The sequence below is a fragment of the Chionomys nivalis genome, chromosome 1 (genome assembly GCF_950005125.1).
Source record: "Chionomys nivalis chromosome 1, mChiNiv1.1, whole genome shotgun sequence".
In the NCBI taxonomy this organism is placed as follows: domain Eukaryota; kingdom Metazoa; phylum Chordata; class Mammalia; order Rodentia; family Cricetidae; genus Chionomys; species Chionomys nivalis.
The window spans coordinates 172834684-172978862 of record NC_080086.1 but is presented as its reverse complement, the minus strand read 5'-3'; the positions used below and the strand labels follow the sequence as shown (position 1 = coordinate 172978862).

Here is a 144179-nt window from a genome sequence, read left to right as displayed (position 1 = left end):
GCCCTAGGATCTTCGAGGTCTTCTGACCAGCGGGTTGTGGAGTTCTGCAGAAGCATCATTGGTCCTCCCCAAAAGGGACCAACGACTGTGCTTTGTGCAGGCACTCAGAAGGGACTCTTGCCATTCCTGTAGGTCAGAGTCCTGACCTTGAGATTAAAAACTAAGCAATCCCCTTTTGACCGCGGGAAGAGGTAATCTCCCACCCTTGTAGATGGAAACAATTTAAAGAGCATCAGAACTGATGGGAGAGGGAACGGTAGGGGAGCAGCGGTGTCTGTCCTCCCAGGTGAGTATGTGCTCTACACCCCCTGCAAGGTCTCCGTCATCCAGCCCCAATTCCCTTAGGCTGGTCTGGGCCCCACACTCCGGAACTCTTCTTGGATCCTAAAAAACACTTAGCAGAATCATCCTTCCCTTTGTGGGGGGTCAGGAGCGGGGCTGGGGGGAATCTTTCCCTAGGCACCTGCCAGAACAGTCAGTCTAGCGTCTCTTCCCTCCCATCTCTCGCAGTACCAGCAGCTACCCGGAGGTGAGTGGTACAGGTAGGGTCTTAGGAATCTTTTGCTATCATCCAGTCCTGTAACTTAGCTGTTCCCCATCAGCCTCTATACAACGAATCTAGAGTCCCTGTTGCGAGTCTTCCCACCAGCAATCAGCCCAGCACCCATCTCCATCGACGCCCCAAGAGCTCAACCTCTCCACACGCTCAGGGCGTGGCCCAACCTCCCGGCTGGCCAGTGAGGTCGCAGGCGGCCCCTCGAGCTGCTTTCGACGCAGTCAAAGCCACCAGGGAATGCACCAATAACTCGAATGGGTAAATGTGCATCGCACAAGCACTTCCCGGAGCCACTGGACCCCGTTAATACTCCTAGTGGGAAATAAAAATAAACGAAATTCTCACAAATGAGACTATTACAGTGAAATTGTTTCTTCTACGCGTAATGCCCCTCCCCATGAAACCCCATCATTGCTTGAAAGGGTGGCTAAAATCCCTGAAAAAGAAAAAAAGTGGAGGCTGGAAGGTGGGCTCGGTTTCCGACGAGCCCACCAGGACCGGTTTCACGGACGGCTTGATTGACCTCGGAACAGAGACCTGGATATGCGATGCCCAAATGGTTTGTGTGGCAGGCGGAGGGTGGTGCAGGCTAGGCTTAGTGCCCGGGTCTCAGGACCGAGATGTAACGTGGGCACCTGGTCCAAGGTGTGGAAATTGGACTCTTTTAGTCCTCAGGAAGTTAGCGAAGCCAACAGGAAACCTAGAAGGCCCGGTCCTAGCTAACTCTGACAGTGAAGGGGGCAATTAGAGAAGAACCCCCCCACCCCGTTTCTAATCCCCTAACCAGAATTTATTACTTCCCCTAGCACTGGTAGGTATTTCCAAGGAGAGTAGGGACTCCAGGAACGAAGGAAGAAAGGTGAAGGGCTCAGACTTTATGTAGGGCTCCGCAGAATCGAACGATCCCTGACGCCCAGACCGCATTCTCACTGCCCACAACCATCGGATACACCGATCAGCAAAACGTCTAAGACGCGTTCATTCTGGGGGCCTTGGGACCAGCCCTTGCTAACCGAAGGGGTTCCGACTCAGGACTGGTCTCCGCGTGCTCCGAAGCCGGAGGCTACGGAAGGAGGGCGAGCTGGAGGTCTGGGACCAAGCTTTCCCCAGGGGACTGGGCGGGGCAGGCCCCGGGTCACGGAAGCCGTAACCGACCAGAGCGCAGCCCAGAGAAGAGGGGCTGGAGAAACCTGCTCTGCGCCGGAACGCTCCCTGAGCCCGCGTCGCCGCCGGCCTCCCGGCCTTGCACTTCCTCCCGGGCCCACCAGGGCGGCGAAACGCCCGCGACCCCAGCCGAATTCCTCCGGGAGGCGACGGTAGGGAGGGCGGCCCAACGCACCGCACCAAGCCAAATTCAATCTGCGCCTGCCCCCGCCCTCCTCGCCCCCCGCCCGGGGAGCCGCACTGGATGCGGTGCACAAGTTACTAAGGGCCGCGGCACCCTGTGGGCACCCTCGCCAGAAGGCCCCGGAGAGTCAGGAATCCAGTGCAGCGTCATCCCCGAAGGCCACAGCCACGACGTGGCCATTACTTGCCCCTCCAGCGGCCCACAAAACTGCCTTCTAGCCCCGCCGGCCCTCGGGCACCCACTCCACCTTCTCCTGGCCCCGCACTGGTTCTGCCCGGCCCCGCCCCGCACTCACCTGCGCCGGCTCCGAGCTGGACCCATCGCCGCCTCCGAGCTCAGCTCCGAGTCCGCACCCGAGGAACTAGGCAAAACTGGCCCTCGTTTGGTGCGGGCTCAATGGACGGAACTTGAGGCGCGCCTGGGCTGAGCCGAGGGCGGCGCCCCGAATCTCCGCGGTCCGGCGGGAGGAGGCGGCGCCGGAGCGCGGAGCCCAGCGGGGGAACAAAGAGGAGCCGGGATGGGGCCGCGCGCTTCCTGGGTGTCGGGTGACAGGTCTGCAGGGGAAGGCCCCGGCGAGCCACCTGAGGAGGAGCCTCTTCCACGCAGCAGGCGGGGTAGGGCTGGAGGGGCGCCCGGGCCCCAGAGCCGGACGAACGGGGTGCACCAGGTGCGGCGACCGCGTTCGAGGGAGGAAGCTGGCGGGCTCTGGCGCCGAGACCCGGGGGCTCGACGGAGTGCAGAGATAATGACTCGGGGAGGGTTTTACCGCCCCCAGCGCCCCGCCCGCCCCCCGCGCCGCGCCATTGGCTCAGGTGCTGTGAGGAGGGGGAGGGACAGTAGGCGGACCGAAGATGATTCACCTTGACTGTGGCTCCGGTTGGTGCGCGGCGCAGGGCACGCCCGACCGGGACTGCGGAGACGACCGGAGCCCCGCCTGTTCGTCCAACCCAGTAGGGTTTGGCCCCCACGGGTCCCATCGCCCACCTTCTGCTCCAGCCTCCTACCTTTGGGCTGGGGTACCTCAGGCCGAGGTGTGCCCCGAATCCCTGCCATCACACCTCCCTTTGAGTCCGTTGCTAGCCGAGGTGTGTGTAGCACAGCAAACTTGAAAATCGGACTCTGGGCAGGGGGAGGGGAAGTGCTTCTGGAGGCCCGGGGGTACTTTGGGACCACACTGGACGGTCCTCTGCAGTCTCCTCGGAGAATTGGGCACAAGTCTGCTCTCCCTCGGTGGGAACACCCAAACCCGAGGGCACAGAGTTGGGGTGAGCACCAGAGGCTCTCCACTTGTCCTCATCCACCTTTGCCTAGCTCTGAGGCCTTACAGGTGTCTGGCCACCGCCGCCGCAGGGAACAAAGACCGCCTGTCCCGGAAGGGGGAGGGGAAGGGGAGCCGCCCCCAGACTCGCTCCCATCTCCCTTCCTTCCCCTCCACTGCCGCAGTGGCTCCCCCGGGACGGGGCGGGGCCATCTGTGGCGAGGACCAGGATTAGATCCCTCTGAACCTCCTTAGCTCGGATGCCACTCCGGAGCCTTCGGGGAGGGGCAGGGTTAAGGTACACCCCAGCTGTCCCCGGTGAAGTGGCCTCTTCCTTCTTCCCCAGCATCCTGAGCACCAGAGCGCACCCTCATCCCCTCCCCTGCTTTGAGCGCCCTCCCATTCCCTGCCGCGCCCGGCTGCCCCAGACGGCAACCACAGTTCAAAACCAGATTAAAATAAAACGTTAATCCGCCTTCCTCCCTTTTAGCTCCCAGCTCTCCCAACAGATCCGGGCAGGTCTGACCGCCTAGAAGCTTCTAAAACTGGGGATGGGGGTGGGGTGGGGCTTAGCTGATGCTCCCACCAAACCAAAGGGCCCTTGCGCTTAGGGTTTAGGTTGAAAACCGCTAGCGCTCCGTCTTGAGCTCTAGCGAAGGAAGTGGATTAGAGGAACCGGGCCCCTAGATTCGTCCCTCCCCTGCTGTGTCCTCCAGGGTTCGAGAGTGACGCTGCAGATACGAACCCTTCTATATACTCAGTTCCTGGGCAAGACCTGCTTCAGCCACGGTCGGTGCAGACAAATGACTCCGGGAGGCAAGACCCACCCCAAGGCAGGAAGGCCAAGACCTGCTTGTCCCTCTCCCAACACAGCTGGGGAGATGCGCCGGAACCCAACGAGGAGCAACATGCCACAGGGGGTGTGTGGTGACTCCACATTAACCCCTCCCTGTCCCGCTTCCTTCCCTCCCACCTCTGTGGCCCTGAACCTCGCTGCCGGTCGGCACCTCCACTCAAGCCCTACCTGGTCCCTAGGCCTGTCCGGCACCAGGCGGCCACAGCGCTGTGTGCCTGGAAGCACAGGCCACGCCGGCTGCGAGTGGCCCCCTTTAGTCCTGCCGCGCCCCTTTATAGCGTACGCCCCGCCCCCCGCGCCCCGCCCGGGCCCATTCACCTGCTGTCGAGAACCAGACACCGCAGAGCGGAAAGCTAGCCGTTCGGCTGCGGGGTCCCGCCGTCGGGACTCGAAGGGCGGGGGCGCGGGTGAGATGGATCCGATTTCTACCTTTCTTAAATGCTCTGTTGAAAGTCGAGACAGCCCCGGCCCCAGAGCCAGCGTCACTTGCTGCCCCCGCAGCTCCCTTCGCACCCTGAGACCCCCCCCAGCCTTACTCTAGGAGGGGCCGTGAAATTGCACCCTCAAGGTCCTCATACATATTTTAGGGAGCAGGCTCGGCCAGTAACTGGAGCTGGGCGGGAGTGGTGAGGGGGCGGTCCCCAGGGACCCGATATCCCAGATCGCTTACAGCTCCCGGCTCAAGTCGGAGAAGGGCTCGGACGAACTCGGTCCTCACTTGGCTGGCCGGCTGAGTGTACTCATGACTGCATGCAAGAATCCCTACTCTTCCTCCTTCAGCAGGTCCAATGTCTGCCTACCTGCTGCGACAGTCCGCACCTAGAGAGATCCTTCCCTTCTGGACGCCAACGACGCACTCGGCCCCGAGTCGTGCTGCCAGAGATATGTAGTTTTGTTTCCTGATCCTGGATCGAGGTTTAGGAAGGACTTTCCTAACTCCCACCTGCAAGATCTTGTGTTTGGGCTCTTGAACATCAGAGCTTTACCTGGTCCCTAAGCTTGTGGGGTTCTGGGTGGTCGGCACGCTGTGTACCACGGCACTGCACACTTGGCGCTCCTGGTATCTCTCAGCATGTCCTGACGATTTATTCTTTCCCAGCCGCTGCAATGTACCTAATTCCAACCCCTCACTCCTCCGTGATGGCCTCAGTGGTACCGAAAATGTTAAGTGAATCAATCCTTCGCTCCCACCTCCCTTTGAACTCAATATGCATCAGGGTCAGGGAGGGGGCTGCTGTATGGGTTGCAACACCTCAATCAAGCCACGGAAGGTAGTTCCGCCATCCACCTCTTGGCCTTTTAGTGGGTTTAGAGTGCTAACTTCCAATGGAGTCTGTTGCTCCAGCACTGTTTTTTTGTTTTATATCTTTCTGGATTGTTCAAAGTCGCTTTTCTGTTTATCATATATATGCACAATTGCCAGATTATCTTCACCTTATGAGCTTCGGTTTTCCCATTTGCAAAAATAGCTATCATGACCCCTACCTCTTGGAAGACCCCGGAACCCTGGCTCTGCCATGGTATCCCAAACCCCATGGGCCATTGGAGACCTCCTTCCTCTTATTCGTGGGAAAGTGGCCTTACTGCCTTGGGCACAACCCTAGCCCCAGCTCTCTCGGAGTGGGGCTTTAAGGTAAAATCTAGATGCTCATGAATGGGCTCTCAGAGGGCTGTTGAAAACCCAGCTAACTAGCTGGCCCCAAGGGCTGTGTTTGTGCCTCTGAACATTCTCTCCAAGAGGCTGCAGAATCCTGGACGAATTTCTGCTGGAACTCAGGAGAACCACTCCAGCTGCGGGAGGCGGAGGTGCAGAGCCAGCTGGGAAAGAATGAAACACGCCCACAAAAGGAAGGAGATCCTCATAGGAATCCACGCGGCTCTCAAAAGAGCTAGAAGCCGGTCTGGAGCCGTGCACCTGTAATCAGCCTCGGGGAGGTTACAGCAAGAGGATCCCGGGTTAAGGCCAGCCTGGAATGCATATCGAGTTCCTGCCGCCCGATAAATTAACTAATTAAATCATTAATTTAAATCTACTAAATAGGGTGTGTGTGTGTGTATGCATACGTGCGTGTGTGTGTGTGTGTGTGTATGTGTGATCATATATTGAAAATTATCTGGGCATTCAATGAAAAACGCAAAGGGCGCATGGGTTCCTGTTTGTGAAAAAATATAAACGGGAGAGGACTTTTAACATTACCTTTTTATGTACTAAAGAAAATCGAAGAATTTTAAGATTTCTGTGTCTGTGTGTGTTTTCTGGGTTATTACGAGCGAGTTGTGCTGCCTGTGTGTTTTATTGACCTTTTAATTTAAAAGGACACTCAAAAGTTGAGATTTGTTGTTGTTGTTGTTTTTAAAGCCAACCAGCTTTGCTTTGCGGTCTCGAAGGAGTGGCACTCGGGAGGCCAACTGCAGACCACCGGACTTCGGCTGCTGTATCTGCTCTGAACAAGGGCTGGGGGAAGGGAGAGAAAGAGAGAACCTCACAGCTTCGCAGCTCGGGTCTGGCGTCTGCTGGCTTTACGGGAGTCTCGAGCCCCATTTCCAAAATGTCTCTAACCCCAGTCAGCACAGACCAAGGCCAGCGCGGAGAGGACCGCATTTAGCCGGTTGCCTTGTCTATAAAACGGAAAAACATCTTCGTGCCTTCTTCCGGAATGGGGAGGATGCGAAACAGAAGGAGCTTGGCCCTACAGAGGACATCTCACTGCCTTGCTCAGCTGGGGTTGGGACTCCCTTTCCCCATCAGGGAAGGATCACCTTGGCTGTCTCCCCCTCTCCCCACGACCCTTCAGCATCCATTGCACCTAGAGGAGAGAACGCACCAGCCACACACCAAGCTCAGACTTCCTGGATACAAGCTCAGAAACCTTGAGGGTCTAGTCAGTTTATGTTTGCAGTTCTTAGGGGATTGGCCCCCCTATAGCCTTCAATAGATTATCCAAAGGTCGGTGACCCAAATACTGTTTGGCCCTGAGCCAGGTTTCACTCCCTATGTCCAAAGCAGAATTTAACAGTGCAGAATAATTTGTCCCCAAACCATACAAACGCCTCCCTCCCTCCCTTTTCTCCCCCCCCCCCCAGGTAGGGTTTCTCTGTGTAGTCCTGACTGTACGGGAACCTCACTCTGTAGACCAGGCTGTCCTCGAACTCAGAACTCAGATCCTTTTTCCTCCGCTGACCCGCACCACCGCCGCCTGGCTTAAACGCGGTTTTGTTTGTTTTATTTTTTTATTTTGGGACCTTTGGAAGAGTTATCTCTTAAATGTCCCAAATTAAAACAACAGTCTACATTATTTATGAAATTACCTAACACTTGTTTGGGTGCGATGTGCTATCAAACACCTATAATCATAGCATTTGGGAAGCAGAGTCAGGAAGGTCACCACAAATTCCAGGCCATCCGGGTCACAGAGAGTTCCAGGCCTTCCAGGAACTCTTTTTTTTTTTTTTTTTCAGATAAGAATTCTACATGGTTTTTTTTTTTTTTTATTATTCTTTTTTAATTAAACCAGGAACTCTTTTGAGATCTTACCCCCATTTGGGGGAGAGGGGGTCGGGGGTCGCGCAACTTGGTGATCTATTTTGAGATTCAGTTTCTCTTTGAATTGGGGGCTTGCCCAAATCAGACGACTGCTGTGAACATCGAATTAGGAAATGTTTTTGTAAACATTTTTTTTCTTTTTAGGCAAGGTGCTTTTTCAGCGGGCCGTTTTGTTGTCTTTTTGTTTTGTTTTTGGCACCAGTCATGTACGTTCTAGGAGACGGGGTTGTCTGAGCATGCAAATGCGCTCCTTGGCGCACCGCGCCCGCGAACGAAGCCCTGCACTTTCCCGTCGCCAACCAGACGACTCTTGCTTTCAGTGCGGTGTCTTAGCGGTGTCTTTTTTTTTCTGAGGTAGGTGACTCGGAGTCTCTCCGGGTTGCCCGTAGCCCCTCAGACTCCCAGGGCTCCGTGCAGGTGAAAGAGCAGAGTCCTCCCCATTCGCGTTGTAGCTAACCCCCCCTCCCCCAGTTGTGTCTTCCAGTCTCGTTGCTGTTGCTCTTTGTTTTTGCAGATGAAAGATTCCCAAGCCCGGCCAGGCCGGTAACTGTGGGCCAGTGTCCAATTCTTGGAATCTTTCCTCTGGGCGGGGGCGCAAGGTCCGTACCGAGCTCGGGAGTGGGAGATTAAAGGACGCCAAGGGACCCCTGGGGAAGCCTGCGGCCTTCCTTGAGGGAGCTTCCCCAGGAACTACAAAGATTTTCCCTGGGAACACCCCTGGAGGGTGGGCCACACGGAAAGATTATCCTAGCGTCCCGCCTGCAGGAGGATAGCCTCGTTAGCCCCAGAGACAAAGCAGGATTTTCCAGGGAGAATTGGGGGTCGGAAATCACGGGAGAGAAGAATCAGTCCGAGTGTATTGGAGCAGGCGCCGATCCACAGTATCAGGAACTTCTGAAGCGCTGTGATCATCGCTCGGTCCACCAGCCTCCACCAAGAAAGGAAACCCCTCCGTGGTGGGTGCTACAGTTGCCGGCCCTCCGGAGACCCTTGAGACAGGCAGGTGCTGGCTTTCTCTGCAGTTGCCAGCTCTGCCCTGAGGGAGGCAGCCTTTCGTCTGCAGCAAGGATGCCAAAGTGCTAGGAGCTCCATGTGAAGCATAGCCTAGTTTCAACTTCCAGGGTGGGCTGGTGGGAGCGGGGTGGGGGTGAGGGAGATACCCTACTCAACCCTTTAGCCTGAACCCTTCGGGGATAAAACCTCCAGCCAGAGGGAAGGGCCACACCCACCGGCCGCGCCTGGCTCCAGAAAGGGGGGTCCCTAAGTCTGTGTTTGAGTGACTGGATGGGCATAACACAATGGAGTCGCCAGGAGAGTATGGGATTCCATAACACAGGGAGAGGCTCTGAGCGGAGTAGGACAGGGCACACATCCCCTGATCTGTGCGTCTGTAGTGGCCTCTGCTCTGCGTGACAATGTCAGTCAGCAGGACCTCAGCCTGGGCCTCTTCATTCCAGGGGCTGCTAAGGGGACTTCCCAGGCTTGTCTTCTCCCCATTCTTCATTGTCTTAGGCACAGACCGTGGACAGGCTCCACACCTGCGAACTGGGGGCTAGAAAAAAGCCCCTGAACTACATCTGCTTTTCCAGTGTTGATCTTTCTTCATCCCTCCAGCTTCCTTTTCCAAGACACTTTGTGGTAGCCATGGTGCAAACAGTCTGGCCTGCAGGAACTGTGCTGGGCTAGGTGTCTGAAGGCTTCTGGTGCAGGGCCTGATCTTGGTGGGATCCTTGGAGGTATCTATCACATGTGCATTCTCTTTATCCCCTCTGAGAAGAGGGAAGCATGTTGTCTATTTTTCAAATGGGAAAACAGAGGCTTGGAGGCGTAAATCAAATTGCTCAAAATCATGCATATATTGAGCCTCCTGCTATGTGCTACACGGTATGGAGAAATAGATGTCTTGTAATTAAATTAGCACAGTCCCTCAGGAGCCCAACCGTCAGGTTCTAGATTCTATCATATGCCAGAGACTGTGCGGGCCTTTAAGCTCACCTTGTCTGACAGATAATGTGGAAGGTGCTCTACCTACCAATTTAGAAACTTGCTGAACTCTGGAACCTTCCAGCTGGCCCTTGTGTGGCCCAGGGTGGTCAACAGACTAAAGGAACCAGTCCTTAATCACCTGTGGAGCCAGCAGGGCTGGAAACACTCCTCCTTGCTCCCTCTCACGGAGTACTAGAAGCTGCCTTCCTTGGGCCCCATGTCCTGGGCTCACACATGTCCCTTCTCTGGAGCTGGGAAACTGCCACCTCTCTTCATTGTGTCTCTGCCACACACCCAAGTCTCCACCCTAGACTGCCTGCCGCTGATGGGGTCTCTTGAAGGAATTGATTTCTGCAAGTCCCTAAAGTGTTTCTTCAGCAGCCATCCCTACCCAGCCTCTGCCCCATGAATGATTTAGCACCTTGGAGGGGTTGGACTACTTCCCCTGCCTTGGAGGCCTGTGACATCACCACCCCCCCCCAAGCACACACACGGTGATGGATGCTCTCTTCTGCGCTAATGGGGAGGAGAGTGCGCAGGGCCGTTTGCAAGGAGATTGGCCATGAAAGTAAGTATCCATCTGGCTCCACAGACCTTTGGTTGGGGGCTTACTGATGGGCCAATCAGCTAATTACCCTCAGAAGCACCCAGAGAAAAGGCTTGAGTCCATCTCTCTGTCCCCAGCCCAGAGGGACACATGCCCATTTCAGAGCGAGAGTTGCCTTTCCCTTCCTAGTGTGCTACAGAGAAAAGAATTACACATAGAGTGTTGTGATCCTTTATCCTGGACACACATACACACGCATACACATGCTCTCTCTCTCATACACACACACACACACATATGCTCACAAGCACCTGCCTCAATGGTTCTCAACCTTCCTAAAGCTGTGACCCTCTAACATAGCTCCTTATATTGTGGTGACCCCCAACCATAAAATTACTTCATTGCTACTTTATATCTATACTTTTGCTACCATTATGAACTGTAATATAAATACTGATATGTGATCCCCAGAGGGGTTGTGACCCCACGTTTGAGAACAGCTAACCTACAGATGTGCATAAACACGATTTCGATGTCCTCAGGCCTCTTCTCAGGAAGTTCATCACTCTGCACCACCTAAATCTTTACTGCTATCCAAGAGGCTCGTTTTTCTTAGACTCCATCTGGAACCAACAGAGAACAGCTGGTCATTACTGGCCATATGCTAACCCTCCAAGCACACGCGTCAAATGGTGGCTGTCATGGTCCCTCCCTGCCCTGAGTCTCCTCTGAACGTGAGTGACTTCGGTTCTCCCAATGCCACCACCCTTTGTGGGAATAACATTTTTGCTAAGCAGCACCCAGCTCCAGCTTCTGCAGAGACAGGAGGGTGAAGAGGACGGCCCATGGGCAGGGGAATAACTTTCTATGGGTCTCATCTGGTTGTCTTCTTCCACCTCGGAGTAACTTGTAAGAAGAGTGAGTCATGTTCTACCTCAGAGCAGCTTTCCCACGGACCTCTTCCCAGTGGTAGCCCCTTCGCAAGGGAGTTTTCTCTGGTTGTTCCAGGTGAGTAAGCTGTGGATCTACCAGGATGACATCCCTGTCTGTGGAGGGCGTGGGACGGAGTGAGTATGGCTTAGGTTTTGTTGAAATGGCTTTAATGAGATACAATTTACACACAAACAGAATCATGTACAGCTGAGCAAGAACGTGGGGCTGGAGGAATGGGTCTGTGTGCAAGCCTGAGGACCCAAGTTCAAATCCCCAGCACCCACGTAAAAAGTGGGACTCAGGCCAGGCAGTGGTGGCACATGCCTTTAATCCCAGCACTCGGGAGGCAGAGGCAGGCGGATCTCTGTGAGTTCAAGGCCAGCCTGGTCTACAAGAGCTAGTTCTAGGACAGGAACCAAAAACTACGGAGAAACCCTGTCTCGAAAAATCCAAAAAAAAAAAAAAAAAAAAAAGTGGGGCTCAGCCAGGCATTGTAGTTTATGCTTTTAATCTCAGCGCTCAGGAGGTAGAGACAGGTGGATCTCTGTGCATTCAGGAGAAAAATAAAACAAGCAAACAACAAATGATCTGGGTGGATAGCTCATGACTTTTATGCCATCATTCACGAGGCAGAGGCAAGCGAATCTCTAGGCAAACCTAGTCTACAGAGCAAGTGTTAGGCCAGTTAAGGCTGCATAGTGAAATCACCATTTTAAAAGAACAGGATAGCCAGGCGGTGGTGGCATATGCCTTTTATTCCAGACAGGCAGATCTCTGTGGCCAGCCTAGTCTACAAAGCGAGTTCCAGGACAGGCCCCAAAGCTGCAGAGAAACACTGTCTTAAAAAATCAAAAAAGAAAGAAAGAAAGAAAGAAAGAAAGAAAGAAAGAAAGAAAGAAAGAAGAAAAGAAATGAAGAAAGGAAGGAATGAAGGAAGAAAGAAAGAAAAGAAAGAAAGAAAGTTTAAAAGCAGGATATAGGGGTAGAGGAATAGTCTGTGGGGGAGGGGAGACGGCCAAGCCACAAAGCTTCATTAAGTCTGGCCACCTGGGTGAGATCAATCCTAGAGGCACATGGGAAGGTGGGAGGAGAAAACTGTCTTGGAACTGACTAGGTAGCTCAACCCCAAACTTGTAGCAATCCTCCTGCCTCAGTCTCCCATGATTATAGGTGTGAGCTATGCTTGACTTCTTCCTGGTTATTTTTCCTTTTCTTAAGCCCTCTGCAGGCAGGAAGACTGGGTGCTCAGATCTTACCTCACTTTTCAAGCTGCCCCCGACCCAGAGCACCAGAAAGAACTCAGCCCTGGTCTTCCTCGCACTTGGGTCTGAAAATGTCCCTTTTCTGATGATGAAGAACTTCCCCATAGGCCGCTTCATCTGCTCCTCAGGATCACCTGCCACATAGATGAGGAAATCGAGGTTCAGGGAGACTGAACAACTTGTCTAAGTCACAGCTTGTGAGTGGTAGATCTGAGGGTTGAACCAGAGTTCTCTCTCTCTCTCTCTCTCTCTCTCTCTCTCATTACTTGTCCCTGAGAGACTCAGCAGAGTCCCAGTTCTTCTATCTGGGTTGAGGATCTGGGTTGAGGGGCTCCACTACTCTGCTCGATCCCTCCAAGGCTGCATTCATTTGGTTGCTCATTGTGACAAACAGCTGACAGGAGCACCTTTAGTAGGGTGAGGCTTATTTTGGCTCACAGTTTACAGGGATACAGTCTACAATGGCTCACAGTTTACAGGGATACAGTCTACAATGGCTCACAGTTTACAGGGATACAGTCTACAATGGCTCACAGTTTACAGGGATACAGTCTACAATGGCTCACAGTTTACAAGGACACAGCCCACAATAGCAGGAATGGCATAGCAAAGCAGCCCCAGAGCAGAGAAGCTTGTGACTGGGGTGTGATGGAGGAGGGTCATCTTTCTATCTGTTGCTTTCATTGGTTAATTAATAAACTGCTTGGCCTCTGATAGAATTTAGATAGGCGGAGTAAACAGAATAGAATGCTGGGAGAAAGAAGCCGAGTCAGCCAGTCGCCATGATTTTCCCACTCCAGACAGACGCAGGTTAAGATCTTTCCTGGTAAGCCAGCTCGTGGTGCTACACAGAATATTAGAAATGGGTTAGATCAATATGTAAGAGCTAGCCAATAAGAGGCTGGAACTAATGGGCCAGGCAGTGTTTAAAAGAATACAGTTTCCGTGGAATTATTTTGGGTAAAGCTAGCCAGGTGGCGGGACGCAGCCCCGCAACTCCCCACAACAGAGCACACAAGAGGGGTGCCTCACATTTGATGAACAGAAAGTAGAGAACTCAAGTTGGAACCAGAGGCAGGTATGACCTTCTAGGCCCATATCCAGTAACCATGTCACTGCTGTCAGCTGGTTCCTCTCAAAGGCTCCACAGTTTAGCAGAACAGCACCACCAGCTAGGGACTCAGAGGACAAACACATGAGCCTGTGGGGGGGCAGTCCAGATTCTAACCAGAAGGAGCAACATTTGGCCTAAGCTCTGAGTCAGCCCCAACCAGTTCTTACCTAGCCTCACTTAGAGCTCTTCTACTCATATGATGGCCCCAAGCTTGCCTATGACCCTTCAGTAGCCCTGAAGCTGGAAGACCCAGGAACCCTACCCAAATCCCTGCTCACACGCACACACTGCACCTTCTATTTCCATGATAAAAATCCAGGCACGAGGTTGTTATTGCTTCAGGACCAAGGTTGTCTGTCTGGGCATAGAACGGGCACTTGAGTCTTTTGTTTTTGTAGTGCTGTGTACTAAACCCAGGGGGAGGCAAGTGTTCCACTACTGAGCTATATCCCCAGTGCTCGCACTTTCTCTCTCTCTCTCTCTCTCTCTCTCTCTCTCTCTCTCTCTCTCTCTCTCTCTCCCTCCCTCCCTCCCTCCCTCCCTCCCTCCCTTCCTTCCTTTCCTTTTTTAGATGGGTTTTCTGTGTGCAACTCAAGATGGCCTTAAACTTGTTATGTACAGGGGGCTGGAGAGATGGCTCACAGGTTAAGAATGCTGACTGTTCTTCCAGAGGTCCTGAGTTCAATTCCCAGCAACCACATGGTGGCTCACAGCCATCTATAATGAGATCTGATGCCCTCTTCTGGCATGTAGGCAGACATGGAAACTAACACTGTATACATAATAAACAAACAAATAAATAACTTAAAAAAAACAGCCCAAGCTAGGCTTGAACTTGAACTCCACCTGCCTCTGCCTCTGCCTGAGCACTGAAATTATAGGCATGCACAGCACACGCAGATATACATGTGTTAAATTTTTGTTGAATGAATGAATGATGGCATTTGGTAACCGATACTCTGGGCTATAAATAAATCATATCCAGAGGATTAAAAATCCCAGGAGAGGCTGAGCAGTGGTGACCCAGGTCTTTAATCCCAGCGCTTGGGATTAAAGCTCAGTGGTTAAGAGCACTTGTCTGCCCTTCCAGGGGATGCAGGTTCAATTCCCAGCACCCGCATGGCAGCTCACACCTGTCTGTAACTCAGTTCCAGGGGATCTGACACCCTCACACCAATGCACATAAGAGTAAATAAATTATTGTAGTTTTTAATCCCAGCACTTGAGAGGCAGAGGTAGGCCCATCTCTGAGTTCTAGGACAGCCTGGTAAACAGAGCAAGTCCCAGAATTGCCAGAGCTACACAGAGAAACCCTATCTTGGAAAAAACAAAACCAAAAGTCATTTACAAAAAAGGAACGACACCCACCCTATGCCTCACCCCACCCCAGGAAAACCACTCTAAACCACACCTAATGTAGAGGTGGCAGCTAACCATTCTCTGAGCTCAGCCCAGGGATCCCAGTGAGCCTCATAAGGCACATAGCGACACTAGCTTGCGCAGTCACTCTCCAGGCGTCAGTTCAGTTTCTTCCTCCTGAACCTCCGTGGGATGTGAGAGGGCTGGGCGCTAGCCACAGGCAGGACCTCAACTGTTGTGGAATGGGATCCCCTTGCAGTCAAGAGACACAGGCTCCCCCAGAGCTGCCCGGTGCTGGTGGGATTTTGGTGGTTTGGGCACCTGAGTACTTAGCCCACGACACTACAGCCCCAGAGTCAATCACAACCATTTTCCCACAGGGACAACCTAGAAACCATTGCTCAGTGGGTGCTCCTAGGGATCCTCAGTAGAGCCCATGCTTCAGGGGTGCTAGGCGGAGCCAGTTTATCTTGTGTTCTTTCCTTCACAGCTCATTCTGTTGGGTGGGTGAGCGGTCACCCGAGGCGGCTTCTCACCGAAACTATCTGTGCACAGGATAGAGTTACTTGCATCAAATGACCAACCCTTTTAATCCACTTTGAAATCAAACAGGGCATCACTGGGCCCCCATAAGCCTGAGATGAGAGGGTGGCTTCACCTACTGCACAGACAGGGAAACTGAAGCAAGGAGGAGGTTGGAAGTAAGCCACTGAGGCCAGCAGACAGGAGAGAACTGGGCTCCGGGGCCAGCTTGTACCTCTACACAGGGTGAGACATGGAGCGAGAAGGCACACGGGTATGACTCACCTTGCCAGCCCAGGACGGTGCTGTCATGGGCACTGCTGTTGTCACTGATGAGTTTATAGGCTCTCCCAAGACTGTGGAGTTCTTTTCTTGCAGATGAACTCTTAACACGTCTCTGTCACCATCTGAGCATGCCCGTGAACTTGAGTTTCTACAGAACGTGGAACCCATCCCAGACTGTTTGAGGAAGAAGCAAATGGTTGCTTCAGGCCATCTTCTTTATTTGTATGTGTGTGTGTGTGCACGCACGTGTGTTTCCACGTGTCCAGAGAAGGATATTGGGTCTACTGTTCTATACTCTCTGCCGTATTCCCTTAACACCAGGTCTCTCGTTAAACCTGGAGCTAGGCTGGCAGCCAGCACGCCCCAACGATCCTCCTGTCTCCTCCCCACACAGCACTGGGGTGAGGACCCAAGTCCTACTTTTTTACACACGTTCTAGGGATTTGAGCTCAGGTCCTCATGTTTGCACAAGTGTTTTTTTGTTTGTTTGGTTTGGTTTTTGGATTTTCAAGACAGGGTTTCTCTGTGTAACAGTTCTGGCTGTCTTGGAACTTGCTCTGTAGACCAGGCTGGCCTTGAACTCAAAGAGATCTGTCTGCCTCTGCAGTCCGAGTGCGGGGATGAAAGGCATATGCCACCCGATTTGAGTGACATTGGTTTTTTTTTTTTTTTTTTTTTTTTTTTTTTTTTTTCGAGACAGGGTTTCTCTGTAGCTTTGGTGCCAGTCCCGGAACTAGGTCTTGTAGACCAGGCTGGCCTCGAACTCCCAGAGATCCGCCTGCCTCTGCCTCCCGAATGCTGGGATAAAGGCGTGCACCACCACCGCCTGGCTCTTGAGTGACATTCTTATATGATACTCTGTTTCTACATCTGGGAAGTCAGGGACAGTGGCACTATGTTACTCATTTCCCTTGCCATAACTCGATGAAACAAAGGGAGTTGTAAAATATTGCTAAATCAAAAATGCTAAATTCCTTTTTTAAGACAGGTAGATCTCTGTGAGTTCCAGTCCTGCCTGGTCTACAGAGTGAGTTCCAGAATAGCCAAGGCTACACAAGAAACCCTGTCTTGAAATACCAAAAGAAGACAGAGAGAGAGAGAGAGAGAGAGAGAGAGAATCTCAACTTGGTATCCTTCTGGGTACTGGGTTACAGCCACCGTTCCTGGCCTTTGAACATTTATTTCTAAACCTGGCAGCACTACCTGGGCTCCTAAACCAAACCTGCCCCTCCCTCTGTAGTCAGCCACCATGTGGTACTAAGAACTCAGACCCTGAAGGTCCAGCCTTCAGGGTCCAGGGTTTGGACATTAGGTGCTGCTGGCTTCCACAAAAGGGAAATCCCAGGCCTTTGAGCTGGAGCCCTTCTCACCTCAGCCACTCAGAAGACTCTGCCTTCCCTGGGAAGAGGCTGGGTCATCCACAGAGAACAGGGTTTACCCCTTAAGGAGTAACTGCTGTCTGCTATTCTTCCTACAGAGGGATGGCTTTGGGGGTGGGAGAAACAGGCCTCACCAGACCTTTCCCCTCAACCCTGGGGCCCCAATTGAGCCCTACAGGGACCTCCCATTTCCTTCATGCCCCAGGGAATAGATAAACTCCTCCTCCGTGGCCCCAAAGAACAGACAGGAAACGGGGTCTCTGCTGGTCTCTCGGCCTGTCTCACATTAAGCAAGTTCTCCACATGCAGTTCCTCAGCTTCCTCTCCTGTAGGATGGGGCTCTGTCTCCCCTTCAGAGGGCTAATATTCAATAATCTGTGGGAAGCTTTTAGCACCTCACACTGACCCTTGAGGCATCTGTCCGCAGGTGGGGAGCCATGGGGAGTGCCTTAGCATCTGACAGCTCACAGAGGACCTGTCTCCAGCCTCAGCCGCTCAGCATACCCACCCCAACTGAGAAGCTTGGTGTGTGGGGAGCCAAGAGGGTTTGCTTTCTCAGTCATGCCTGAGCGTCTGGAGCCTAAGAGGGCTTCTCTTTCTTGACCTGTGCCTAGGAGATGAAGCTCACTTCCAGGAGCCCAGAAATGGAGACTCCTTTCATGTGTAGAGAACAAGATCCCCGGCACGTGACAGGCATGAGGAGGAGGGACATGTTTCTCACCCTTGTAAGGCCATGGATCCCTTTGGGTGTCCTGAATTTTGTTTTCATTTTTGCTTTTCAAGACAGGGTCAGTCAGTCTTTTGTTCTATAGTCACCTTGTTGGGGACTCTTTTTCTTTTTTTTGGTTTTCTGTGTAACCCCAACTATCCTGGAACTCTGTCTGTACAGCAGGCTGGCTTTGAACTCAGAGATCTGCCTGCTTCTGCCTCCTGAGTGCTGGGACTAAAGGCATGCTCCATGATGCCCGGCTTATCTTTTGTTTTAAAAATATGTATTATTTAGCTAGGCGGTGGTGGTGCATGCCTTTAATCCGAGCATTTGGGAGGCAGAGGCAGATGGATCTCTGAGTACAAGGTCAGCCTGGTCTACAAAGCTAGTTCCAGGACAGCCAGGGCTACAACAGAGAAACCCTGACTTGAAAAACAAAATTATTTATTGAGTTTATTTATTCACGGTTGGGGCATACAGATATGACACGGCACTAGTGAGGAGGGCAGAGGACCGCTTGCAGGGGTCTGTTCTCCCTCCACCTCACGGGCCTGGCGCAGGATCGAACTCAGGTCCTCAGTCTTGGCCACAAGCGTAAGCTCTGCTGATCCCTATATGGCTCTCTTTGTTTTGAGACAGGGCCTCGCTCTAGCCTGGACTGGCCCTTCAAGGGGGCCATTCTTGTTCCAATCACCATGCAGAGGCTGGCCTTGAACTCCAGACCCCACTACCGCACTACCGCCCCCTCCCGAGGGCTGGGATTGTAGGTGTGTCTCACCAGGCCCTGCTTGAGAGTTTACCGTGGTTTGGTTGGCAGCAGGCCTGGATGTGGAGAAAGCTGACTGGTGACCGAAGGCAGAAGACAGACTGGAGTGGAGAGAGCCGTACAGAAGGGCAGGAGGCTGCTGGGAACCCTGGGAATCAATAGCACAGCCCCTGAGGATGGTGGCTGTGGGCTCAGAGAGGGACCTACGGACTTTCTGGGAGGCAGGCTTCCAGAACGGACTCTAAAGCCGGCTGTGGGGTTGGGGCTGGGTGGTGTTGGAGTTATTCTGCTGTCTGAGGGCGGGCAGCACGTGGCTACTGTGAGTTGGCAAAGGGACACTGTCTATACCCTGACTCCTGACCTCACGACAGGACAGGTCCATCTTCTGCCCAAGCAGCGGGTGCTAGCAACAGCTTCAGGACAGAGAACACAGCTCTGCGCTAGAGGGCTTTTCCCGGCATGCCTCAGGCCCCGGCTTCAGTTCCCAGCCCCAGAGAGGAAAGAAGGGGAGAGAGGGACCGAGTACCCGCCTCCAAGAGTCCATTGAAGGAGCAAACGAGGCAGTGGGTAACGAGCGGCTCCATCTGTAGGGCTGTGGCCATCCAGCCCAGGTAAATGAACACCGAATGCCTGTCTTACGGCGCTGCTGACAGAAGGGGAAGTGAAGCCGTGTGCATAGTGTTAAGGACATTTGCGGTCAGTGTGTGAGAACCCTGGAGACTGGCGATCTTACTGCTGCCGGCAGTCAGTGGGATATTACTCTGGGGTGCAGTGGGGCACCCCATCTGGGCCTCTGCCAGGATAGGGTCCTTCCTCCTTATAGGGCTGGGTGAAGTTTGGTGGGAGAGGCAGCCTCTTGAGCATGGACACGGGCCTCAGAAGCCCCAGCTGCCCAGTCAGCTGAGATAACCGACTCTGGTCCTCAGTCCTCAAGAAGTGAATGCAATGGAAGGGAGGTTGGGGAACTAGCCAGGCCTGGAGGTCCCAGGAGGCACAAGATAATCACAACAATTTGCAGTATACAGGACTTCCTGTGGCAGGGCAAAGAGGAAGGATTCCCATGAGTCTGTGCAGTGGGGCAGGTGAGCCAGGCAGCTCTTGGGATCTATCAGGGGTGTGGACCCCCCTGAGCTGGGGAAGGACTCCACGTCTCTCCCACAGAGAAGCCTTCCTCTGTGGAGAGGGAGGGGTATGGGTGTGGGGCTGCAGGGGCTGCCAGGAACCAACTGCCCGTGTGCTCAGGTTATCTTTGTTTACCATGGAGAGAAGACGACGGTCCGCACAGGCATTAACTGTGCCCACCTGCTCCCAACATTAATTTACTCATCCACTCTTCCAGCCAAAGGCGCCAACAATAAAGAAAATTGCTTTTGAAGTTGACAGAGTCTGGGAACGCAGCTCCAAGACAGGCTTGTCTCCTCCAGGTGCGGCTGGGTCCCTCCCTATCCACCTGTCCCCCAAAGCAGAGGGCGTGTAGTTGTCATCAGGAGCTGGGAAGGGGCCCCCGACCCCGACGTTTGTTTTTTGCCTGCGCCCCTCAGCCCAACACAGGCCCATGCGCCGTGGCTGTCGCATCAGGACGGCAGGAGAGACCACGCAGGACTCCTTGGTGACTGGCGATGGAACGCGGAACGCTAGGCAGGGGGTGGGTCTTACACCCCCGCACTTTGGGGGGCACTGTCAGGTGCTTACACTGTGGACTACAGGCTTCTCCACCTCAGCGCAGTGTGCTGTTCCCACCTCTTATGCAGGAACCGAGTCTCAGAGACTGTCTGAAAGAAAGTGGTCCCCGCTCTGGCCGGGTCTTGGGACTGACTGGCCCCCCCTCCTACTCCTCAGTTAGGGTCTCCTTCCCCTGCCCTTGCTGAGCACTGAGGGATGAAGATGTTGACACAGGGTGCTGCCTGCAGCTTCCAGCGGGCTTGCAGTCTGGAGGCGCTCCCCCCTCCTCTCCCAAGAGCAATGGGGTGACAGAATTTTATATCTGGCCCTGCCTCTGCTTTGCCTTCAGTGGTTCTGCAATGGAGCCACCGACTTCCAGAGGCTGCCTAAGTGATCCAGACCTGTGGGTGTTTGGCCCCATACCCTGCTTTAGAAAGCAGAGACCAAACACTATTAAAGCGCATGAGAAGCTTGTGGACCAGGCTTGAAGGCCTTCCTTCCAGGGCGATTCTGAGAGGATTGTACCTGGGGAAGACAACCCCCTTCCCTGGTACCCGCCCTGGGCATCTCTCCCTCTGGACAGTCATCTCTTCCCTCCACAGTAAACCAACCACGAATCCAGGGTTCACTGGGTCCTGGGAGCCATTCTAGCAAATGATCAAATCCTTGGGGCTGGTATGGGAGCCTTAACTTATGGGTGATTGGTCAGAAGTGCAGGCAGCACCATGGGACTTGTGATTCATGTTCAAAATGTAATTCATCTGGTGGGGACTGAGGCCTTAGCCTGTGGGTCTGTCACCGTGTCCAGGCAGATGGTGCCAGCATTGAATCAAATCATATTTACTGTGTGTGCGAGAGAAAGCATTGGACATCAGGAGTGCAGTGTGACGGTGTAGCCAAGTGTGTATGCCAGCGGATGCTTCCGCAGTGCCGCGGTGGGTTACCCTTCTCTGTGCACAGTCCAGGTGACCTGGCTGAAGTTCCCTGGCTCTAAGATGGTTGCCAGAGTGACTTGACTGCCAGGCAGCCTCTAGCCTTGTTGTTACCCCACCACCGTGTCACAAGAAGCAGTTTTCCCAACACTGTGCCAGATGACAACCGCAGAGACATAAAGACCCAAAAGAGCCATAAAAGGAGAGTGAGCAGTGGCTTTGAAACTTCCAGAAAATCTCCCCCATTACCCAAAAGTGAGAGAACATTGTTTGTCCCGGCTGCCCAGCTAGCTTACACCCGAAATAACCACACATAAACTGTATTAATTAAATCACTGCTTGGCCCATTAGCTCTAGTTTTTTATTGGCTAACTCTTACATCTTAATTTAATCCATTTCTATTAATCTGTGTATCACCACGTGACTGTGGCTTACTGGCAAGATTCTAACCAGAGTCTGTCTCAGACAGAAGATCTATGGCGTCTCCCTGACTCTACCCTTCTTCTCAGAATTCAGTTCTGTCTTCTCCGCCTACTTAAGTTCTGCCTGTCAGGCCCAAAGCAGTTTTTTAATTCATTAACCAATGAAAGCAACATATGAACAGAAGAACCTCCTACACCAGAACATTCTACCCTCCATTAGCCTATCCTCATTTTTCTTTTGAAACAGGGTCTGATGTATCCCAGGCTAGCCTCAAACTCGCTATGTAGTGGAAGATGACTTGTACTTCTCCTACCTCTGCTTCCCTAGCGCCGGGAATACAGGAAGGAGCCACCATCCCCAGTCTTCTGTGTCCTCAGGCCGAGCCAACTGAGTTATCCTTCTGGTCCTCTCTTATGCTATAATTTCCTGGTCCCATGCAGATCAAGACATTGATTTGTGTTCCCTATATCACACCTCAGCCCAGAATAAAAATCTCCACTCTCACTCTGTGCTCATTTGTTATTGACCCCACAACTGAGGGTCAAACATTGGTACTAGTCCCAGAGAACCTCAAAAATACTCATGAGAAGACCTCAACCCTGCTTCTCAAGATGGTGTAGGGATGCATGTCTTTAATTCTAGCACTTGGGCAGCAGAGGCAGGTGGATCTCAGAGTTTGAGGCAGGCAAGTTTGGTCTACACAGTGAGTTACAGGACAGCCAGGGCTATATAGAAGGACCCCGTCTAAAAACAAAAAAAACAAAATAAATAAACAACAACAACAAAAAACAAACCCAGGTGGTGGTGGTGCATGCCTTTAATCTGGCACTCGGGAAGCAAAAGCAAGCAGATCTCTGTGAGTTCGAGGCCAGCCTGCTCTACAAAGCAAGTTTAAGGACAGCCAGGGTCACACAGAGAAACCCTGTCACTAAAGCAAAACAGAAAAGAAAGAAAAGGAGAAAGGAAAAAGAAAGAAAGAAAGAAAGAAAGAAAGAAAGAAAGAAAGAAAGAAAGAAAGAAAGAAAGAAAGAAAAGGAGAAGAACCAAAGGAAACCAAAAGCCAAAAATCCTGCTACTCCACCCACAGATCTTTGTGGTGGCACAGTTCACAGCCCCATAGCTGGGTCACCTGAACACTCCTCCACCTTCCTATTTCCTATTATCCTCAGAAGTGCAGCCTTGTATGATACCTCGGCTCTGTCCTCTTTGGGCAGAGTAATGACATAACTGGTCTTCCTTTATACTCCAATTTCAGGTCTGCAAGATGGAGGATTGGGGAAAACAAACACGCACACACTTCTCATAAAAGTTGCTGCTTCTGTTTTCAGCAAAGACCTCTTCTTCCGGAGGGTGTCTGGCGGCAAGCGGTGGCTCCTCCTCTCTTTGGGAGACTGTTTTAGTCTGTTTTGTGCCGCTATAACCAAATATTTGAGCTGGGGTAGTTAATTTTTTAGAATAGTTTATGTGCTTCGGTGTTTTGTCTGCATGTATTTGTGTATGTGAGGGTGTCAAATAGTTGTGAGCACCATGTGGGTGCTGGGAATTGAATCCAGGTCCTCTGGAAGAGCAACCAGTGCTCTTAACCACTGAGCCATCTCTCCAGTCTCCGAGACTGGATAATCTGTTAACTACAGGTTTACTACTTACGGTTCTGGAGGCTGCAAATCCAAGGTTGAGGGGACCTGCATCTGGGAGAGCCTTCCAGCCGGGTAACCCCATGGTGGAAGGCAGCAGAGCGTGTACACACGGGACATTTTCGTCTTTGACATTTGTCGTGCATGTTATAATCACCTCTCGGTGGTCCCACCTAAATTTTAGCACCAGCGACTGGGGATGAAGTGCCCAGCACATGCTTTTTGGACGACACATTAAACCCTTCACGTTCCATTTGGTGCAAGAGTGGCCAGCCTGTTCCAACTGAGGGGCAAACCCTGTAACACGGCCCGTGTAGAGGTCAGAGGGCAGTCTGCAGGGGGCACAGCTCCCCTTCTATTAAGTGGGCCTCGGGGACTGAACTCAGATCATTGGGTTTCTCGACAAACACCTCTGCCCGCTGAGCCATCTCGCTGACTCCGACCTGGCTGATCTGAAACTTACAGGCTTGTTACGGTACAGGTCAGCCCTGGGTTTGAGTTTGTCTGACATCTCTTGTTCATTATTAGATTCCTCAGACCGGCATCTTCCATGTGACTGCCACCAAAATCTGCTGGGTTTTCATGGCGTCCCTATCAGGACATGTGCAGTTTCACTGCCGCGTGATGGGATGACGTCACCTTGATCTGCTGGGCTTCTAGAGGGTGGAGTGACCCCTGTCCCCTTCGATAATGATACATATTTTGAGATTACAGAAATAATCCTGCCTTTCACGGAACCTTCAGTTTGTTTGGGCTTTCCTTCCTTTTTGCAGTGCCTGTGGCCTCAGGCAAGCTAAGCAAGCTCTGACACCCAGTGACACTCCCAGCCCTAATTTGTTTATTTACAGCTGTGTAGGCTCACAGACTGGACTTACTCAATGATCTCTCAAACCTTCATTTGCTAATTTCCTTATCTGTTCAGAGGCTACCCCCTCTTTGGCACAGCTCGGTCAGCTGAGTCTTTATTATTCCAAGGGTTTGTCCCATCCTGATTTGCACATTCTTGCCCTGGGTCTGGGATCAACCGTTGCTGCAAAATGTCCTGGTCTTTTTAGTAACAAAGAGTATTTAGAAACCAACCTGGGAGACTGGAGATGTGGCTCAGTGGCTGTTCTTCCAGAGGACCAGGGTTCAATTCCCAGCACACATGGCAGTTCACAACCATCTGTAACTTCAGTTCCGGTGGATGTAACGTCCTCTTCTGGCCTCCGTGGAGAGTGCGTGCATATGGTGCACTTACATACATGTAGGCAAAATACCCATATACACAAAGTAAAACATCAAAGACATTTGTAAAGAGTAGGAGAAAACAACAACAACAAGGGCACAGAGGAGTCCCCTGCTATTGTGTCATAGCTTCCTCAGCTACTTCCCTGGGGGATTGTCAGACCTCTTTCTGAAGGTGTGTGTGTGTGTGTGTGTGTGTGTGTGTGTGTGTGTGTGTTGGGGGATTGGATCCAAGACCTCATGCCTGCTGGGCAAGCATTCTTACCACTGTGCTACAGCCCTGGGTCCTCATTCTAAAGACATGAGAAAGCAACAGTTAAACCAGGCACAGTGGCGCACACCTTTAATCCCAGCACTTGGGAGACAGAGGCAGACAGATCTTTGTGAGTTCAATGCCAGCCTGGTCTAGAGAGTGAGTTTCAGAACAGCCAGGGCTACATAGAGAAGCCCTGTCTTGACACCAACCCTCTCCCCTAACTGCCAAAAAAGAAAAAGAAGAAGAAAGAAAGCAGCAATTCAAGTATTTTAGATGATTTATGCCCATGGCCCTATTCTGCAAGTACTACATGATGTAACACACACACACACACACACACACACACACAAGCCTGCTTTGAGCAACTGCACCAAGAATGAAGGCCGGGAGCTAACAATCACAGACTGGATCTCAAGGAGGCCCATGGCCTTGAAGGAGCCTTGGAGCCAAACTGTCTGCCTCCTGGTGTCTACACTGGAAGGAAACCAAGGACCTAACCAGAGCCTCTGTCCTAGGATGCGAGAATTCCTTCGGGATGTTAGAGGAGGGTCTGTACCCTGCCCTTGTTGTTTCTGGAGTGGCCTGAGCTCTGTCCTGGAAGAAGAGTCTTAGCCCTGAGTGGTGCTGTACGCCTGTCTCCTCAGTACTCTGAAGGTTGAGGCAGGATTACAAGACGGTATAGCCTGGGCTACATAACGAATCAATCTCTGTCTCCAAAAAGGAAAAGGCTCTCAGGAGAGAGCAAGGGTTAGGTGAGGAGAAAACTTCCTATTCTTAGGTATCACTTAATTTTTTAAAAATTACATTTATTTATGTGCAGCAGTGGGGGAGGGACCAGGCAGGTGCCAGGGCGCTCTCGTGGAGGTCAGAGGACAACTCAGGAGTCAGTGCTCTCCTTCCTACTTGTGGGTCTCAAGGAGAACACGCAGGCAGTCAGGCTGGGTAGCAAGTGCCTTTACCTCATAAGCCATCCTACCAGCCCCCAAATTATTTTATAGTAGGTTCCTTGCAGTGTGTGTGTCTCTGTGTGTGTGTGTCTGTCTGTCTATGCACGTACCTCATGTTTGTATTTGGGTCAGACCCGGATGAAGGAATGGGACTATAATCATGATGACACAGGCATCCCGCGGGGCAGAGACCTCTCTGAGGAACAGGGCTCTTCTCTGACTGTGCCCCTTTCAGCAGCGGAAGCCACCAGCTAAGCATTTTCAACCTGTATGCCCCAGCTTGCAGGGATGTGGGCCACAGCAGTCAGAAGTCAGCAGAGTCGGAGCTGAAGTTCCAGAAAGCGGAGAAGAGGGACGTGGTGAATGACTGCCCTGCCAACTGGTCACAAATTATTCATGGGGCTGCACATGAGACTGGTGGAAAGAACCGGGCCTGTGACCTTGGGGGAGTTCTGTGTGGCCTGGCTTCTTTCCGGGAGCATAGGTGAGCGGCAAGTGTCGCAGGGCAGTGGGAGCCATAGGGCCCACAATGCCTTCTGGGTCACTGTGTAGGAACTTAGTCCTGTTTGCAGCAAGGCCGGGTATAGGCAGACATACCAACAAACTCAAAGGTACCAGCGAGCTCTGTGGGTAAACTGAGGCCCAGCCCAGGAAAGGCCTGAACTAAAGACGGAACCTCCACTGCACCTTGAGGGAGAACAGAGGGCCTGGACACTATAGGATGAGTGGGGACACTGTCCAGGATGGAGGCATGGGCGGGAACCCTGCTCATTTCCCTTGCAAAAGTGAAATTCAAATGTGAGGTAGTATCAGAGCACAGGGAGGCATCTGGGCACCGATGTGCCCTGGGAGGCCCTGGGGACAGGGTTCAGAGCTCAGGAAAGCACTGGGCGGAGATTCTTTCTGGCTCCGCCCCTTCCCCCGGTCTGCGCTCCCAATCCCTGCGTTGGTTCTATCCCAGGCTGTTGCTGTGGCCGGAGGTGACTGTTGGCTTCGAGCCAACTCCAGGCTCCTCACGTCTCCAGGAACTTCTTGGGGGCCCAGTGGGAGGGCCGAGATGGTCACTTGGCTACCGTGGGCACATGAATTAGTAATGGCCACCGATCCTACTGGCCCTGTGCCCGGTTTCCAGAGTGGGGTGGTAATCTAAACCCAGATACTCAAGCCCCAGACTCCCCTCTACATTGGTGGGGGGCACCAAATACCTCCCTTCACCCTCAAAATGAACAGAAATGCAAACGGGGGCTTTATCCGACTCTGAGCATTGGCTGGTCACATGGTCACCTATTACAGAGGTTCCTGGACCAGAAATGTGAGGAGATGAACCAGGAGGTCTCTTGAGACACCTTCACTGACACGCAAGGTTCTTCGGGGCTGAGCCTGGGAGAGATCAAGCCCATGGCGAAACCTTCTCTGAAGTGAGGCTCTCGGGGCATACTAACCAAGCAGGCTTGCAAGAAGAGAGGATTCTGGGAAAGATGGTAGGTGCTTCACTCCAGTACCTGCATCTGACCTGGGACTTCAGGCAGCTCCCCTCCCCTTTCGGGGTAGAGGCTGGGCGGGTCTCTCTCCCAGGACACGCCTCCTATTCTTGCGGCGGTTTGGCTGTTTTTGGACGTCCCCTGGAGCTTCAGGCTGGCTCTGCGCTTGTAGCCTGTCTCCTGCAGGCTCCCTTAAGTACCAAAACATGTTTTCCTAGGAGCCCTGTAGTTCTTTTCAGGCAAATAAGGCATCCTTACACGACCACATAGCACACTGGAGAAAAACGGCCTCAGGAATTAGGCCATGGGTGAGGGAATCCAGAGGCCTGGGCGGAAGGGAAGTTCTAGGGCGGAGGCAGGGGCACTCCTAGGTGGCAAGTGAGTTCTGGGGGCAGATTGTAATACTGACAAAGTGGGGTATGAAAGGGGCAGTGGGGATGCTCCAGCTCCTCAGAGGTGGTGGGATCGGGCTAGCTGTCATTGAGCTGGTGGTCTCAGAAATATAGTTATAGTTTATTTGTATTTTAATAAATCAAGCGTGCCTGATGGTCAGATACAAAACTAAGCCTCCAGAGGCCAGGGAGTGGTGGCACACACTCCTTTAATCCCAGGACTCCTGAGACAGAGGCAGACAGACAGACAGACGTACCTCTGTGAGTTCAAGGCTACCCTGGGCTACACAAAATCAACCCAGAAACAGATCCAGGTGGCTCACATTTATAATCCCAATGTTTGGGATCCCGCACCTTTAATCCCAGCACTAAGGAGGTGGAGACAGGTGTGATAGGGCTGGGCAGAGAGAGGAATATAGAGAAGAGACGGGAACTCAGCGGAGTGTAGAGTCTGAGGATTGCTGGACTCAGGCTCTCACCTTTTGGTCTGAAGATTTGGTAGAGGTAAAAGGTCTCTCTAGTGGTTGACTACTTTGCTTTTCTGATCTTCAGCTTGAACCCCAATATCCGTCTCTGGGTTTTGTTATTTGTGCTACACAGAAAGACCATGATTCTCAGGTAGAAGACCCGAGGTCTTGAGGAAGCCCTAGGTTTGCTCAGCACACAGTCACCATCCGGTGTTGCAGCTGCAGTGGTCTGTTATGGCGGGAGTGTAGTGTATTGCTCAGAGTTGCACACTAGAATTACTCTTGTGGAGGGGACAAAGACCTCATGCATGGTAGGCAAACACCCCACCGCCAGGCTGCACCCTGATCCCCCAGAATGAAATCTGATTGCCCCCCTGTGGGGGGGTGTAACATTGAAGGGGAGTGCTTTAAAAGGCAATTGGGTTACTAAGAGGGATTCATTATCTTCAGGCCTGGTAAGTAGGTTGTGAAGTGAGGCCTGGCCTGCTTGGCTCCCCCACATGCCGGCTGTCCCTCGGCATTCCTGTTAGGCTATGACTTCACACGAAGACTTCATCAGACTCAGCTGCCAGAGCCTGGACGTCAGGCCTCCGGAACTATGATTCAGAATACCTCTGGGGCCGACCAGATACCTCAGTGGGCAAAGGTGCTTGCGGCCTGACAACCTGAGTTCAATCCCTGGGACCCACATGGCGGAAGGAGAGAACTAACTTTTATAAGTTGTGCACACACATATTTATAAATACACCTCTATTATTCATAATAGTTATCCAGGCTCAGGTACAAAAGGAAGGCTATGTGAGGGTTTCAGGGACAGGATGAACAGGGTGATCTTCTCTGGCTGAGGTTTCCATGAGGGCCTAGAATGTCAACCTCCTGCCTGTCACTGCGTGCCCAGGAGTGAGGGCAGACCCTGCTGTGCAGCTGACTGGTCCTGCTCCACCTTGCTGCCTCCTCCTTGGGGCTGCCCAGCAACCACCAACCGCAGAAGGAGCGTCTGACAGCAGCAGTGTGTCGGAGTACAAGCAGATGGACGACGCGAGCTGGTGGGGTTCTGAACCCAGGTGAAAACACAGCCTGCCAGAAAGCTCCCTCCTCAGTAACCCGGCCAGGGAGCTAGGCCTAGCCAAACCAGTCTCTGAGGGCCAAGCATGAAGGGAGGATCTAAGAGAGATGCTTCACTAAGCCCAGTCCGAGGCTCTGTGGCCAGTGAGGGGTGATGCTCTGTGAAGGGTCAGCACCCCCCTTGTTTGTTGACAACCAGGAAGAACAGCCCCTGTTTCTAACACCTACCCTACTCCCATAGCCAAGGCTCTGCCTGCTGATTCATTCAGCCAAGGGGAGCATCTGGCTCCTGAGGGTGACCAGCTGACCACCCCGGCTGCTAACTAGACCCCCTGAGGCATCTTCACTCCAGAGTGTCTTCCAGGCTCCTCCCATCCCCAAGCTGGACCTGCTGTGACCTATGCACTCTGGGACACTGAGTCACCTTTCCCTTGTTCCAGGTGACCCAGCTCCTCCAGTCTGCAACACCTTTGACTCCTCTGCAAACCCTTTCTTCCTGGTCTTAGCCTGGTCCACACCAAGGCCATCTTCTCCTGCATTCCAGTGACAGCTGCGGGTCCCAGCTGCGGGACCGTCTCTGCCCTCACTTTGGGTCTGTTCACATTTAAGATCTTGGGGTCAAGTACTCATGTCCTACCCTGGCCCTGAAGCTCCCCGGGGTTAAAGGTGTTCACCGCCATGCCCACTTACCTTTTATATGTTTCTTTTTTCTTTGTCTTTTTTTCCCAGCCCCAAGGCTGTAAGTATATATAACATTGGTCATTTTATCTTTTCTTCTCTTTTTTCTAGACAAGTCAAATTCTGAATGTCCCTATGTAGCCAATCCAGGCTAGCTTTCAACTTGAAATTCTTCTGCCTCAGCTTTCTGAGGACTCAGACGGTGATGACATGTCAGGATTAACCATCTGTAAGCGTGCAAGTCAATGTCGCTCAGTATACACAGAGTTCTGCATGGCTGTCCCCTCTGTCATTTCCAGAACCAAATCATCTCAAACCTGGTACATGCCTCTCCCCATCCCGGCAAACCTGCACCTGGGAGCAGCCATTCCATCATTCACTATCTCAGCGTTTGCCGCTTCGACGGACTCAGTGACAATGAGACTGTGCAGTATCTGTGCTCTGGTGTCTGTGTGGCTTCTTCCTCTGATATGCATGCAGGATTCAAGCACACCGCAGCATGGAGCAGGATTGCATTCTTCCTGAAGGTGGAGTCATTGTGCGCTCAAGCGTACACACATAGAACACTGTAGATGGCATCTTCTCTGTCTGTTCCTCTGTTGGCCCAAGCCCGAATGGTACCCACCGTGGCGATTGTGAGCAAGGCACTGTGAACACCACTGCATAGTTTGCGGTGTACTTAAAAGCAGAACTACTATGGAGCTGGGTGGCTGGGGTGCACGCCTTTAATCCCAGTACTCGGGAGGCTGAGGCAGGCGGATCTCTGTGAGTTCGAGGCCAGCCTGGTATACAGAGACAAGTGCCAGGACAGCCAAGGCTACCCAGAAAACCCCTGTCTCAAAAAACAAAACAGGGCTGGAGAGATGGCTCAGTGGTTAAGAGCATTGCCTGCTCTTCCAAAGGTCCTGAGTTCAATTCCCAGCAACCACATGGTGGCTCACAACCATTTGTAATGAGGTCTGGTGCCCTCTTCTGGCCTGCAGGCATACATACAGACAGAATATTGTACACATAATAAATAAATAAATATTTTAAAAAAAAGAAAGAATATTATATACATAATAAATAAATATTAAACAAAACAAAACAAAACAAAACAAAAAAGTGCTACTGTGTTATCTTTCTTTCACTCTTGTTAAACTTTTTACAATTTAACATTCGTTTGTTTATTTAGTTATTTGTGTTCACGTGTGTATGTGTGGTGTGTGAGCACATGTGTACCTACCACTGTATATGGAGGTCAGAGGGCAACTTGCCGTGGTCAGTTCTCCCCTTCTACCATATGAATCCCAGGGGCCAAACTCAGGTCGCCATACCTGATGGCAAGCTTCTACTGCTGAGCCACCTTTATTATTATATCTGAGACAGGGCCTCCCCATGTAGCCCAGGATAGTCTCAAACTGTGGTCCTCCTGCCTCAGCCCCTGAGCGCTGAAACTATAGGCATGCACTACCACACCCAGAAAACTGAATAACTGTTGGTGAAAATTATACAGTAGAGGCAGGTGAATTTCTGAGGTCAAGCCCACCTGGTTTCGCATAGCGAGCTCCAGACCAGCCAGAGCTACACAATGAGAACCTGCTTCAAACAAAACAGAAAACAACAGCAAAACAAACAAGCAAACAACACAGTTGATTGCCAAAATTTTGTTTTACCATTTACCCAGGAGACTCTTTACTTCTGTAAGCTCTGTACTTTTTTCTAGTACATTCTCATTTTGACATTCTATCTCGTGATTATAGGGGCCGGAAGTCAATGTTGGGTGTCGTGGTTTGAATGAGAATGTCCATGCCCAACACAGGCTCATATATTTGAATACTTGGTCCCCATTTGGTGGAACTGTTTGGGAAGGATCAGGAGGTGTGCCCTTTCCCCCAGGTATGCCATTGGGGATGAGCTTTGAAGTTTCAGAAGCTTTACAGCTGGGCATGTGGTGCTCACCTCTAGTCCCAGCGCTCAGGAGGCAGAGGCAAGTGGATCTCTGAATTCAAGGCCAGTCTAGCTCCAGAACAGCCAGGGCTACACAGAGAAACCCGTCTCTAAAACAAAACAAATAGCTCATGCCACTCACACTCCCATCGTTCCCATTCCTTCTCTCTCTGCCTCATGTTGGTAGATTACGTGTAAGCTCCCAGCTGTCCTTCCACTCCGCCAGCCTGGACTGACACTGGGAACTGTTAGTCAAAGTAAGTGTTTTCTTTTATAAACTGCCTTGGATCCCGGGCTGTGGTAGCTGTCATCTTTATTAATCTCAGCGTTTGGGAAGCAAAAGCTGGTGGATCTCTTGAGTTTGAGGCCAGCCTAGTTTACAGAGCAAGGACAGCCAGGATTACCCAGAGAAAAGGAGCCCTGTCTCTCAAAGAACAAAACAAATTGCCTTGGTCATGTGATTTATCACAGCAGAAACTCACCAGGTGGTGGTGGCGCATGCTTTTAATCCCAGCACTCGGGAGGCAGAGACAGGAGGATCTCTTGAGTTTGAGGCCGGCCTGGCCTGGTCTACAGAGTGAGTTCCAGGACAGGTTCCAAAGCTACAGAGAAATCCTGTCTTAAATAAAACACTCAAACTAAGACATTGTCTTATACCGACATTTCCCACCTTATCTTTTGAGCTAGGGTCTCTCACTGAACCTGGCTGGGCTGGCTGGGCTGGTCAGCGAGCCCCCGGGATCATCCTGTTTCTCCCTCCCAATGTGGGGATTACAAATCTGTACCCCTATCCTTGTGCTGGCTTCTTACTTGGCTACTGTAGATAGATCCAAAGTCAGGCACTGTACTTCTGTGACAAGCACTTTACCCACTGAGCGGTCTACCCAGCCCTCGGTTTATTTGTATACGCTAAGCCAACCCTACTCTCTTTGGATGAATCTTTGGCCGTGCTTTGAACATGCTGGTCACTTTGGTTCTTCCATGTCTCATTGAGACTGTTTGCACCTATGTCCTCAAGACAGTCTTATTTTCTTGTGATGTCTTTCCAAGATGTTTGCACAAAATGGGCTGGAAAGCGCTCCTTTATTTTATATATATATATATATATATATATATATATATATATATATATTTTTTTTTTTTTTTTTTTTTTTTGGTTTTTCGAGACAGGGTTTCTCTGTAGCTTTGGAGCCTGTCCTGGAACTCCCTTTGTAGACCAGGCTGGTCTCGAACTCACAGAGATCCTCCTGCCTCTGCCTCCCAAGTGCTGGGATTAAAGGCGTGCGCCACCACCGCCCGGCTTCCTTTATTATATTTTGAAGAGTGTGAAAAATCAGTATTGATTGATTTTTAAGTCTTGGGTTGAGTTTGCCAGAGGCTGGTTGAGCCTGGGCCCTTCGTGAGGAACTTGAGACAAGTTCAAGGGGCTGGAGGGCTGGCTCAGCAGCTGAGAGCATTGGCTGCTCTTGCAGACGATCAGGGTTCAGGTCCCAGCACTCATAACCATCCATCAATTTACTTCCAGGGGAGCCCATGCCCTCTTCTGACTGCTGTGAGCACCAGGCACGCACATGGTGTACAAACATACATACAGGCAAAAAACAAAATAAAATAAACCTGAAAAAAGAAAATGATTAGTTCAAGTAGTGTTAGAAATCAAGGCAGGTTCACGATTTCTCTGAGTCAGTGGTGCTGTCCTTCAACCCCTGACATCGTCCAGTGTCCTGTCCATTAGCTTCAATTATTCTGTCTTGCCTTTACAGGGTCCCTACCTTCATTCCTGACTTAGTAATGAGTTCATCCCTCTATTTTGAGTGTGTGTGTGTTGTGTGTGTACGCGTGCACCTGCGTACATTGCCCCTGGAGGTCAGAAGAGGGAGTCAGAGCCCCTGGCACTTGAGTTACAGATGGCTGAGAATCAAACCAGGGTCCTCTGGAAGAGCAACAGGTGCCCTTAACTGCTGAGCAGTCTGTCCAGCGGCTGTTCTGTCTGGCTTTGCACCCTGCCCCAGGTCTCCCTCTTCCTTCACCTCTTTTCTAGCCTGGCTAGAGGTTTTTTTTTGTTTTTTTTTTTTTGTTTTTTTTTTTTTTTTTTTTTTTTTTTTTTGAGACAGGGTTTCTCTGTAGCTTTTTGGTTCCTGTCCTGGAACTAGCTCTTGTAGACCAGGCTGGCCTCGAACTCACAGAGATCCGCCTGCCTCTGCCTCCCGAGTGCTGGAATTAAAGGTGTGCGCCACCACCGCCAGGCGAGGTTTGTTGTTTTTACTGACCATTTCAGGAAGCCATATTTTGGTGTAGATTCCCTTTTCTTCCCTTATTTCCCTTCTTTCTTTGTCCTGGGACTGAAACCTAGGGCCTTCCTTGTACACACCAGTGCAGTAATTTACCACTGAGCCCCAACCACAACCTTAATTGCACTGATTTCTCTTTCTATCTATTTCAGGGCTGGCACTGAACCCGAGGCTGTCCATTTCTTAGGCGAACACTCTGACACTGAACTGTACACATCTCCAGCTCTATCTATAATTTCAGAAATGTCTTTTTGAAGTTTGGTGTGGTGGCACACTTCCTTAATCACAGTACTTGGGAAGCAGAAGTAGCTGGATCTCTCTGAGTTCAAAGTCGGCCTGGTCTACAGAGTGAGTTCAGGACTCCATAAAACAACATCCTTTTTGTTTTTGTTTTGAGACCAAGTTTTGCTTGTAGCCTAGACTGACTTTGATAAAACTAGCAATCCCCCTGTCTCAACTTCCTCGGTACAGCTTGGGCTACTATGGTTAGGTACAGCCGTCTATGCCTTTCCCACCCTGGCTCTTGCCAATTGGTGCATTCTGATATGTACCCTCAAGACACCACATTCCCTTATTCATACATTTGTGTATTCATGCGTGCATGCGCGCGTATGTGTGTGTGTGTGGGGGGGGGTCATGACATGGAATATGTGTGGAGGTCAGAGGTCGGCTTTCAGGACTTGGTTCCCCTCCTCCCACCGCGGCTCCCAGGGGTTGAACCCAGGTCATCGGGTTTAGGGGTGAGACCTTTACAGAGTGGTGTGTCTCGTGACAGCACCGTCCAGTTTCCCCTGAAAAATTAATTGGCCTGGTGCTCAGAATACGGGCTGCAGATGACAGGAAGCTACGGAAACCCGGCTTAGGGCAAAGGAGCTTTAGCTTCCGGGAGAGGGAAAGGCGTGGGGGGGGAGGGGGCTGGGGGGGCAGCTTGCAGGCGGGCTCTTCGCGGGCTCTGACCACTGGGGGCAAAGGCTCTTCTCTATCAGGCGCTGCCCTTTTCTGAACTCAGAGTAGAAAACCTGCTCATGGGGGAGTCCCCAGGATCCCCATGGCCGGTAGGGAGAGTGGGGCAGATGGCACTGCGTCCTCACAGAGGAGGGAACAGATATGGGGCAGGCAGCATGGGTGCATCCCAGGCAGCCGTCATTCCAGCACTTGGTGTAAGTGAATTGCTGGCAGGGAAACTTAGTCCTGAGCCACACACTCCTTTCCAGGCCCCGAAACACCAGACTCAATGGTTCTCTGCATCCCTAGCCACACAGCTGGCAGCCGTGCTGAGCCAGTCCCCTGACCTCAGGGGTCCTCCTTGTTCAGGCCTGCAGGCTCACAGTGAGATCCTGCTGCCTCAGCACCGTAAAAAGGCCGCCTCCCTCAGGCTGTCTTGCGGTCACTGCTTGCAGCCCAGTTGTACCTGCATGGGCACTGTCTGCTCGCACCATCCACAGCTGTCTCTCCCATTCCTTAAACTCCCACGTGTAGGATTCTGATACCCCAAATAAAGATCTTAGTACCTTGACTTGAAATCAGTACTTTAATCTTTTTGCTTTTGTTTTTGAGACAGGATTTCTTTTCTTTCTTTCTTTCTTTCTTTCTTTCTTTCTTTTTTTTTTTTTTTTTTTTTTTTTTTATTTTCGAGACAGGGTTTCTCCGTAGCTTTTTGGTTCCTGTCCTAGAATGTGTGCTCTGAAGATCAGGCTGGCCTCGAACTCAGATCCACCCGTGTGTGCCACCATTGCCCAGGGTCTTTATTTTGTTTGTTTTTTGAGACAATGTCTCACTCTGTAGCCTTAGCAGGCCTGAAACTCACTCAGCCCAGGCTGGTCTGGAACTGGTGACAATTCTCCTGCCTCAGCCTCCCAAGGGCTGGGGTTACAGTTGCAAGTCACCAAGCTTTGACAAAAGCGTATGTTTAAAGAATCACTGTGGCTGAGTGATAAATAAGCCCCACTGGGGAATATTGATTTCAGGTGTGTGACTTTTGCTTAGGCTGCAAAGAATCTGTGATTCTTTGCCTGTCTAAAACACCTGATGGTCCTCATAAAGAGAAGAAAGGCCAATAGCGAGGCAAGAACAAGGATAGGCGGGGCTGGCAGGCAGGGAGAATAAATAGGAGGACTCTGGGAGAACAAGGAGAGGGGGATACCAGGGGCCAGAGACCCAGTCAGTCATGGAGTGAGAAGGAAAGAAAGGTGTACAGAAATAAAGAAAGATGAAAGTCCAGAGGCAAAAGGTAGTGGGGATAATTTAAATTAAGAAAACCTGGCAAGAAACAAGTCAAGGCCGGGCACTCATAACTAAGAATAAGCCTCTGTGTGTGATTTATTTGGGAGCTCGGTGGCAGGCCCCCCCAAAAGAATAAAATGTCACACTACAAAATCCTACCTTGAATCCCCACTCCCACAAAAACTAAACACTTCTGAAAAGACTATAATCAGTTCAAGAGCAGCGAGCACTGGGGCGCTCAATAGGAGTTACCCCCCTTTTCTTTTTGACACAGGCCTTCTTTGAATACTTTTTTGGGGTGTTTGTTGTTGTTGTTCAAGATAGGGTTTCTCTGTGTAGCCCTGGCTATCCTGGAACTTGCTCTGGAGACCAAGTTGGCCTTGAACTCGAGATTCCCTCTGCCTCTGCCTACAGGATGCTGGGATTAAAGGTGCTACAGATGGCTATGGGCTGCCACTCTGTGGGTACTGGGAATCGAACAGAGTCCTCTATAAGGTGAGTGTTCGCACGCACCGATCCATCTTTCCTGACCCCCATGTGCAATTAAAGAAAAAGCTGACTGGCTCGATCAGATTCCAAAAACAGAAGGTCCACGTGCCGATTTTACTCAGGGCTGTGGCACGGTGAAGTACATTTTCCAGCGTCCCCGAAGCAGGGCGGGCACGTGGCTCCGTTTGTTTCAGGGGATGTGGTGAGAGTTCAAGACTTTGAAGAACTCTTACTGGAGCAAGCACCTTTTTATCTTCATTATTCCCTTTATCCAGCAACCTGGAAGCTGAGATGTGGTTTCCGGAAGCTCTAGCTGCCGTCTTGGACTTTGAGACGACCTTACAAATACATGGGAGCGAAAGCTAGGATGGAAGGATGGCTGGCGGAAAGATGGGACCCGAATACTCATTTCCTGATTCTTTCACCGTCACTGTGGTTCGGGGCTCAGGATTCAGACCTCTCCTAAGGCCTGGCTCTAGCTGTCTAGGCCTGGGGACCGGATTGCATGCCCAGACATGGTGTTGGCATCCCAGGATTCTGACAGTGGTTGGTTGGAGCCTCCCTACGGAGAGGGCAATTAGGGCGCAGAGTAACCGTGGTCACCGTCCACGCCCACGAGGGTTTTCTTGCTCCTGTTCCCGTGCCTTGGTCCTCTGGTTCCGCGGGGCCGATAGCTTGCAGGCAGGGGTCCTGCGTGCACAGAGCACGCATGTCATCACACCGCGGAGACAGTAGCTCTCTGCCATCAGTCATGCTGTCCCTCGCGGGGCGCGGAGCAGGGAGCTGCACGAGTCCCGCGCGCCCCCTGGTGGCCAAGACGAGGAGGGCTTCGGCGCCTTGCAGGTGGCGCCTCCACAGCTCTGGGGCCATGGTGTCTGCTCCCACTGGAGCCCGCTGCTGTCATCATCATAGACTTTCCAGCATGGCTGAACCTCTGTGTCCTCCGAGCCTGGAAGTCACCTCCCTCCAGGTCTGCACCTGCCGCGGAGACAGACAGGTGAGGCCCATACCAATGCCCGAGCTTCCTGTCCCCCTGCCTGCTGCGTCCACAACCCCTAGCGAAGCTGTTCCTGGGCTCTGAGATTTGCTTTCTAAAAACAAAACAAAACAAAACAAAACAAACAAGCAAAACAAAACAACAACAACAACAAAAAAAAAACCTTGCAGCAGGCAGAGGAGGCTTCCAGGGCCATGACTGTCCAACAGTGGGTGGGTGGGAGGCACTTGAAGGTAACTGGGCACAACCCCCAACACAACCACACCTTGTGCTCTCTCTTTCTGGGAGAACAGTGCATTTTTTTTAATAGTACATAATTTTAATTAGTTAGATCTTATTTTTTTAAATATTTATTTATTTATTATGTATACATTGTTCTGTCTGCATGCCTGCAGGCCAGAAGAGGGCACCAGACCTCATTACAGATGGTTGTGAGCAACCATGTGGTTGCTGGGAATTGAACTCAGGACCTTTCGAAGAGCAGGCAGTGCTCTTAACCGCTGAGCCATCTCTCCAGCCCCAATTAGATCTTAAAACAAACACTGTACATTTTTCTGCAAAACAACTTATTTATGGTAAAACACTTAACAAAACTCTGGGAGGCAGAGGCAGGAGGATCTCTGTGAGTTCAAGGCCAGTCTGGTCTATAGAGCAAGCTCCAGGACAGCCAAGGCTACACAGAAAAACCCTGTCTTGAAAAAGAAACAACAAAAATTTAGGCGTTTTATTTCACGCATGAGTGCCTTTGCCCGCACGTGTGTACACGCTCCATTTGTGTGTCTGGTGCAGGTGGTGGTCAGAAGCCAGCAGCAGAGCCCAGGAGCTGCGGAGACAGATGGCTGAGTCACCATTCAGCTGCTGAAACAGAGCGCAGGTCCTCCGGAAGAGCAGCAAGTACTCTTAATCATGGAGACATTTCTCCAGCCCCTAAAAAACTTGTTTTGGGACAGGATTGGCCAAGCTGGCTTTCAATTCATTCTCCTTGCTTGGACTCTTGAGCACTGGTCACCGACAGGCCATACTCTCCACCAGGCCTTTAAACACTGAAAAATTAGCATCCACGTTGAGAGATGCTGTATGAAATATTCTCTGGTGCAGTGATATTTTGTTTGTAATCTAACAAAGTTTGTCTGGAGATCAGAATGCTGAGCTAAGCTATAGAGGCCAGGCAGTGGTGGCACACACCTTTAATCCCAGCACTCAGGAGACCGAGGTGCACGGATCTCTGAGTTCAAGGCCACCCTGCTACGGGAGATTGAATCTGTCTAAAAGAAACAGAGCTCACACAAAGGTGATCCCAGCTCTTGAGAACCCATGTCTTTAATCCCAGCACTAGGGAGGTGAAGACAGGCATGAGATGGCTGGGCAGGGAGAGGAATAAAAGGCTGGAGGAGACAGGAGCTCAGATGCAGTCTGAGGTCTCAGTCTGAACATGTAGTTCTGAGGTTTCGTAGAGACAGCATTCAATTTGATTTGTAGAAACAGGATCTCCCATTCGGTCTGAGCATTGGTAGAGCTCAGAACTCTAGTAGTTGGCTGCTCTGCTTCTCTGATCTTTCAGCATTAACCCCTATATCTGATGCCCAGTTCTTTTGTTGTTATTTATTTATTTATTTATTTATTTATTTATTTATTTATTTATTATGTACATAGTGTTCAACCCCATGTATGCCTGCAGGCCAGAAGAGGGTACCAGATCTTATTACAGATGGTTGTAAGCCACCATGTGGTTGCTGGGAATTGAACTCAGAACCTTAGGAGAGGTAGTCAGTGCTCTTAATCTCTGAGCCATCTCTCCAGCCCCGATGCCCAGTTTTTACTATTATTATTACTATTATTATTGGTTTTTCAAGACAGGGTTTCTCTGTAGCTTTGGAGCCTGTCCTGGAACTAGCTCTGTAGACCAAGCAGGCCTCGAATTCACAAAGATCTGCCTGCCTCTGCCTCCAGAGTGCTGGGGTTAAAGGCGTGCACCACTACCATCGGGCCCAGTTTTTATTATTAAGACCAATTAGAATTCATGCTACACTCTGGAGTTAAGTGTTAATTACCAACATTAAAGTGCAAAATAACTCCTTAACTTTTAAACATTAATTGTATAGCAAAATGGGGCCTATTGAGTTAAATAAAACCCTAATTTAATCTTAAAAAAAAAAACCCTAAACTAGGAGGTGGTAGCCCACCCCTTTAATCCCAGCACTCAAGAGACAGAGGCAGGAAGATCTCTAAGAGTTCGAGGCCAGTCTGGTCTATAGAGCAAGTTCCAGAATAACCAAAGATACACAGAGAAACCCTGTCTCAAGCCCACACCAAACCAAATTAACAAACCATAACCCTAACCCTTTGAGGGGTGGGGAATATAACTCTGGTCACCCTGGAACTCGCTCTGTAGACCAGACTGTTCTCAAATTCAAGAGATTCACCTGGCCCTGTCTCCCAAGTGCTGGGATTAAAGGTGTGCGCCACCACCTCCAGCAATGAAGTTTTAAAAAACTTGTGGCGATGGCGTTCTGTATTTCTGCTCTAGAGATGGGTTCCTGGGCAGGTTTTATTATATTAAAGGTTGAATCCAGAGCCTCACATACGTACATAGGCAGGTATTCTGCCACTGAGCTACATCTCCTACCCCTACAGCTGATGCTTTTTCTGTCTCTAATGAAGACCTCAGAAACACGCAGTGGAAATTGGATGTATTGGGGTTGAAGTTCTGACTCTCAGATCTGGACACCTGGGCAGGTTAACCATGATGTACCTGGTTGGGTCCCGCATGACAGGAGGCTCCCGGTGGGTGCTGGCCACCAACTCTGTACTTGGAACAGCATGACTTCAATAGGCTTAAAATGTCAGAAGCCTTAGGACCCAACATGGTGCCACTGTCTCAGCTATAGCCGGCAAGATGGAGGCCTGGCCTGCTCACTGGAGCGCTCCCAGTGGGATCTCCTAGAGTAGAGCTTTCGGCATCCAGGGCCCTACAGAGCAGTGGTTCTCAATCTTCCTAATGCTGCAGCCCCCAACCATAAAATATTTTTTTTTTTTTTGGTTTTTCGAGACAAGGTTTCTCTGTGGTTTTGGAGCCTGTCCCGGAACTAGCTCTTGTAGACCAGGCTGGTCTCGAACTCACAGAGATCCACCTGCCTCTGCCTCTCAAGTGCTAGGATTAAAGGAGTGTGCCACCACCGCCCGGCCATAAAATATTTTCATTGCTACTCAATACCCAATTTTGCTATTATGAATCATAATGTAAATGTTTCCTGATGGCCTTAGGTTATCCCCTAAGGGGTCACGACCCACAAGTTGAGAACTGCCCTAGAGGAAGGTATCATGGCAAGGCATTGTCTGTTTGATGCTATCAGCACAGAACTCTTGAAATCTGCACAAGGGTTTCTTGGTTTATTTCCGCTTTGTTTTGTTGGGATAGGGTCTCACTATGCTCCTGGTTGGCCTTGGAACGCTATCTTTTTTTAAAAAATATTTTATTTATTGTGTATACAATGTTCTGTCTGTGTGTATGCCTGCAGGCCAGAAGAGGGTACCAGACCTCAATACAGATGGTTGTGAGCCACCATGTGGCTGCTGGGAATTGAACTCAGGACCTTTGAAAGAGCAGGCAATGCTCTTAACCGCTAAGCCATCTCGCCAGTCCCCTGGCCTTGGAACTCTATGTATAGCAGGCTGGCCTTGGGCTGAGATCCACCGGCTTCTTCCTACTGAATGGAGGAGTAAAGGAATGTCCCATCATGCCTGGCCCAGAAGGGCATTTTTAAAAAAGCATCAGTCAGGCAGTGGTGGCACACAACTTTAATCCCAGCACTTGGGCGGCAGAGGCAGGTGGGTCTCTGTGAGTTCAAAGCCAGCCTGGTCTAAAAGAGCTAGTTTTAGGACAGCTAGGACTGTTACACAGAGAAACCCTATCTTTAAAAACATTCTGGGGTTAGAGAGCTGACTCAGAGGTTAAGAGCACTGGCTGCTCTTCCAGAGGTCCTGAGTTTAATTCCCAGCAGCCACATGGTGGCTCACAACTATCTATAATAAGATCTGGTGTTTGTTTTTTTTTTTTTTTTGGTTTTTCGAGACAGGGTTTCTCTGTGGCTTTGGAGCCTGTCCTGGAACTAGCTCTGTAGACCAGGCTGGTCTCGAACTCACAGAGATCCGCCTGCCTCTGCCTCCCAAGTGCTGGGATTAAAGGCGTGTGCCACCACCGCCCGGCAGAACACTATAATAAATAAATCTTTAAAAAGGGGGGGCATCATTCTGCTGGGTTAATCCCAGCATTTGGGAGGCAAAAGCAGAGGGGCAAAGGCACGGAGGGCTCTGTGATTTCGAGGCCAGTCTGGTCTTCAGAGCTAGTTCCAGGACAGCCAGAGCTACAGAGAAACTGACTCAAAAACAAGAAATCCCCCATCATTCCCTTTCCAAATGCATATCCGTGGCCATTACAAAGACAGATGCCAGGCTGCGTGCAGGAGCTGGGGCTGTCTGCCCTAGGCTGGTTGGTCATGGTGGCAGGGTCCTAGAAAGGTCGTACTTTATCTGCCCCCTAGCACTCTCTGACTTATGACAATAGGGTACTCCAAGTACCACTCTGCCCCTGTCACTTCTTAGGGCCTCACACAAGCTCCAGAGAGTTCTCAGGAACCAGGAGATGCCGTGTTTAAAGATATCCATCACCACAGACAGGCGAGCAGCCCTGAACTAGAGGGAGGACTCCTCTGAGTGACCTCATCTCTAAAGAGCCAGATAACCTTTCTGTCCCAGTGGTCATAGCTCTGGGGGTCAGGCCTCAGCCACATGGACTGTCTGTATCAAGGTGACTATTTGGTGGCTCCAGTTGTGTGGGTCCTAAGTTGTCTCTTCCTTCTCTGGCAGGATGAACACCTCAAGATCCAATGTTAAACCAGTCAGTGGTGGCACACACCTTTATTCCCAGCACTCAGGAGGCAGAGGCAGGTGGATCTCTGTGAGTTCGAGGCCAGCCCAGTCTACAAGAGCTAGTTCCAGGCCAGGCTCCAAAGCTACAGAGAAACCCTGTCTCGAAAAACCAAAAAAAAAGAAAAAAAAAATCCAATGTTAAGCAACTCACCCCCTGGGGTCTGCTGGCCTTCAGATGGCTAGAGAAGTTAGGTAAGCCTAACTTTCTAAAACCACATGCTTCAGAAACCCCACAAGCCGTCCTGGAAGAGGGGCAGTGCCTTGGGGTGTGAGAGATGCTCTTGGGTCTAAAGAAACCTGTATTTAAGTCTTGGTTTCCAAACACAGGATCCCACAGCAGCCTCGTTACTGGTGCTATGGGATTGCTCAGTTTGTACGGAGTCCATTAGAGTCCGAAGTCACTAGAGATGTGGACTAAAACTCAACAGCTCTGGCTTCTGGGACTTTGACCACCAGCTCAACTGTTGTGGTTTGTTTCAGAGCACTGGAGGAGGACGTGTCTGGAAGGTGCCTTCCTTATTCGAGAGACACTGTTCTAGGTGTCTCCACACCCATGCCAGATTTGATAGGCAGATATGGAAGTGGGCTCCTACACACAGTATCCCTATGCCCAGGAAACATCACAGCAGATGAGAAGACACCCTTGCTCAGGGGGCTCAGAAGACTGGACAGCACTGCCACCTGGTGGCTAGCTAGAGCAGTGTTCGGCTCCCAAGACAGAGAGGTCAGCAGCACTCGGGGACACACATCCTCGTCAGTCCACAGGCAGCTTAGGCACACACAGGATAATGAGAGCCTCTAGCACAGGGTTGGCGGATGTTTTTCAGGGAGGACTCTGATGTGCAAACCTCAGCCAGCTGTCTGTGGGCAGGGGCCTTTGGCTATTCCTGCCTGAGGGTGATTACCGATTCCTGTCCTCTGTCTTGTTGATTGGTGTGTGGGCAGCTATTGATCAAGTTCAGCCATTTGCCAAGGTATATACACATTTTATTTAAAAAAGTTTACAGTTTTCATTATACACAACTATTAAGAGGTTATAGTCAGAGGAGGCATTTGTCCAGGTGACAGACATGCCCACTAGATCATCACAATGCAAGGAAGGTGGGAGGGAGGAGACAGGACAAGGAGAGGAAAGCGGTAAAAAGCTTAGATTTCAATTAAGGGCTGGTAAGTCCCTTTTATCTCTTCAAGTATCACACAAAGTGTACCAAATACAATCAGTAATTGAAGGCCATTTCTTCCCACGCCCACAGCCAAGTAACTGCCGAACCAAGAGCCAGGGCCATTCCTCAGGCAAGTGGGAAGCTGCACTCCCGTGACCCTGGAGGCCTTTACTCCATCCAATCCCTAAGAGCTGGCCAACGTGTTCAGTGGCCAAAGGAAGGTGAACATGGATTCAGAAGTCCAAAAGAAAAGCAGTTCTTTGTGCCCAATCAGAAACGAGTTGGTTTTCACTCAGCAAGGCTCTGACCCAATTAGAAGTAGGCAAAACAAAGCAAAACTCTCCGCTAACTTTTGTAAATGGCTTCACTTTTCTGAGTCACTAAAACAGAGGCCACATGCCAGTTCTCGGAAAACTGAACCAGAGACTAGACTGGCAGGGGATCTGTCATGATTCTTAGCCACCCCAAAAGGTGGCTTAGAAAATGCAAGTATCAGGTCAAGGCCAACTTCCAGGGCACAGTTCCTCCGAGAAGATACACCCCTCGGGGGCCCAGATCAGCCGGTTGGCAACAGAACAGCACTTGAAGTGGACGAAAGCATGAGAGCTGGAGAGATGTGGCAACTTCTGAGAACTCTCATCAACAGGAGATGCTGGTTGAAGCTGCACAGTCTCGAGGAGGGTGGAGACTGACAAAAATGTCAACTGCCAGGGTCTACGTTGGCAACCACAGAACACGGCCCACTGGCCCCAGCCCTGGGCTTCCAGGGGGCACAGGAACGTGGCAGGTTTGGGCTGCCAGGCAGCAGCCACTTTGCTTGTCAGCGTTTGGCAAGAGCTCCAGTCGTCTGAATGGGGGCAAAGAATGGCTTCCACTGGTAAACCATAAGGTAGGACTTCAAAAACGGTAGGTACAAAGGGCGGGCAAATGTCAGCAACAGCCCCGACTTACTGCTAACCCTCAAAGGAAGGAGTGCTCAGCCTCCAAAGGGGTCGATGCCCCCTTGGGTATTAGGAGGTACATCCACAGGCAACTAGAGGGTTTTGGTAACCAAGGAGGCAAACTCCAGAGCGCATCCATTTACTATGGGGACCTGGAGTCCTCAGAGTCCCAGCCAGACTTTCATTTCTGATCCCTTGCACCCACGGCTATGGTATGGTCATCTAGTCCTACCTCACCAAGAAGCAAGGAAGGGTCAGAAAGCTTGCAAAGCCGACTTCCCAACAGAGTCAAGGCCCAGAGAGCGGCAACAAGCATGGAACCAGGACTGGTGCCAGGAAGTTGAGGGTAGTGATTGGGGGCAGTCATGAATGCCTGGATGGGAACCCTCTGTCCTGGCCTCGAGCCCTGGGGCTCTGCATGGCCGTTCTGCACCAGTCAGCTGTGTGCTCTCTGTCTGCAGGGGAGGAGTGGAATCTTGTGAGAGTCAGAGCAGTAGCTGCTCACGTCCATTCCCTAAAATTGACTCTGTCAGGCTTTGTTGGATTTTTTGTTTTCTATTTTTTTTCAACAAGATCAAAAGCAATCATCAGGACCCCCCCCTTTTTTTGGAAAGGTAATTAGAGTACTATTTTATACAGTATTGAAAAAAATACAATTTTTTATTGTTTGAACTCAAAAGTCACCACCCAGCATTTCAAGCCTACCCTAAGTAGCACCTACAGTAAGGTTATGGCATGAGCAAACTGCCCCTCTTCCAGGGAAACGAGCTGGACACGCCTGCAGAGGCCCTCCTTCCCCCAAACAGAAGACAGCACGCCAGGTAAGCACAGCGTTACACAGTTAAAGCCGCCTTCCAACAGGCAGGGTGCCCAACAGAACAGTACAGTGAACTGACCACAGCCCCACAGAACTCCATTTTCCCCAAAGAAAACCTTTTGCTTCATGCCCGTAATTAACTTAGAATAAGTAGATTATTTGTCTTTTTATTTAGGAAAATAATCATGCTAAAAGTTGGACTTCATATAGATTTTCAAAGGAAAGACTGATTGTGCTTTTTGAATTAAAAAGGAGAGAGAGGTGTCTCCCAAGCTCACCGACTTGACCTTGTGGAATACAGCACTCCTACACTAAACACATAGAAAGAGAAGGCAGTCCACCGGACACGCACTGCCTTCAGACGCTCTTAGGATTGGCTACTTCTACTGTTCCGGTTTCGGCAAAAAGAATACAGAGTCGGCGTCTAAACTTTCTCCAAATCCCTTCCAGAGTCCGATGGGAACTGCTGGTCACTCTGCGTGGCAGGTAGCTGATGACCTCCCTCCCTTGCAACCTGCCTATAACCTGTCATGGCTCACACCTCCCTAGTCAGTCACAGAAGAAAGTGGTTCTCCCACCTCAAGCCACTGTGGGTACAACAGCGTTCAATTCTTACTCATTGTAAATTTAGGATGTCTTTAAAAAAATTAGGATGTTTTAGGTCTTACATACCCACACTTCCCTCTGCCATAAGTGGTGGGCACCTGGGCTGTTGCTAGGAGCAGCTGCCAGAGAGAGAATCGAGATCACAGGACGGCGCAGGCCTCGAGCCTCCAGGCCAGTCTCCCTCCACCTGAAGGTCCACTGAGTGCCTTGTCCAGGGAGGAGACTGTCTCTTGGTAGGTAAAATTAAATCTGTAACCTGCCTAAGTTCAATTCACACAAATAGAAAAATATAAAGGAACAAAAAAAAGAAAAACACCAAACAAAAACTGCTTCCAGTTTTTGCAGTTCAGTCCAGGGCAGTGGTCTCCAATGGGACCAGCCATCACTTTTCTCCTCCAGTCCTGTTCTCTCTCTCAAAAAAAAAAAAAAAAGTTCTGGATGACAAGCTGTACCAAGAAAAAGATTTGGGTTCAGAAAACATTCCCAAAGGGTCTTCAAAGCAAAACCAATGTGGCTACAGGTCTGGTTGCACAGAGGGCCAGGAATCTACCTAGAAAAATGCACCTAAATTTGAGTCCAAAAAAAAAAAAAAAAAAAAAAAAAAGCTCTAAGTCTCACTTCTCATCCAACCCTGCCGTTGCCCACTGCGGTCTCTCTCGGGAGCAGCTGGCTGTGTGAGGCCAGCTTCACAAGCTCCGGAGCTCGCCTCTTCCTCAGCCTTTCCCTTCCACCTGGAAAAGCACTGTTCTGTCTTCATCCAACAACTGGTACATCTGGTTTTATTCTTTGGAACCATCCATAAAAAGAAGCGACTTTTCCTGTTAGTTTTCCTCACGTTTACCTATCGGAGCGGCAATTCTTGACAGTTGAGCAGCACGCAGGCTGGCCTGGCCAAATGGACTTATGAATGCATGCATTCGGACTGCATATTGCTACCGAAATGGAATGTGGGGATATGCTATGCACCTCAGGTTGAGAAATGACCAAGAAATCAAGATCTAAAGGGTGATATATAATATATATATATCAATGCTATTATTCATAAAAACCTTGTTTAGTAATAAAAAAAATTGCTTTGTTTAAATATGAATATTATAGTCTGCTTCTCATGGTTAGGAAATAAGTCTTTCTGAAAAGCAGATGCTTTTCTACTACAACTCCATGTCCTGGGCCTCATCTTCCGAAAAGTCAGACATAGAACTCTCCGACGAGCTGTCGCCAGTGCCCTCTTCCTGCTCCTTCAGGGCCTCCTCCGTTGCGTATTTCTGGATGTACTCTGCACAGGGGAGAAGAAACACAGAACATGAGCTCAGGGCCACAGGCACAGACGTCCCTGCTGCACCAGGAGAAGCTGTCATCATCTCTAAAAGCCACAGGGATTCCAAAGGAGAGGTGACTAGTGTGTGTGTGGGGGGGGGGGAACGGGCAAGCACACGTTTGACTTCTTCCCAGGTAGAACAGGACTAGTGGCTCCCAGCCTCCTCTGACTGCAGCTGTGGAATCACAGCTGGCTCAGGTCTGTATAGACTATAGGGGTCCTGCCCACTGGGTTTGTAACAATGGTTTCAGTCTGCTCATCAGGAACAAGCTGCCCTATGGAGGCTCAGGAGTAGCCGGGTGGTTCTTCTATGCATTATTCACTTCAAGACTTCTGCTTCAAGAGCCCAGGCCAAACGTGCTGACTGAAAAAAGAATAAAATTGTTCCTAAAAGCACACACTGTAGCTGGGTGGTGGTGGCGCACGCCTTTAATCCCAGCACTCGGGAGGCAGAGACAGGACAGCCAGGGCTGTTACACAGAGAAACCCTGTCTTGTTTGAGTAAACAGCCTACATGTATATGCAAGGGTGGCTGGTGGGATCCCATCAGGACACAAGCTGGACACACATGGTCACTCCGCACGACCTCAGGCTGTGTCCTTTCCTATGGAGCCGCAGGAGCCACTATCAAGGCAAAAGACACGAGCCTGCAAGTGTTGAAGATAAGCACAGGAGCCGAGGTAGGAACACTTCTACCTCCCCTCCTTCTGAGTGTCCTGTGAGACAGGCTAGTACAGCCTAGGCTGGCTTTGGAACTTAGTATGTACAAGACTGGCTTAAAATTTTTGGTGTCAGGTGGTAGTGGTACACGCCTTTAGTCCCAACACTTGGTGGCAGAGTGAGTTCCAGGACAGCTAAGGCTGCACAGAGAAACCCTGTCTTGAAAAGCAAAATACAAAATGCACTCTTTAGAGTTTAAAAAAAAACAAAAAACAAAACTTATGTATGTATGAGCACAGGCGCAGGTGTTCAAAGAGGCCAGTGTATGGGCCCTAAAGTTGGAGTTACAGGGTTGTGAGGCACCAAGTGCTCAGGGACTTGGTTTCTGACTCACTCTTCCTAGAAGCTGTTCTGTCTGTCACGCCATCTTTTAGATATTCAAAGAAACAAGTGCCTATGAAGCTTTGACCAGGACAAGGCTTTTCAGAAGGTTGAGAAATTAAGAACACGTTACTGACAGGGAGGATAAAACAGACTCAGGGAGGGGCTGCAACCTGACAGGAATTGGATGAGGGCTCAGGAGGCAGCTGTGGCCGCTTAAACCCCCACGCTCTGCATTCATTCATTTTGTTTGTTTTCTTCGAGACAGGGTTTCTCCATAGCTATAGAGCCAGTCCTGAAACTTGCATTGTGGCTGGGCTATGAAATCTGAACTATTTTCTCTCTCTCTCCTCTCCCCCCCCCTCTCTCCCTCCCTCTGGTTTTCAAGACAGGGTTTCTCTGTATAGCCCTGAAACTCACTCTACAGACTAGGCTAGCCTTGAATTTGGAGATCTACTGCCTCGGCCACCCCCAACTGCTGATATTAATGGTGTGTCACCACCGCCTAGCCTTTTTTATTTTTATTTTTTTAAATCAGAGTCTCATGTAGTCCAGGCTGGCTTCAAAAATCTAGCTACCACAAGCATCAGATATGTAGATATCTAAGGCCAACCTTGAACTTAGGACCTCTTGACTCAAACCCCCAGGCACACGCCACCACATCTAGTTTCTGCAGTGCTGGTGTTGTGTATGCTAGGCAAGCACTCTATCAACTATACCCCCCAGCTGGCCTTAAAGGCAAGAAAAAGAAAAGGACCACAAGGCCAAAACTCAGAAGAAAATGAGGCAGAACGTAGGGTCTTGGTTGAGTGCACGTACATCAAGAAAGTCTGCTTTCCTACAGCAGTGGTTCTCAACTTGTGGGTCACTGCTTCCACAGGGTTGAATACCAGAGATCCTGCATAGCAGACATTCACATTACAATTCTAACAAAGTTGTGAAGTAGAAAGAAAATACTGAAGGGTCCAGCAGCAGGCAGGTGAGAACCACTGCTCCACTGACAGAGGAGTGAGCACACTTCAGTACCTGAGATTCATCCGACCAGACCTCACAGGAGGAAGGGAAGTGGACCGCTCAGCACTGAAGCCCCCGCAGGCTGGTGCTGCTCAACGAAGGCTTTGTGGGCGCAGCCTGCATTCGCATGGAGGTCAGTCAGGAGCTACACGAAGCCTCCTGTCGCCCTGCTCATGCTATCCAGGTAGTGATTTAAGGACTGAGCTCTCTCCTGTTGCATTAGCAAAGGTGGGTTTTGTTTCTTTTCTTTCTTCTTTTGAGACAGGGTCTCTCTCGCCTGCCTATGCCTCCTGAGTGTAGGGATTAAGATATGCACCACTGTGCCTGATTTACTAGCAAAGGTTTTGAGCAGGAAAGTGACCTATCTTTAGATAATGCCAAGGGCACCCATCCCCCACAGACTGCTTAGCCTTCAACCTTTTTACACCTGCATTTTTTTCCAAAGATTTACTTTTATTTTTAATCATGTGGATATAGGCGTGCCTGCCGTAACTGGGGAGTGGGGCACCCGAGGAAGCTAGAGACAGTGGATCCTTTGGAGCAAAAGTTTTAGGCAGTTGTGATCTATTGGACATAGGTGCCCAGAGTCCAACTCAGACCCTCTGTGTGGTGGGTTGAGTCAGAATGTCCCCCATTGCCTTGTTTATTTAAATTCTTGGTCTCCAGTTAATGAAACTGGGCAGGACTAGAGGTGTTGTCACTTGGGGTGGGCTCTGAGGTTTCAAAAGCCCATGCTGGGCCCAGTTTTGCTCTCTCTGCCTCCAAATTATAGTTCAAATGTGAGTTCTTAGCTACAGCCCCAGCACCATGCCTGCCTGCTGTCACTCCCCACCATGATGGTAATGAATTAATCTTCTCAAACTGTAAGCATACTTGTACCCAATTAAATTCTTCCTTTATACACTGCTTTAGACACGGTGTCTCTTCACAGTAACAGAACAGCGATGATGACACTTTGGAAGAGTCATTCATGTTCTTAGCTGTTGAGCCAGCATTTTCTTTTCAGGCCTCTACGCCTGCATTCTCAAATGCCATCAGCTAAATCTAAAGGTTAAAACCTAGAGGAGAAAAGTTATGGACTTTTCTGTAATGCAAATACACCGAGCTGTGATGGCCATCCTGGGAGAAGGGTCAGGCCTAGACATGCCTACCTGGAGGGTCACTGTAGCCATGAACAAGCAACTCAGTAGAGACACGGGGTCTGGGGGTCTAAGCATAAGTTGGTCAGAAGGGAATGGTCACACTCAGGGAATGGAATAAGACATGGTTCAGAAAAGAAGAAAGCGCCAAAGCTGTAACGAGGCCCAGGAAGACTCGGAAGAAATCAGGCCACAGCTTTGGTAGAAGGGAGAGCAATGATAAAAGCTGAAAATGGCCGGGCGGTGGTGGCGCACGCCTTTAATCCCAGCACTTGGGAGGCAGAGGCAGGCGGATCTCTGTGAGTTCGAGACCAGCCTGGTCTACAAGAGCTAGTTCCAGGACAGGCACCAAAACCACAGAGAAACTCTGTCTCGAAAAACAAAAAAAACAAACAACAACAACAACAACAAAAAAAAGCTGAAAATGACACACGGAGCCGGATCCTAAGAGGCCCATAGGAGAAGACAAGGGCTTTGGAAATGGGCAATTCCAGTAGAGAAGGCAGCAAATAAATATTTATTTGAGAAATAAGGCAAGGCAACTCTTATTTCCTGAAGTGCCAAGAAATATGGGGAGGCAGTGTACAAAAGTACAGTAGAAGCAGGGCACTACCCTAAGATGAACACAGGTCTGGTTCCTTTTGTAAGTAGGATGAGAGCAGACCCGCACTACAGTTAGCTGAGGCATAACGAGTAAAAGAATACAGAAGTACTTCTTTATTATAATACCCATGCAGACAGTGTCTGGAGTGTCAAAATTTTAGCAGTTTCCTAACAAAATTCTATGTGGTTGAAACTGCATTTTTCTTTTCTTTTAAAAAAAAAAAACTATTTATTTATTATGTATACAATATTTTGTCTGTGTGTATGCCTTCAGGCCAGAAGACCCCATTATAGATGGTTGTGAGCCACCATGTGGTTGCTGGGAACTGAATTCAGGACCTTTGGAAGAGCAGGCAATGCTCTTAACCTCTGAGCCATCTCTCCAGCCCCTGAAACTGCATATTTTTTTTTTTTGTTTTGTTTTGTTTTGTTTTTCGAGACAGGGTTTCTCTGTAGCTTTGGAGCCTGGCCTAGAACTAGCTCTTGTAGACCAGGCTGGTCTCGAACTCCCAGAGATCCACATGTCTCTGCCTCCCAAGTGCTGGGATTAAAGGCGTGCACCACCTCCGCCCGGCTGCATTTTTCTTCTTAAAATTTTTAAGTACTTGAGACCTAAAGAAAATGAATTACAGGTCATTTCTACTTTAAGTAAAAATACTCAATAATACTCCAGAGGGACCTGGGGAGGATGAGAAAACATATTTAACACACGGCCCCCAGTATCCCTGTGACATAAGCCTTGTACAACTAACGGGGAATTTAAACCTATGCACCCAAGCTCCCCTAACGTACTTTAATGCATTGCTGGCAAGTGCATTCTGGACGCACTGGTGATTCGGGTGCTCTGCGTCCTGTGCAGATGAGGGCATCAGCACCTAACATGAGGGCTCCAGTGCCGTCATCTGTGCAGGAGGAGCAGACACGCTGCCATACCTCAGCTTTTCTTACACTGTGTACTGCTTTCTGCGCCTACACTTTTTACCAGGCAAGTTCTCAAACACAGACCAAGGTGAAGAGGCCAGCCAGGGGCTGTGCGTGCAGGGCATTCGCAGAACACACTGAAGAGGATCAAGTTTTACAGGTCCTTATTTTCCTTTTAATCCAACTCCCATCCCAGTATGCAAGTGATCCTAAGTGTCTGGGATTAAAGGTGCATGCCTTAAATGGCCAACTAAAAGTACATGCCACCTTACCTTTAATTTTTTGCTTGTATTCTTCTGGTCGGTGGAGGTACATGGCTGCAGCATCACCATTGAGAGGATCTATGGGGTTAGGATAGGCCAACAACTGGGGCAGGAAGGACTCAAATATATTGGTAAGATCTGAGGGAAAAAAAAAACAACAGAAACAGTTCATTCCTAGGAACATGCAATTTTACCTAATGAACTGGAGTTCAGTAATCAAGAATGGTCACTTTAAAAAATTCTATTTTTACCTATGTGTGTGCTGTACGCTGCATTAATCTATGTGCGTCACGTTCGTGCAGGTGCTCATAAAGATAGGGTTGTTGGATATACCATAGTTAAGTTCTCTACTAGAGCATTAAGCAGTCTTTTTAAATTTTATTTATTCTTTGTGCCTTTCACATCATGCTTCTTGATCCCACCCATCCTGTCCTCTCAAATCAGACCCCCTAAAGTAAAACAAAATAAAATCTAAGATTCAAAAAAGGAAAAAGGGGAAGGGTTCATCATGGAAGCTGCAGTATGACACAGTGAGTCACACAATAAACCCTTTATCCATACACATCTTTACATACAGGCATTCATCCCAAAAAAATCATTGGTTTGAGGCTCCTGGTCTGTGCACTCACAGGGACTCTTCGGGCCTGTGTAAGCCCTGGGTCTGCAGGCCCACCCCTCCCTCCACGCTCCAGCAGATCACAGATGGGGTGAATACTGGGAGGAGCTAACACATAACCCTGTTCTGGGTCTGGTAGCTGCAGGGTTGGTCAGTCGGCCAGCTCTCCCATCTTCGCCGCCAGGGTGAGCTCTCTTCTGCATTCCCTGGCTAGTTCACCCCCTTGCAGCCCCGACACCAGCCTGGTCTACAGAGCAAGTTCTAGGACAGCAGGACTCTCACACAGAAAACCTGTCTCCAAGGAGAGGGGAGGCTGTATAACCACTTGTAACCATAGATAGCTAGACAGATAAGCAACCCACTGGTAACATTAACCCTTGTCTTACTAGCATACCCACATGATGTCTGTACATAGCAAAACAAAAGCCCAGTTACCTAGTGCTTTATAAAGGAAGAAGCACAGTCTGCACTTCCCCAACTTCAGAGATGATGTGGTTTCTATTGGCAGGGCCTCAGCCTGTCAACAGGGAACTTCAGCCCCAAGTGCCTCCATTCCTCTTCCCACTCCAACTAACTATCCTGCATATAAACACTCCTGGTCCCTGAAGGGAACACCCAAGGAACAAAAACTATTCCGTTGTTCGTACTGTGATCTATTTTTACAATGGCTGCCTACGTGGATGTTTTGCCAAGCCTCACAACCTGAGATTTTGTGGTTCCCCACGGAACGAACCTAGGAGTATATGGAAATATTTCTGGTCACCCCAACAGGGTGGGTTGCTACTGACACCTACTGGGTAAGAACCAAGAACCAAAGATGATGTTAAAGTGTTATAATATTTTAATAATTCACAACAAGAATGTCTGAAGGAAACTGACATTTATGGCAAGGTTGAAAAAGCCTATTGTTACATATAAAAAAAGGGATTGTCAAACCGGGCAGTGGTGGTGCACGCCTTTAATCCCAACACTCGGTAGGAGGATCTCTGTGAGTTCTAAGCCAGCCTGCTCTACAAGTCTACAAGAGCTAGTTCCAGGACAGGCTCCAAAGCAGCAGAGAAACCCTGTTTAACCAAAACAAACAAAACAAACTTTGTTTAGTAGACTTCTGCCGCTGTGGCACTAGGTAGCTAAAGGTAAACAACACAAATGGGCATGTCTATGCTACAGTGAAGCTTTATATAGAAACTGCCAACCCTGCTCTAGAAAAATCTCCACAAAGCAAGGGACGGAGCGCAGTGGCAGAGGACTCACTTAGCATGCCCAAGGCCCTAGGTACATTCCCCACCATAAAAAAAGAAAGAAAAAGGAGTAGAAAACCTTTTAGACCGCAGCTTCTTTCTGTATTATATTCAGTTGTGCTTCAAGGGAACATTATGAGGAGTTAAAAATGTCCTATCTCTGTACTGCTCAAAACATCTGCCACGAATCACATGTGTCTGCTAAAGATACGGTGAGTGTACCAGGAAATAAGTTTTTCATTTTATTTAAGCATAATTTTGAACACCCATACGTGGGCAGTAAGCAGATCCTGTACCAGGTCTGGGTAGCTTGCTCGGCCTGCTCTCAGAGTGGCTCCATCCCGAATGTGAAGACACGCCTCAGGTTTCCACCTAGGCTTTTCAAAGGCTGGCTGTCTTCACAACAGTCCCATGGAAACAAATTACAGTAAAATCGCACAGCAGGACATATGTGCTAAAATTTTAACCAAGAAGACAAAACAAAACACGTTCCTCCTAAGACTTTCATTATCATTTATAATGAAAAAAAAATCTAGGCTGGACGTGGCAACGCACGTGTTTAATCCCAGCACTAAGGATGCTGGGCAGGGAGTCTCTGAGTTCAAGGTCAGCCTGGGCTACAGAATGAGTTCCAGGACAGCTAGAGCTGTTACACAGAGAAACCTTGTCTCAAAAATTCAAAACAAATAACCCAAGCGGACCTCAAATTCTTGCTCCTCCTTCCTCAGCACCCCCAGCTGCTGGGATTATAGCTGTGACCTAGCACATCTGGTTTGGTCAGAGGCACTTTAAGCTCAGGTGAGTGCCGCACTTGGTACCACTGCCAAATCCATTTTACTCTAACTAACTTGCCCAAGAGGCTGGATTCCCACTCTGCTGCCTCTGTCAATGGTTGAAACATATTGTTTAGCAAACTCTCCATGTCTGCAACAAAACTGCAGAGTTCAGGGGAGCCATGCATGCCTAGAGACAGGCTGGCTTCTCTCCAGTTTCCCCTTCTCACAAGTGCGAAGCCAGCAGAATGGGCTTTGACAGAGAATGTCTAGGCTGCCTCTGCAGCTACTTCACAGTAGCAATGTGTTTATTCTCAAGTCCCTCGGCACAGCAAATAGCCCATGCTGCTCACAAAGAGCTGGGGACATCCACTGCCACGTTTTTATGACAGGAGCTGCTGAAACATTCCCACCATACAACAACAAAACCTTGTTCTCTTTGATGTTCAGAAGGGTTTTGGGGCTAGAGAAATACTGCAGACCGCCTATTATATAACCAGGCTTGGCAATGTCCCAGGAAGAGATTTAACAAACTTTCCTACCACTTTTAAGTTTCCTCAAGCTACCAATAAGTAGCTCTGCCAATGTGTTTGCTCCAAACAGATAAAAGAACCCTTAATTATTGGTTCTTCTTTCCTGTGTTAACACAGTTCTGCTCCATTGTTACAGATGTGCTGAGTCACACCTGTAAAGCAGAAAAGCAACAAAGGAGAAGTTCACCTTAGCTGTGGGTGGAGATGACACCCCCTTTGGGCACCAGCGGCCTCTGGCTCTCCACCAGGAAGTAGTGGGAGCTCCTCAAATGGGCAGCAGTAACAACATGCGCTGCGCAGACTGTCCACTCCGGCTAAGACACAAGGTTGGAACTCAGTAACAGAGCACTAGGACGGCTCTGGCACCAAAACAAACAAACAAAAACCCACAACACTGGCACTGGCAGAGAAGATACAAACTACAAACTAAGATATAAAGACAGTGAGCTAGGCAGTGGTGGCGCACTTGAATCCCAGCACCTGGGAGGGGGAGGCAGAGGCAAGTGGATCTCTTAAGTTCAAGGACAGCATGATTGATGTAGAGTGAGTTCCAGGGCAGACAGGGCTACACAGAGAAACCCTGCTTAAAAAACAAACATAAGTGGGACTGGAGATATGGCTCAGTGGTCCTGAGTTCAATTCCCCCATGACCACATGGTAGCTCACAACCACCTGTAATGAGATCTGGTGCCCTCTTCTGGCCTGCAGGCATATATGCAGGCAGAAAACTGCATAACAAGTAAATAAATCTTAAAAAAGAAAAACAAGTAAGTAGATAAATAAATAAAATAAATAATGACAGACATCTTAGGAAAAATTCACAATGAACTCTGTAGCCCGGTCTGGCACCAAATTCCTAAATGTTGAGATTGTGAACATCCTTTCTCAGAATGAATTTCTTTTCTAGAATATTTTTTCGGAGTATTAGTTTAAAAAATCTTTAGAGGCTTTCTCATGCATGCTACAAGTCTGTATACACACACAGTCAGGGAATTCTAGTCCATGCACTGCTTGTCTCCAAAGTCCAAGCAGGAAGGAGTGGCTCATTGCCAAACATCTGTGTGTGCTGCAGAAGAGGCTCTAGCCGACAAGCCTTCCAGAGCCTTTTTTCCGTACTTGGGCAGGGAGGGCTGTCTCTGCCTCTAGAGCACTAGAGATTAAAAGGTGTGCGCCACATGTCTGGCTCCTGAACCCCTTTCATCACATTTTCCTGTATACTGTGGCCACTACCTCCTCCAGGAGAGGTATTCCAAAACACAGGCAAGACTATGGATCTATTTTAGAAGCATTGAGGGGCTGCCTCAGGAGAATACATAGGAATAACTATCACCAAATGCACTGTGGACATCTGGTTTTGTAAATTCCTTTAGACTGTACTACCTTCATCAAAAGAGATATTTGCTCCTCAATAATGAAAAGTGGATGAATGTAGTGATATTTTGTTTGTGATCTAATAAATAAAGTTTGTCTGAAGATCAGAGTACAGAGATAAGCCACTAATTAGCCATAGAGGCCAGGCAGTGGTGGTCCACATCTTTAATCCCAGCACTAGGGAGACAGAGGCAGACAGATCTCTGTAAGTTCAAGGTCTGGCTAAAAGAGAAACAGTGCTCACACAAAGGTAAGGCCAGCACTTGTGATGACACACCTTTAATCCTAGCACTAGGAAGGTAGAGACAGGAGCAATATGGCTGAGCAGGGAGACGAATATATGGTGAGAGGAGACAGACACTCAGATGCGGTCTGAGAATTCAGTCTAAGGATTTGTGGAGACAGGATCACCCTTCGGTCTGAAATCGAGGTAAGAGCTAGTGGCTGGCTGTTCTGCTTCCCTGATCTTCAACACTAACCCTTATATCTGGCTCTGGGTTTTTATTACTAACACGAATTATAATTTGTACTACAGAAAGCCTCAAGTCTACTCTTAGGCCCCCACTAACTTGCTCATTGATCTTCTAATTCTCTCCTCTCCGCACCTCAACTTCTTCACCTGTAAAGAGAGAAGTATAATACTGCTGTTCTTCATCAGGATGTTTCACACAGCACTAAAATAACTATAAAACACATTTCAGACTAAAGGACTAGCCTAAAATATTAATGTGAATGTGCCATCTCATTGGAGTACATTCTACAACAAAGAGAAATTCTGTTGTTTCTCTTTATAGCCCACCTCCACAGTAACACAGTCCCTCTAAACAAAACCACACCTAGCCAGGTGGTGATGGCCTATGCCTTTAATCGCAATACTTGGGGGGCAGAGGCCTCTGTGAGTTCAAGGCCAGTCTGGTCTACAAGAGCTAGTTCCAGGACAGGCTCCAAAGCTACAGAGAAACTGTCTCGAAAAAGCAACAAACACAGTAATTTTCAGATGATGGGGCTGGAGAGATGGCACAGCGATAAGAGCACTGGCTGCTCTTCCAGAGGTCCTGAGTTCAATTCCCAGCTCCCACATGGTGGCTCACAACCATCTGTAATGAGATCTGACGCCCTCTTCTGGTGTGCATGAGGACAGAGCATTTTTGTACATAAAATGCATAAATAAATAAACAAACCCCACACCTACTCCAACAAGGCCACACCTCCTAATAGTGTCACTCTCTTTGGGGGCCATTTTCTTTCAAATCACAACTACTACTACTACTTATTATTATTATTATTATTATTATTATTATTATTGACAGGGTCTCACTGTGTAGTCTTGGCTGTCCTGAAATTCACTACACATACCAGGCTTGGCCTTGAAATCAGAGACCCACTTGTCTCTGCTTCCCTAGTGCTTGAATTAAAGGAGTGCACACCATGGCTGGCCCATTAGTTACTTTGTTAGAGTTTATTTACTCGTATGACAGGTCTACCTGAGTATATGCACTGTTACATGAACACTGGGATTAGGTCTTCACGGTTCTACAGCAAGAAGCCTTAACCACTGAGCTACCTCTCTAGCCCTGCATCACTTACGTTTGCACAGGTCAGCCCACCATCTCAGATACCAGCCTAAAGGAGGCAAGATTTACTGGCACATGTTTACATCGAATGGCTGCTTGGCCCCATGGACTTTTGGACAGAACACGGCGGTACTGGGAGCAATGTACAGAGGAGGTTCTGTTGGTCAGGAGATAGCAACTAGCAGCCCGGTACTGGTCTAAGCTTTGACCTCCAGTGACGCACTTCCTCCAGCTAGAACCACCCAGACCACAACACCTCAGCAACCAGACAACCCTATACTGCAGAGAACTTGCACAGTTATGGGTGAGAAAAACTTGATAAGGGGGCTATAAAAGTAGCAGACATCCCCTGAAATAAAAGTTAGTAAAGTTAGTCGTCTGACTTAAAAACAAAGTAACATTCTCTAAAATAAATGTTGCTGGAGCAACCCACCACAGACCTACAGCACCTGTGCACCGCACTAATAGACTCTAACTGCTTCGTATCAGGACTGGGTCATGCTTCACAACTTAACTGCTAACAGATGAATTTCAAGAGTGTGCTAGAATTAGCTGGCTTTGGTGGCCCAAGCCTGTAAACTCAGAAGGAAGAGGCAGGAGGACTTTAAGTTCAAGGCCAGTCTGTGCTACACAGTGAGATCCTGCCTCAAAATAAAGAGCAAAAACCAGATACAGTTATAGGAGGTGTAGGAAAAGGAGGATTAAGACTGTGTGTAGATGAAATAGAAGATCTCTCATGAGTTACACATGTGCTCGTGTTTGCTGTGAAATCTGATGGACAGGGCTGGAGAGATGGCTCAGCGGTTAAGAGCATTGCCTGCTCTTCCAAAGGTCCTGAGTTCAATTCCCAGCAACCACATGGTGGCTTCACAACCATCTGTAATGGGGTCTGGTGCCCTCTTCTGGCCTGAAGACATACACACAGACAGAATGTTGTATACATAATAAATAAATAAATATTTAAAAAAAAAATCTGATGGACAGATTGTCTATGCAGATAAAACCTAAAGAAAGAAATTAGCAGAAATAATTTTTACATGGTATGTTTAGTGAATTTGACTTACTATTTTGGCTTTTCAGTATTTTGAGCTTAAAACAGCTTTGTTCTATAGGGCAATAGCAAAGATGTAGCGCCCTAAAATTTGAAGAACACTAACATGTTCTAAGTGTCAGGTCACCAACCTGAACATAGAAACCAATTGTATGAATGTATGCATATTATTTATTCACTTACATATTTATTGTGACATTGGAGATTGAACCCAGGGCTTTGCACACAATAAGTGTTTTCCCAATGAGAAACATCTCTAGTACACGGACCATTGTAAAAGCATTCTAGACTGAAAATGGTAGTGTATTTCTTTAATCTCAGTACTTGGAAGACAGAGGCACGTGGATGTCTTTGAGTCTGAGTCAACACTGGTTTATACAGTGAGCCTACTAATACTAGGCCAGTCAAGGTTCCATAGTAAGCCTCTGTCATAAAATTGGGGCTGAAGGGATGGTTCAGTGGTTAAGAGCACTGGCGGCTCTTCTCAAGGACCTGGGTTTGATTCCCAGCACCCACATGGTGGCTCACAAACTAACTGTCTGTACCTTCAGTTCCTGGGGATCTGGTGTCCTCTTCTGGCCTCAGAGGGCACTAGGCAAGCATGTGGTGCAAAGACATACTATAGGCAAAACATTCATCCATATAAAATAAAAATAAACTTTAAAATCAAAATAAAGCTATCTAAACTCATAAACCTATCAAATTCTTTACCGTTAATTGTTTAACTGTAGTTCCTTCCCCAGTGTACATAAACTGAGGCTGATCTAAAAAATGCATACTCCTATCTATCTCAGACGAGCGGCTGTAGAAGATAATGCTCACTGCCTAGTCAATCTCAAAACACTTCTCAACACACTGGGGTGGCTTTCAGGTCACTGTAGTTCAAACCTGACACAGCCTTGCTTATCTCACACTAAGAGCTATAATCAACCTTCCTGAAATGAAGGTTAGTTCATCTGTAATCAATCAGCCAATGGGATTACACTAAATTTGTTATTAAAACTTTTAACTACTAGGCAATAATTTAGTTGTTAAAGTAAGAAAAAAAAACCAGGCCTGATTGTTCCAGCACTTGGGAGGCAAAGGCAGGCGGATCTCTTGTGACTTTAAGGCCAGCCTGGTCTACAGAGCGAGTTCTAGGACACTTACAGCTACAGAGAAAGCCCATCTCGAAAAACAAAAACAAAGGAAAAAATTTTACCTATGTATCATAAACACGAAAAACAAATCAGGGCTACCTGTCTACATATTTAAGAACTAAAGTTGGACCCTGTAACTACAGAGCCAAGAAACAGGTCATCTTTGTGAGTCCTTTTTTTCCTGGCTCATGATCCACAACCCACAAAGCCTGGCTACTACATGGTCTAAAGCTTGCCCCCAGTGAATGTGGCATCTCTAATCTACTAAATTCTTCAATCCAACAACAGCTCTTATCATTTTCCTAAAATAACTGCTTTCTGGTCTACAAATATGACTTCCAAAGAGTTCCAACCCATAAAGAAGGCTGGTCATGGAGTTAGCTATATCCTGTCAAAGCCAGCAAATCCAAACCTCACAAACTTCTCCGTGTTAACAGGTGCCATTCTCTCATGTTCTGACAGGAAGCTGAGGCTACACATACATGGATGTAGCACTGAGTTCTCATGTCCACCAAGAATAAAGATACACACGCAAAGGAGGGCACGGCAGCGCACACTTTCTCTGTGAGTCATGACAGCCAGAGCTGTCTCACAGGGAAACCCTGTCTCGAAAACCAAAAATAAATAAATAAAGACAAACAGACAGACAGAAAGCCCACAGAAACCTGTCCATGCAGTCACACTAAAACATCTACAAACAGCTGGGCACGATGCTCAATGTGCCACCTAAGCACTTGAGAGGCAGGAGGACTGCTGTATTATTATTCAAACCCCTTCAAACAAAAACAGAATCTAGAAAGAACAGGCAGGAGCAACAAAGCATTATTAGTTATTTTCAGGCAATGTTTTGCTACTTAAATAAGACTCACCTAGAATTTGCAATCTTTCTGCCCTGGCTGCCCAACTGTTATGATTACAAATTTGGTCTGTTAGCACACCTCATAAAAGGGTTTACCTGTTTCTGTTTGTTTTTTTTGTGTGCAGGGCATCAAATCCAAAGCCTTATGCATAGTTGGCAGAGGCCTCTACCACTGAGCTACATAACTCAACAAAGCATAACTGACATAATTATCTTTAGACAGAATATGAATTTGAAAAGTATCTGAAAAGAGCTAACTACTTAGAAATCTGCTCTCCCCCATGCCTGATGAAATCACCTTGGTGTCTCTTGCCTAGTCCCCAAGACACTCCTTCTCTCACGGCCAATCCTAAGCATTTATTACAGCGTCCAGGTGACTCTGGGGAAGCTAACAGTCAATGCTGATTTTCAGTTTCAATAAAAGCTTGTTCCAGGTTAGCAACTCCCAGGGTAAGAACTGTAAAAGGCCCGATTCTATAAGAAAGCAGTCTTTCACCCCGCTTGTCCACAACTTGATCCATAATATAATTTATCAGATAGAGCAGTGCAATGAAGGGGGCAAGGGTCAAACTCACCCAGACTAAAGCTGTACTGCACTTAAGAAGTCTTGGCCTCAGGAGTGGGGAGTGATAGGGGAAGTACACAAAGAATATATTTTAAAGAAAATTTATAAATTAATAAACAGAAGGTGTGGTGGTTTGAACGGACAGCTCCGATTAGGAGGTGTGACCAGCCTCATTGGAGTAGGTGTGGTCTTGTTTGGAAGAAGTGTATGACTGTCTGTGGATGTGGTCTTTGATGTCTCATATATGCTCAAGCCACGCCCAATGAGTCAGTTTTCATCCTGTTGCCTGAAAATCATGATGTAGGGACACCTGGCTACTTCTTCAGCACCATGTATGCCTGCACACCACCATGTCCCACCACGATGATAATGGACTGAATCTCTGAACTATAAACCAGCCCCAATCAAATGTTTTCCTCTGTAAGAGTTGCCATGGTCACAATGTCTAGTCACAGCACTACAAACCCTAAGACAAAAGCAGAGCTTTAAAAGAGGACAAGGTTACAGGGGACTGAGCCACAGCTCAATGGCTAAGAGCACTCACGCTCACTGACTGCGAAGTGACAAGAGCTCAGTTCCCAGGATCTACACTGGGGAGCCCACAGCTTCCTGTAACTCAGCTCCAGGGATGTGATGCCCTCTCTTCTGGCTACAAGTCTGCAGTAGGAGGCCCCAAAATAATCACAAAGAAACCATATTATTTGCAATACTCTTTGGCCAATAGCTTAAGCGTATTTGTGGCTAACTCTTAAGTCCTAAACTATCCCATCCCCATTCATCTGTGTATTGCCACATGGCTGTGACTAATTACTGGCAAGATTCCTACTGGTGTCTGTCTCTGGCGGGGCTACCTGATTTCTGTCCACTCCACCATTCTTTCTCCCAGCATTCAGTTTAGTTTTCCCTGCCTACCTCTACTCTACCCTATCAGGCCAAGCCATTTTATTAACCAATGGTATTCACAGCAAACAGAGGGGAATCCCACATCACATGTATGCATATATGAAGACACAAGAATACCCATAAACAAATAAAAAAATTAAACAAACAAAAAATTTAAAATCAATCCATGGCTTAATGAACTTTACCCATCATTTATTTCTTTGGAGATTTATTATTCTATTTATATACATGCATATTTCTGTGTGAATGATTGCTGCCTTGGAATGGGTACCCCCAGAGGCCAGGAGGAGGAGTCAGATCCTGCCTTAGTTGGGGTTTCTATTGCTGTGATAAAACATGACCAATCCCAATCCATCATGAAGGGAAGTTGAGGCAAGAATCCCAAGAACTGAAGCAGATACCAGGAGGAACACTGCTTAGCTTGCTCAGTGTGCTGTGCCCTCTTACATCAGTCATTTTTTTTCTCCCCCTAAGACAAGGTTTCTCTGTGTAGCCCTGGCTCTCCTCACAGAGAGATCTAACTGCCTCTGCCTCCCAAGTGCTGGGATTAAAGGTGTGTCCCACTATGCCTGGCTCTACATCAATCAACCATTAACCAAGAAAATGCCTGCAAAAGGTGGTGGGTGAAAAGGGTGGTGGCGCACACCTTTAGTCCCAGCACTCAGGAGGCAGAGACAGACAGATCTCCGAGTTCGAGGCCAGCCTGGTCTACAGAGGGAGTTCCAGGATAGCTAAGGTTACACAGAAACACTGACTCAACAAACCAAAACATCAAAACAAACAAACACCTAAGGTTCATCTCATGGAAGCATTTCCTTAGAGCTGGTCTTATAAGGTAGCCTGTAAGGTACCTGATGTGGATACTATAAACAAACTCTGGGTGTACACCAAGTGAGCATAGCTGGTGAGCCATCCCTCTCCAGACTCGCCATCAATTCTTAAACTTCATCTGTCTTTGACCCTGGGCTGCAGTGTAAGTTTCCCAGTGCTTTCCTCACGGCTGCCTACAAGGGCAGGAAGGGATGTAAGAAAAGGTGCTGCTGTGCTACCAGCCAAGGCATCCACTATTTCCCTTAATGTTATTAAGAGCACATCAGATAACCACCAGATAGAGACTTCAAACTGGTGACATCATCGTTACAGAAGTAACCATATTACCCACTGTAACTAATTCTCTTGCAATATTAAGTAATATAAAATCACTCGGTGATTAAATTATGATCATTCCAATTTGGAACTTCTGAACCAACAAGCTTCGTGTGTGCTTGGCAAAGAGACACGAAAACAGAACCAATGTGCCAATCACATAGGCTACCAGTAATTGGCTTTATTTGGCAAAGGGGATGAAGGACTAAATTTACTGCTAGCATGAAAAGTGCTTAATATTATGCTATAGCAAGTACAGATCTTCAGCTTCAGCTGGAACTGCTATTCTAAACACACTTGTGCCCAGTGAACTGGACATGCCCCTGGCACACTGAATAGCAGCCGCCTTTCTGCCAGTTTCCTCCCTGCTTCTCTCCATGGTACTCAGAAGTAAGTGCTGTAACAAGTTTTGAGTCCAGGCTAGCCCTTTGCTTTTCAGTGGTGTACTCATGCTAACAAGCCATCTTTCCCTCACTATTTAGTCTTCTATTAGAAGAATTTTTGGAGTCTTTGTACTAACACTTTCTTTTTCTTTTTTTGAGACAGGGTTTCTCTGTGTAGCTTTAGCTATCCTGGAACTCACTTTGCAGATCAGGCTAGGCCAAACTCAAGAGAGATCTATCTATGACACCCACTCCCCCGCCTTCCCAAGTGCTGAGATTAAAGGTGAGCGCCACACCACTGCCTGCTACAACCCTCTTAAGAATTACCTCCGGAGGTGGATTGACACACCAATTTTGTACTAACCCACGATGAGAGAGGCTTTATCAGACTGCAACAAAGGTTCAGTTCTCAAAGTCAGATAAATGCTAAAAACTCCCACAAAACCTTCATTGGTACTTGACCAACTCTACCAGTACCTGACACATGTTGGATTTTCCAGAGAGTTTTGTTTAGGGCAAACGTCAAAGCAATGTTCTCATGCTCATTTTACCTTTGACTACAGTCTTCAGTATTTGTTTTCCTGTACTTACCTGAAGTGTCAGAGTGGCCACACTCATGTTGTGTAACACTGTGTACTGTGGAAATGTACTTTCAATTCTCTTTGACCAACGTGGCTTAGCACTTGTTGCTTATTAAATACTTTGCAAGAAAATACAAGAACAAACACTAGCACTCTGCAGTGCGATGGAACTTTAGTCGCACTGGCTTCTACTCTTACTTTTTTTTTTTTTTTTAACAATCTTACAGCTTCTAACAGGAATTTAAAAATGCTGCAGCAACTGTGCAGACAGACGAAAGCACAGAACCGCATCAAGACCTGTACATCGAGGCTGGAGAGAGGACACAACGGGTAGAGTACTGGCTGCTCTTTCTGAGAACCCAGGTTCTGTTCTCAGCACCTGCAGGGTGCCTCACAACTGTCTGTTAACTCCGGTTCCAGGAGATCTGACACCTTCTTTTGATCTCTGCAGGCACTGCACACACACAGTGCAGACACATACATGTAGGCCAAACACCCATACATATAACATAAATCTCAAATTCTTTAAAAGTTGTACAAAGCACTGCTCAAATGACCATCACCAGATAAATATATCAATAAAATGATATTTAGTCATGAAAAGATTCTGATACACATAACAGGGATGAGCCTTCTAAAACTATGCAAACTGAATGGAGTCATCACAAAAAGGGCACATAGTTAAGGAATGTTCAGAGCAGGTAAATCTAGAAACATGAAAAGTAGACAGTGGTTCTCGAGGGCTGTGACGCTCGTGCGTGTGTGCGTGTGTGTAGCCAACATGCATCTTTCTACTGGGGATGGTGGTGATAGCTTGCATATAACTGATAAGGTTTTCTGGACAGTTGTATAGAAGTTAGTGAAACTGGGCTGGAGAGATGGCTCAGCGGTTAAGAGCATTGCCTGCTCTTCCAAAGGTCCTGAGTTCAATTCCCAGCAACCACATGGTGGCTCACAACCATCTGTAATGAGGTCTGGTGCCCTCTTCTGGCCTGTAGGCATACACACAGACAGAACATTGTATACATAATAAATAAATAAATATTAAAAAAAAAAAAAGTTAGTGAAACTGAATCTATCTTACTTGAGTGTAACTGGAACCCAGCTGTCATTTTTGCTACACACATTTCTTAAATGTGAATGTACTATCTATCCACACATACATATATGTACGCACACACACACTCAAAATCACCCTTGGAGTGTGTGCGCTCTGGTTGCCTCATCTTTTTAGTTTAAAAAATAGTTGAAACTTACTGTACAGCAGGCACTGTTATAGGAGCATGTGTGTAAAAATACCACACAAGTTCCTCCCTTATTATTCCGCTTCTTACAACTGTGGACATTGACCCCGTATGGAAGGAGGAGATGAAAAAACATAAATCTTTTGGACAAAGCAACAACCAAAATCAAACATATAATGAATCCAAAGATCTCAGCAGTACGAGTCTGTGCTGCATTGTGAACTTGACTGCAGCCCTGGTTCTCAACACGGATGTGCATTCTGCACCGCATATGCCATGATGCTATACCACGTCAATGAATGCTGCCTCAACTGTCGTGTTTTTATTATGAAAGTTTTCTGCTCTTACACAAAGAAAAGGCTTAAGGAGGGGGCTGGAGTGATGGTTCAGCGGTTAAGAGCACTGACTGTTCTTCCAGAGGACCCGGGTTCAATTCCCAGCACCCACATGATAGCTAATAATTGTCTGTAACTCCAGTTTCTGGGGATCTGATACCTTCATACCAATCCACATAAAATAAAGTTAAATAAATTATAAAAAAAGGGGCTTAAGGACAAAAAATACTGTTAATATTTCTATCATTTTTCCTCTGCATATAAGTATCAAGCTGGAAGTTCTAACATCTTTTGAAATGTTCCTAAACATATCTGTCATCTTGTATTATATATTAATCAAGGTAGCCCTTTCAGTATTGACCATTATCAATCAACTCTGAAAAACAATCAAGATACTTTATACTTAGTAGTATTAAATACTCAGCCAATATTTAATTATTTAAAAATACACAATTCATCAATTTCCATTAGCATGCAAGTTTGCTTTCATTGTTAATAAATGGTAAAATCATATGCACACCAAAAAATTGTTTTAAAATAAATGCCTTTGTGGTTTGTTACTAGTAGATGTTTAATTTGTATATGTGTTGTATATGCCTATATATCCAGGGTCAAAAGATATTTCTTAGGCTAGGGGATAGAAAAATAATAGTTAATTGTTATAATAAATAATAATGATGATGATGACAATAATAATAATAGTTAACCAGTGGCAGCTCTTGTAGCGGCCCTGGGCTTGGTTCAGCACCTACATGACTGCTTCAAGTCTGGCTTCCATAGGCTCTGAGCACAAAGGCAGTACATAAGCTTACCCTTAAACATAAAAAAGAAATCTTTAAGATCAGATGACTATTTTGTGAATCTTTCTTAAAAGACCCAATTTGTAAACTAAGTTTTTCTTGAGCTAAAGGGGGTTGCAAACGGACAACATTTACGAAGTCCTGCTCTAATGGAGCTTACATCCAGTAGCTCAATAACAAAATCAAAACAAAGGCTATATGATGAGCTGCCTAGGAAGGGAGGCATCTGAGAAACCAGTGCCCGAGGTTGAGAAAAGGACAGAATTCAAGAGAAAATACTTTTTGATGTATGATCAGGAAGAAAGGGATGAACCATGGGCTTCTGGCAACTAACCATTCTTTCCTGTTCCCCTCCAGCTCCTCCCACAGAACCCCTCCTTGCTTGTCTTCTCAAGTCTTTTCTTTTGAGAAAAAGTCTCTCGCCTGGGCGGACTTCAACCTTAGCTCTGGGACTAAAGGTGTGCACCTCCATTCGCAGCTCTCCCAAGTCTTTAAGGAAACCGTCTCTGACAATGCAGCTTCAAGTGACCTTTCCCTTCTCTTCTTGTGCCTCTAGCGACTCTCAGCTGTTAGTCATTCTTCTAACCCTTTTTAGGGAGAGGCATAGTGATGACTAAAAGTTCCAGGACTTAAAAACAAATCAGACACACACCCAACAGTCCCTAAGGTAGATAACAATCTAGGAGATCAAAAAAATCAATAGGTACACACAAAAACAAAATCAAGTCAAAGTGGGATGGATGCAAGAACAGTAAGATGAACTCTGAGATTACTAACAAGAGAAACAGTGCAGGAAAGGTTCATGTGGTAGGAATACCAGAGGGGGGGGTGTCTAATTACGACTGTGGATCTAGACTTGTGGGTAAATATAAAACATTTATTTTGTTTTAGTATTACTGATTCACTTTAAATAGACTTTTAATTATTTCAGCTCCCCAAGCAGGTATCAAGCCAAGGGAACCAAAAGCTTGCTACTTATTCCTCCTGCCTTTGGGATATTCAACACAGCAGTTTCCAGACCTGACTCAGTCAGCTTTTAATTTGTTACAATGATCAGTCTTAACTTTCAGAACCCAGGGGTGACTAAGAGATCCTTGGAATGCCCACCACAGCATGGTTCAGAACACACCCACAGAAAGCCATTTGTATATGTCTGCACCTTAAATTCAGAATCTTATAAATTGCACTAATTCTTTTGTTTTTGTTTTTAATTTTCCAGGCAGTCTTCCTGTGTAGCCAGTAATGCCCTCAAATTTCTTCCTGCCTCGGCTTCCTAAGTGCTGGAGTTGTGGGTACGGGTCACAACACTTTTTAAATTTTAAATCTTTAAAATTACATCTATTTGATGCGAAGGTGGGGCAGTATATTCCCATGAATGCAGGTACCTGAGGCCAGAGGCAGCAGATCTCCCAGAGCTGAAGTTACAGGCAACTGCCAGCAGCTTGACATGGGTACAGGATACTGAACTCGACTCCTAAGCAAGAGTGGCTTGTTAACCATTCTTTGTTGTTGTGGGTTTCTTTTTTTTTTTTTTTTTTTTTTAGCTTTTTCAAGACAGGGTTTCTCTGTGGTTTTGGAGCCTGTCCTGGAACTAGCTCTTGTAGACCAGGCTGGTCTCGAACTCACAGAGATCCAACTGCCTCTGCCTCCCAGGTGCTGGGATTAAAGGCGTGCGCCACCACTGCCCGGCTTGGAACTAGCTCTTGTAGACCAGGCTGGCCTCGAACTCACAGAGATCCGCCTGCCTCTGCCTCCTGAGTGCTGGGATTAAAAGCGTGCACCATTGTTGCCTGGCATTCTTGAGCCATCTCTTCAGCCCTTCATTAACTTATTTTAAATTTGCATCACTAAACTGAAGCTTGTGCTTCAGACTGTCTTTTTCCATTTTCATGGGTGTCTGTGTATGGTGTGCACATGTTCTTCCTACTTTAGTCACTGAGGCAGGTCTCTCAATCAAACCAGAGGTTCCCAAGTCGCTGGCCAACTTGCACAGGGAATCCTGTCTTTGACTTGAGAGGCTATAGTTACAGACAGGCCCATGCCCACCTGGCATTTGCCTGAGTTCTGGGATCCAGATTCCAGTCCTCATGTTTGTGCTGCAAACACACTTTTAACCACTAAGCCATTTCCCTAACCATCCTCCATTTTTCCCCATTGAGTAAACCTTCCCACTCAGCCCCTCAAAATTCTTTCCCATTCCCAACAACATATTAGCCACTGAAGAAAAGCCAAACATTCTTTTGAGGCAATATGTCGCAGTATCTTCAAAAAATATTCCACGGCCAAACTCACCATAAAGAGCTGTCCAAGTTTGATTAATTACATCTAGACACACAGTTCCTGACCTGAAACAGATGGAAAAAATGGCACTTTTAAAAAATTAGAAATCTAGTGGCAAGTTTCTGGCAGCTAATTTTATCAAAAACACGCAGTAGCATCCTTTAAGATGTAGCAGGGGATGTGGAGATGAGAAAGAAGCACAGGTATTTACAGGCTCTTTTGTGCCTCGTTTACAACCAACAAGGAACAAGAGCAAGGATACGAAGAAAACACCTGAACCAGGTGTTGAGAATCAACCCAGGGAACAAGGACAGCTACACCCTGTATTCTGAGGGCAGAATTTCACTACACAGTCAAGTGTGTTCATATTCTGCGTCTTAGGAGTCCTAAAGGTAGCATATGAGCCTGACATTACTGCACTACAGATTAAAGTATTACATCATACTAACTTTCTGAATCTGCTTTCCTGGGGCGACCTAAGAGAACATCCTATCATTAGAATGGTGAATACATAAGGTATTAAAGATTAAGGGACACATAACCTACACATAAAAGGTTAACAAAAACTTCCTATGCAGTTGTTGAGACAAAAAAACTGAAGCATTAGAAGGAAAAGACAGACTACGATGGAATCTTTTAAAAAGTCATTAAGAAATAGATAATTGTGATTAACTAAAGTGAAACTCTCATCACTCATATTTGTCTCAGGGCTGCAAACAGTAAACCCATGTGTTGACAACAGGTTTTTGAGCTGGGTCTATACTTAAGGAATTGAGATATGGATTATCTCAGCTGAATACAAAAGAAATGAAAGGCCTAGTCATGAAAATGGAAAAAATGTGACAGTTCAATCAATAATTGTACTGGAACCTCAATGGTTCATATCCCTAGAACTCTACAGTTTAAGTGACCATTTATACAGTGATACCTCTTCATAAAACCCAAAGGATAACTGAGGGTTCTTTTATAACAGTGAACAAGAGATGACCTCTAATTAATCAACAACAGCTGCTGCTAACATTTAAACATTTTTAAATAGTTACTTACGCTTCATCAATGTTGGGATGGAAAATTTTATTCATGAATCCTGCAAAAAGAGATGCTCGTTAGCAGCACAAAGTATTCAGAGAACAGCGAATTTTAACTCGTCAGTACTGGAGACCATTCTAGGATCGGAAAAGATAGCAATACTCAGATTGTTACTTTTAGCTTAGGTCTCTGGCTGCTTAGTAAGACTATATCCACCCCAACTAACTAAAACACAAGAATCTAAAACAAGCTTTCTGTATAAGATAACCTTAACAGCCACTGTCTCTGGATTGTGGAGGAACATGCCAGAAGGGAATGTGTAGTGTTAGTGACATATAACTAGTGCCACAATGGCACTCAGAAACGTCACAGCACCCAGCTGCTGGGCTTCACTGGACGCCTGCGCTGGAGCTTCAGAAGCATATTTACAGGCATCGTTCTGCCACACAGCGACACCAACGAAGCTGCTCAAGTCAGAACATTGCCTCCAACCACAGAATGTCACAACAGAGGCCAGAGCAGCCCTTCTGGGTCTCTCTACTCAGTCAATTCTGATTAAAATACAGCAAGGACTTAAAACATTCTCTAAGATAGCTGACTCTGTCAGAGATTTAACTTTTAAAATTTATTCCTAGAGGAAAGTATAAACTTAAAACTTCGCTGTTTAAGTTCCAAGGAGGAATTTATTCATCTTACTTAAAATTAATGATGTAATCATTATACAAATGCAAACAACAATATCCTAAGCAGAAACTCACGGTCCCCAACTAGAACTGTGTTGCCCTATGCCACATTTCAAAAAGTTCCCCTCGGACGACCCTCACCATCACTTTAGGAACTCTTGTCCCTTTCCAAATACGCTTGTCAGCACCTACTAGTAGGCATTTAGTCAGGGAACTCTAGCAGCAGGCCAAAAGACAAGAAGTGCATGCTGGTGTACGGCATGGACACAACCAGAGAGCACGCGTGGCAAAAAGGTAGGGAAACAGACATGCAAACTCGGGAGACTCAGAACACCCCTCTAGTTACATAACAAGGACGACACAAAAGCACAGGCACTGCAGACTATGTTCTAGCCTTTACAAATAATAATCCCACTTTTTAATTCTTTTCTTTAGAACTTTTACATTTCAACAGTCTAAAGCTTTAGCTATTATTACAGCAAGAAAGTCCTATAATGCTTACATAATTTTGGTGCAAAAGGCTGCATCAATATTAATTTTTCATCACGAAAATTAGGATGTTTAAGAGATATCCCAAGCTAATAGGAGCGCTCAAGTCTTTTTTTTTTTAAATTGTTTTTATTGAGCTATATATTTTTCTCCACTCCCCCTCCACTTCCCTTATACCCTCTCCCATGGTCCCCATGCTCCCAATTTACTCAAGAGGTCCTGTCTTTTTCTACTTCCCATGTAGATTAGATCCATGTATGTCTTAGGGTCCTCTTTGTTGTCTAGATTCTCTGGGTTTGTAAATTTTAGCCTGGTTTTTCTTTGTGTTACGTCTAAAAACCACAGCGCTCATGTCTTAAAAGAAGAAAATTTCCTTGTAACCCTATGAAAATGCTAACAACACATATCCAGTTAAACTATGAGAATGCTGGGTGTTAACGCTGTAACGTCTGGCTCACACCTTTAATTCCAGCAACAGGGAGGTAGTGGCTGGAGGATCTCTGAGTTTGAGGCCAGCCTGGTCTATATTGTGAGGTTCTAGGTAGCTAGGATACACAGGCATCTTGGGGGCCGGAGGGGGGGTTGTGGGGATTCAAGAACTAAATAAAAACCCAGTCCAGAGATGATGGTGCACGACTTTAATCCCAGCACTTGGGACGCAGACACAGAAGATCTCGAGAGTTTGAGGCCAACCTGGTCAACAGAGCAAGTTCCAGGACAGCCAAGGGTACACAGAGAAACCCTGTATCAGGGGAAAAGAAAGAACTAAAAACCCGCCCTATGGATGGGGCTAAAGAAGTGCAGAATACTAAAGGACCTGGAATCCTACACAGTTCAGCATAATGAACTACATCAATGTGTCTGTCAGTTTGGACAGATCTAAAGTTACGTTTCATGGTGCCTTCTAAATATTCGTTTATACCCAGTTAGTGATGGTCTCAGCTTTCTCATGGGAACTTCCTTCAGTGGACAGTAGTTAATTCAAATGCCAATGCCGAGTGACCACTTGAACACTTGGGCCTAAATGGGACATATCAAATGCCTAGGACCTACCCCAAGGTTCAGAAACATGGAGGAAGAGGGGGCAGAAAGAATGTTAAGAGGTAGAGATGGCAAAGAGTGCTGTGGTAATGTGCTGTCTTCTGGGCACAAACTCACAGCAGCACGGCAGTAAGAACAGCCAACATTTCAGCAGGCAGAACTAGATCTGTGGGTATGCTTTGGGGGTGGGGGAAGGTCATGAAGGCATACTGGGAATTTCTGGAGAAGAATGGAAGGAAGGAGTGTGTTGGGTGGCTATGATCAAGATACAAGGTATGTATGTATGTGTGTGTGTGTATGTATGTATGTGTGTATATATATATATAAATTTGCCAAAGGATAAATTAAAAACACTCTTGCCGGGCGGTGGTGGCGCACGCCTTTAATCCCAGCACTTGGGAGGCAGAGGTAGGCGGATCTCTGTGAGTTCGAGACCAGCCTGGTCTACAAGAGCTAGTTCCAGGACAGGCTCCAAAGCCACAGAGAAACCCTATCTCGAAAAACCAAAAAAAAAAAAAAAAAAACACTCTTTAAACAAGGCGAAAACCACATAAAAGACTGATGTATTGATATTATAGTACTATTTAGATGATAACAAAGTAATACTCATGTTCTGTGCTTTAGGGAAAAATTCTAATGAACCACATAGATCAAAGTTGCAAAGGTATTTTAACTAGGCTACAAAGCTATCCAAACAGACTGGGGAGAGGATTAGCCCTGATTACCTGATCTGCTTGGGTTGTGCTACACACGATCATCAGAAGACAGAAGCAGGGTTTCAAGCCTGAGACCAGTGATTCCTTTCTTTAAAAAGAGAGGCGGAAGCCGGGCGGTGGTGGCGCACGCCTTTAATCCCAGCACTTGGGAGGCAGAGGCAGGCGGATCTCTGTGAGTTCGAGACCAGCCTGGTCTACAAGAGCTAGTTCCAGGACAGGCTCCAAAACCACAGAGAAACCCTGTCTCGAAAAAGCAAAAAAAAAAAAAAAAGAGAGAGGCGGAGCTGGAGAGATGGCTCAGGCTAAGAGCACTGGCTGCTCTTCCAAAGGTCCTGAGTTCAACTCCGAGTAACCACATGGTGGCTCACAACCATCTGCAATGAGATCTAGTGCCTTCTTCTGGCCTGCAGACAGAGACTGTATACATAATAAATAATTCGTTTAAAAAAAAGTAAAAAGAGAGGCGGCTGGAGAGTTGATTCAGCAGTTAAGAGCAGATGCTGCAATTACTAAAGGCCTGAGTTCAGTTCCCAGCATCCACAAGATGGCTCACAATTTTACCTGTAACTCCATATACAGGAGACCTGACATTCTCTGGCCTCACATGGCACACATACACACACACACACACACGCACATATACACATAAAATTAAAAAAAAATTAAAAATAAAGAAATAAAAAGAGACAAAGTAGGCCTTGGAGAGAGAATTCAGTGATTAAAAACTGTCTGCTCTTCCAGGATATCTGGGTTCAATTCCCAGCACCCATGTAACAGCTAACAACTATCCATAACTCCATTTCCAGGGAATGTGATACCGTCTTCTGGCAGTGCATGCACACACATAAGCACAAGCATACATGCCTGTAAAAATTCATACATACAAAATAAAATATTTAAAAAGGAGACAAAATACTTGGGTATTTTTGCCTTTTTTTCTACACAGCCAGTATGCACACAGATAAAAAGCTGGAAACAGACTCAGCTGAGACACTTTTGCAGTTTTCAAATCCTATCCCTCCCCACTTCCTTACAATCCATCCTCAGTGTGAAAGGCCCGAGTGTCAAGTGTTTGAGCAACCGCTCCAGTATTTTCACGTATATCCTTTCCTGGTTTAATGTTAACAGTTAAAAACCTTTCAAATAAACAAAACAATATAAAGTGGGGTTTTGTTTGTTTGTTTATCTTTTGGTTTTGAGACAGGGTTTCTTTGTGTAGCCTTGGTTGTCCTGAAACTCACTCTGTAGACCAGGCTGGCCTTGAACTTATAGGGCTCCACCTGCCTCTGCCTCGAGGCGTGCACTACTACTACCTGGCTCAATATCAAGTTTTTAAGGTAGATTTAACTATATGTGTGTTAACTAGTGCTAAATCTTCTAAAAGAAAATGATCAATAAAACCAAAACCAACTATTCTGAGATCTCACTTCTTAATTTCCTCGTTTAAATAAAACAAAATCCATTACAAAAATAAAAAAACCCAAATCCCCCTCAGCTTGTGAAGCACATGGTCCCCAAGATCTGTTGCACTTAGGAATATACTGTCATCTCACACAAAGGATTTCAGAGTTTGACCTCATACCTGCAAGGCTCCTCCCCATGTCTCCTAAGCACTGGGGTTAAACCAAGGGTCTCACTCATGCAAATTGAGTATTCTACAAGGGATCTACCCCACAGCCTACAGGAAATGAACAGGAAACAAAACTGAAGCACTACACTTTTAACTAAGAATGATTCTCTTATATGAACTACAGCAGTTGGTAACTACTATTAATAATCCAAAGATGCTCTTGGTACTTAACACCCCACTTCTGCTAGAACCTGTAGTGAACATCAGGGAAGCAAAGGCTCTCAGAACTGACTATAGATAGGGCTTGTCTGGAGAGCTCTGTACAACAAGCACGTCGTGTGTTGGATTAGAAGGTGGCTAGTGTTGTGAAAGTAAAGTAAAGTAAAGGAAGGAAGGAAGGAAGGAAGGAAGGAAGGAAGGAAGGAAGGAAGGAAGGAAGGAAGGAAGACAGACAGACAGACAGACAGACAGACAAGGGGCAGAGGTTGCAACTAGGTGAAAACTGCACCAGAAGCTTGTTTCATTTATGCTTTAGAAGATCAGCCAAGGAGCTGGAGAGATGGCTCAGAGGATAAGAGCACTGGCTGCTCTTCCAGAGGACCTGAGTTCAATTCCCAGCAACCACATTGTGGCTCACAACCATCTGTAATGAGATCTGGTGCCCTCTTCTGGAATGCAGACATACAGGCAGAACAATGTATACCAAATAAATAAATAAATAAATCTTAAAAAAAAAAAAAAAAAAAAAAAAAAGAAGATCAGCCAAGATACTAGCTGAAATGAAGGGATGAGGAACAAAAGACAAGGTGGGTTGGGGGGGGACGACCAGAGAGAACGTTAGCCATCAAGAAGGGACAAGCCACTGACAACAGCATCTCAACATAGTCTTGTTTTTAAACAAATGGCTGTCAAAAAGCAAACAAAAAATGCTCAATAGGCTCCTAGCACTGTCAATATCTGTTAGATGAAACAATGGCGTATCTCAAACAAAATGGAGTGAATGGGAATTGGGAATCCTACATGGAATTAAGCCTCAGCAATCTGATGCTACAGGGCACCTTAAAGGACTGAGAATGACGTTGGTGAAGAGCTCTGACTACATCAAAGTTATCCATGAAAAATTAAAGTATCCCCCTTTTGGCTCTAGCCTGGAAAGTAAGTACAATTAGAGTCCATACAGTTTCTACATTATTATTTTCAACTAAATTTCAATTTGGCCTTGTTTGAATATAGGAGCATATAAAAGAAGTGCCAAAAAACTTCATAAATATACTTTTAGTAACAAAAGACTTGGAGCCCAGAGCTCCTAAAAATTAACACCATCAGGGGCCAGAGAAATGGCTCAGCAGTTGAGAACACCGGCTACTCTTCCAGAGGACCTGGGTTCAGTTCCCAGCACCAACATGGCAGCTCATAGCTGTCTAACTCCAGTTCCAGGAGATCCATGAGTCCCTCACAGACATACCCACAGACAAAACACAATGTACATTAAAATAAAAAATAAATGTATTAAAAAATAAAAAAAAATAAAAGAATTAACACCATCGCCGAGCAGTGGCGGCACAAACCTTTAATCCCAGCACTCGGGAGGCAGAAGCAGGTGGATCCCTGAGTTTGAGGCCAGTCAGGACTATTTCATAGAGAAACCCTGTCTTGGGACAAAAAAAGAATACCACCATCAAAGTGTTGAGAAAGGGCAAAGTACTAAACTGGCCAAGGGTTCTGGCCCTCACTCGGCTACCAACTGCAGGCTTTGGTCCAGTCATCTCATCTCCAAACATGGGTCTGTTTTGTCATCTTTGAGATAAACAGCTGGACTGTTTCATTTCTAAACCCCCATTCTTACTCAGTTTCTAGAGGTGCTATGAGCGCCAAAAATCTAGGATTTAGTTGACAGTGCCAAGAGCTCCAAGAACAGAGGACTTTAAAGGAAACGCCCAGCAAAGTCATTAAAGGACAGTGACTTTGTAGGGCAGCACCACTACGTGGAATATTCTAGAGCACATCCATAACTACTGTGCTACACTACCACAGAGAGCCAAAGAAATCCACTGACTATTCCAGAATGAGCAATATCAACTGACAACTTCACCTTCAAGGACCAGGTACTAACAGACCAACACTACCTGAGAAACCCTCTCAGACCAAAGAGATCTTCCAATTGTAGGCTTTTATTTAAAAAAAAAGAATATTTCTTTCAAAAATTATCTTTTTTTTTTAAGATTTATTTATTTATTATGTATACAACATTCTGCCTCCATATATGCCCACACACCAGAGGAGGGCGCCAGATCTCATTACAGATGGTTGTGAGCCACCATGTGGTTGCTGGGAATTGAACTCAGGACCTCTGGAAGAGCAGCCAGTACTCTTAACCACTGAGCCATCTCTCCAGCCCCAAAAATTATTTCTTGAGAATTTCATACAAGTATACAACGTACTTTGATCATATTCATCATACCCCTACTTCCAACTCCATCTGGATCCTTCCCCTAACAGACTACCTGATACTGGAAGGATATACCAGGCGTTTGAAGGGTGGGGAGAATATGAACATCAACGTGTGTGTTTCAGACATGGTCTATGTAGCCTTGGCTGGCCTGGAACTTGCGATGAACCTCCTTCGAAAGTACATAGATTATAGGCATATGCTCAGCTCAAACTGTTAAAAAACAAAATAAAAACCAGAGCCAATCGATAGAAAGGAACATTTACTTTACATTTACTCTTGGACAAGCTGTGTGCAGAGTTTCTGACAAAGCCATTTGTCAGCCAACAGTGAAACTTGTGGGTTCGGAAGAGAGAAGACTGGGAAAGCAGACCAGGTTCTCAGGCCTGAGCCTGTTGGCCCTGGCACAGTCTCCTTCCTTTTGGCAATACTGCTACCACACTAAGGAGTATGTCCGCAACAAGAGAATTTCATCCAATACTTGATTCCATTTGACCATAAACTACTATGAAGGTGTTTTAAGAGAATGTATTTTGAAGACAGCTTTTATGGAAACACGGTGAGTAAGCGCAGCATGTCCTAGAGACAGAGACGGGGGGGGGGGGGGGTCCCACACAGACGGGACGGGACACACTAGAGACTGACTTCAGGGTCCCACTTATACTACACAAGTGTTCTCCCTTGTGGCTTTAACATTTTACTTTTATAGCTTCATACTAATGACCAAATCTATAGGTGAATAAACATGCTGAGGTCAATCTCCTTTCTGGAAATTGTGCCAAATTTATCTTGATGATAATGCAAAGTCAGAGAAATGATTAAGGCTACACGGCAAGGAAAGAAAGGCAAAGGCAGACGTGTAGTTCTATCCCAGGGACAGAATGAGCCAGGACTGAAGTGTTTGCTGTGTGGCTGATGCAATTTAACTGTGAGTGTATGAATCCCTATGAGTAAAAACGTCACTTTAATGTTACACATATGCCCACATAAACACTCTCAGAAAACAGACAATTCAAAACCAAGGTTCTGCTTTCTAAAGTAGGCATTTAAAATATACTTAGGGGTTAAGAATACAGCTTGGTGGTGGAGCTGGTGCTTATTAAGTATGAAGCCTGGTGCTTATTTAAGTATGAAGCCTCGGTTCAATTCCTGGTACCGAAAGGCCTTTGCCCTTCTTTCCTTGCCACGCACACAGAAACACAAAACTAAAAGGCATCTTTTCCTGTACTGCCTGTCTCAGGATATACATTTTTATAGTCTTAGCTTCAGTCTCCGCTCCGACACTCGGGTTGGAGTGGCCCAGCTGCATGCACTGTGTCGGGGCAGCAGACTGTCACAGCGGCCTTCCCTACAGGAGAGACGGAGCTGGGCTCTGTTCAGGTGAGGAATCAAGCGAGGAGCTCACTCTCAAAGTCCTGTGTTAGAGAAACTTCTGAACTGAGGCTCAGTTTCTGGCAATCATAACTTATCGAGGGTCCTCTCTTCTGCTTCTGTCTTTTTCTCTGCTAATTTGGAATCTGAGGACTGGGTGGGTAAGAAAAGTGCATTTATAACTAAGCAAAGGTGAAAGGTCACCCTTCAACAGTACTTCTCTTCTACCAAACTAGTAAGTCACCAAAACCTTTAGCCTACCTGCTGATTGTCTCATCCTTATCTCTCAGTGTCTGCTCATTCGTCTGGTCACACTGTGAGATCTGGAAGGATTTTCACAGCAGCAGGAAGACAGTACAGAATTTCCAAGTTTCTAAACTTTTTTAAAGACATGTCTCACACTGTGTAACTCTTACTAGTCCGGAACTTGCTATGAAGACCAGGCTGGCCTCAAACTCAAAAGAGATCTGCCTGCCAATGTCTCCTAACACTGGGATTTTGAAGGTATACACTACCACATCTGTTCTGTCTCTAACAATCAAAGCTTTTAACAATGGTTAAAAGCTTAGACTCATATCAAACTGTCTAACAAGGGAGCTCCTTATTCTCAAGACTAGATTAAGTAATGTCATCCACACACTAGAGGGATGTCAGGAACATGAAACAACTTAGCCTAAGTATAGCACCCTTGCAATAACTGGCATACTGTAAGCACGCAGTAATGACAATTTTGGCCACTAAGAATGGTGGTACATAGAACCAAGAACAGGAGACAGTGCAAATTAGAGGTCAGCCTCGTCTACAAAGTATAGAGCTTAATCCTGCCTCAAGATAACAAAAAACCCAAAGACGGGGTATACACCTCAGTGTTAAGAGGACCTAGAATGCGCCAGGCCCTGAGTTCAATCTCCAGCATCCTTAGTAAAGAAAACAACGAAAAAAGGAACTTAATTTCATTGTATTGAGCTTAAGTAAGTTACCTCGCACCCCCCATCTTTCTTTTTTGAAATAAGGTCTCAGTATGGAGACCAGGCTAGCCTCAAAATTAGAACCTTCTTGCCCCAACCTCTGAAGTGCTGGGGTTACAGGTGTCCCCTATCATGTCTAGCCAAATAATTTCTTGCTATTGTTTGCATCCTAGAAATGAAACTTTCCATCATACACAAACATCACTTTAAAAAATTTTTATCTTTTTTTTTTTTTTGAGAAAGGGTTTCTTTGTGCAGCCCTGGCTGTCCTGGAACCTGCTCTATAGACCAGGCTGACCTTGAAATCACAAAGATTTACCTGCCTCTGCCTCTCAAGGGATTAAAGGCGTGCACCACCACCATGAAGGTTTGAATTTAAATTTATGTGTATGAATGTGTTCACAGAGGCCCAAGTAGGCTAGAAGAGGACACTGGGATGCCCTGAAGCTGCAGTTACAGGCTGTCCAATATGGGGATGGGGTACCAAAGTCTATTTAGTCTTCTGCAAGAATAGTAAGAGCTTTTAACCACTGATCCATCTCTCTATCCCCCCACAACCATTTTTTTATAGAAAATGTCAAAGTGTGTCTGTGATTCTGATGTTGATACTACATTTCATATAATCACATCACAATGGACATATAATCTACAATACTCCAATAGTAATTAAACAGTATTCTGACAGAATAAAAACAAAACAATCAAAAAAAACCCACCAGAATGTAGCAAACTCCATAGACTTGGCAACTCGTTATGGTGTTACTTCTCGGCCTTGAGACAACTGCATGATACCATCTCTAAAGTGCTTGTCACCAACACCAGAAACATAAATTTTAAGTGGTGTGAACATGCTTTTCAAAGGGAACGAAGACATAATCTACCCTCTGCCAAGACAGGGTTTCTCTGTGTAGCCCTGGTTGTCCTGGAACTTGCTTTGTAGACAAGGTAGGCCTTGAACTCATAAAAGATCTACTGCCTCTGCCCACTAAGTGCTGGGACTAAAGGTGTGCGCCACCATGCCCACTTCATATTCCCAGGACACACCAAGAACTGTCATATCTACAACAATGCCTCTGGGTCATGTTTCCTCTCCTATACAGTCTCTTTTCCTAACCAAGGATTTTCTGATATTCAGCTTCTTCCTACTTGCCAGCCCTTATTCAACTTGAGACCGGGAAGCTACCACCACCACCATTCGGCAGCAGACCTCTGCACACCCCATGGCCCTCCCACAGAAATGGCTGTCTGCCTACCCAGCTATTCCTCTGCATCCCTTCCTGGAGCTGCTCCAGCAGCACGACCACTACTGCCCAAAGCCCCACAAAAGCTCACGTGCTCCACATGCACAGGAGTGTTCTGTGACTGACACAATCCTTCCATGTATTGCAATTATCACTGGATTGCCTATAACTGAGACAATGCAAACACTATGCGATTAGTTACATTTTATCATTCAGGGAATGCTGTACACATTCCTTAATAGATAAACTGTTGTTTTTGGTGTGTAGTGGGTGGGTCCAGTCAGTGATACAGAATCCTTGAGTTTAAAGGGCAAGTTGTAGGGTGACATTAAATAGAAATCCATCCATTCAATGCCAAAAGCCCTGAGTAGCTGGGTATGAGGGTTGCTAGTAAAATAGAGCATTATTGGAGTTTCCAACTATATACTGAGGTTTTTGTGTTTAGAGAAAGGGTTTCTCTGTGTAACAGTCCTGGCTGTCCTGGAACTGACTTTGCAGACCAGGCTGGCCTTGAACTCACAAGGATCCACAGGTCTCTGAGTGCTGGGATTAAAGGTGTGCTCACACCTCATTTCTTAACCAGCCTCCCAGCCTGGGACACTAGTACTTTTGAATTCTTCTTGTTGGCATACTCTTTCCCTGATCTAGGATGATGAGGGCTGTCTTTCAGTATTAAATGTACTTGATTAGAGAGGCTTAGAATTTTTTTTTTTTTTTTTGGTTTTTCGAGACAGGGTTTCTCTGTGGTTTTGGAGCCTGTCCTGGAACTAGCTCTGTAGACCAGGCTGGTCTCAAACTCACAGAGATCCGCCTGCCTCTGCCTCCCGAGTGCTGGGATTAAAGGCATAGAGCCAACCATATTTTAATGTACTCTCCAACCGTTCATTTTCAGAGCACCTGTGACAGAAAAATTTCACAGCTGCATTCTCATAGTAACGACTTTAAATGTTTCATAAAATCTTCCTACTACGTTTCTCTACTGAAATTCAAAACACAGCTATTTGAGATAGGAACTGCATTCAAATCATCGAAGTATGGAGGGACGCAAGTGATCTAAATGGAACGTTGTTGTCTTAGTTCAAAATTTCACTTATTTATACAAATATTGTGGTAGCCCAAGTAAGCCTTTGTTAAAAGTGACTAACCCCAAATCTCTCATGATTGACACACTCCTCTCCATTCTGAAACTTCACCACTTACCTCAGCTATGCACATTAGTTCTGGGGGAAACTATAGACTGTTTCCATCCAGGAGCATATGAAATAGAACCAACTAAGCATATAAGTTCTAGAGTTACTCATACTATATTACAAAACTTCATTCCTAAAATAGTGAGGTAACTTCTTATTTTTTTGTTTTGCAAGATAGGGTTTCTCTGTAGCTTTGGAGCCTGTCCTGGAACTAGCTCTTGTAGACCAGGCTGGCCTCGAACTCACAGAGATCTCCCTGACTCTGCCTCTTGAGTGCTGGGATTAAAGGTGTGCGCCACCACCAACCAGTTTGTGAGGTAACTTCTGACCATAGTGAAATGTACTACCTTTCATTACTAGCACAAGCATAAAAATGTGGTTACTAGAGTAGCTTTCAACTAAAAATTTAAGACGGATTTTGATTAGTCTGACAACCTAAACTATCCTGCTTAGATGACAGGCTGGTCTGGTCTAAAGGTCTACGCTACAGGGCAGGACAGTTCACTACATAGTCAAGAAGCACCTTAACTCCTGGTCCCTCTGCTTCTGCGGCCAGGTGCTGGGATTATGTGTGTGCCACCATGCCTGGTTTACTTTTTATTTTTAATTTATAAAATAAAAAGATTTCAAAGGACCTAAGACCAACCATATGCACTATTAGACTGGCTATATAAAAAAAAAAAAAAAAAAAAAATCACAGCCGGCGGTGGTGGCGCACGCCTTTAATCCAGCACTCGGGAGGCAGAGGCAGGCGGATCTCTGTGAGTTCGAGGCCAGCCTGGTCTACAAGAGCTAGTTCCAGGACAGGAACCAAAAGCTACGGAAAAACCCTGTCTCAAAAAATCAAAAAAATCAATAAATCAATAAATAAATAAATAAAAATCACAAACTCTGTAGCTCAACCAATTATAACTTCATCTAAAAAAAATCATTACTCTTTTTGGCTACACATAAAACAATTTGTTGTTGTTTGGGGGACTTACAATGTAGTTCTGTAGAACATGCTGAAACCACAGTAACATCCACCTGTCTCTAAAGCGATGTGCTACCATGCCCAGGACACACCAAGCACTTAGACAATGGTGGTGGTGCCCTTTTCCAATACGTACTCAGCTGTGCAGCTGCCGCACATCTTGCACTGATGGAAGCTTTCTCTAGCTAACACACAGAATCTGGAGAACAACAGAATGAGAGCTGGTGCAGCAGAGTCTCCATGGACTAAGGACTATTTGGGATTCTGAATGTTTCTAAAATTCCCATTTGCCCTCACATCTCCAACGCTTTGTAATGATAGCAAAATATGTCTTTTTTAATAAAAACTCTTCTTACACTCTCTTTTCTAGAGGCACGGCTTTATATATCTCCTAAGGAATATTTGGTACTTTATGTCCATCTATTCTTACCAACCTTCCTAATGTCAAGAAATGTGGCCACACACTTGAGTACTTAATGAGTCAATTAACAAGCACATAGAATTCTCCTAATTCTAATAGGGCCCCATATAGTCCCTTAAATCCTTGACCCTCTTGACTCCACCTCCTCATAGTGCTGACACTTCAAGTAATTACCACTTCAAGTAGTGTTCATTTTTCCTGTTTTGTGTTTATATAAATACAATTTAGGTGAGGTCGTGATATGTTGCAAGGCTGATTTCCAACTCCTAGCCCCGAGCAATCCTCCTACCTCAACTACCTGATTATTGGGACTATAGAGGCCTGAAGCACCAGGTCCAACTTCCTATCTTTTAAAGAGATTGGGAGGGGGTGTCAATATATTGTTCAACTGGCCCAAACTTGTAGGCTCAAGCAATCCTCCTATCTCAGCCCACTGAATAGCTAGCTACAAGTACAGATGAGCACCACATAAGATCCTGGTCAGTATCTTGTTTTCTAGAAAGGAAATCACACATCAGGTGAATATCAGTTTTATGAAAAAATGAGAACCTGATAACCAGCATGCCTAACTATAACTATATATCATCACTGGTAGTTAGCTGCAGTGCTAACAGACATACCAGATATGCCCTGTCTCTCGCTGGGCATTGGTGGAACACGCCTTTAATTCCAGCACTTGGAAGGCAGAGGCAGGCAGATCTCTGTGAGTTCGAGGCCAGCCTGGTCTACAGAGCAAGTTCTAGGACTGGCTCCCTAGCTACTGAGAAACCCTTTCTTAAAAAAACGGGAAAAAATAAAAAAGAAAGTCTGTCGACAAATGGGGAAAAAAAAACCCTAGAATTATTGTATGCAGTGGCACCTGTCTTTAATCCCAGTGCTGGAGGCAGAGACAGGCTGGAGCTCACTGGCCAGGCAACCTAGCCTAACTGTGAGACCTAGGTCCCAGCAAGAAAGACTGTCTCAAAAACCAAGTATATAGTTCCTAAAGAACACCACCTGAGGTTGACGTCTGACTTCCATACACCAACAAGTACATTAACTCATACACACAAATTATATGCTCATAAGTATCTTAAAATCCAAGCTAAGGTTGGTGGTATACAATTGAGAACAGGAGGCTGAGGCAAAAGGACAAACCGAAGGCCTATCTGAGTCTACATAGAGGCGGGTGGGCGTGGGTGCACGCATGCAGGCGCACAGTGCTAACATAAAAGATGTTTTATTTATTACTTAAGGGCTAGGGCTGAACTCAGGGCCTCATACATGCCAGGCAAGCACTCTGCCACCAAGCTATACCTCCCAATTCCACATCTTTATATTTAAGAGCTTAAGTTAAACTCAGGAACTGTAGATACTGGGACAGTATTTATATATATGAACATTAGTTACTACTGTTTTATATATTCTTAGCTCATCTAAAGCCACATATACTGTAAATGTGCTCATCTTATGAATGGTAAATAATAACTGAAAAAAAAAAGAACTGTAGATACACCAGACACTATGTGAGAAAGATTTTATACAAGTAAGTTGAGTTTATCTCATTTTCTTTCTCTTCTGTTTAATTCCATGTCTCTACAACTCAAAAACTAAGCCTTGCCTTTTATAAATGAGCTACTGCCTCTCAAAATGCTTAAAGCACAGCTTAACAGTATTACGTTGTTGATGACTTGAAAATGGGTCAACTCACAAACTGATTAACTCTTATGTAATTCTCCTTTGAAGGAAAGAACAGCTTGTGTAAGTATTTCAACTAAATCAACTTCCTCAAAGGAAGATGACATTCATTTGTAAAGTATCAAATTCTGAAAAGCATAGAGAATGGCAAATTGAAACTTATGAATGTTAAATTAACTTGGTCAAAACCAACTGTATACCATGTCATTAACTTGGGAATTTGGGTCATTAGTTAGCAGATAAGGAATACTTTTAAGTTTAGGTATTTTAGAGCAGCAGACGCATGCAGCTACATGGTGGACTGCCTGCCTAGAATGTGCCAGATCCAGAGTCTGACCCCAGCAATGGAGCAGAAAAAGGTCTTTTAGGATAAAGTTTAGACAGTTATAGTGAAATGTACCCTTTGCCCAAGACAACAGGTTAAAGTTTAAGGAAGAGCTGCATTTCTACAGCACAGGCTGCATTCCCATAGTATACACTTGGCTTCTATAAGCCCTGTTTCCTGTAAGCAGTAATGCAAAATAACAAAACTATACTTGGAATGCCCATTTTCTGTCTTTAAATAGATGTTTACGACACATTTTAAAGTTTATATTTGAAATATTACAATAGAACAAGACACTAAAGTTAGGAGACACATGAATAAACCAGGCATGGGAAACCACAGCAGAAAAGCCCTCTGAAGAGATTGACACCCACTCCTCGTCGCTGTGGAATGAAGTTGGGGAAAGGCTTTGATCGGCAGCCACGGCAGGCTGCTGTCCAGCATGCCCATGAGCTGCTGCCACCCCTATGGCTACAGCTCAGAGGCCCCTGCTGCACTGAAGCTATCTCTCATCTATTGATCCATAAGTATCTCGGGGGTGGCTGCAGGGTTAGAGAACCTACCTAAAGACCTGAAGGGAAAGAACACTAAGAATTCCCCAGCTTAGGAAAGAATCACAGATGCTCTTAAGTACTTTAGGACATAAAACTCTACAGGAAGTGAAGTGGTTTAAGACCGTGGCAAGGCTGCAACTCCTGCATCATCCTTACTACATACATCCTCCTAACACACTATTTGCTCTACACAGAAACTTGAAAGCCTGAGAGCAAATCAAAACTTCAGAAAAAAAGGTTTTTGCTGGAGTAGGAGTTAGTCTAAACTGCAGGAGACTAGGCATTAGTTCTTCAGATAGCTCATAACTGTAGACCCATGGGACCCCATGCCCTCTTTCAGTGTGTATACATGTATACAAAAGATCCACATACATAATAAGTACATAAATCTTTTTTTTTAAGCCAAGAAAGGAGAAATTCAGTTCAGTAAGTTGGGACTTAATCATCTCTCACAAAATATAAGATTTTTATGTTCCTCTTAGATTTCAGAATGTCTTGTAGAAACCAAGTCATTACATACCTATAGATGGAGATTTGAAAGGGTATTTATCAGGAAGATCCACTCTAACTTTCCACACGCCACCTTCATATGGTGCTGGAACAGAAATAAAACATGTTATCCATTAGGACAGGACTGTGTTTTCAAATTAGAAAATAAATACAAGTGTAAATGAACATCAAATCCCTTTCTCTCCTGAAAAAGGCCTCAAACTAATTGTTCAAAGAGTCAGGAACTATCTGGACATGGTGACATAGGCTATAATGCAGGCAATCAGGAGATAAGGAGGCTTCCAGGCTAGCTTGGTTTACAGAGTGAGATCCTGTCTCAAAGGGGAAAAAAAGTTCAGGACCAAACTATAATCAGCAGAGTAGATAACTCTATGTTCAGATTAATTCGCTTTTTCTTTAGTCTGTGTCTAACAGAACAGCTTGTTCTATTAGAACGATCCTGTTCTAATTAGAATCTATCATCACTTATTTAGTTAGGGAGCTAAGGCACTGAGGACCCAAAGTTCAAGGGCTGACTGGAGAATAACTTCAAGCTAGCTTGAACGATTTCGTGAGAACCTGCTTAAAAGCAAAAAGATGGGGGGAGGGGGGGGGCGCAAAAAGAGCACTTGTTACTCTTGCAGAGGACCCAGGTTAAAGTTCTAGTACTCACACTGTGGCTCACAGCGACCCATAACTCCAATTCCAGGGGAGCTAATGACCTCTTCTGGCCTCTCAGGGAATCAAGGACACACATGGTACACACACACACACATATATATAGGCAAAATACTCATATGCATAGAAAATAAAATGCTTTTATAAGTAAACAAAGAAAGGGCTGGGGAATGTAACTCAGTGGTAGAGCATTTCCCCAGCACGCACAAGCACGGGGTCAACCACCAGTACCAGAAAACAGTTAAAGACAAAACACACCACACACATTTTCTTTTATCCAGAGTCAAGCAAATATTCACTCTCTTACATGATACTGTTAAACACCACTAATTATTTAGTAAGAGATAGTCATGTTCCTTATTTTTCCTACTTCAACCAATCATCCCCCAAACAAAACAGAACAGAATATACAGAATATATACTTGATATACACCTAAACAGAAACTTAACCTGGATCCTATTCAAAGAACACTTGTTTGCCTATCTACAACAAAACCCAAAATTTGTGAGAGAATAAATGCATGAATAACAAAGATTTCTTCACTCGCTGGCTCCAAAGCCTATCAACCTGTTGACAGTCCTACTGTCTAGTAAAGATTATAAAAAAAAAAAAAAAAAGAAAAAAAGAACACATACCCACACATGTACTTACTTCCTTGTGGTCCATAAAACTTGACAACAAATTCATTGAGTCCTCCTAGAATTGTAACCTCATGTTTGCTTTCGATGCTGAAGTAGAAAGTAAAGGAAATTACACAGGTTTTATAGCACATGAAAGAGCTATAGGTAACATCTCAGGCTTGCCAATTTACAAATGTTACCAGTCTTGACACATTGCTGTAAATGTAAAATATACAAAACAACTCTAGTAGTTTAAAGTCAGGACCAGGGAGACATGTTACTTGGCAATGAGCGTGCCATGCAAGCATGAGGAGCTGAGTTTGATCCCCAGCACCTACACCAAAAGCTAGGCATGGTGGTGTGCAGCTACAACCCTAACAAACACCAAGGATGCAAAGACGGGCAGATCCCAGGGGCTCCATGACCAGTCAGCATAACCATAAGTCTTAGGTCCCGGTGAGAAACCCTGCCTCAAAACCATGGTAGGCCAAGCATGGTGGCATATGCCTTCAATTCTAGCACTCAAAAGGCAGAGGTAGATGGATCCCAGTCTTTTAAAACTAGCCTGATGTACACAGCATGTGCCAGGGCAGTCAGGACTACATAGTAAGACCTTGCTACAAACCAACCAACCAATCCCCACTGCTCAAAACAAAGATGGCTCCTAAGACAACACCTGAGGCTGACCTTACACACACACACACACACACACACACACACACACGAATACATGTGTACCACACATATACACATACAGACCTCTGGCCTCCACACGTTCACACATATGAATACATGTGTACACACACACAGACCTCTGACCTCCACACACACACACACATATGAATGCGTATGTGTGCATATACATACACAATATACAGACCTCTGGCCTCCACGTACACACACTTCTAGCCCCCAAATGCACACACACACATGAATGCATATGTGTACAAGTTTACACACAAAGAATAGTATGAGTCATTTACAAGATACTAAATTAATCCACATTAGTAAAAAAGCAGGCTACTGCTGTAAAGTCCTGTTTCTGCTTTGTGGCCTAACCCATTAATGACTCCACAACAGAAATTTTAGGTGGTAAAGGCCTTGATCTTCCTGTAACAATAAGGAAAAATGTATTCAAAAAGTTTGGACATAGGAAAACTGGCATAATTTCTTGTTGGTCAAGTCATGTGTGTCTGTTTTAGAGTAATGTCTTTTCCTGAGTGAACCACCCCAGCATCTTCGAAGCACTCCAAAACTAAACACATTTAAAACATTTTAAAGCTTTTTCAAAAAGCACCTATGTCATGAGGGGAAAGCAACACCAGTGATAATGAAACTCAATGTAAGTAATGAAGACCTTTCTATAGAAACAAAATCTCTTTACAAGTGAGACCCAGAAGCTGGGTGGTGGTGACACATGCCTGTAATCCCAGCACTAAGGACACAGACAGGTGCCTACTCTATGAGCGAGTTTCAGGATAGGCTCCAAAGCTACAGAGAGACCCTGTCTCGGAAAACCAAACAACCAACAGACGAGACTCAGACCAGAAACCACAAATGATTAGTGGATATAAGCAGAACACTAATGGCCAGGCGGTGGTGGCGCATGCCTTTAATCCCAGCACTTGGGAGGCAGAGGCAGATGGATCTCTGTGAGTTCGAGACCAGCCTGGTCTACAAGAGCTAGTTCCAGGACAGGCTCCAAAGCTACAGAGAAACCCTGTCTCGGAAAAAAAAAAAAAAAAAAAAGCAGAACACTCATGGACACCCATATGTGTACACACACACAACCTCTATACTGTAGAAGCCAAGGCCAAATGTGAAGCTGGTGAGAAAAAATATAAAGCATATGACAAGGGTGGGGAGGGGTCTTGGGAGGCTGAGGAATGGGGACCATGAGTTCAAGGACAGTCTTGGCTAAACCAGGAGCTGAGAGTCAGCGTGGACGACATAAGGAGACAACACAGGAAAGAAGACAAAGTGATCTGGATCGGGGCACAGACAGCCCAGTTATAGAGCATGTGTTCAACATGTGTGAAAACCCTGGTTCAATTTCCAACATTCTCCCTCAAAGTTAATTTAAAAAAATAAGATGTTATTAGAAAAGTAAGGGGGAAGACATCATGACAAAGAAAAGGTCCAAACAGTTAAGGCAGAGAGAGAGAGAGAACAAACGAACCAGAAAGGCTAAAAAGATGGCTCAGTGAGATTAAGCACACAGTGTTCTTGCAGGTGACCCAAGTCAATACCCAGCACCATGGTACGTGGCTCACAAACACCCCGAACTCCAGCTCCAGGGGATTTGACTGGATGACCACTGGCCTCCTCTGTAGTCACATACACGTTACCCCACCCTCCCCACTCCCACAATTAAAAGAAAATGTAAAGGATAAGATATAAAGGATTCAACTTAATTTAAAGTTTAAAAATGAGATACCCCAAGCTGCAAACTGATAAATATGAAACAGAAAAAAGCCCATGCTGAGTGGAACATGGCCCTGTGCTTTGGAGAATAGATTCTACCACCAGTATAAAACCTAAAATGAAGCTTTCTTTTATTCAAATTTTACATCAGTGATTTTTTGTTTGTTTGTTTGACACAGGGTTTCTCTGTGTAACCCTGGCTCTCCTAGAACTTGCTATGTAGATCAGGCTGGCCTCTGCCTCCTGAGTGCTGGGATTTATGGCATGCAGCACTATGGGCCAGCTGTTTGTTTTTTAAATCCAGTCCTCGCTGGTAGGATGGGATCTGACTTCATTCCTTTGAAAACTGATGGGCTGGAGAGATGGAGAAACCGCTGCTCTTCAGAGGGCACCGGCTGGACTCTTAGTACTCACAAGGTGCTTACAATCATCCAGTTCCAGGGGGTTGGACTCCCTCTTCTGGCCTCCTTGGGCACCACACATATACACACAGGCAAAATACTACGTTTAGAAAAGTTCCTCCCAAGTACATGTCAACATACACACAGCTATCTTCACCAAAACTCCTATCTGTAATAGGTGTTAACATTCATAACAGAAACAACTTAAATGTTCACTAAGAGAAAAAAGGGCCAACAGCAGCAGTCACACAACAGAATCACATCATACTTGAAAAGAGGGAAAAGAGCTAGGGATGGCAACATGTATAAAGGTTCAATCCCAGAACTACAGCCTCCTCGCCTCAAAAGAAACCTTAAATATTTATAATTGTGACTTATACTAAAGACATCTTTTCTGTTCTTTATCAAAAGGCTGCAATAAAACAGCACTTAATCTGCTCGGATCTACTTGACAAAGATTCTCTTTCCTAAATCATGTTAAAACAAGATTAGATCAATGCTGCTCTGTCTTTAGTACAGCCCACATGCCAGATACAACAGGTCTTTAATTACACACTGAATCATACATGGGAGTCCTTAGCATGGTTCATTCTGTATGAGAATCTAAAGGACAATTGAATAAAAAATGTAAAAAATACAAATTGATAAGTTTATGTCTTGGTGGGACTATACAGATGCTGAATCAGATGGAAAGGGATGCGCAGAAGCCACAAGTGTCCTCTCTGCTGCGGAGTCGGGGACAGGGGAAGGCAGTCATCTGCCGAGACAGGCTGGTTAGACTAGCCAACATGGACACGTAGTACAAACTCCTTTATCATCTGGGGTGTTACAAAAGACTTCTTTTACTACATTAAAAAAAAAAAGTCTACAAGTTCTTCAGGTGCTGCTGCTAAAAAACCTGTCAAACCCACAAATCACCTTTTATTCATTTCTATGTTATTCACAAAATAGTAGTTCCTACCTACTTAGTGTTTCACCTTAAGTCCATTTCACTCTTAAAATACCAGCCACCCACAACCTTATTTCCCTGAATGGCATTATGGTTACACAATCTAATATTTAAAGGTGAATACCAAACTGTTGAGAGATAACTGACATGCTTGGCAAAATGTGTCTATCAGGATTTTAAGTGCTTTTTTTTTAAAGATTTATTTATTTATTATGTGTACAACATTCCTTCCATGTGTGCCTGAATGCCAGAAGGGGGCGCTGGGTCTCATTATAGATGGCTGTGAGCCACCATGTGGTTGCTGGAAATTGAACTCAGGACCTCTGGAAGAGCAGTCAGTGCTCTTAACCACTGAGCCATTTCTCCAGCCCAATGTGTAGCCCAGGCTGGCCTCGAACTCGTGATCCTCCTGCCTCTGCCTCCTTCAGCAAATCCTACCAGCGTGCGCCACCACAACCGGCTTAAGTGATTTTTATATAGTGCAGAAATCTTCCAAAAAGTGAGACGGGCTAACTAAGCTTCTGCCATATGAATAGCACGGACAGGTCAAGGACCTAGGATTCAAAGACACCAGGGTGTCCTCAGTTCATGAATAACACCTTCATCAAGGAAGTGGGTTCCAGAGCTGTCCAGGGAGGACGAGGGTAAAGAATGTGCTTTTGTTTAGAAGCAGACACTTCATGGCCACTTCCCTCCACATTGAGACCGATCTGTTTCCAATGCTCCTTAAGAAGTGACCACAGAGGGAAGCTGAGAAACTGAGCAGCTGTCAAATACCTGTCTGTCAAGGTGAAAATTATCACATGGAGTAATACTCAAAGAATCTTCTTATAGACGGACATGCATGGCGGTACTTAGTATTTAAGATGTATGATATTTAGGATTGGTCTCCTAACAGCCCAGTGTGGGGCACAAGACTTGAACTGTGGGGTCTCAGTGATACTGCCTGCTGTAAGCAGCCTGCTACGGGTTCTGGGAAACAAACCCAGGTCCTCTTGCTTTAAATGCAATATAGGTGTTCTGCCTGTGTGTATTTCTGCATCGTTTGTGTTTAGTGTCCACAGAGGATGGAAGGGCATCAGATCCCCTGGAACTGGAATAAAGATGGTTTTGTTTAGCCATGTGGGTGCTGCGAATCGAACCAAGTCCTCCCTTGAAGAGCAGCAAGTATTCTTGCTTGAACTGCTGAGCCATCTTCTTAGACACCTTATTTTTCTTTTTTTTTTTTTTTTTGGTTTTTCGAGACAGGGTTTCTCTGTAGCTTTGGAGCCTGTCCTGGAACTAGCTCTTGTAGACTAGGGTGGCCTCGAACTCCCAGAGATCCGCCTGCTTCTGCCTCCCGAGTGCTGGGATTAAAGGCGTGCGCCACCACCACGCGGCGACACCTTATTTTTCTTTCATTCTTTCTTTCCTTTTTTTTTTTGAGGGGGTGGGAGGGAGTGTTTTAGGATGGAGTTTCTCAGTATAGTCCTGGCTGTCCTAGGAACTCGGACCAGGTGAGCCCCAAACTCAGAACTCAAAGAGACCCACTTGCCTGCGAGCCACCACTGTTGAGCTATCTGCACACCATGTGAAAATGTATTGCTGTGATAGTGTAATAAAAAGCTGAATGGCCGATAGCTACATAGGAAGTATAGGCAGGACTTACGGGCAGAGAAAGAACTCTGGAAAAAAGTGGAGTTGCCAGCCAAACACGGAGGAAGGAGCAGCATTGACAATACAGAAAGATGAAATTAACGAGCCACTCAACAGAAAGGAGATTAAAATCAATGGGTTAATTTAAGTTATAAGAGATAGTGGGACAAGCTGGGCGGTGGTGGCACACGCCTTTAATCCCAGCACTCGGGAGGCAGAGACAGGTGGATCTCTATGAGTTCGGGCCAGCTTGGTCTACAAGAGCTAGTTCCGGGACAAGCACCAAAGCTACAGAGAAACCTTGTCTCAAAAAAAACCCAAAAGGATAGTAGGACAAGCCTAATCTAAGGTCGAACTTTCATAATTAATAATAACTCTGTGTCATTATTTTGGAGCTGGCTGCAATACTATTCCATTTTTGTTTGATTTCAAACTTTCTCTCATAGGCTCTGTAAGAAATAATAACATAGTTATGAAGAGAACTTTAGCTTCAATAAGCAAAATAGTTAAGATCTTAGCCTTAAAAGTTTAGAAATAGACAATTAGGGGAAAAAAAGAGTTTAGGAATTGCTGGGCCGTGGTAGCAAACTCTTTAACTCCCGCACTTGGTGGGCAGAAGCGTGCAGATCTATGTGCGTCAAGGCCAGTCTGGTCTACAACACTTGAAATGTATAGATTGGATGAAAAGTTCAATGCCAACCTTGGAACATAGTAAATTTGAGGCTCATCTTAGCAACAACAGAATCTTTCTCAAAAATGGAAGGGGGAAAAAACCTCCAAAATCTATAAAATGACCTTATTTTCCTAAGGCACAATACTTGGTCTGGGGAAAGGAAACTATTAAGTGATACAGATTTTAAGAAAACAAACTTCACATCAAGAAGATGGCTCTGTCAAGATGAAAAATCAACAGTTAACACTGCAGTTAAGCTTAAGTGGTTTGGGGCTGGGAACAACGGAAACAGGAAAGAGGGAAGAGGGGAAGAAGAGGTAAGAAGTCGCAGAATAAAAAATGGCTTCGTCAGGATGTCTATGACCAATCCAATCACAGTGAAAAGAGAAATATATGACTTTTATGAACCCATGACAAACAGCCTCTGGACAGAACAACAACCTAGAATTGGTGACTGTAAGTTGCACAAAAGCATAGTGCTGGCTAGAATGAGGTACTTGGACTGCACTGGCTGGGCAGTGGTGGCGCACGCCTTTAACCTCAGCACTCGGAAGGCATAGGCAGGCGGATCTCTAAGTTTAAGACCAGCCTGATCTACAGAGCAAGTTTCAGGACTGGCTCCATAGCTACTGAGAAACCCTGTCTCAAAAAACCAAACCAAGCAAACAAACAAACAAAAAAAAAAAAAAGATTAGGCCCTGAACATGACTGAGGTAGAACTCCTCAAACTTGAGTGTAACCAGGGCTACAAAGCAAGCTCCAGGCCAACCTGAACTACAAACTGAGAGCCTTTCTCTAAAAAAGAAAAAAAAAAGTGTGTGTGTTCTCCTTATGAAGAGTAGAACCCTTATTCAAAAAAAAAAAATAAAAACAAATCCAAGATATTAAAAAATAAAGCAATACTTAGAGGCAGAGGCAGACATGGGTTGATCGCTGTGAGTTTCAGGCCAGCCTGGTCTGCAGAGTGAGTTCTAGAACAGTCAGAGCTACATAAACACTGCCTCAAAAATACAAAAACTAAAAAAAAAAAAAAAAAAAAAAAAAAAGGCAAATAAGCAGGGATCTGTGGAGATAGCTCACTGTTCTTCCAGAGAACTGGTTACAGCCACCTGTAACTCCTCTTTCAGGCTCCACAGGCACTGTACGTAGATGGTGCAGACACAGACATTCACACAGACCAAACACACATACATGTAAAATAAGAGGGTCCAAGTTTGGTTCCCAGAATCCATATCATGTGGCTTACAACTGTGAAAAAGTCAAAAGTGAAACCTGTAACTTCACTTACATAAGACACAATCACATTCACAAAGAAAAATAACAAAAGAATCCTAAAGAAAATAAGCACAAAGAAAAGTGAAAAAGAGAGTGTATGTATGTGTGTGAAGGGTTCTAGTTATGAAACCCAAGGGTAAAGAACTAGGGCAAATCATTATTTTGTTTCTCTGAACCTGAAAGGAAACACTACAGGGCAATCAACAAATAGGTAAGTATCATTATCTTTTGAGGTCAAGAAATTTTATGCTCTGTATTTCCCCAAAACCATTGTTAAGCTTTCTATATGAAATAATAGGAACTCCTTAAACTGTCCACAAAAGAGCACAGACTTCATTTCTACCAGAGCTTGTTTACTAAATAAAATTCCACACATCTTCCACATAAGCACCAGATGCCAAACAAAAATCACTCTTAAACAGTGTCTGCTTACGGGGAAGCCTAAAAATATACTATGGGAAGGTAAGATATACGGATTTAAGTAAGAAATACAATCCAGGCACGGTGACTCGTGTCTGTACTCTTGTACTCCAGAAGGTAAAGCAGGAGGATGGACGAAAATTTGAGGCTACCTTAGACTACAGTGTGAGTTCCAGAAGGCAGACTTGGACTAAAATGTGGTACCCCATTTCAAAGATCAAGCTTTAAACCCCAACAAAATAGAAATAATAAAGCAAAAACACAACTAGAATTTGGAGTCAGAATTCTTCCAAGGCCAGCAAGATGGCTTTGCATGTAATGGTGCTTGTCACTACCTTGGTGGCTTTCAGTTCAATCCCTGAGACCTAAATGAAGAGAATGGATTCCTGCGAGCTAGTCTGTGACTTTCATACAAATACCATGGCAGGTACAAAGACTATCATACATGTAACAGAACAGTAACATCAAACTTAAGCCTACACAGTATCTTAAAATCAATGTTATTTGGACACACAGGGATAGGAATAAGCTTAAGACAGAGGTAGTAGGATAACCCATAACCCCAGGCTTAAGAGATCCCCAGGCAGAAGGATCAGGCGTGTAAGGTGGTCCTCAGCTACACAGTGAGTTGGAAATTCTGTCTCATAAAAACAAAACATTAAGATAAAATAAAAAAACAGCAAAGACTTAAGATAGGTCCAGAGAACATTAAGAATTTACTTTGATGAAGGAATGCTAGAACGTAAAGTAAGAAAGGGCTGGGAAGTACTGATAGTGGAGCCTCGGGGTACCTGACCCAGTCAGGGCTCCAGTATTCCATGCATAGTTCGTGTCACTGTGCTTTCAGGGATGGTCAAGTTGTGGTGTGCAGAACAGGGAAAAGCCAGGGCCAGCAAAGAGGAGGACATTCTACTTCTACAAAGACGAGGTCACAGACTCCAGTTGACTGACACGGCACAAGCATTACGAAGCTCTAAAGTTGCTAAAATGTTGGCTTCATTTAAATAAAAAAAAAAGAGAGCTTTACTACGTAGTCCTGGTTGGTCTGGTGCTTGCTATGAAGTCCAGGTTGGCCTTGAGAGCTGCCTGCCTCTCCCTTCCAAATGCTGGCATTGTTTGGTTTTGGTTTTTTTGAGACAGGTTTCATGTAGCCCAGGCTGGACGCAAACTCATACAATCAAGGAAGATCAAAAACTAAGTACCCCAGTTACAGGTGCGCACTACCACATCCAGCTAGTAAGTGTGGGTGTCCAGAGATCAACAGTTCCCCACCTTACTTGTATGACTTCAATAACAAGGAATGTTTCTTAAAACAAGCTTTTAAAATTTTAAATGTTTGTAACCCAGAGAAAGAAAGAAAATAGAAGACACATCTACATAAACTAGTTAGTTTACCCTTACGAAGAGGTGAGAAATTGCTCTGTAAAGATCTGATGCAGACAGCTTTGCTCCCTTTCCAGCTGCCCGACCTTTCTGACATTGCCGTGTCTGCTGTCATCTGCAGAGATTGTGGGCCACATTCATAGCTGTCTTAGGGTTCTTGTGACCCACATGCAGGTTAAACACGCCTGCATTTCCAGAGTATGAGTGGCTGACACCTGCTGTTCCCTTTACTGCTCCACGTTCACTAGGCACAGCAGGCGTCAATTACTAAGTGGCATTCAATTTTGATTTCATACAAATTTAAAAGGACCAGAAAACAGCACACACTCAGTCCTCTTTAAAGCAACATGCACAAAGGAGTAAGAAGTTCAAGTTTACTCACTGTCGAGATTTTAAGATGAAGAAAGCAAAGTACAAATAAATACAGCAGCAGCAGCTGCCTTCAAGCCCAGCACTTGGGGAGGCAGAGGCAGGTGCATCTCTGAGTTCAAGGCCAGCCTGGGCTACAGAGTGAGTTTTCTAGGACAGCCAGAACTGCAGAGAAACCCTGTCTCAAAAAAAAACAAAAACCAAAAAATAAACTAGCGGGTACGCTAAGTGATCCACTAAATAGGGAACTGTTTTAAGATGAGCTGGTACGCCTTTAATCAGTCGGGCCCATTTTCTACCATCCATCTGGAAGACTTATAAGAAATAGTAATTACTATCATAAGTTTATTTTTAAAAAGTAGTCTAAAGTAATGTGGAAAACAACAGCTTCTTCTTGAATGAAAGTCTGCTTAAAACCCACTAGACCCAGGCCTGGCGATGCAGACATTATCCTGATTACTTTAGAGGCTAAGGTTTCCCAATTCAAACCTACCTGGGCAACTTAGTGAGGCCCTGTCTTAAAACAAAAACTAGGAAGATGACCAACCAGTGAGATCAGATTTGCCGCCAAAACTGATGGCCTGAGTTCAATCCAGGAACCCATACTGTGGAATGACAGAACTGAATCTTGCAGGTTGTCCTCTGACCTACATACACTGGCCACAGCATGCAAAAACACAAATAAATCACTATTTGAAACTGTCTTATTTATGCTTATGATTAGGATGGAAAAAGGGAAGAAAACTCAACTATATCACTGATTTTATTTTAAAAATCCACAGAAAACAAGCAAAAGAGAAGAATTTTTTATGGGGATGGACAAAGTAGCTTGGCCAGTAACAGTACTTGTTTAGGATGCTTGAACTCTAAGTTCAATCCCCAAAACCACGAGACACAGTGATACATATCCGTAATCACAACACTGAAGCAGAAACAGAGTACTAGGCCATCCTGGCCCGTGTGAGTTCGTGCCCTCACTACTGTTCCAAGTATCCCAGCTCAGTTCCCAGCACCTGTACATGCCTTCAACTCTAGTTCCCAAGGATCTGATTCCCTCTTCTGTCTTATGAGGGCATCCAAATAAACATGGCATTCACTTAGACAGAGACACACGCACACACCGAGAAATGCCTGCACTGGTGAGATGGTATAAGCAGTTACATGTGTGCAGCACAGCACAGAGGTCTGAGTTCAGTCTCCAGAAACTATATAAACATGCATGGAGAAAACCAAGTCCACAAAGTAGTCTTGTGACTGTTCTTACCCGCGGTAATAAATAAAAAAAGAAATACTTTTACCACAGGCAAATCAATCTAATAAAAGCACACAAAACCCTGGAAAGTCAAGAGCAGGGACAGGAAAGGGCACTGTAACTGGATCGGCAATGTGATACACGGGTGCTGGAGAGCTATTTCCGGCACCATGTAAGTAACAGGTGGTGGCGGCGGGGCTCTGCCATTTGAACAGGACTGGCTGCTCCCGACCAGCAGAGGTGATTGATACAGCAACAAACAGGCTCCTGCCTGGTACAAAAACAATATGAAAGTGGCTGTTCTTCTGGGACAGGGATTCTGTGTAGCTTTGGTGCCTGTCCTAGAACTAGCTCTTATAGACCAACCTGGTCTCAAACTCACAGAGATTTGCCTACCTCTGCCTCCCAAGTGCTGGGATTAAAGGCGTTTCCCACAAGCCCCTGGCTTTTTTGTTGTTTTGTTTGGAAAGTGGCTATGTTTTATGGAAAATGACCTAATAAGAGACAGATGTTTGAGATTTAAATAAACACAAACAGTAAAAGTTGAACTTAAATATGGTTGGGTACAGGCAAGAAACAAAGTAAGTTGCTCACAGGAATACTTCTGAATAATTTGAGGTGGGGGGGCACACCAAAATCATGTAGTAAATGAGGAGAAAACCTAGACACAGACACAAGTGGGTATGTATATAGTAGGGAGTGCGGACGAAACTCCTGGGTTCCTCTCTCCTGTGTGTAGCTCAGGTGTCACTGAGACAATCAATCAGAAATCAGCACAAATGGCTCAGTCATGATGTCACAGCAGTCACAGATATAGGGTGGGAGACAGGAGACAGTACAACTCCAACTTTCTCAAGATAGATCTGAGGAAAAGTTTAAGTAAACAACCTCATTACTAAGCATTTTCAGGCTTCATCTTAATTCTTTTCCATGATTTTCCTGCAAAAATACATATCTCGTGTAAGAAACAACTCCAGTTTTCCTTCTTTCTTTTTTTTGACAGGTTTCTATGTGTAGCCTTGGCTGCCTAGAATTTGCTCTGTAGAAGAAATCGACCTGCCTCTGCCTCCTGAGTACTGGAGTTAAAAGCCACCCCCTTAACCCCTGGTACAACTATAGTCTTCAATCTTATTTCTGATCACTCACAAATGATCAGAAAAGCAAATGCCAAACGTACACTTAGAATCCCAAATTCAAACTGGGAGGTGATTGTAGACACCTTTAATCCCAGCACTCGGGAGGCAGGGGCAGGCGATCTCTAAGCTTGAGGTCAGCCTGGTCTATGAGAGCTAGTTCCAGGACGGTCAAGGCTGTATACAGAGAAACCCTGTCTTGGGGCGGGGGGATCACAAAATAACAAGAATCCCAAGTTCTAACACTAACAGTTCCAATTAGATTTTAACCTATACAAGTCCTGTCTAGATTCATTCGTCCAACTCACAGAGGGACTGACACAAAAGGCCTCTATCAGCTGTGCTGTCTTTCGTTTCCAGAAATACAACGAACATCAACGAACTTTGCTGTCTGTTTCTTCTGTGTAGCTAGCCCTAACTTTCCGTTTCTACAGACAGCTGCTTCTTGGGCTGGACAGAGAGCTCCGAAGTTGAAAGCACTGGCCGTTCTTCCAGACTTGGGTTCAATTCCCAGCACCCACATAGCAGTTCACAGCTGCCTGTAATTCCAAGATCTGGCACCCTCACACAGACACACATTGCGGGCAAAACACAAATGCAAAAAATAAATAAAACTAAATTATTTTAAAAAGAGAAAGAATGTATTGAGAACAGTTGTGCGTTTTGCTAGACAGTGGGAAATGGGAGTGTCTTTAGCCACCTCCCGGTTCCTTCCAGCTGTTATCGGGAAGGAAGGTAAGTGATGTGGTAGGCACACACACTCAGCCTAGCCTAGGAAGCAGAAGTTTTCAACAGGTGCCGATACTAAGTGACCTGACATTCCTGACATGAAGATGACACTTGAAAATCAACTCTGAGGTGAAGACAGATGTAAACAGAATAGTACTGACAATGAGCCCAGCAGGAAGCATGGGCAGGGCTACCATCCGAAAGAAAAATCTTGGTCTCTTACAAAGCACGGCTCCACTAGAGCCAGACTAAGCACATTCACACACATCAAGAAACAAGCCGACTGCTGGAAAAGGGGAACTCTATGAGCACCAAAACAAAGTCCACAAAGATGCTGGCAGGGACCACTGAGACTCCAGAGAGAAAGACCGAGTGCTGGTCACAGCAGCAAATTAATAAGGCCACTGCACGCAGCTTCTGTACCAGCTTTTCTCAAACATCCTTCTTTTCGTGGCACCTGACTCCTTGTTATGTCCACCCACACAGAGACAAGACACTTGTCCACACTGACAAATACTGGCTTTCCAGTTTTAACTTTCAGATTTGTGAGTTTAGTTCATCTGGGCCCAAGAAATTACCTTGCTTTAATTACATACTTAGGCAAGAGAAAAGGGCAACAAAGGGGAGTTAGCCAAGCTCAGGAAATATGAACAATGTTTGAGGATAACAGCAACACTTTGACTTACTTGGGAATCATAAAATCCACCAAGAGTGTGGGACACAGATTCCAGTTAGGGCAATAAAACTGGAAGGTCAGGATCAGTAAAGACGTCTAGTAGACATCTGACCATCCAAGACTGGGGCTTGGAATGGGGTGTCCTGTCACCTACTTTTAATTCTGGAAACATATTTATTCAAATATTGCTCCCACCCCTGCAAAAAAAAAAAATCTGTCAACCAGTAAGAGACAAGGATCTACTATAAAACTCTGAGTCCAACATTTAAAAAATAGGCAGGTAAGATGACCCACATGGTATTTAAAGAGAGAGGATGGACTGCACAAGCTGTCCTTTGAACTTCAAATGATGCGCGCGTACACACGCACGCACGCGCGCGCGCGCGCACACACACACACACACACACGCACGTGCGCGCACACTCATGCATGCACGCAGTGAGGGAGAGAAAAGGGCTTAAGAATTAAACTGTAAAATATACATCATGGCTAGCTGAGGTTAATTCAAGTCATGTATTCACCTCATCCCAAAGTCACACTGTAGACAGGCCTGCCCCAGAATAGTATTTACACCTCAAATCCACAAACACTATAAACCAGGGTTTCACTTGCCCAAGGACAGCTGATCAATATCTATACATAGCCCATGTTACTGCGGTACAAAGTCTAGCGTGAAAACAGCACACAAGAGTCCTTTGGTATTTTCTTCTAACTCCGGCTAATGAGACAGTCCGGAAGTACCATTTTCTTACCGTCAGTAGATGGTCAACAAAAACGTGTGAGATGGAGACTGGAAAGACGGCTGCTCTTCCAGTGGATCCTGCTCCAGTTCCTAGCCCACATGGCAGCTCACCACAGTCTTTCACTTGGTCCCAGTGGACAGATAACAAATGCCCTTGTTTATAGTCTTCTCAGGCACCAAACAGCTGAGTGGTGCACAGACAAATATATGCTGGCAAGACACTCATACACATAAAGAATTAAATTTTTAAGATTTAAGAATTTAACACCTTATTATTTCCAGAACTAAAGAAGTATGGTAACATGTCTTTAATCCTAGCACTCAGGAGGTAGATGTAGGCAGATCTGTGAGTTTAAGGCCAGCCTGGTCTACAAGGCAAGTTTCAGGTCAGTCAGGTAATATACAGGAGACCCTGTTTCAAAATTAAAAAAAAAAAAAAAAAAAAAAAAAGCCAATGAATAAGATAGAAATCTTTATATCTCTCAATCAAGGCTTCTACCTATCATATCACTTTTCTAGAATTAATACCAATCAATGAGGATTATATCCAAAAATTTCTATTGTTTCTCCATTAAAGTAAATTGCATAAAGGCCAGGCGTGATAGCACACAGCTTTAATCCCAGCACTGGGGATGCAGGGGCAGGTAGTTCAGAATTTAAGGCCAGTTCTGGGAGAGCTAGGAGCTATGTAAATCCTGTCTCGGAAAAACGAAAAACAACAAAACAAAACCAGGAAATTACATGGGATGGGTCTATTACTGAAATATGCTTCCTTATTTCAAACAGATGCATTCCAGCGAGTCCAGAAGGTTCTTCTGGAGGAACCCTACTGTGAAAAGATCAACCCTGTCTTAACATCTTCAATTCCAGAACTACTTCACAGTTTTGTTTTTCCACATTTCTGAAGCCAAGTAGCTGATTTGTTATGTAGATTAGACGTGATCACTGCCTTTGCAGGCACAGCTAACTCTCTGCACAGGCTCTGCCTCCGATCAAGGACTGCCGCAAAGGCCTCTGGTACATTTCCACTTTTCAGCCCACTTTCCAGAGCCAATGTGTTCCTCCCGGGGTGTTGGTTACCATTGGTCTGACCCCAACAGCCCTTCCCTGTTGCAGAATATTATTTTCAGGCGTATGACTTTTGTTTACACTGCATGTGTTTAACTCTGTGAAGCTGTGTTACTGTGCCTGTCTAAACACCTGATGGGCCTAATAAAGAGATGAACAGCCAATAAGGAGGCAGGGACAAGGATAGGCGGGGCTAGCAGGCAGAGAGTATAAATAAAAGGAGAACCAAGAATGAGGAAAAAGCCTCAGAGAACAAGGAAAGGAGGACACCAGGGGCCAGCCACCCAGTTACAGAGCAAGACACAAAGAAGTAAAGAAAGGTACACAGAAATAGAGAAAGGTAAAAGCCCAGAGGCGAAAGGTAGTCAGGATAATTTAAGATAAGGAAAGAAATTAGCCACGCTAAGGCCTGACATTCATAACTGGGAACAAGCCTCCGTGTGTGATATATCTGGGAGCCAAAAGTCAATGGAGTAAAACATCACAACACTTCCCTAACAATCTCATTTCAGAAGTTCCTACGCTCCTTACTCAGAAATCAAGATGCAATTTTTCCAGAATAAAAGTCAACGAACTTGTATCTGACATTCCCCATTTTAAAATATAATCCTTATTCATCAATCTTTCTGTTAAAAAACCAATGTATAGAGTTCTAAACTGAGACACCAATGCCTCTATTAATAGAACCCTGTTGCAAATAAAGCCCTTCTCTCTCAGAAGAAAAAAAGACAAAGAAAATATCAAAACTACAATATAAGGAGCAAGGAGAAAAAGTCAGAGGCAAATGACTGAAAATGGGAGGAGCTATGTGAGAACAAAAATAATTGGGGAACTGACATGAGGTCTGCACGCCTGGTACTTGCCAAGTGGAGACAGCAGGATCAAGAGTTCAAGGTCATCTTCAGGAGTCACCAGGGGCTACACTAGAACCTGCCTCAAAAAGGAAGGTGGGGTTGGGGCTGGAGAGATGGCTCAGTCAGTAAACTGGAGGATCACAGGGCACCCACAGAATAAAAGAGCCTGACAAATCTCTAATTCCAGTGCTGAGGAGGCACAAGCTTAATTTGGGGGTAAAAAATAAATTTTGGGGAGAAGCTAATTGATAAGCCTTGTATAAAGTTTAGTTCCAAACCAGGCGTGGTAGTACATGCCTCTAATCCTACCACTGGGGAGGTTGATACATGGGTTTCACTGATTTGACACCAGCATACAACTCATACCAAGTTCTAGTGGGACGTCTTAAAGAGAAAAAAAAAAAAAAAAAAAAAAAACACCACTGTGGTGGTACACATATGCAATCTCAGCATTCCAGAGACTGAGACAGAGGACTGCTCATGAGTTAAGGCCAAAGTTAAACTTTAAACAGGATTGCCCTGGTAGCAAAAAGGAGGAACCAGACAGGTACAAAGGGACCTCAAGCTGTGAAGCTACTGTAGATGGAGCATGGAGGAGAGGAAAGAGGACAGAATAATGCTTGCCACAAAGTCTGGCTACCTGCCTTTAATGGCTGGAGTCCATAAAGTGGAAAGAGAACCAACTTCACAATGTAATCTTTCTTCTGACCTCCACATGTGCACAGGGGCACATGCACCACCCACCGCACACGTCGTAGCACACACAAGCAATTTTTAAAAGATTGCTCAGTACAAACCAAGTATACTTCCTTTTTTAAAAAAAAAAATTATATTTATTATATATACAATATTCTGTTTGTGTGTATGCCTGCAGGCCAGAAGAGGGCCCCAGACCTCTTTACAGATGGTTGTGAGCCACCATGTGGTTGCCGGGAATTGAACTCAGGACCTTTGGAAGAGCAGGCAATGCTCTTAACCACTGAGCCATCTCTCCAGCCCCCCAAGTACACTTCCAAGTAAAGCTTTTAAAAACTGGAAAACACAAGACCAAGCACAGTGGCATATGCATTTAATCTCAGTAGGAAGGCAAAGCCAGGCAGAACTCTTGGGTTTGAGGTCAGCCTGATCCCAGGACAGTCAGGGCTATATAGTGAGACCCTATGTCAACACCGCCCCCCCCCCCCCCGCAAAGGATTGGAAAACACAATCTATAAGTCAGAAGACAATTTATTGACATGATTATAAAATAAAGAGAAGCCTAAATTTTTATTTTGTATATAAAATTCTGCTTTGGGCCAAAACAAACCACTGCCCTCATTTCCTACCACCAATGTCCAGATGCCATTCTCAGCACCTGTGGCCTGTGTGTCCCACGAGGACACCTTGGGGTCTGACTTCTCTGGCTCTGTACTTACCTACACTCCCATAACATCTGAAAACACAAGGAACGGAATCTGGTAACTAGTAGGAACACATGGCTGCTTGTCTGTCTCCCTCTGAGTCCAGTGCAGACCTTAGCACCCAGGCGGGTCACTGACTGAGCACCCATCTTAGAACTCCTACAGGATCGGCACTAGTAAGGCACTACTGTCAGGCAACAATGGATTCCTAGCGAGAAATACTAGTTCACAAATCACCTTTTTAAACCACCCTTCTGTGAACAAGATCTCTGTAAATCAGATGTTGCATTAATGTACTCTATGAGGTTACATGATACACTTTGAGGAAAAAGCATACACTCTCACTAACAGAGTCAGGCTTCAAGGAGCCTTATGAAGTTAACTTATCTTCTGAGACACTCCCTGGTAACAGAGGCCTCACCCCTTGCCACCCAGGCCAGGGAGTATCTGTCATACAGACTTTAGTAGCTCAGAGTGAAAACTCCAGACTTGGGCAGCCTACGCTGATTGCAATTTTACTTAACCTAAGCCTTACTCTCTTCTGTGGAACACCACTAGCTATCTCTTACAGTCACTCTAAGGACTGAGGAAGCCACACAAAGTGCAAAAAAAAGAAAAGCATGCCTGGCACAGAACACACTGCCATGTCAGCTGCAATTGCTACTGATAATATGTCTGGCTTAGAGGAGGCATTCACGGAGCCTCTGGCCACTAGTGTGAGCTACAGGATAATGACAACCCACCTCCTCCACCACCACTAGGCATAGTCTTTAGGGGAAGCTACGTATAACTTTTATAGATCTACAGAAGTGAAGGAAACACAGTTCATAAAACTAAAACCGCCGGCTTGCCTCCCTTTTGTTAAATGGTAGGATGTGTCTTCATCTGCTGCTTCAGTCTAAACTACTCACTAAGCTCCACTGCTGGTGCTCGCAGGCACATACATTTCATGTCAAGTTCAATTATTAAAGACAAAACAAAGCTCATAAAGCCTTTAGTCTCTGAGCTTTCTCAGATGCATTTTAAACTTTCAAGTGGCTCATGTTTTCCCACCTGTTTTTTCTTCAAATAATTCTGGATTCTTTTTCCCTAAGCAGATATTATATTTATTCCAGGAATCTAAAGACAAAGTTTTAATGTGCAGTATAACTGCTTAATCTTCCATTAAAGGTATTCAATTCACCTGGACATAGTGGCTCGTGCCTATAATCCTAACACCTCAGAGGCTGAGGCAGGGGACTGCCATGAGTTTGTGGGCCAGCAGGGTTATGACAACGAGATCTTGTCACACAAACACATTACCATTCCCCAAAAAGATACTCAATTTGAGGAACAGCCAAGAAGACACGGGAAAATAATCTGCCAGCAGCTTTATTCACCCCAAAAACCAGCACACTTGGCTTCCAGTTTTGCCTTAACCTTTTCAGTTCTTTGAAACAGTATACACACAAGGTTAGTAATTTTTGTTTCCTTTTCACTTAACTATTTCTCAAGACACTTACTCAGGTAGACGGGTGATGTGCAGGAGAGGAGTGTGGGGACAGCGTGGGGGAGCAGTCTTCTCCCTCTCCCATGTGGGTCATGAGGATCTAACTCAGGTTACCAGACCCAGCAGCAAGCCTCCACCCACTGGGCCACCTTCCAGCCACAACTTCTCACTTTAAAAACAAAACATGTACCTATGCTCAACTTCTAAGTAAATTTAAAAAAAGAAAAGAACTGCCCACCCCCATACTTCACATTTACAAGTCACACTTTGTCTTGAATGCTTAGAGGAAGAAAACAGCTTTTCCACTTTAGACTCCATTTCTGAAAATGAAAGTAGAAGGCTTCAAGGTTACACAGTACACAGAACATCCTGTCCACTTGCTTAATACACACTGCTCATGGTCACAGCTAATGGGCAAACCACCTGCAAGAGACCAATTTCTTTAGCCTCTCATGCTACCTACAAATTCAGGATTATGCTGCTTTCTTTTAGTGTGGTCACCTTCTACCCAACTGCTCCGACCCCCCTTTCACTGCAAAGGTGTTCACAAGCATTTAACAAGTGCTAAATGCAGGAAGTAAATCAGAAGCCCCAGCCCAGAGCATCCTTCGACTGTCAAACTATGTGTGCAGACTATCTGTGCATAAGGGTGAACAGCTGGAGATGGACACAGAACCTGCCTGTCCCTGGAGGTTCTGAGAAAGCCAGGGTGGGGACATTTTTCTTCTTCAGCACTTTTCTTCTCAAGCATGGTTCCCTCAGAAAACTCTCCCCAAATTAAATACAAACTAGTTTAAAAGAAAAAAGTATTTTATAGATAGCACGAAGGAAAATATTTAATCTAGGAAGTATTAGTAAAAATTGAACTAACTGTAAGATCCAGAAAAGTGGTTCTACATGCATAGGATTCTCCTCAATGAAACATGGCAACCAAGCCAGGGCTGGCAGTGTACATCTCAGGAGGCAAGGGAGTGTGGCACCAGTTCAGACAGGCTGATCTACATACCCTGTCTCCAAAGACCACAGTAGGAGCTAGAAAGAAGGCTCAGCGGTTAGCAGCACTGGCTGTTTACAGAGGATGAGTTTGAGTCCCAGCACCCACATGGTGGTTCGCAAGCTTAACTTCAGTTCCAGGGGGATCAACACCCTCTTCTGGCTTCTGCAGGCATACATGCAGGCAAAATATACTAAAAAATTATTAAAATTTTAGAAAAAGAACCAGTGTTTACTCAAAACAGTGAAAATAGCCTTATGAAAGACTCTTCTCAAAAATACAAATTCTTAAAAATTACCAACCCAAATTGGCTGTTAAAAGCACTGTCTGCTCTTCCAGAGAACCCAGGTTCAATTCCCAACAGCCACACAGCAGCTCACAACTGTCTGCAACTCCTGTTCCAGGGTACCCAACTCCCTCATACAGACAAGTACACAGGCAAAACACAAATGCACACACACACACACAAAAAAAAAAAATTTACCAACCCAAGTCGGGAGATGGTGGCACACACCTTTAATCCCAACACTTGACAGAGACAAGTGGAACTCTGAGTTCAAGGTCAAACTACTACAAAGTGAGTTCCAGAACAGCCAGGGCTACACAGAACAACCCTGCCTCAAAAACAAAAATAAAAACAACAATACCCTACACAAAGCTATACCCATTCCTCTTTGACAACAGAGAAAACACCTGTGAAGTTGATCTGTTGAACCAATTAAAAGAAAGCCTGGATAGGACCAAATACATTGTGTACTAGGCTATAAATATTTTCCCACTAGGATAGCCAATTACCAAGCTAAGTTCCGCTTAAAGCAAAAACAATTTCTACTATTTACCTGTTTCAAAAAGGTAAAAGACAGATGCCTGCAATCTTAAAACTAAAGTTGAAAACTCTGAGCAGCATGCAGGACACATGCCAATAACACTGTCATCGGGGAATTAAACAGGGTGATCACAAGTTCCGGGCCACTGTGTGCAACACAGCAAGGCCCTGTCTCAGAACAAAACCAAGTGGGATGGATGTTAACAGTTTGTTCTGAGCGTCCAATGTGATTGCCCAGACTGCCCTCACCTCTAACTCAGTCCCTTGATGCATGCCCAGCCACAGTGAGCATGGTTCTTACTTTATTTTTTTTTTTTTACATTTTTACATTAATGTGTTTATTCAGTGTATATCAGATATTTCCTTTTTTATTATTTATTTATTTTTATTGAAAAAAAAATTTTTCCCGCTTCCTCCCCGCTGGTTCTTACTTTAAATACTATAATTTCTAGGGAAAAAAACATCACTCCAATTAATATCCTGCCTCTTAGTGTCTGCAGCATAAACCACATTTTATAGAAAAAGAGAAATTTATATATTGAGGTCTTTGTTTCATCTACTAATCATCCTAATTCTTGAGATGTCCCTGAAAAGCAGAACTGAGACAAGGGACCTCCTACTCCTAAAATATGAAGTAACAGATGCACTTGCTGCCCAGGACAAAATGAAAAGAGGGTCTAGACGGACTTGCTTTCCACCAGACAAGGACTACTCAGCTTAATTTACCACCTGTAATACCAGTCCTGCGGTCGGCAAGTTTGACCTAAACTTGAAAAACGAAGCAAAGAAATGCTCTGGTAAGCAGGTGGTGCACTAAGACCGGCCAGCACTACATACACAGCCTCTCACAGCACTTTACCTGATTCCAGGGGATCCACTTCCAGAAAAGGCAACAGCTCACCACGGGCTTAATCTTTCAGCTACTTAGCCATATTGACACAAGCTTCTAGATATGCAGCCACATCTTACTGCCATATTTTAAAGCCAGAAATGAATGAGTCAATGGTTTTCCACTTTGGATTTCTAAAGTTGACTAAGAATTTATGCCAAAAATAAATTATATTAAATAATTGTAAGATCTATCTATAAAAATTTAAAATAAGTACAGAGCGAGTTCCAAGACACCCAAGGCTGCTACTCAGTGAGATCCTGTCTCAAAAAAACAAAAAACAAAACAAAAACTCAAAACAAGCTTTTAAATTTAAGTTACAACTTTTTTCTCAATTCTCTTTTCCATAGAAGCCAATACCAGGTACATATGTCTGAAAATCACATATGCTCATGTACATAGACATAAATATATTCATATGCAAAATATCTACAAATAAAAACAGACTACTGAGATAGTTAAGACAAAATTACAGAGACAATTCCTTCTCTGACACAAGGGCACAGATGCCCAAGAGTAAGAGGCAGTCCAAGACCAAGGGTAGACTTCTATGCAGACGGCCTTCTTCCCCATCAACACACCTCTCCTCTACCAATCCTCAGTAGTAACACCTGACTGAAACATATGCTCTGGATTAAAGTGTCAAGATACTAATTTAAAGGAGGTCAACTTTAATGGTCTAATTTAATGGTGGCACATGCCTTCAGTTCCAGCACTTGGAAGTGCTGTGAGATTCTTGGGAGATCTATGAGTTCAAGGCTAGCTTGGTCTATACAGTGAGTTCCAAAACTGGCTATGTAGAGACCCTGTCACAACAAAACAAAAAAAATAATTAAAAAAATTAAAACTGCCATTAATACCTTAACAAGTACTAAACCTGCTCCTCAGGGGAATAAGGAAGGCAACTTAAAGAGAAAGGTGAGAGATAGCAGAGTGGTGCCTGCTGTCCGTCACTCACCGACCTTAAGTGCAAGAATGACTCCCTGACCAACAACCTCATGGATACATACTTCTCCAACAGTCCTCCTTTGATGAGAAACACCAAAAAAGTATGATGTGAAATCCTACAGAGATCCCAGAGTTTTCCCAGATCAGAAGAAAAGCACCAAACAGGAGCCCACACTCTTGGTCAGACGCGATGCACTCTAGTACATATAGATCTAGAGTGACTCGCTTATAGCCTCAGATCTTTTAATAAACCACTAACCACCTTCCAGCCTTCCTCATTTGTCTCGTCATCTGGCTTCTTTAAGGAAGCATCCTCTGGGTGTGGTACCTCCATGCCTGTAATCCCAGCACTGGGGGAACTGAAACAGGACTGCTGTCGGTCAAGACCATTCTGGGCTACAAAGGGAGTTCCATTAAATTACAGGATAAGACTGTCTTTAAAGAAACAAAGAATCAACTCCGAATTTTTCCAAGACTTGATCCCCACTTATGTCTAAAGTACAGTAAAGAATTGGATGATGGCACACACCTTTAAATTCAGTATTAGAAGGCAAGAGGTACACAGCCTGGTCAACACAGCAGCCAGAGCTAAATAGTAATAAAACAAAATAATAGAATGGCAGCATATAAGCTACTAAAGTGTGCACAATATTAATAACTCAATGAATTAACTTTGCTTTAAAAATTTATTATTTGAGCCGGGCGGTGGTGGCACACGCCTTTAATCCCAGCACTCGGGAGGCAGAGGCAGGCGGTTCTCTGTGAGTTCGTTGGTCTAGAAGAGCTAGTTCCAGGACAGGAACCAAAAAGCTAAGGAAAAACCCTGTCTCGGAAAAAAAAATAATAATAATAATTAAAAAAATAATTTATTATTTGTGCCAGGCAGTGGTGGCGCACGCCTTTAATCCCAGCACTAGGGAGGTTGAGGCAAGTGGATCTCTGTGAGTTTGTGGCCATCCAGGACAGTAAAGCTACAATGAGAAGCCCTGTCTCAAAAAAAGCCATAAATAAACAAACAAATAAACAAATGTAATTTATTATCTGTATATGTGTGGTCTTGTGCTCATGTGTGCAGGCACCTGCAGAGGTCAAAAAAGGATATCAGATCCCCTTGAGGTGGAGTCACAGGCAATTGTAAGCTATCGGATATGGGAGCTGAGAACTGAACTTGGGTTCTCGCCAAGAGCATCAAGTGTTCTTAACCACTGAGCCATCTCTCCAACACCATCCACCCTCCTATGAGACAGGGTCTCACTATACAGCCCAGACTAGAACATTCGGGTTCAAAGTGATTCCCACCTCCCCCATCCCAATCCTCCTGAGGAGCAGGGACTAAAGGCAAAGACCACAGTGCCTGGTTTTATTCTTTTTGGCTTCATTTTTTTCATTTTGAAGTAAAGTCTCACTATATAACCCAGGCTGACCCTTTTACTCCCTAACCTCTTTCGGTCTTCCAAGCACTATGAATTAGAGGCATCAGCTGGATCAAAATCATCTTTAAATAGATATAACTAAGATCTCAAGAAGGGGAAAAAAGATGCATATATTACTGTCTGAATGTGAAATGCCCCTCACAAGCTCACATGTTTTAAAAACTTGGTCCCTAGCTGGTAGCACTGTTCCAGGAAGCTGTGAAAGTTTTAGATGAGGCCTAGCTAGAGGAAGTAGGTCAGTGGAGGGCAGGCCTTGAGGTTTATAGCTAGGCCATGTGTGGAGGCCTCGCTCCACTTCCTGGTTCAATAGAAGCAAGAGTAGTACTTAAACTCTCCTGCCAGGAGCTGTCCACCACCAGGCCTTCCCTGCCATGAAGGCCACAATCCCCTCAAACCATAAGTCAGTTAACCTCATGGAAATGAGAAAAATAAGTAATACATTGTGTGTATTAGCACACACCTATAATACCAGCATACTCAAGGGAAGTGGAGGACCAAGAATTCATGACTACAGAGCAAAACCACACTGAAATAAATAAGCAAGCACACGCCTTTAATTCAAGCATTCATGAGTCAGACAGATCTCTGGACCAGGAAGGCCTCAGTGGGGGAACCTGTCTCAAAAAAAAGAAAATAGACAGAAAAGACACAAAACAATAAAGTGGGAGAAAATGATGAGAAACAAAAAGCCAACGGCTTTGCACATAAAAAATAAATATTTACTAATCAGGCGGTGGTGGCGCATGCCTTTAATCCCAGCACTTGGAGGCAGAGACCAGGCCAACCTTGTCTACGGAGAGTGAATTCCAGGACAGTAAGGGTGACAAAAAATCCTGCCTCAAAAAAGCAAACCAAGGGCTGGAGAGATGGCTCTGTGGTTAAGAGCATTGCTTGCTCTTCCAAAGGTCCTGAGTTCAATTCCCAGCAACCACATGATGGCTCACAACCATCTGTAATGAGGTCTGGTGCCCTCTTCTGGCCTGCAGACAGAACATTGTATACATAATAAATAAATATTTAAAAAAAAAAAAAGGCCAGGCGATGGTGGCGCACGCCTTTAATCCCAGCACTCGGGAGGCAGAGGCAGGCGGATCTCTGTGAGTTCGAGACCAGCCTGGTCTACAAGAGCTAGTTCCAGGACAGGCTCCAAAGCCACAGAGAAAGCCTGTCTCGAAAAACCAAAAAAAAAAAAAAAAAAAAAAAAAAAGCAAACCAAACAAAAAAAACAAGATGTACACGATTTTACATGGTATGCTTATTTGTGCAGCCCAAGGAATCAAACTCAGGTTTTCCTGCACGTTAGGAAAGTACCCTAGCACTCAGCTACATCCATAGCCCCCTGAAATGTTTTAAGACAGTGTCTCACTCCATACACAGGCTGGTACTCACTACATAGCCCAGGCCAGCCTCAAACTTTTGACTCTCCTGCCTCAGGCTTTACAATGCTAGGATTATAGGTACGAGCTGTACACCTGCCTCCCGTCCGTGACTTATTTGTTAAAGCTTGCATTCTAAAACTGAAGTCTACTCTTTTTTTTTTTTTTTTGGTTTTTTTCGAGACAGGGTTTCTCTGTGGTTTTGGAGCCTGTCCTGGAACTAGCTCTTGTAGACCAGGCTGGTCTCGAACTCAGAGATCCGCCTGCCTCTGCCTCCCAAGTGCTGGGATTAAAGGTGTGCGCCACCACCGCCCGGCTGAAGTCTACTCTTCTGACGTGGACTGCTATTTAGTAAGTGAAACTGCGACAAAGGAACACTATCAACTGCCCCGAGTCAACTTACGGCCTGAGAAGACCATCTAATGCAGTAAAACCTGTATCTCAGGGACTAAACTGCAATCCTATGCTGCTCTCCACACACAAAGATGCTGCCATATTTCATCACACATACAACACATCATTATGTTATGACACACCAAGAAAGAAAGAAGCAGCACCGAAGTGACTCACCACCAATTTTAAGACATCTCAATTTCAACGATGTTGAGATGTAGAAAAAACTGACTTAGAATTTAGAAAATATGATGTAAACCTGACATTGTTTACTAACATAAAATCGCTTGCCATCTTCACACACCAATTTTCCTTCTGGGCTCAATGTGTATTTTTACAACTTGCTGTATAATTAAATTCAGTATGATTCATACATTTTATAAAGAACCTACTAATCTGCCTGGCGCGGTGCTGTATACAATTAAAGCACGCCCTAGACATTATCGCAAAGTGACAACTTCTCTTTCAACATATGTTTGTTAGAGTATTAGTTCTCAAACTTTGTGATTTCAGCATTCCTTACAAAATATTTGTTTTTTGGTGTTTTTTTTTTTGTTTTTGGTTTTTCAAGACTGGGTTTCTCTGTGGTTTTGGAGCCTGTCCTGGAACTAGCTCTTGTAGACCAGGCTGGTCTCGAACTCACAGAGATCCGCCTGCCTCTGCCTCCCGAGTGCTGGGATTAAAGGCGTGTGCCACCACCACCCGGCCACAAAATATTTTACAGATTTATTTAATTTTATGTGTATGAGTATTTTATCAGCATATATTTATGTGCCTGATGCCTAAGGTTAGTTGTGAGCCACCACGTGGGTGCTAGGAACAGAACACAGGTCCTCTGAAAGAGTAGTCAGCTCTTACCTGCTGAGTCATTACTCCAGCTCCACTCTTAATTCTTGGGAGGTCTGGAGAGATGACTCCATTGAAAAAGTGATTACCAAACAACCATGAATGAGGTTTTGAGCTAGATCCCCAGAGACTGCCTTTAAAAAGGCCAGTACTGCAGAGCACATCTATAATCCTAGCTATGGAGAGGCAGGACTAGGTGGATCCCAGGACATTGATTATCAGTGAGCTCCAGACTCAGCAGGGGACCTTGTCTTCAAAAATAAGGTAGCCAGTTGGAGAAATGACTTAACAAGGAAAAAGTCTGCCACCCAGTCTAGAACCTGAGGTAAATCTCTGGAACCCATGGTGGATGGAAGGAGAAAGCTGACTCCCAAAAGTTGTCCTCTACCGCCATGTGTGCCCATATTCTCTCTCATACCCCCCCACACACACATGACACACACACACAAGCACACACTAGGCGAACAGAGATGTACTTCAGCTGGTACTGTCCTTGCCTAGATCCCAATACGACATAAACAAGTCATGGTCCTATGGTATGTCAATTCCACATCACTAGGGAAAGTGAAGGCAGGAAGATCAAAAATCCATCCTTAGCTACACAGTAAGTTAGTTTGAGGCAGCCTGCAATACAGGATTGTCATGTCTTTAAAAAATAAATAAATAAAGTAAGGACCTCCAAGTATCCTTTACATGTAAGTTCTATCTATCAAGTCACCTTTTTACATTTTGGAAATATTAATAGACTTTAGAGCAGTGAGTCTTATCCTGTTAACATAGAGCACTTTTATAAAAGCTTTAATTTCCAAAACAAAACTTAGTCAGAATGTATGTTAAATGTTGATGTGTATTATGTGCTTTGCCTGCATACTTGTATGTGTGTGTGTGTGACCTCAGAAGAGGTCACTGGACTCCCTAAAACTGGAGTTATGGACGGTTATGAGCCACCATGTGGGTGCTGGGAATCAAACCTGGGTCCTCTGCAAGAGCAGCCAATGCTCTTAAACTGCTGAGCTATAATCAGACCCCAGAATGACATTTTTAAACAACTTCACAAATCTCTTTAGCGTCTGGCTCATAGAAGGGTAGGTAGATTCTCAGCTGTGCTTACACAATCTGACAAAATATGTTTTGAATGTAGTTGAAAAAAGATTAATATTTTCCAGATATTTTTGGACATAGTTCATTGACATCACACTAAAACAATACATGTAGGAAACCTCCCAAAAGCTGAACATAACATGCGATCGGAATACTCCTAACACTCTACCTTATTCTTTGTGAGTCTTTTATCCAAGTCTGATTTCCTAGTACGCACAGAACATTGTAAAAATAATAGTTCTGACTTATATACAGATCTTCCTCACAGGGCATCAAAACACTGTCAGGAATGTAAGTATTAGAAAACTAAACATGCTTAGTAACTGACAGACGCTCTCAAATGCTCCACTTTAAAGTTTTGGTTTTATCACCGGCAACATATGGCATTAGTTTGCCTAGAAATTAAGCCTTAGCTTCATTTCTGACAAAATACTGACAAATACTTAAGTCTAAAGAGTTTGTCAGTCACTTTCAAATAGAAATGGCATCCCCAAAAAGCAGCCAGTTCAGACAGCAACTCAACCACCCAGAGGCTAGAAGACTGGGACCTGAGTTACAGATGGTTTTGAGCTGCCATTTGAGCTGGGAACTGAACTTGGGCACTCTGGGAAAACAAGCTAGTGTTCTAACTGCTGAGCCACCTTTAATCCTATCCTATGCAAGGGCAAGCTTTCAGGGAAGCACTCATTCTTTTCAGCAGAAGATGTTGTTCTACACTAGGCTATCCTCTATGGATGGAGACAGGCTGTAGGCCAATGGAAGCACACAAAGACCCACCTGTCTTCACTTCCTGAGCAGCTGTGATTGCAAACCTGTACTCCAGACCCAGCCAAACTGCCCACTAAACCTGCAGCACATGTGAAAGCGCACAACTGTTAACATGATCTGGGCACACCATTGGTTTTGCACCCTTGGTATAAATGTAAATAAAGCACAAAGGGCAATCAATGAATTAACATTACTATCAAGTTCTGGATTGTGGATAAAATGCCTTGGGGATCCCCAAAGCAACTTCAGGAAATGTGTGTAATGGAACCTTACAAGGGTCAACTGATTAAACATTTAGCAATATAATCCCAGTTCTTAGAAAATGGAGACAGGAGGATCAGAAGCTAAAAGCTAGTTTTGGCCAGAGCAAAGTGTGCGTGCGTGCGTGCACACACACACACACACACCAAAATAGAACTGAATTATTAATGACCTAAGGAGCACAACTGTGTTTTCCTTTAACTGAGCACGCACGGACATATAGAGCCAGGAAAGGCACTGTACTTATGGGCAAGAACATACCTCTGTGGTACAGAAATCATCAGTTAGCATGTGCAAGGCTGTAGGTTAACTGCCAATACCAAAACAAATACCTAGCAATAAATCTTAAAACAGAAACCACTATCTAAAGTATTAGAATTCAGGGGTAGTTCATACACAAATGCATTCATTACACGTAGATAGTCACGAATGCTGTGCATAAAGTAGCAATGGGGCTAAGCAGAGTAGCTCACGCCCTTAATCCCAGAAGTCAGGGGAAGAGGCAGGTGGATCCTGAGTTCAAAGTCAGCCTGGTCTACATAGTGAGTTCCAGGATAGCCAGGACTACACAGAGAAACCCTACCTCGAAAAACCAAAAATAAAATAAAGGTAGCCTGACCTGCATAGTAAGTTTCATACCAGCCAGGGTTACACAATGAGGAACCCTGTCTCAAAAGAGAAACCCTAGTAGTAACTCTGAAGCTAACAAGAATGACCTTAGCTCTTTGAAGAAACTAAAGAAGTCTGGGTTTTTAATGCACAAAAAGTATACCCTAACATCTAAAAAGCAATGACGCTACAAGAATGAAGGGAGGGGTAGAGAGATGGTCAGTGGTTGAGAACACTTGTTGCTCTTGCACAGGTTCAATTCCCAGCATATCACATGGTAGTTCACAACCATCTGTTATCTCCAGCCCCACAAGATCCAACACCCTCTTCTGGTCTGTGGGCACTGCAAGCACAGACACACGCTAGCAAAACACTTAAGACACTTAAAAAAAAAAAAACTTAAAAAAAGGCAAAACATAATACTAAGTAAAATACTGTAATACACAATAAGGATAAGGAAATTAAGGACCAATTAAAGACAGCATGGGTCAACAGTGGAGCATTTAATCACTTGCTCTAGAAACATAACTTATGCAGGTATGACGACACACCTACAACACCAGCATTCAGGAAGACCCAACGCAGATTTTTTTTTTTTTTTTTTTTTTTTTTTGGTTTTTTGAGACAGGGTTTCTCTGTGGTTTTGGAGCCTGTCCTGGAACTAGCTCTTGTAGACCAGGCTGGTCTCGAACTCACAGAGATCCGCCTGCCTCTGCCTCCCGAGTGCTGGGATTAAAGGCGTGTGCCACCACCGCCCGGCCCAGCGCAGATTTTTGAGGTCAAGGGCAGGCTTCATGGTACATAGTCATCTCAGCACTTAAGAGGCAGAAGCAAGAGAATCTCAGCCTCAATATTCAAGGCTAACCTCAGCTGTAAAGAAATCCAGCCAGGCAGTAGTGGCACAGAGGCAGAGGCAGGCGGATCTCTGTGAGTTGAAGGACAGCACAGTCTGCAAGAACTAGTTCCAGGACAGGCTCCAAAGCTACAGAGAAGCCCTGTCTCGAGGGAGGGGGGAAAGAGTTCCAGGTCAGCTACATGAGACCCTGTCTCAAAAAAACTACATCAACAACAAAGCAAATATGAAAAATTAAAAGCATGTATGTTTGGCTGGAAAGATGGCTTAGTGATTAAGAGTACCGACCCTCTTCCAGAGGACCTGGGTTCAATCCCAGTATCCACATGGCAGCTCACAACTATCTCTAACTCCAATTCCAGGGGATTTGACACCCATAAGAAAAATCAAAAAAAAAGAAAAAAGAAAAAAGAAATAGGAAAGAAAAAAAATAGGAAAAAAGAGGGAGGGAGGGTGGGAGGGAAAGGAAGAAGAAAGGAAGGGAGGGCGGGAGGGGAGGGAGTGGAAGAAGGAAGGGTACTTTCACATTTAATACTTTTGTCAGTCATGGTGACTTGAGCTATAATCCAGCACTCATGAAGTTCCGGCAGACAGATCAAAAGGTTGAAGTCATTTTGTTCTATATAAAGAAACAAGGAGGACCTAGCAGTGGTGGTGCATGCCTTTAATCCCAGCACTCAGGAGGTAGATACAGATGGATCTCTGTGAGTTGGGGCTAGCCTGGTCTATAGGAGCTAGTTCCAGGACAGCCAGAGCTATACAGAGAAACCCTGTCTCAAAAAGCCAAGATAACAATGAGGACCCTAAGAGAGACATACATCGATCTAATCTACATGGGAAGTAGAAAAAGACAAGATCTCCTGAGTAAATTGGGAGCATGGGGACCATGAGAGGGGGTTGAAGGAGAGGGGAGAAGAGAAAAATGTGGAGCTCAATTAAAATCAGTAATTAAAAAAAAAAAAATCTAACCAAAAAAGAAGGAAAACAAGGAGCCTACATAGTAAAGTTCCAAGACAACCTAGGCTATAGGAAACAATAAGAGTACTAGTTCTGTTTACCCAAAGTGGACATAGTTTACAGCACTCAAATCTAAGGTGCGGAAAGGAAGCAGAGGTGCAAAAAAACAAGCTGAATGCCAGCCCAGTGTCAACAAGCCAGCAAGACGACCTAAAATGTCACACAGCTGACACTCAGCACCTATGTGACAGCCAGGTGTGTGTATTTTTAAATACAAAGACCTAAAAATACACCGGCAGAGTTACTGAGCCAGTGAGCTGCTGGTTACACTTCTGACCCACAGGCTGCACAGAAACACAGGTGTCCTAAAGAGTTCTGAGCATTTTAGTCTCAAATTCGAGCATTTGTCCTACACTCAAAACTAGTGAGGTGCTGCTACAATATTCCATTTCTACCCCTCTTTAAGAATGGCGGGCAAAAGATAAACTCAGCATTTCAGACAAGAAACCAAATGGATATGACCACATTATAATATCTTACTTTTCCGCCGGGCGGTGGTGGCGCACGCCTTTAATCCCAGCACTTGGGAGGCAGAGGCAGGCGGATCTCTGTGAGTTCGAGACCAGCCTGGTCTACAAGAGCTAGTTCCAGGACAGGCTCCAAAAACCACAGAGAAACCCTGTCTCGAAAAACCAAAAAAAAAAAAAAAAAAAAAAAAAAAAAATCTTACTTTTCCAACAACTATACTTATCCAATAGTTTCAATAATAAATACAGTCCGCTCAACAATGTATATACATTAAGACTTACATCATGTAACAAAACCATCTACTTCCCAGAAGGAACAAAACAAAAGCATCAGCAAAATAAAAAAGAAAACACCCAAATGATAGGCACAGTGGCGCAAACTGTTCTAAATGTATCTTTTCACATTATCTATCTAAAAAACAGATAAACAAAAGTGGAATCGGTCATAATAATGGCTAAACAAATCCCCCGAAGCTGTGTTCTTAGATCACATTCTTTTATTTGTATCTTGGTTATCTAAAGAGTACTAATTTGCTCTTAATTCCAAGTTCAAATGTAGGCCAGGTAGGTGGTGGTGGCACAGGCTTTTAATCCCAGCACTCAGGAGGCAGAGACAAGCAGATCTGTGAGTTCAAGGCCAGTCTAGTTCCAGGACAGTTGGGCTGTTACAAGGAGAAACCATGTCTAATAAATAAATAAAAAATAAAAAGTCGCTGGACGGTGGTGGTACACTCCTTTAATCCCAGCACTCGGGAGGCAGAGGCAGGCGGATCTCTGGGAGTTTGAGGCCAGCCTGGTCTACAAGAGCTAATTCCAGGACAGACTCCAAAGCTACAGAGAAACCCTGTCTCAACAAAACCAAAAAAATTTCAAATAAACTAAAAAATAAAAAGTCAAATGTGCCAAGTGGATGGTTCACATATTTGACCCCAGCACTTGGGAGGCAGAGGCAGGTGTATCTCTATGAGGTTAGCTTGGTCTACTCAATATCCTGGGCCAACAAGTTCCAGAATAGCCACAGCTGTTACAGAGAAACCCTGTCTCAAAAACAAAACAAAACAACACACTAACAGAAACAAAAAGCATAGAGGCTTATTATAATTGTAATCTTAGTTCTGGGACAGCTGAGGTAGGAGATTGCAGTTTCAGGGTCAGCCTGGACTACATAGGAACCTCCCCCCCCCCTTTTTCTTCTTTTTTTTGGATTTTCGAGACAGGGTTTCTCTGTAGCTTTGGAGCCTTTCTGGCTCAGGAAAACCTTTCTAAGCAGAAGCGGTGGAACAGACCTATTACTCCACCAATCAGGAGACTTAGGAAAAATATTTCTTTATGTTCAAAGTGAGCCTGTTCTACAGTTCAGGGCCAGTCAGAGCTACCTAGGTTGACTGTCTCAGTACAACAACTTATTTCTTACTATGAAAGCATATATCAAAGCATTAGTACTTCCTTAAACTGCTACTTCAGGCCAAAGTAGCATTGCCTAGAGGATATAATTATTAATGTCTACTCAAAAATCCTTATTTGCAGAAAGGACAAGTGTTTTATAATGTCCTTGTATATAGTGCAGGTTTCCCCAAATACAAAATCATGCGTAACTATGTGAGTATAATTAGCTGCTGAAACAGATGTAAACAGAACTTCATCAGAGCTGACAAAACACTTGAATAACACTGAAAAAATAAAATAGCCATAACTGGCAGAATAAAACCATTGTATATCCAATTCACTCAGCCGCAAAATAGGCTCCTATTTTAAAGCATACAAGTCATACACTACTAATTTGTTTCTATAAAAATAAAACTTCTAATTCTACTTCCCTTTAAGCAAGCAGAACATTCAAGCTTTTAAATTAACATAAACTAGTTCAAAGGCTTCAGCATAATACACTAGGTCACTAAAATAGTGGAGAGGAAGGGCTGGGATGCAGCTTGTGGAATCACCAAGGCCCTGGGCTGAATCCCCAGCACGGGGAAGAGAAAGAATAAGCACAAGTAGATAGTTCTCTTTATTTGTAATGCTAAGAATTGTATTAAGGGCCCAGAGATTACATCCTCATCCTTGTTTGGCATTGTACTGGGTATTATATTAGAGATCTCAAGACCTCCTTCATTGAAGAGCTAAAAGAAAACTGGTCTTCAGCTTCTGAATATCAAACACATGAATCATACTATAAAAATTAACTTTTAAAGGTTTCTTCACCAAAGACAAAAAAAACAAAACAAAACAAAACAAAAAACCCTAAGGCAGTAATTCTCAGCCCATGAGTCACAATCCCTTTGGAGATTGAATGACCCTTTTACAGGGGTTGTATATCAGATATCCTGCACATCAGGTATCTACACTACGATTCATAACAGCAACAAAATTACACTTGTGAAGTAGCAATGAAAATAATTTTTTTTCTTTTTTGGTTTTTCGAGACAGGGTTGCTTGCAATGAAAATAATTTTATGGTGGGGAGTCACTACATGAGGACTGTATTAAAGGGCAGAAGCATTAGGAAGAAGGTTGAGAACCACTGCTCTAAGGAATAACTAACAATACCGTTGGGCTTGAACCCATAAATTCCAGCACTTTGAAACGCTGAAGAGGAAGAAGACTGAAGTCAAGGCCAGGCCAGCAGAGAGCAAGTTCCAGGTCAGTCTGGACTAACATGAGACTCTGATTCAAAATGATAGAGTCAGAATCAGCAGCAGCAGCCTGATAGAACAGCTCAGATTTGTAATCCAAGCACTCACATGTCTGAGGCAAAAGGATCACTAAAAGCTAGAAACCAGTCTGAACCACACAGTTCCAGGCCAGGATGGGCTACATTGTTTCAACTCTCAATACTGGATCTCAACAATACACACAAAATTAAGGTGTCAAGGTGCAATCCACTGACTTTAATGTAGTTAAGGAAACTGAAGGTTTCCCTGATGTTTCTCTCCTTCAAAAGATAAATACCAAAGTTGTAAACTACTATGTTGTTGGGGTTTCTGTCCTGCCTGGTTCCCGCAGTCATTAAGTTCCAAAGAAATCACACAGAGGTCTACAACAACTATAAACTGATTGGCCCATTAGGTCAGGCTTCTTATTAACTCTTACGTTAGCCCATTATTCTTATCTGTGTTAGCCACATGGCTCGGTATCTTTTTCAGCGAAGCAGTCACATCTTTCTTCTTCTGTGTCTGGGCCCACAACTCCGTCCTCTTCCCAGAATTCTCCTGTTCTCTTTGACCTGCCTCTACTTCCTGTCTGGTCGTCCCGCCTATACTTCCTGCCTGGCTACTGGCCAATCAGCATTTATTTAAAATATAATTGACAGAATACAGACCATGGTCCCACACCACTACTATATACTGTTAGTAAAACTTTGAGTCTCACATGTCATTTCTAACTGCATAAAGTGAAATGGACCAAGCTACTTCTCAGCTCTAAGAAAATTATTAGAGTGGGTTAGCAAGATGGCTCAGTAGGTAATGGTGTTTGCTGTCAAGTGACCTGAGTTTGATCCGTAGGGCCAACACAGAAGGAAAGCAGCCTTTAATCCCAGCACCCAGGAGGCAGAAGCAGGCGGATCTGTGATTTGGAGGCCAGCCTGGTCTACTACAAGAGCTAGCTCCAGTACAGGCTCCAAAGCTACAGAGAAACCTTGTTGGGGGGGGGGAGGACAAAGGGAGGTGGGATTTAGACATGGCTGAATAGTTAAGAGTACTTCCAGAGGACCAGGGTTTAAATCCCAACATCCATATGAAGGCTCACCCCATATGACGGCTCACCTGTAACTCCAGATTCGGGGATTGAACGCCATATTCTAACCTCTGTGGGTTCTGCAAGCCATGTGGTACACAGACACATAAGCAGACAAACCCCATATAGACAGAGATCGCCAGGCGTGGTGGAACAAGCATTTAATCCCAGCGCTCAGGTGACAGAATTAGACAACATCCTTACAGGGGCAACCAACCATTTATAACTTCAGTTTTAGAGGATCCAAAACCTTCTTTTGACTTCCACAGGGCCCATGCCCACATTCAGTAAGTACACAGACATACATATAGGCAAAACATTCATACACATAAAATAAAAATAAGGAGTACATATGCTATGATTCACATAGTATCTTTACTACACTTCCATGTTCTGAACAGGAACAGTATTTTTAAAACATTCCTTCATAAATATATACTAAGTATATTACCAATTTAAAACTAAAACTCATAAAATTACATTTTCCTATGTTCATCCACCTTAGTATAAATCTAATTTAATATAAATTTAATTTATAGAGATATAGACTGAACAAAATCTGCATTATGGGATGATTTCTGATGGAATTCTCTACTTTGGATTAGTGATCTATCAATTCACAGCAGTGAGAACCTAAGACCATGCAAACAAACGTAAAGCCATGCAAAAAATGGCCACTGATTAATGAAAAAAAACAAATCTAGTTTTTTTTCCTTTGCAAATTTTATTTTCCAAGCACTGTTACCAAGGAGACTTACTAATTCGTTTATAGTTCTGGACTCAAAGATTGGGGGCGAGGGGGCGCCATGCTGGAAAGACGGCTCATACAGAAGACCTGGGTTGGGTTCCCAGACTCAGAGAGGCTCACACCTATCTGTAACTCCAGTTCCAGGTGATGCAACACCCTCTTCTGACCTCTCTTTGGGCACCAGGCACGTAATTAATACCTGTTACATACACACAAGGTAATTTGTAAAAGACTGGCTGAAAGATCCTAAACATTCAGCAATATAAAACCATAAGATAATATATCTTAAACCGGACAGTGGTGGCAATTTTAATCCCAGCACTTGGGAGGTAGCAGGTGGACCTCTGTGAGTTCAAGGCCAGCCTGGTCTACAAGAACTAGTTCCAGGACAGATTCCAAAGCCACAGAGAAACACCTTTTCTCAAAAAACAAAAACAAAACAAGATAATATATCTTAACCATATTGCACTTATTGATCTCTATGTAGTCCTGGCTTGCCCTGGATCTCACTTTGTGGACCAGGCTGGCCTCGAACTCATAGAGACCATCCTGCCTCTGCCTCCCAGTGCTGGATTAAAGGTGTGCACCATCCACTGCCTGGTGTGCCGACCTTGTAAATGTCTCATCAGCAAGTGCAAAAGTTATGACCATAAAAAAAAAAATTTCATTCACTTTCCTTTTTTCAATCTTCATGTGAACAAGAGTATATAGTGTATAAGTATGCATGTATGTGAGTGTGCACGTATGTGACTCTGCATGTATGTGAGTGTGGGTGGACACACAAGAGGACAACCTAAGCTACTGGCCTTTGCCTTCTATTTTGAGTCAGGGGTGTTATACACCAGGCTACCGGGCAGTAATGGTGCACACCTTTAATCCCAGCATTCCAGTCTGGTCTACATGGTCTACAGAACAGCCAGGGCTGCTACACAGGGAACCCTGCCTCAAAAAAAGGAAGGAAGGAAGGAAGGAAGGAAGGAAGGAAGGAAGGAAGGAAGGAAGGAAGGAAGGAAGGAAGGAAGGAAGGAAGGAAGGAAACCACAAAAGATTAATGGATATAAGATATAAGAACAAAATACTCATGGACATCCTATATGCATATATATGCACACACTTCCTTCTACACTGTAAAAGCCAAGGCCAAACGTGAAGCTGGTAAGGAAAACTAAAAAGCATATGACAAGGGTGGGGAGGGAGCACAACCATGAATGACACAGCACAATACAGAAGCTATGCATTATGTCTACTCTTTCCCCTTTTTGGATGCTTTTGGTTTCTAGATCACAAGCAGGAGCTTGTATGTGTGCTGGTCAACAATCTATCATCTGCAGCCTCAGATATTGCTTTTCTCTGCCCCACCCCACAGCCCCAGAGAGGGTTGAGATTGGGATATGATCTTACTATCATTTTATTTTTTTTATTTTATTTATTTATTTTTTTTTTTTTTTGGTTTTTTGAGACAGGGTTTCTCTGTGGTTTTGGAGCCTGTCCTGGAACTAGCTCTTGTAGACCAGGCTGGTCTCGAACTCACAGAGATCCGCCTGCCTCTGCCTCCCGAGTGCTGGGATTAAAGGCGTGCGCCACCACCGCCCGGCTCTTACTATCATTTTATATAGCCCAGACTGGCCTCAAATTTCTGAGAATCACCTGCCTTTATGTCTGGAATCCTGGGATTATAGGTGTGTTTCAATACACCAGCTATTTCCAGTATTTTTAACAGGAGAAAGCATTTACAAAAATATGAAGCAAAAACAAAGCAGGTAAGTATAATATGGCCAATAAATCCTGGGGAGAATAACACGCTACAGGGAAGCACCAACAGGCTAGCATTTAAGGATGATTTCTATGCCACAGTCACTGGAGCATCATCTCTCATTCCTGGACCCTTTTCTGGACCTCCTAAAGCAGGAAGTACAGGGGCAGGATCCAGAACCAGTTTTAACAAACCCTCCAAGTAATTAAGATCACACTCAAGTTTGAGAACTATTATTTAAAGGATAAGATTATGAGTGGCTGTTTTCTTTTCTTTTTTTGTAACCTGTATTTTCCCCAATTACTTTATTATAACACTTTCAAAACCCAACTAAGTCTTTCATTAAAGTATTTTATTAAAACACAGTCTCTCTGGATCTTCAGGGAAAAAGCTACTACACTGTAAGCATTGTAAGATCTGAATTGCATGTCTAAAAACCATGTTTCTTGGAACCATCAATCTGTTAACACAGAACAGGATACCAACTGCATGTATGTATAAACACCATCCAAGGTACTGGGTAAGTTGCACTACCCCAACCAACAAACCTAGGTCGTCTTAATGTTTGCACACAGAGAAAGGTCTCTTACAGATCACACCTACACAAGATTTTTCCCTTCTAAAAGTTGAACTTTGCCAGACAGTGGTGGCGCATGCCTTTAATCCCAGCACTCAGGAGGATCTCTGTGAGTTCGAGGCTAACCTGGTCTGCAGAGCAAGTTCCAGAATAGGCTCCAAAGCTAGCGAAAAAACAAAACAAAAAAAACAAACAAAAAAAAAAACTTACCTTTTAGGCCTGTTCCACTACACCTTCACTGCAAAAATCACACAAATTTCTGCTTTACCAAAGTGTTATTATAATGATCTATTTGCCACCAAAATCTACACAAGGAAGAGAAATTCAAAAATCTGGGAATTGACAAATCTTTAACTTTTAACTTTAAGACCATGAAACTGTTCTAACTTTAATCTTACCAACTCACTGAGAGGCCACAGGAAATAAGAGGTCAACCACAGGTTGCCAATGGACACTGGGGCTAGTTAAAAGATTGTCCACACTTTGAACACAAATTAAACAGTAACAATGCCTAACTTGGGGATAGAATAACTGCTGATTAACAGCAAAACATCAAAATTAAAGTCAATGATAAATGCCTTCACATTTCATGCTTGCTTTTGTTCTAATGTCTACTTTTAAAAAAAATAAAGGCATATATATATGAGAGAGAAATACTTTTCAACGTCTTAAAAAAGAACACCAGGTTTGGTTATTTGAGACAAAGTCTTTATGAAGGCCTAACTATCCTTGACCTCAAAGACACCCACCTGCCTTTGCCTCCCGATTACTGGGATTAAAGGTGTGAGACACCACCATGCGTGGCAACGAAAAAAAAAAGGAAGGAAAAAAAGTCAATTTTGAAAATACAAAATATTCTAAAAAGCAAGATGCTAACACACAATGCTGATCTGACATGCTGTCCTTCCTGGCTTAAAGGAACAATTTAATAACTAATACCATAAACACTATGTCCACCACACTCATCTTTTCACTATTTCTCCACGGACACACAGTGCCTGACACAAATATTTAAGGGTTCAAACTTATTACAAAAAATTTCTGGGTACTCTCAGGGCTGCAAACCCTCCAGGCTTTCAGCTTTGGAGGTCTATTTCCACAACACCTTTATTTAAAACAGCATAACCTGTCTTGTTACCAAAATCCTTCTGGAAAAGACAGTCTCTGAAAACTCAGTATTCTTTAATTTCCAAATATTACAGCAATAGCAGGGTGAGCCAAGTATCCATTATGATAAGATCCCGTTTTCTGGTTTAATTTTCTTGAATCTTAAGAGTACAAGGTTTTTTTTCTCCTTGAAAATACACTTGGTCTCGTGAGCAGCTCACAAGGCCTCCCCAGCCCCCACCTCTTTTGTATGTAAACACACTCTTGTCACACACTCCCATCAGCTGTTTGGTAGCTCCACCCCTCCTCCTTTTCCGGGTAGTAACAGAGCAGCCAATGAGCTGCAAGGAGCTGTGCCTACGGCCTTTTGCCTGCATATGCTTTTCCAAAACAAGCAGCTCTAGCCTTCAGCAGGGGCACTGGTTCACAGATAAAAGGCTCACCAGGGCTGTGCAACAGGGCGAGACAGTCACCCCCACCAACAAGGAAACCCGTGTAACCTGAGCTGTTTGTTCCTCCACCGGGGAGAACTTCTACCAATATTCCTTTAGGGCAAATCACGCTTAAGGTCACCAGAGTCCCAGGTCTCAGACAATCTAAATAATCAGTGGTTGCCGAGGGAAACCTCAAAGGTTGGTGATCCTGGGCTGCTCTCAGGCTGGCAATCTCCCTGACTCTGGCAAGCAAATGGCTGCACTATCCACGACCATTCCACCGGACCGAGGCTAAGGACAAGGGCTTTGATTCCACAGCGCCCAAAAGTCATGTAAATCAGTTTCTCTGCTCCTGTGGAGGTTTGCACAACTCTCAGCTGAGGCTCAGAAGAGAAACAATGAATGAGTCAGAGTTTCAGAGCATAATCGCCCAGCAGATTAAGTGCACTGGTGCAAAACACTCACTCCCTGCAAAACTTGGGAGTCAGCTCTCTTACCAACCAGTCACAAAAGAAAAATCAGACTCCGGAGAGACGGTATCTAGCTAGGTGGTGGAAAGCAGAGACCAATTAGTCACACGTCCTCTTCCCTCCCTACCCCCACACCGCTACTTTCCTACTATATAGGTTCCCTGCCAGGCAGTAAATCCTTGTGGTATAATTACGCCCAGGGACAGCCAAAAATGGGCTGAAACAGGAGACTTCGATGAAACCGGCTATTAGCCTCCACACCAAAGAAATCATCCAGGGACAAGGGACAAGAAGTGCTATACATTCCTTTAGACCTCCTTCCACTTCCTTACCACCATCTTCGTGTTTAACCCTCGCACTGACAAGCAATTGCACTCATCTCAGCAGGAGGCTGGGGAATCTGCTCTTGAATTTTTCACTAAGTATACCTTACCCCAAAACTGTAAACTCCACTTGGGCCTACTGATGGGAATTCAACTGAGAAAGGAGGCCATAAAATCCTCCACGACACACACCAACACACAAAAGGAAATTCGAAATTTTTTAACTTCCAAACTACATGAAACCAGAAAATAGACGAGGCAGAGATAACCTCTAGCTTTCAAATCAAAACTGCTACCCTCTTATCTCGGAGAGCGACAATTTTAAAGAGCCCTGCTTTCTTTTGTCAGCAAAGGGAAGGTGGGGGAAGCACAGAAGCCAAGGCATCTTTGCCTTTCTTCATCTTCTACTAAAAATAAGCTATGAAATAAGCCACTTAGGGAGAGGGGCAAAGAGACACCCTGCTGTTCTTTGTCTGCTTCCCTCTCCCTCACCACCCCCCACACCCGCCACCCCACACACACACACCCGGACTCCTAAATGCGGTAATCATTCTAGATGCCACAACTACTACATGAACAAAAGGCACTGTATGGCAAAGGCATCAGGTCAAGCTAGGCCTCGATCTTTATCCTCAGTCTTTAGGAAATCTATGTATGAGCATAATTCGAGGAACTGACATCGATCAAAAACAGCTGGATTTCTCCCCCATCCCAATTATATATTAGGGTGAAATTCACATTAGGTGTGACAGTCAACTCTCAATTCAAGCCAATAATAACTTCTGAGTCTGCCACCCTGTCATTTCCTAGTTTCTAAACAAAAATAAAGCCTCAAACTGCTTTGTGTAAAATGTACACACAGCCATAGTTACAAGTTTTCCTGTGGTCTTAGGAAAAGTCAACATTCCTGGTATCATTCACAGATTTAAAAAGCAATCAGCCACAAACGGCTCATAAAGAGTTGATTTCACTTGTGCCTAGGTGTATCTGGCATATTACCCTTTATTACTGGCTGCTCTGATTCCTCCTACTACCCTTTCCCCCAACCCTCAAATTTCAGACTTTACCCAGTATTAAGTATTCTTAATGTCTAGCCCCTGGCAAAGGAGAAAAACACGGTCTTATTACTGAAAAGATGGATTGGACAGAAAAAAAAAAAGATTAAAAAAAATAAAACAACTCTTGCCTAGGCAACTTCCTCTCCCATCCCCCCAATTAAAATCCTATGCAAAAACTACTTTTTAAAAAACTTCAGCAAATTCCATAACTGAGTTTCTGCCAACCACCACTGATCGCTAGAAAAGGTAAAACAATCAAAAACAGTAACAAATAAAAGAAGGAATTCACCTGAAGAATCTAGCCAAACAACTTGAGTTATATAAACAAAATCCTGCAACAGGGGGAAACGGTGGGGGATGGGGGCGAGGCAGAAAGAGAAACAGGAGACAGGACTCTTTTTAACAGCCTTTCACCTTCCCCCAAGGGATTAGCTATTTAGAACACCAGCTTCTCGCCCCCCCCCCATTGGCCCTCAAAAAATATAAAACATTTCTTAAATACTCGATTTGTCTCAGGAACCTTCGCGAATTTCTCTAGCTAGTCATGAAATAATCAGTCTGGATTCCAACCAAAACCACTGCCTGCAAGACAGTTACAGTTCTCCCACTGCAACCTCGGGTGCACATATAAAGTTGGGGGAAGGGGATAGAAAATAAAAGATGTCACTCGGCCCAGATCAGGGCAAGCAGTCCCCAAGAACCGTACTCTCAGAGGGAGTTTTGCTCAAGTGGTAGACGGGGGCTATTTTGTTCAGGAGCTCCCCTTTCTCTCCTTCCTCCCAGCTGTCAGATCCACAATATGGAGGAGGGTGGCCTGCCTGCTAAGAGGGCCTGGGGGTCCTCACTGCACGCACTACGGGTGGGATAGGCTTTGTCAGTCGAGAGAAAAACAGGGACGTTCTCCAGACCAGAAGGCTTAACAAGAGTGTCTGATTTAAAACACACGGAGCTCTTTATTACAAGAGGGGCCTGAGCAGACTACTCTCTTCCTAATATAGAAAGGAATTAGGGATAAAGAAGGTCGATTGAGTTACCCCAGTTTAAACAGCACTGTGAGTGGAAGGAACCCGGACACCTCAGGAAAAAAAAAAAAAAAAGAATAAGAAGAAAGGTTTCCCTCTCAGGAAATTTCTATCATGAGTCCATAAATCCAAAGCTAGCAAACAGGAAGCAAAGACCCTGAAGATGAGCTCCCGGTGACGAAGGAGGTGGCTAGTTACCCACCCCACCCCCCAAGAAGGGCCGTCTTAGGAATCCAAACGTCGTGGGGAAAAGTCACGGGCTCCGGGGGGTGCAGGGAGAGCGAGGAGCAACGCATATCTCGGGGGGGATGCAGATAATGGGGACCTGAAAAAGCCCTCGGCTCCGGGGAGGTGCTAAGGGGCCGCCGTAGGCACAGGGGGAAGGAGGGGAGGTGCGGCCAGTGGCCTGGAGTGCCCCGAAGCCCTCGCCTGGGCACCCCCACCCGCCCCAAACGCAGTCCGAATTCCCCTCCATGAAGGATACAGCTTGACTACGTCCGTGTCCATCCGCCTCTTGCCGGGACTGGGGGATGACATGTTGTCGCCGCCGCCGCTGCCTCCCCGTCGCCTGCGCCGCCGCCGCCTCTCTCCCCTCCTTGGCCCGTCTGTCACGGGCCCCGGGCCCAGCTCGCAGGGTCCCGCGGCCGCGCCGGCTCCTCGGCCGAGGTGGCAACACCCGCGCGGTCCCGTGGGGTCCGCTCAGCCGCCGCCGCCGACCCCCGCACGGGGGAACACCGGGCACTGCCCCGCCGAGTGGGGGCGGGGACCCAGGCGCCCGCTCGGACTGCCCTCCGACTGAGGCTCCGCCGCGGCCCGGGCAGGCGCTGCTCCGCGCCGTGCGCCGCTCCCCCCAGCCTGGGTTCGCTCGCTCGTCCGCCTGCCCGCCCGCTCACGCTCTCGCCAGCTCCCAGCTGCTTCCTCCACAAGCCGACGACTCCAGCACGGTCGGCCTCTCTACCCGAGCCTCGCTCAAGGCGCCGTGATGTCACCTCTGTGACGTCATCTGAAGGGCGGGGCTCCGGGGAAGGGGCGGGGCGTCGTCGCGGGGTAGATTTCTCCAGGGAGTTCTGGGAGATGTAGTTCCTCTTTCTCCTGCCTGCCTGCATCCCTCTGTCCCCTCCCCCAACCCCCCCTCACACTTCATGGCTCAACTGCCAGTGTCGTTACCATCAACATAAACGATGGTAGTAAATAATGGCAGTATGATTGCATTCATGTGCTTTATGAGCCACCCTCACACACAATGTTACAAAGGGCTGTTTGGATATGGAAGAGGCCAAAGTGGCAATTACTCAGACTGGCGTCCAAATCTGGAAATTCCTATACCAGCATGTTCTCTGCACTCTACTTCCTTTTCAGATGGAAAGAATTCGTTTGCAGGAATTGTAGACTACAGCAAGGCTTCCTCAGAGCTTGCAAACCAGGCTTCATTAATCCTCAACACAAGGCCAGCAATTCCTGGAGTGCAGTAGAAGCAGCAAGGTGGCAAGAACAGAAATAATTGGGTACCAACATACTTGTTGTACAGAATTTGAGGTAAGTTTTAAACTCACAATGTGTGGTACTGATAGACGGACCCTAAATATGCCCTAATTCAGAACAAAGATGATTCTGCCCTCCAAACTCCCATTTCAACCATGTGTATTCGCTTATTCATTTAATGAACATTAAGTGCCACTGAGTTCTTATGGCTCTGAGTTCATGAGGATATAGTGGGAATGAAGATAAAATTTACATTACACAGCCCTCCCAGAATGACCTGAGTGTCAGCATCACTTGGGAGCTAGTTAGAAACACCGCTAAAGCAGGGCCTGTCTTGAAAAACAAACAAACAAACAAACAAAAGCCCCTAGAAGGGCCTTCGGCCTACTCAGTTAGCGTAGGCAGTTGAACAAAGTTCTCAGGTGTTTCCCTCACAGTGAAGTTTGAGAGATACTGCTCTACAGGGCTCCAAAGCTTTAGCTATTGTCTTTCCCCTGGGACTACACTTGTACTTTGACAAGTCAGGTGTTGTGAGCTGGATCCCCTTTAAAAGCCTTACACACACACACACACACACACACACACACACACACACTTCTGGGACCAGAGCAATGGGCTAAAGTTGAGCATTCTTTGCTCCTATCATTCTAGCCCTCAATATGCCAGCTATTTTTTTAGTTGCAACAACCATATTTAAATATCCAATGCAACAGCACGAAACAGCCTTAGCTATTGTGCAACCATCACTACTGTTCATTTCCAGAAACTTCTCATCCATCCCAATAGAAACTGTGTACCTGTCTAGTAATAACTAATAACTCCTCACCGCCATTCACAGCAGCCCCTGTAACCTCTATTCTCTGTTCTGAGGAGAAAAATCATGATTCATTGCCTTCTCCTTCAACACATGCACCAGCAGACATGTGGAGGGACTTCTAGCCCCCTTTATCTGATCACTTTTTTGAAGGAAAGAAAAACCAAGGGTTGCCGGGCAGTGGTGGCACATGCCTTTAATCCCAGCACTCGGGAGGCAGAGGCAGGCGGATCTCTGTGAGTTCGAGACCAGCCTGGTCTACAAGAGCTAGTTCCAGGACAGGAACCAAAACCACAGAGAAACCCTGTCTCGAAAAACCAAAAAAAAGAAAAGAAAAGAAAAGAAAAACCAAGGGTTGTCTTTCTCACTGTCCACACCGGACTCCCTAGGCTGTTACTGCTGCTACCTGCTCTCCTAGAGTGGCCCCCGACCCTTCTTGGCCTGATGAACTCCCACCCCTCTACTAAGACAGTGGCTCTCACGCGTGGCTCAATGCTTCAGAATCATCTAGAGAGCTTTGTAAGCTCACAGGTGTCCAGGAACTGCCCCTGGGGACTGATTCAGAAGGTCCAGGGTGAGTCCTCAATGTCCTTGTCTTTAACAGGCAACCTCAGATGGTTTTGATGCTGGCCAAAGTTGGAGAGCCTCTGCCTTCAGTATTCCAATAGGCGTCTCAATTTCAGAACACATATCTGACCACCCCTTGCCTCTTAGTACATTTATAAAGTCCTATGCCAAGAAGGCAGAAACTGTGTACCCTCTGCTCCCCCCACACCCAGTGGCACTTAGAGGACCCATGGTTATTGTCTCTAAAACCACAGCATATGTACAGAACAAACAGGAAATGGGGGGTCAAGGAAGAGAGGCCTGGAGTGGGGGCCTAGGAATTCTACCTGGTGTTTTCCTCCTCACCGACAGAACTGCTGTGAGCTAAGAACTTGGCAAAAGAATCACAGAAGTGTTTCATAATGGAAACGTGCAGGCCACACTGATGGTGGCAAGGCTGCTCTCTCCCCATTGTTAACCCTTCAAGTCGTCTCAGCAGCCAGGTCCTAAAGGAGACTCCTGGTGTTGCTAGGAACTTTTTTTTCTTTCTTTCTTTTTTTTTTTTTTTTTTTTTTTGGTTTTTCGAGACAGGGTTTCTCTGTTCTGGAACTACAGCCTGGTCTCGAACTCACGGAGATCCGCCTGCCTCTGCCTCCCGAGTGCTGGGATTAAAGGCATGTGCCACCCCGGCCAGCTGTTTTCTTTCTTAAAGATCTATTTATTTCCCTTTGACGCGTATGAGTCTTTGCTCACAGGAATGAAAGTACACCCCGAGCCGGGTGTTGGTGGCGCACGCCTTTAATCCCAGCACTCAGGAGGCAGAGGCAGGAGGATCTCTGAGTTCGAGGCCAGTCTGGTCTACAAGAGCTAGTTCCAGGACTGGCTCCAAAGCCACAGAGAAACCCTGTCTAGAAAAACCAAAAAAAAAAAAAAAAATAGAAAAAAAAAAGAAAGAAAGAGAGAGAGAGAGAGAGAGAGAGGGAGGGAGGGAGGGAGGGAGGGAGGGAGGGAGGGAGGGAGGGAGGGAGGGAGGAAGAAAGAAAGGAAGGAAGAAAAGAAAGTGGTGCACCCTGTGCCTGGTGCCCTTGGAGGCCATAAAAGGAAATCAGATGCCCTGGAACTAGTGTTACAGGCAGCCGTGAGCCACTGGGAAACAAACTTAGATCCTGCTCAAGAGCTGCACCTTTTTTTAACTGTGGAGCCATCTCCCCAGCCCTAGGAAGGACTTTAACTCTCTTGGTTACTTAGGACAAATCCACCCCTTCCTGCTTTTTTGTTTGTTTGTTTGTTTTTGTTTTTCGAGACAGGGTTTCTCCGTGGTTTTGGAGCCTGTCCTGGAACTAGCTTTTGTAGACCAGGCTGGCCTTGAACTCACAGAGATCCCCGCCCCCTGCCTCCCGAGTGCTGGGATTAAGGGCGTGCGCCACCACCGCCTGGCCCCTCCCTGCTTTTAATTATGCCTCAGGAAGTTGTTTGTATCCTCCCTGAGTCTCAAATTTTCTCATCTCTAAAATATGGACTCTGATGCTCTTACTCTGCTTGAGTCGGTTGGTGGAGTCGATGGAAAAGATTGATGTGAGAGCCCTAGATGCGAGGGCTAGAGCCTGTGAGCGGCTTCCGTAGAGGGCACGGGAGATCCTGATGACCAGGTTTGCTGTGTACTGGTGCTGGCCTGATCTATAGCCCCATTTTCCCCACGACTTACACACCATCTATAGGAGGAAGTTCTTCGCTTTGGGGAAATTGATTTTGTTTACTTGTTCTTGAGGATGCTACCACATCCATTTTCCCTCTCTGTCTCAAAAGTAGGCACACATTTCTCTCTGGGTATTTTGCCAGTTGTTCTTTGGTGAATGCACCTCCTAGTCTGACCTTCCTTCCTACTTCCGGAGCTTTAGGCAACTCCTGAGCCTGCCCTTGACTGTGTAGGTTCAAAAACTCTCCCTGTGGTTTAGCTAAAGAAAACCGAAGTTACCACTGAATCTGTTAGATTTGCTTTCGCCTTTTCCCCCTGTTTCAGCCGCTCAGAATGTCAATAATTTACTCTAAGACAACACCAGGGCCTGGGAGTGTCTGTTTATACTTGTGTACTCGAAGACGGTGCTCTGGAATGAACGATGTGCTTCCTTATCAGGTACAGCCAAGGGGCGCCTGGGAGGGAGCAGCTGTCCGACCCCGCCTGACTCACCGGTGTTGCAATCTGAGAAATGGATTCTGGGCCTGTTTATCTCTGCCCAGGGCTAGGCTAAACTTGACCAGCGGGGCCTCTGAGCTCAGAAGCAGCTTCTGAGAGGCAGGAAAATGAGCTTGGAGAGATTTATAACGCTTCTAGCAAGACACTGAGATGAGACCAGTTATTTGGCAGAGTGAGTGGAAGAGGGCAATGAGAACCCAAACAGCTTCTGAAATGACCTGTTAATCCTTAAGGAGAATTTATGGCTGTCCCTTCCTTCCCAGTGTGAAAGTCCCCCCAATACAGTCTCCTGTTTCCATGGAGCTGTTGCTCAGAGAAAACAGTTCCCAGGGAAGGTCTGGATCCCTTCAGGGGTTCATTATATCAGCAACTCTACTCCTGGGAACAAAAAAGCTGTAAAACTCTGCCCTGGGGCCTTGGTTGTGTGGGTAGAGTGCTTGCCACATGAGCACAGGACCTGAGTTCGGATCCCCATGTATTACCCTGTAATCTCAGTGTCTTCCCAGGGGGATGGGAAGCAGAAAGCCCGAGAATCTGCGGGAGATCCTGGGCCAGGTAGCCAGTGGCCAGTCAACAAAGTGGAAGGCAAGGACCGGTGTCCATGGTTGTCCCCTGACCTCCACATGCATGCCTGAACATGCACGTACACACATACACATGCACACACACACAAATTAAACACTAAACTTAAAGCTCACTTCAAGTCATCTCTATGCACCCAGTCATAGTGTGTCCTCAGGAACAGTGAGAGCTAAGCATGACTCAGTAGGAGCTTAGAGACCCGGATCCCTTCTTCTGCCAGTCCCACCTGTCGCTAAGAGAACCTCGGATTTTCTCATCTGAAAACAAGAGGAGAGCCTCTGTCAGGCTCACGGAGGAGGTGCCGCCTCCTCTATGGCACCAGTCATGTGTGACATCTAACGTCGGCTCATGTGTGCACACGCAACTTCACATACACTTCTCAGCATCCAACTCGAGGAAGAAGCCTGGGAAATTACTCACACCTACATCTAGGGAGCTCCCACTTGCCTTGCGCCAGGTGTCCTGGCTAGAGCCCTTGTTTCCACAGGTGGTATCCTGCCTTTTCTTTTCCACAGTTATCTCCCTGTTCTGGAGATATGGATGCCTCAGATCTCCGGGCTGCCTAGTCCCCACGTGACCTCATTCAGAGCTTTAACTGCTATCCCTACTGACTCCTGTGAAGACATCCCTGATACAGGCCTTCACCCTTCAACTTCAGCATCTCCTCAGGATCCAGAATGCATTTCAGATGCCACACCCTTTCCTCTTCCTCACAGGTTTCTTCATCTTTGTAAACATCAACATAGTTAGAAAGAGATGAAATTACTAAGGTTAAGAACCGTCTTTTAAACCGGGCGGTGGTGGTGCACGCCTTTAATCCCAGCACTTGGGAGGCAGAGGCAGGTGAGTCTCTGTGAGTTGGAGGCCAACCTGGTCTACAAAGAGAGATCCAGGACAGCCAAGGCAACACTAAGAAACACTGTCTCAAAACAAAACAACAAAAAGAACCATTGTTTAACCTAATGTGTCCGAAGACCATGTCATCGTTTAAAATCTTTCTCTAAATCTTATTTACATCAGAAGATCTGTAGCCTCTACCATCCAAATAAATCCAGACTCTTTATCTTATCTGCTCTATCAAGACTCAACTACTCCATTTGGATCTCTCTCTCTCTCTCTCTCAACCTTGAATATCTATCTACCTTGTTTTTTTTTTTTTTTTGGTTTTTTTTTTTGTTTTTTTTTTTTTTTTTTGGTTTTTCGAGACAGGGTTTCTCTGTGGTTTTGGAGCCTGTCCTGGAACTAGCTCTGTAGACCAGGCTGGTCTCGAACTCACAGAGATCCGCCTGCCTCTGCCTCCCAAGTGCTGGGATTAAAGGCGTGCGCCACCACCGCCCGGCTCTACCTTGTTTTTTGAGGCAGGGTCTCTCATTGGCCTGTAGCTTGCCATGTAGGCTAGTTTGGCTGGCCCCTGAGCCTGGGATCCATCTACCTTTGCCTCCCCAGCCTCCCTAGTGCTAGGGTTGTGAGTGGGGCCAGCAAAGACACTTTGGTGCCACCATGTTTTATGTGACTTCTGGGGATCAAATTCAGGTTCCCTTGCTTACAAGGTAAGCACTTTAACAACTGAGCTGTCTCCCCAGCCCCTTGTTTGTTTTGGGAGACAAAGTCTTACATCACCCAGGCTGACCTAGAATTATGGTATCGATCAGGCTAGCTTCTAACATGTGATAATGCTCTTGCCTCTGCATCCTAAGGCCTGGGACTATAGGCATGTATCGTTATTATCCAGTCTACAAACCATGTATTTTTAAAACCATGAGCCAGCTTACTGTTCAAAACCCTTCTAAGGTTTCCTGTTTCAAACCGTAAAAAAACCAAAGTCATCGCGGGTTCCGAGGCCCGGCAGAAGGAAGTTCCACCACGTTTCCTTATTTATCTCCAAAGGTGCAGGACTGGTTGCTCTTCACATATATGAAGCATGTTCCTAGGCCTTTGAACTTGACCATCTCTTAGCCTGAAATTATTTTCCCTCTAGAGAATTAGCACTGTCTAGCCTCACTTAGGTCTTAGCTGAAACCCCCTAACCCCCCTGCCCCCCATGAACACCGTATTTCAGTCCCCAGTCTACCTTAGCACAGTCTTCCACTTCCTTCTTCCATAGCACTTCCTATCCCCTGGTTCCTACTACCAGAATATAGGCTTCACGGAGAGAGAGGTTTTGTCTGTCTCACTTGCATGGAGTGCCTAGATCAATATGTGGAATACAAATTGGCCATATTAAACAGGCCTTGTAGGGCCCGGGTCTACCCTTGTTCCTAGGGTGCATCTTGAGGACAGTTTCTATTTTTTTTGTTTTGTTATTTTGTTTTTTGTTTTTTTTCTTTTGTTTTTTTGTTTTTGTTTTTGTTTTTCGAGACAGGGTTTCTCTGTGGCTTTGGAGCCTGTCTGGAACTAGCTCTGTAGACCAGGCTGGTCTCGAACTCACAGAGATCCGCCTGCCTCTGCCTCCCAAGTGCTGGGATTAAAGGCGTGTGCCACCACTGCCCGGCTTTCTGGGGTTTTTGTTTGTTTTGTTTCTCTGTAGCTTTGGAGGCTGTCATAGAACTCCTTCCGCAGACCAGGCTGGCCTTGAACTCACAGATACCTATAGGCCTCTGCCTCCAGCCTACTGGGAGTAAAGGTGCCTCCCGGCCTCTGTTATTTTTGAATCATTCCGAAAGTCATAACTTTCCCTTTTCTCCCTTATCTCTTTTTCTAGACTCCTTTCCTTAACACTTTGGACTTTCCCCTCACCATTTGAATAAGCCTCCCTTCCCACTGTGTGGCTACTTGTCTATGTCTATGGTATGTCTGACCTCCTTGCTAGTTTAAATGGCATTCCCCCCCCCCTTCTTTCTGCCATTGTCCTCCTCTGGACCGGCCCTGAGGTTTATGTCTGGCCTACAGTTAGGCTTTTCTTTAAAATTCTAATAAAATTGTCCTTGAGCTTCTGTTTGATTAATGAGACAGCAAGAGGTATCTGTGACAGTCAGGATACAACTTCCAAGTTGTGAGTTATGAGTGCTGGGATTCAAACACAGCAGGTCATCAGGTTTGTGTGGCAAGTGCTTTTATCCCATGAGCCATCTCACCAGCCCAGAAGCAACTTTTGGGAGAAGCGACTAATTGAAGCTGTTAGTTTTTTTTTTTTTTTTTGGTTTTTCGAGACAGGGTTTCTCTGTGGTTTTGGAGCCTGTCCTGGAACTAGCTCTTGTAGACCAGGCTGGTCTCGAACTCACAGAGATCCGCCTGCCTCTGCCTCCCGAGTGCTGGGATTAAAGACGTGCGCCACCACCGCCCGGCTTGAAGCTGTTAGTTTTTTGTAGCCTTTTTAGCCAGTTCTCTTCCCCCAAGTCGTGTATGTGTGTGTGTGTGTGTGTGTTTGTGTGTAGGGGCACATGTGTGCGCAGGCATATAGAGACTAGCAGACAGTCTTTTTTTTTTTTTTTTTTTTTTTGGTTTTTCGAGACAGGGTTTCTCTGTGGCTTTGGAGCCTGTCCTGGAACTAGCTCTGTAGACCAGTCTGGTCTTGAACTCACAGAGATCCGCCTGCCTCTGCCTCCCGAGTGCTGGGATTAAAGGCGTGCGCCATCATCACCCGGCTAGCAGACAGTCTTAAGTGTTATTCCTCCCTGGGTGCCATCCCCCTTATTTTTTGAGATGGAGCCCAGAGCCCACTGATTAGCGACCATTCTGTCTCTGGCTCCTCAGCACTGTGTTACAAACTTGTGCCACTATGCCCGGATCTTCTGTATGGGTTCAGAGGGTCAAGCTCACATCCTGACATAATCCCAGCACTTGGGAGGCAGAGGCAGGTGAATCTCTGTGAGTTCGAGACCAGCCTGGTCTACAAGAGCTAGTTCCAGGACAGGCTCCAAAACCACAGAGAAACCCTGTCTCAAAAAAAAAAAACCAAACACTCGACCAAATAAACGAGCTAGCTCTCCAGCCCCTGTTTGGAAACCGGGCTCAAGCAGCTGATGGTAACTTTGAGCTACCATTCTCCTGCTTCCCAAGGGCTGGGTTCACAGGGGTGTGCCATCCTTCGGAGTTAGGGTATGATATTTATTTATTTGTTTGTTTGTTTGTTTATATATTATTTTACCCAGATTGTCTCAGAACTCTTGACAATTTCCCTGTCTCAACCTCATGAGAGCTGGCATGGGATTATAGGTATGAGCCACTAGGCCTTGTAACACCCGATTCTGTGTTACACCCTTGGTACAGTTCGCATGCCACTGTACCTTACGCGAGTCGGGCAAGGGCCTGGAGATTGAAAGAACACACAAAGAGACCTAGGCCATTCGAAAGGAGATCAGCAGAATGCCATTTATTCAACCTTGGGGAAATCCTTATATACCTAGCTGCTGCACAAGGATTTCCGCCCAGGCAGGTGGGAAATTACCATACCAACGATGGAGTCAATGCCCTACAGCTAATCACCAGGCGGGGCAGGGGGAGCACAGAAACAAACACAATGCTTTAGTTAGCTGACCAGAAACTGTCCTCAGCTGGGCGATGGTGGCGTACACCTTTAATCCCAGCACTCGGGAGGCAGAGGCAGGCGGATCTCTGTGAGTTGGAGAGCAAGAGCTAGTTCCAGGACAGGCTCCAAAACCACGGAGAAACCCTGTCTCAAAAAAAACCAAAAAAGGGGCTGGAGAGATGGCTCAGAGGTTAAGAGCATTGCCTGCTCTTCCAAAGGTCCTGAGTTCAATTCCCAGCAACCACATGGTGGCTCACAACCATCTGTAATAAAGTCTGGTGCCCTCTTCTGGCCTTCGGCATACACACAGACTATTGTATACATAATAAATAATAAATAAATATTTTTAAAAAAAAAAAACAACCAAAAAAACAAAAAAACCCCAGAAATAACAGAGAAGTGTACACGCCACGTGCCTGTGGCACCGCAGCCCTTGCAGCCTTAGTCTATACAACTAGGAGTGAGACTAGGGAGAGGAACAGTAGAGAACATCTTTAAAGTACTAATTACTCTACTTATCTCTTTAGCATGACTTAGAGTGAGCCCACCTCCTAGGGGTAGGCCCTGGGCCATCTGGAGTGTTAGGCCAGAGATTCGTTCTCTCTCTCTCTCTTCTCTCATATATTATTAGATTTATTCATTTTATATTGCGTGTGAGGTTTTTTTTTTTTGTTGTTTGTTTGTTTGTTTTGCCTGAATGTATGTAGGTATACCACATATACTGTGCTTAGTGCCCTCGAAGGTCAGAGGCGGCATTGCAATCCCGGGACTGCAGTTGTGGGTGGCTGTGAGCCACCGTGTGGGTGCTGGGAATCAAATCTGGATCCTCTGGAAGAGTAGTATGTGCTCTTAACAACTGAGTCATCTTTCCAGCCCCTCTATTCTTTTGGCCAGAATTTTTTTTTTTACTCTAACAACATGTGCACCAGGCACATATGCTCCTACTGTATCGTACATGTGCAAACACACACACAATACCAATAACATTTAAAAAGAGATGACTCAGGGAACAAAGGCACTCACAGCCAAACCTGAGTTCACTCAGGAGAGCAAGAGGCTGGAAGGGCAACACCAACTCCCATAGTTGTCGCCTGACACACATATATCATAGAGGCATCTGCAGCAGCCACACACACACAAATTAATTAAAATAGTTTTTAAATGTTGCTGGGTGGCGGTGGCACACGCCTTAAATCCCAGCAGAGGCAGAGGCAGGAGGATCTCTGTGAGTTCAAGGCCAGCCTGGTCTACAGCACTAGTTCCAGGACAGGTTCTTTTTTTTTTGGTTTTTCGAGACAGGGTTTCTCTGTGGCTTTGGAGCCTGTCCTGGAACTAGCTCTTGTAGACCAGGCTGGTCTCGAACTCACAGAGATCCGCCTGCCTCTGCCTCCCGAGTGCTGGGATTAAAGGCGTGCGCCACCACCACCCGGCAAGGACAGGTTTCAAAACTACAGAGAAACCCTGTCTGGTAAAACCAAACCAAACCAAACCAAACCAAAGCAAAACAAAAACAAACAAACAAAAATGTTTAAGTAGTTCTTCCTAAAGTTCTCTTTGGAGTAGCAGGAAGGCTTATGTACTGAGCCTCCCCGAATCAGGCACTGGGCCAGGGTGTGACATTTACAACCTAACCATCTGCAGGACAGAAGAGGGCTCCAAAAAGTTAAGGACTTGCCCAGGGTCACACAGATAGGCAGTGGAAACATCGGGATTCATCCATTCATTTGGTTTGGCTCTGGAGATGCAACCTCATTTGTTAACTCCAGGGGAAAACTTCATTTGTAGATGTTGATGGATATTTTTTCTGTTTCCTTTTCCAAATTCCACTTCTTTCATAACCTTGGAGGTGCCTGGCCCCAGCTGGGGCTGAGGAGAAGGCTAGTGGCTAAGAGGGCTCACTGTTCTTCCAGAGGATGAGAGCTTCCACACACACATGCCCATCCGTGAAAATAATTGAAACAAGCAAAGGCTTCCAGACTCTGCGGAAGAGAAAGCGTCTCCTCTGTGCTCCCCGTGCAGTAAGGTGACAGTTCCCGCAGTTGCTCTAAGGCCTTGGAGCAGCTCTTGACCTTTTATTCACACCAGTACGCTGTCCACCAGCCAGGCCGACATCTATCACCTCTGCCGTAAAGTCCACCAGCCTTTCTGGACTCTTGCCCACCTTCACCCCACAGTCCCTTCTTCACCCATGTATTAGGTTTAAGAGATTCCAGGACCCCTGCAGATACCTGAATCCATAGATGCTCAGGTCACTGATATAATTAATACACTGGCCAGTGGGTGATGGCACATGTCTTTAATCCCAGCACTCGGGAGGCAGAGGCAGGTGGATCTCTGTGAGTTCGAGACCAGCCTGGTCTGCAAGAGCTAGTTCCAGGACAGGCTCCAAAGCTACAGAGAAATGCTGTCTCAAAAAACCAATAATAATAACAACAACAACAACAACAACAACAACAACAATACACTGCTTGCATAACCACCTCCAAATCTATCTTTCTGTTTACTTATTTCTTTGGCTTTTTGAGACAGAATTTTTCTTTGTATAGCCCTGGCTGTTGCTATGTAGACCAGGCTGGTCTCAAACTCAGAGATCCACCTGCCTCTGCCTCCCAAGAGCTGGGATTAAAGACATGAACCACAACAACCAGAAATTTCTTTCTTTTTTTTTTTTTTTTGGTTTTTCGAGACAGGGTTTCTCTGTGGTTTTGGAGCCTATCCTGGAACTAGCTCTTGTAGACCAGGCTGGTCGAACTCACAGAGATCCGTCTGCCTCTGCCTCCCAAGTGCTGGGATTAAAGGCGTGCGCCACCACCGCCCGGCAACCAGAAATTTCTTTATTTCTTTAAATCTGGGGCTTGTGGGCCAGGCAGTGGTGGCACAGGCCTTTAATCCCAACACTTGGGAGGCAGAGGCAGGTGGATCTCTGAGTTCAAGGCCTGCCTGGTTCCAGGACAGCCAGGGCTTCAGAGAAACCCTGCGTCAAAAAAAACAAAACAAAACAAACAAAAGTGGAATTTGCTATACTGGTCAGCCTTAACTTTCTGAGTTGCTGGTACCCTAGGCCCA

General features: G+C 45.8%; 1 protein-coding gene across 1 annotated transcript; it reads right to left on the bottom strand.

Annotated features, from left to right (window-relative positions):
• Positions 1 to 43417: 43417 nt before the first annotated feature.
• On the bottom strand, positions 43418 to 132013 carry Ube2h (ubiquitin conjugating enzyme E2 H). Its single transcript, XM_057780404.1, has 7 exons — positions 131512 to 132013; positions 88183 to 88259; positions 86884 to 86958; positions 70714 to 70753; positions 69679 to 69731; positions 52282 to 52410; positions 43418 to 47249 (listed from the first exon to the last, which is right to left on the bottom strand). The coding sequence occupies exons 1-7, from the start codon at positions 131562 to 131564 to the stop codon at positions 47125 to 47127; spliced, it is 552 nt and encodes a 183-aa protein (XP_057636387.1). The 5' UTR covers positions 131565 to 132013; the 3' UTR covers positions 43418 to 47124.
• Positions 132014 to 144179: the final 12166 nt, after the last annotated feature.

Excerpts from the sequence above, each read along its gene's own strand:
- Ube2h (XM_057780404.1), bottom strand. The coding sequence starts at position 131,564 with ATGTCATCCCCCAGTCCCGGCAAGAGGCGGATGGACACGGACGTAGTC. Across the intron at positions 70,754-86,883 it reads TTTCAAATCTCCATCTATAG|GATTCATGAATAAAATTTTC; the intron begins GTATGTAATGAC and ends CTCTTTTTGCAG. Across the intron at positions 52,411-69,678 it reads AACTTGGACAGCTCTTTATG|ATCTTACCAATATATTTGAG; the intron begins GTGAGTTTGGCC and ends TTTTTCCCTCAG.